Source organism: Osmerus eperlanus, chromosome 15, assembly GCF_963692335.1.
Source record: "Osmerus eperlanus chromosome 15, fOsmEpe2.1, whole genome shotgun sequence".
NCBI classification, from domain to species: Eukaryota; Metazoa; Chordata; class Actinopteri; order Osmeriformes; family Osmeridae; genus Osmerus; species Osmerus eperlanus.
Genome location: NC_085032.1, coordinates 8,853,117 through 8,997,295, shown reverse-complemented (window position 1 = coordinate 8,997,295; position 144,179 = coordinate 8,853,117). Strand labels below are relative to the sequence as shown.

Here is a 144,179-nt window from a genome sequence, read left to right as displayed (position 1 = left end):
TGTAGGCCAAATATTTTATTGAACAAAATAGTACTCTGAGGGTTATATTTGAAGTTAGGAATTAAGTTGTAGAAACACTTGACCCTAATTGTCCAATAATTACAGAAAAATAATCAAGTAACGAAATAACAATGTAAGAACATCGCAGCTTCATTGGAGTTTCACTGCAGTACTAGAATGTAGTATTGTAAGTTATTACAGATGGTTAACAAAGTATTCTGGAGGCAAAGTGTATGTGGTATAAACAAAGCTAGATGTTATTACATAATTATGTCACTATACACTGATAGACCATTGTATAAAAACCGTTTATTGCATTTGACAACTAAAAGAGCTGCAGTATGACAGTTTAAGTGAATTCAGCCCCTAGTTTTATACTGGTGAATATTTTCCTTCTTCCGCTGGTCAAAATGTGTGATGCTTGGACAGATGTAATGGTTGACTTGCTACCTCTGTCAGTGTGGAGACAGGCCAGGATATGAAGAAAATAGCCAGTCTGATGTTTAACCCCCTGAGGGTAAGGAACAGTCAAATACACCAGTGTTAACACTTAATTGTAAACGGGAATTTCTATTGTTTAGCTCACATGCTACTGTGCTTTTGTGTTGACGTTCTTCTTTGCTAGCAAAACTACCAGACATACACATATCACTTCTGTCAATCTCTTTTTGAAGGAACAGGAAATAATGGTGCTGAACATTTTTGTGGTTATTATTGTCTGAATAAATTACAAATAAGCAAGAATAGGATTAAGAGTATTCTTCATTCTTGTAACCCTTCCTCCCTCTGAAACTGAAACAAAAATAGTCGCCTTCCTGTTGAGGCAGTGATTCCCGCCAACGAAACCTGGTTCCACCCCTGTGTTCAGTGTGCCTCTCTCCCTCTCTCTCTCTCTCTCTCTCTCTCACACACAGAGACACACACCTCCTCTGACAGCTCTAATAGCTGGGGACAACGCTTCCTGCTCCTCCTCGGGCTTCATTTGCATATAGTGCAGACGAGCTGCCAGAAACTCCACAACCAACCAGCAACCAGAAAACCATATCTGCCTCATTAATATTCATCCATTTGGGATGTAAAGCACACAAACCTAATCAGCTTAGAAATTACTGTATGGGAACCATAATTACGCATGTTTAATTGCTTATCATCTGAAGGATACAAGTTTATTAGAAATGTATTCAGGGTAATTGCTTCCTAAGGTACCACAGAGTGCTACAATACCATTTGATATCCTGTCAACTCCCATTTGGGTGGATTAATCTACTCTGGAAAATTCAATGGTACAAAATTAGACATTGCTGTTTATTATGATTGGGTTAATATGATTTTTTTCTTTCATTCCTTCAAAGTATCCGAATTTATTGAAAACAAAGATAATTATTTGACTGGATACTAGTACAGTTGACATTGCAGTTAGCCATGAGTTAGCATACTATTACTGTCCCTCTCCAGTGATGCTGCCAACAAAATGTTAACCATCACAAGTTTGTTTTCACATGAACATGAAGACCTAGAGGATTTAAGTTGTTAGATCTCTCCATCAACCAAACCAGCTGACTTGGGGGAAAAAAAGATTGCCCAGTGATTATACAGCAGGTCCCTCAGCCCCACAGACCTGAATGCTGAGTGGGCCTTTTCAGTCCCAGACATTAGAAGTACTGTTCCATCCCTCCCCTTTACGATCTCTCAACTCTCAGCACTTCATTCATTGTAATCACACAAGCTTGAGTATTCCCCATGATACCTTTGTAAATTTGTGGTCTCATTTGTGGCTGGTCTTAGCAAATGCAATACAAGACCAATCAATAGCCCCTCTGTGTACATCCCAGTACTAGCCTAGCTATCACTCTTGACTTCATTAAGAGTGCCTAGTTTGGTTGGAGTTAGTGGGAAATGTGATTAATAATTTTGCTTCAAGGAGGCCTACTGGGTGAAAATACCCTGAAGATATTATCAATAAGTCTACAAAAAGAATTGATTTCGTACTTTTAACTGTGGTATGTTAAATTATGAGGTAGACCGTTTAATTCCCAGGCGCAATCAGACTGGCTGGGCAGCTCGACCTTAGTGAAGTGCTTTTTTCACTAACCCCCTCAGCTTTTCAAAGCTACTTGCTATCATGAATGCTAATCTGGGAGATTGCTTGTTACAGCAAGAAAACACCTGCTGATGGGCAAACTTTTGAATAATATCGGTGGTTCATCCTTATGGAGAAGGTTGGGGAAATCCCACCGTGTTTGTTAGCTAGAGAACAGTCTGGGACTCCTTCCAGGATCCTCCAAAGAAAAGAAAGTCTGTTTTTCTCGTCCACCGTTGTTGGGAGAGTGAATGTGGGGCAGATTGCTAAGGCAGCCTCTCATGTCTGTCCAAGGCCTTTCCACCTTTGATCTTTTTTTCACAAACAAACACGCTTTTCAACTTGGCACTGCCGGCCAGCCTCTCTATCCTCTTTCTTCCCCTGTGTGCCTGGAGAAATGCTGATCCTGAGTAAATGGATCTAGCCTGAATAGAGAGGAGCATGTATACAGCTATGATGATGGCAGGGGTTGGGTGATGGACTCCCACTGAGTTGGGACCCAACTGCAAGCACTAGAAATTAGATTTCAGTCAACCAAAAAATAGTAAAGACCTTCAAATATGTTCTTTCGCAGCACCGAATGTAAACAGTGCTATGAGTATGCCTCTGGTTCCTCTTGACTTACAGCCAAATTAAGGTTGGTCTGTGACTGGAGGACATGCACGGATGGAGTTCAAAATCTATCACAGGCCACCTTCAAGTTTAAAGTTGTCGATGTTATGTTAGATATTATATTTTCAATTAACTACTTTGTCAGAGGCAGAACATGGCTTTAAACAGAGTGCTAAAGAGGTTTTAGTGGAAGGTTACCGCATGTTTAGCAGTAAAAAGACAAGTGATGAGTAGAGAGCCAACATCTGGCCGTGTGACAAAAAGAGACATGGCTTCAATCGTAGAGCAGATCTCTGCTCATTACCCATCCGCCCCTATCCATCCATCCATTCATCTATCCTTCCATCCATCCCTCCCCCCACCCCTCCTTGCCGGTTATTAACGGGCAAACAGCCGCGACACTGACATTTTACACCGTTTCATCCCCGTCCCATCATGCATCTGGGGACACTCCTGGCATTTCACTTGCAGTGTTTTCATCAGCGCAGGCCAACTCAACTGACCGCCGCGACCCCAATATTGCTCACTGTCACTCATCATAAGTGAGTTTATCAACACACATCTAATCGCCACACTCCGCGGGGAACTTAACTATTTGCATACTAAGATTGCTTTCTTCTGCTCGACGGCAATGCCTCCCGTATGCATAATTATCAATGATAAAGAGGGCGCTAACAAACGTGTCAGAAAGTATTAGCATTGTATTAGCACTGGGCATACAACTGGATTTTTAAGGAAGCCATTAGGCGAAGCATTGGTTGGAATAGAGAAGCCCATAGGATGGGATGTAGGCTTGTGGGACTATGGGGAAAACATGCCGTTTCTGCTTTGAGACATGAATATACAGTCTTAAATCTGCATGAACAGAATCCAAAAGTACAACTGTATGAACGGAAACATATTTCAGTAGGCCTGTGAGTTCTGGGTGATACTAGTGAAGACAAACTCTTCTTCTCTTTACATTTACACAATGTGACATTGCACAGTGGCAAAACCATTCTGGTTATCATCTGTTGAGGGTAATTAGCACTTTTACGCAGTATTATCCCTGGTGGAGAGCGTTCACCGTATATGAGACCAATGTTCCATTTGAGGAGTTTTAACTGTTTACTGTTTTATATGAAACAGATGTGGACTTTTCATGGGACAAAGAAAAAACTAAAGATTTGTGCAGAACATGTTTCACAGGCAGGGTGAAATATCATATGTTCATCCGTGTTTAATACAGAATTGTACAGTAGATAACGTTCACCATCTAATAACATGATATTAAAAATGCCCACGGCGATTGTAAAGTCACTAAGATGGATGACCTTTGTTGAATATTAATGAGGCTATTTTCATGAGTTTCAAAAACAAAACATTGTACCGGGAGGAATAATAACAGCTTCCAGCAAATTTCCATAGTTAAATGCTTTTGTCCGCAGCGCCCATGTGGTTTTTCAGCAAAAGAGCGAGAGAGAGGAAAGAACACATTATATTATTCATGGTCAATATCCATCAACCAGTCATACAATTTCAAACTACATTATACTGCTATGGCAACTTGATAATATAGACGACTATTAATATTGCATATGTTTTTTTCAGCATATGGCAATAAAACCTGATTGATGAGTTCAGATCTGGAAGTGAAAGGAGAGATGCACCCAATAGAGGTCTTTGTCATTTGACAAGCTGATATAATACAAGTGGATTGGTCAAAACTAACTTGTCCACTGCATAGCTTCCCACCAAACAAGTCACTGAAGATCAATGATTACTTCATGGATGAAGGTGGGGTCATGGGGAGTCTCCTGCCTTGCTGCACCTGAGCAAATAACTGATAAGGACCTTTGACCCCCCCCCCCCCCCCCCCACTACCACCAGCACACTTACACACACCTCTGCATTCACCCAGTCACAGCTAGAAACTCCGGGACTCTGCATGCCAGTCCCTAGTTTGTTTTAACCTTTGTTTTTTTTATTTATAAATTCAACCAGAGGTGGGCGGGAGAAGCAGTGGGGGGGTGGGGGGGTGGGGGGGTGGGGGGGGGGGGGAGTCTGCCTCATCTGCATCACAGATTAGGGTGCTCAGAGAGAAATCAACCATCCATGATTCATTACATGTTTCCTGCTGAGCCTCTGAGATGGCAACGATCCTAGCAACAGGATCCTAGCAACAGCCACAACTCACCACAGCCTATCGGGGACTTTGATGCCTGATCAAATTTAAGCCAATGAGAATAGGGGGGACATGAGGAAAAGGGGATGATGCGTTTCTTCTTGTGGCTGGCCAGACAGACCCTAACATAATGGTGTATCTGGAGGGTTCCATACTGACAGACTGTGCTCCAAATATTCCCCATGTCTTTTCACAATTCTTTTCACTGTGGCTGACAGTAATTTATTGTTTAACTTGTAAATGTATTCACTTTTATTCAATTCCAAACTCTTATCATCCAAGGACAGATTTTGCTCTAATTTAATGTTAGTTAACCTTCATCTGGCCATTAATAGACTCAGAACTGTAGCCAGAGTGTCTGATGGTGTCTGCTCACATCAGAAAAGAGCCATTCTCTGAGCAATTTTCCAGTGTTTTTACAGACTCCAGCGTTGACAACAGTTATCTAATTCATCCATCTATCTAATTCATCCATCCACCGTTTATCTATATAAAAAACATGGCAACTTGAGGTAATAGATCACATAGATCTTCCCTTAACCCAGCTTTGTTAGTATCAGTCTGTCAGATATACATCAGATATACACAGACAAAAATACATACTAGGCTAATATACATACAGTCCACAATAAAGATATGTTCCATAGCTCAATGATCAAAATCCTAAATTCAATTTTCTACATTGTGGGAAATATTTCACTGCAGGTCAGTTTGTGTCCCACCATGCCATTGCAAACATAGAGCCTGTATTTCCAGCCTCGAAGCACCATCTCCCAAATCCTACAAATGTTGAACCTCTAAAGCCTCATGTCTATTGAAAACTTGGTACTCCTATGTAGTTTCTATACAATTCGGCATTCATAAATCAGACATGCAGGTAGCTGTATGTATATTTGGCACATTACTGTAAGTTGGGCTATTAGTGTATCTCTGCTCACTGGAGTATTTTACAGCCTAATTATACTGTTTAATCTTATCGTAAATCATGTCCTGAAGTATGGATCCCAACCCAGACAGGGCTGCCTGCTGAGTCATCTTTACTCTATTCTTTGCTCAAGTAACGCCTGACGGTTCTTAGATTGCTCATGGCCTCATCTCACCGGGATGTATGTGTGTGTGTGTGTGTGTGTGTCTGTTCATGTGTTGTTATGAGTATTTCTGGAAGGTTAAGAAGTGTTCACAGTATGTACACACCGTTCTAAAATAAACATTCTAAAAGGAACTGCATCAATAACTTCCCTTCCTATGGAAGTCTACGGGATGACTTCCTATGTCCTGCCACCTAGTATAGCATCAGTCAACCTTAGTTTAGTTGGTTACACTCACTATAACATTTGCGTGACCTATCACATCTGAGAAAGGGCCGTGAATGGTACTTGAAAGACACCGGAGGGATACCTGCCATACCTCCTCAACACACAAACAATTTGCTGAGATGCCACAAGGTATGTTGCTATTACTGAAAGGAAAAGATCAGTCGAAATAGAGGACACACGTGTGGATAATTAAACCATGCCACAACTACCATCGATCACTGAGCACTACTGTAAACTCACAAATAAGATTGCACCTTGAGAAACATTTGGCATTTGCTTGCTTTAAGTTTTATTTTTGTTGCTTTCAGAGAATTCACATTTTATTTTGCTTCCCGCATGCACATGGGGGATAAAAGCAATCCAATTAATCAGAGTATTGGCAAAAAATTTGATGAAAATAGTATAACTTATTTATTTTACTTTGGGGCTTCAACAGATCCGAGCTCTGTTTTTTCTGGGCAAGTAACATTTGAACGCTTTTTATGTAAGTTTCTTTTGTGTGGGAGTTCAGTTCTGTCAGGACAAAAAAGACTTTTCTAAACAGATTTGCTTTTCTACAATCTTTAATGCAGTTAAGTACTGTAGACTTCCATGTCAACTAGTAAATCAATGTTGTCTTAGGGAACAAGTGTTTTTACATTCTTAGGTCTCATCATGTAATAATTACTTTGACCCCCCCCCCCAAAATCCTCCTTTTCACATACACCTCTCTTTGGGTTCCTCTTTCTGTAACTAGTTGAAAACCAAACAAATAAACTTGACAGTCCCATGTAATCTGGGTCTTCACAGGCATTCCAACACTACTTCTCCCACCTACATCCTTTTACAAACCCAAAAAATATATATCTCTTCTAGGACAAAAGCTAAAAAAAAAATCATTCATAAGAGACTAATTATAGCAAGTACAGAGCTTTTCTTTGTATGTGCTGTATAGCCCGAGTCTGAATCGAAATTAAATGCAACATTACGTAAAACACACAGCCCCTCCTCTCCTCTAAAGTTGGACAAAGAATAGCAATGAGTGACCTGGGGTCTCCATTGAGGGCTGCATTAGGTTAATGAGAGCATAGTTGCATACACATTGAGAACAGGTGCCACGAAGAGGCAGGAAGACCTTGAGAAACTATAAAACGCCTGGCATACAGGATAAGGGGTGAGGTTTACACAACGCAGGGGTGTGGGAGAGGAGGGGGAGACATGGGACAGTGGACAAAGACAGACATATGCTGGGACATCAGTATGTACACGTGGGGTGTGGGACATGTCAATGCCACATTTGAGGACAACCATACTCCTCCAGGGAGGGGGGGGGGGTGCACAGTCTGTGTCGGAGCGACGGGAGCTTCTCAAAACCAGGCACCGATGTGAGGAACCAATCGGGGTGCTCGCTTTTTTATAGACTCCACCTCCTTTTGCCACAGTTTCTTCCTCTTGGTATCAATGTGTCCTTGGGAAATAAAAATAGATTGATAAAAACATTTGCCATGAGATAAATAATTACTCTAGTTTGCTTCATGTCTCTATGGAATCTCTTAATCTCCACTAAAATGTAAATGTTTTCACAAGGATCCAAAGGAGACCAGACAACAGCTTTTCTATGGCAGCTTCAACTGCAGAGATGGAAACACATACACCATTAAGAGAGCGTACTGTTAACATCTACAAAAACTGCCAGTATGTAAAACCATTTAAACCTTTCCAGATGAAATTTTCATAATAAAAACATTTCAGTTAGGCAGATTCCTTTTTTGGCTACAAATATAAGTTTATTTGTAAGTATTAATACGTAATACATTTAAATTTAAAAAAGATTGTCTGGAACCTTTTTTCTGAAAAAGTTCAAATGTTCCTAAATCGCCTAAAGAAAACAAGTCTTTGTTCAAGTGCCACAACAAGTGAATTAACCATCGAATTATGGCCCCACGACAGGTCCGACCAAAACCCTCATTATAAAGTGAGGGGTGTGTGAAAGAGATAATTGCATGGCTTTTGTGTTTGACCCCATGACCCCCGTAGGAAAACAGAGGGTGACCTTTGACCTTTGGGCCATTACCGGGAGAACAACAGAGGCATCTAATGAACATCTCAGTCATTTACATTTCTTCAGTGTTAACCTCAGCTGGTCCGACATGGCATGCTTTGTCATTAAGCCTTTGTACAACCATCAGATACAAAGGCAGACAATTAGCCGGCATTATTAAGGAGTTCGCTTTCTTTTTTAGCTAAGCTTTGTCTGATTAAAAAATAATCCTTCACAACTACACTACCCACTGTTCCAGGATCATCCACTTTCAACAGATTTAAGCACTGCAAAGTTTTTGGGGCATTACTATAAACTTATGCTATAACAACTTTAGGCTTAGAGCTTAAATGTAGAAACAATGCAAGTTTGAAGCCAGTGGAGTCCAAAACTATTGAGATAAATAAAACCATCCCTCTAACAACTGGACATTAGGGAATGTATACACATCTCTCTTCATTTTGTTTTTGTTTTGTAGCCTACAGATGCCTGTGACACACAAAACGTCCTTTTCGATATCTACCACCATCTCTCTCACCACCACTGACTTCCTCATTACAGAAAATAGCCCGAATGTGGGAGACACACCTCTGGTGAGTGCCAGGCCGCGCTCCTCCTCATCCTCATGGGGGTTCTGGGGGGCGTTTCTCAGGTAGCGTTGCTGGGACTGGGGGCCAGGAAGGGCGTTCTGTCTGCAGCTGCGCTCCTCATTGTCCGGCACATCTACAGGGGTGTGGTCAAAGGAAGAGAGGGTAGGTTCAGGTTGGATGCGCATGCGGATACATGACATGTTCAGTCTGGATGTCCTGATTAATGCTGACACAAAGGCCTGCATCCAGGTGTGTGTGTGTGTGTGCACGTGTGAATATGAAAGCCTGTGACTGTTGTTCCAAGCGAGCTCTATTACCTTGCAACGTCCTTGACGGGAGCAAAACAATTAAACATTGGAAAGAGATGCATCTATTATAACAAGTGCTAGTCAAACTGATGTACCCTCACTGAACAACAAAGAGGACAGAAATACGAGAAAGTTCAAACACCCCCTCAGGCTGCACCCCCCCCCCCCCCACCCCCCCCCCCCCCACCCCAACCCCCCTCCCCACCCCGTATTTTCCATTCATATTTCATGTGGCTGTGCTTCATTGTGATTAGTCATGTAAATAAAATGAGATTTTGGTTATTCTTTTCTCTTGGTAATTTACATTTATATTGAATTAGCGGCAGCCGTGTGTGTTTGCATGTGTGTGTTGGAGGGGATGTGGTTAGGGATCGGTGATGGAGTGTGTGGGGGGGGGGGGGGGGCTTATTAACTTGCGAGATTATGGGCAGATTTCAACGCCATTGTGTTGTGTAATTAAGGGAACGCCGAAGAGAAGAAAGGGTCCAGATGCTCGCGTGCTGAACCCGCTCTCATCTAGAGGAGAAACCTGCCCCCACCTCAACACCACCCCCCCTGCCTTCACCTCCTGCACATGACATCTAATAGCCCAGCCTTTAACAAATCGCAAACCATTACAGTGACATATCAAAACCAGTGTTGTTGGGCAGGGAGACATACTGAGAGACCTGTTTGGAGACAAGGGGTCACCTCGCATGCAGCGCTGCATGCTAACTGCTCCCGAGAAATGTAGCTGCAGGGTAATCCATGGAATATGTAATTATTAGTTTACACAGCCTGAAGCAAACTTGAATAATTAATTGACTGTTTACATTCCTAGACTTCATACTGAGGTGCCCCTTAGTGATGCCATCAATCAACAGTCTAATCAAGACCAGTTGTTTGTAAAACAATTGAGTGGTTGCTTGTTTAAAGTTTAGGCGTCTGTATCATTTACTTCTTTTTTAGATACAATTGCCTCAGAAAACACACTCTGTCACTTCTTATCTTGCTCAGAGAGATACTGCCTTGACTAGCACAAGTATTCCAGGTAATATACCTACCTCTCTCAGTCTCCCTCTCTCTACTTCCTGACATTTCCCCTTTTTGCCTCCTAATAAGTCCATCCACCGAGCTGTCCAATTCTGGTTTCACCATTCATCTGGCCCTAAACCGAGTCACTTAAACTGTCCAACGCAACAGAGCAAAGACCATGGGGTCGAAGATGGCGAGTAGCCTATCAGCTGGTAGACTAACAAGCCCTTGACAGAGACAAAAGGATCACAATGACACTCCAGTTACATCTGAATAGCCATGTTATTACCCAGAGACATCCTTCGTGACCCTCGTAGATTTGTAGTCTAGGGGGCGACTGCAAGCACATTGTTATTTGTGAGAGTGGAATCCCCGAAATGGAGGTTTGACACCACAGCGAGAATCCCTTCCAGAAGGCTAACACAGGCTACTTAACATGGTTTAGTCTTAGATGGGATTTACCATGTCTCCTTCCAGTTTGGAAAAAGTAGTGCTAAAACGAATACACATTTAATCCAAATTATTCCCCATCCTGTTTGCGTGGGAGGAATTGGGTGTAAGTCTAAGCAGTATGTTGCCATATCTATGAGGCTGTGTTCTTTCGTTTAAAGCCTCTGTTCTCCTGCAGATCAATATTGGTTTCTATTATGGGATTGTTACCTGGGTGATGAGACGGCCGCCCCGCAGAGACATAAAATCCATTATCATTTAATTAATTTCAGCAAAACAATATCAAAGAGCAATGTCGATAATTATTTTTATACTCATGAAGGAGGCTTTTTATTTCCCTGGATTAAATACTTAATTTGGCAAACAGAATGTTTGGTGATGAATTCATTTAGTCATTGTCTTGAGAGACATTGTATTGTGATTTTTCTGACTGACATCACGCACCTGACACACAGTCTCACACAAACATACACATCATCTCCCACACGCTCAAGCACAAAATAGACATCCCAATTAAATACATAAAAATCTACTAATCCTAATGTATTTAACAGTAAAATGTTTGGGACAGACTAATCACAAATTGCACACACACACACACACACACACACACACACACACGCATACATTGTTTTTTGTTTGCTCGTAAACAACAACCCTAATCTGCTGACACCATTATCAATGCAAAAGGTGCATCTCCCCGTATCTCCCTCCCTCTCTCCATCAGGTTTTAATATAAACCTCGGCCCTGGTGAGGTGCCGCCACTGCTGAAAGTGGAGATAACGCTGGTGCCCTTGTTCCGACACGGTCAGAGAACAGCTGGCTGTGCCCCGGTGTTCGCTAGCCTTATCTCCCACATCTTTCATAATGCAGCCAGCCCAACCCGGTAGCCCCAGGGCCTGTCAGCCTGATGTTATCCCAGAGATGGGCCTGCCTGCTTGCCTTGCCCACAGACGAGGATGGCATGGAGTGGAATTCAAACAGGATGCTGCCTTCTAGTAACAGAAAGTCATCACGTGGCTTCAAGGGCAAGATATAGATATATAATATAAATATGGGATGTCATGATGGATGAGAGATGTCCTAGAAAAAGATGTTATGTAGAACTACCTGGAAATAATGGTTAATATAACCCTAATCATTTCTTCAAGGTGCTGCTTGGTGAACCTAAATAGTTTCCCCCCCCAATATAGGGCCTAAAGAATCACAGCTTTGTATTTCTTGTTTACTCATTTATTGGCACAGACAACTGACTAATGAAGTGTCAATTTATTTACCTTTGATGCTTATCACATTTTACCCAAACTTGTTGAGTTTACAGCTAGGGCAGATATTGCAACAATAGGCTATGCTTGAATATATCCATGTTTAGGGTTACTGTTACTGATAAATCGAGGATAGAACCAATAATCAACCTCTAGGATTATGTCATTACCTCTGTGTGTGGAGACACTGTCATCTAGTGGGCAGAATGCTGTATCTGCACCTTGTGAATTACAATAAAAGTGTGAGACTTCTAAATGGTTATTGCCAGATGTGTGTTTAAGCGTACACCTTTTCTTTTATACATCTACTCTACTCAAATATTTGTATAGCATTAAGGATATTAATAATTTGTTCAGATAACAAAACCGCAGTTGATATATTTTCTGTGAGAACTGCAATGCCTCTTTTCAGCCACCAGAGAGCCCTATGGTCTCACCTAAAAATATCCTACAATTTACTTCACAGTGAGGTGAATTCATTCAACAAATACACTCAGCTGCCAGCTTTCACATAGCTGTGGGCACCACATTAGGAATGCCTTCTTTGCCTAAAAACAATTTGATCCAAACAAATGTGTAATTCAGCAGATTTGTCTTTCAAGTTTAAATGTATGGTGATATTTTCAACTGCAGGGATGTGCAAATTATTATGTTGAGGTATGGCCTGACGTTAGTTACCTGCCTCTAGTTGCCACACACGATTTGGAATTGCCTATAGGCATCAGCACCGACACACACAGACACACAAACACAACCAAGGTCACCTTAGTCTACTTGCTGTGTAAGGACAGTGATACTGTGTTACCTAGCAACACGGTTGGCACATGATACTTCAATCAACCTTCAGGTGGGAAAATGGTGGCTGACACACGTAATTGATACATAGGGAATTCATGCCCTCTTTAAATGTTGTGGAATTGTTTCTAGTGAAATGGGCTGTTAATTGGCATTAACCACTATGCACAACTGTGCACCTCTAGTTAATACAAATCCTACATTTACTATTAATACATTTTTTGTACATCACTTTAGATAAATGTGTCATGCTAACTGCATGTAAACGTCAACTGTTCTGAAGAATCTTTTTCACTTCCCTTTTACCCAACTGTGACGGATTTCACCACTCCTTTCTCCTCGCTCCTGAAAATGCGCTGGGGCTTGTGAAAATAAACCAGGCCCCTTCCAGCACATTCCACAGAACTTGTGTGCCAGAGATGGGCTACAAACACACCCACTCAAAACCCATTCCCCCTGAGCTTCAGTGATCAGACAGCTGTATCCAGCTGAGCACTGTCTGAACACAGTAACACTAATGTGGCATATGGACATGAAGTGTCCCTGACAAGGCGTTTTATGGAAGTTTGACTAGTGATCTTATGCTTGCTGATACCACTTGGGCCTACTGATAAGAAATACACATAATTCCACAGCTGATATGAGCCCTAAACTGGCACATCACTGCTTTGAGGTAAGGGTGTGGACCAAATCTCCTTTCCTTTCGGCATTATCAGAATGTGTACATATCAGTGGGCGTACAGTCAAAACCTGGGAGGACCTAGAAGGAGCTACCAGACACGTGACACAGCAACAAAGGCACAGCCTCTTCTGTGTCTGTTCCTCCATGTCATGAGCTCTGAGAGACTCCATCTAAAAATGGTATACACGTTGCTGTAATTTACTTTTTAGATGAAACTGATATCAATAATCCTTTTGTTGCACTCGTATTCCAGAAAAACCCAGTGAAAGCAAAACGTTCATGTTATCAAAACAAGTCACAGTTGTCACACGTTAGTTGTCGCTTGACGGTTGCCGTTAGTAGCAGGTTAACATCGACACACAGGTAAGTAATGTGGTGAGAAGTTTCCTAGTTTCCTAGAGAAGCGGCAAGGTCGTTTCTGTGAGGCGTGAGGCGGTGTGAGGTGTGCACATGCAAGCACACACACAACAGGGAGTGTGTTTGTGTGTGTGTGTGGGGGGGGGGGGGTCACTCAAGCCAACACAAACATCACACAGACTCTTCAGTTACTGCAACAGCCCTTATTGGGTCAAATTTAAATTTATTGACCAAACTCCATGGGACATTACTTTCATTCTTGTTTTTTTTTATACAAAATACACAAAATCCCCTGTTTATCCATGTACTATATGTATATCATATTTATATAGAGATCATTTGTCTTCAACTCAATGGTTTGCAGTGATGGAAGTTACAGAAATAGCATGAGCAGCCCAAACCGGGAACCATGCAGAGATGAATTAACACTCATCAAACTAAAGAAAATAAATTCACAAAATGCATATTAATAATAATATTAATTCATCTAGACTGTCATCTACAGGCATGGTCATGAGAGGTTAGAGAAGTGTTTTGTGAGAGTTACAAACATTAGAGCAAGGTTTGAGAACCAACAGTTAAATTGATTTAATGAAACAAAGCGAAAATAGCATGCTAAATTCAGTTGTCCATCTGACTGTGTCTTTTTCAAATCTAAAAGTCAAAATCCACCCATAAAACCTGCAATATTGCGGAAAAGAAAAAAACATCTGCATTTATTAAAGAAAAAACCATCATACATAGTATCAATGATAAACAATAAAATCATCTTATCCTAAAAGATAGATGGTCAAACAAACAAAAGGTTATCCAGAATAAATACACCCCTTGTGAACATCATTTTTACCCTCGTGAATAAAGAAAACTAAGAATGTTTCCAGGTTGAGAGAGACGTTTTTACTACGAGGTAAGACTAACCCATGGTCTGTTACCGGGCCGTGGGGTTAGTGGATTTGTTTTCCTGGAGTGAGTATAAGTTATCACTTGTTATCCAGTCTTAGCATCTGTTCCTTACCATTGATGGTTAGAGACTTCATCTCACCATCCTCTTCTACCTCCACCCTCTCCTGGCCATTCTCCACAATCCTGACACACACACACACACAAAGGAACACAGAAGAAAGAACTATTTTAACTCTCAAGGACACCAAGCATCTCTTTAAATGTACTTTCACGTGTATCAATCTTGCAGACACTTTTATCCAAAGCAACATACACATACTGCATGTAATAAGTGCAGCAGGGAATCAAGGACTAGAAGTACACAGTTCTAGCAGTATTACAGTGGTTATAGCCAAGGACGAAACAGTCAATACTTGTCAAGACGCAACAACAATCTTTTCTCAAATACAAGGCGCTGTACATGTGTCACCCCTGCCTCGACACCTCCAGTCTCAGAGCTGGAAATGTGGAGGGCGCGGCCTACCGTTTTGTGGTGATCTTTCGGCCGTTGATGAACTTGGTGGAGGAGGACACGGAGCGGAAGTTGCCCATCCCCCCTCCCCCCCCTCCCCCCCCCTCCGAAGGACGAGGAAGAGAAGGAGGCGAAGCCGCCGCCGCCCATCTGCCCGAAGGGAGAGAAACCTGGCGCTGTGGGCACACCAGCAACACAGTGAGCACACATTCCCTCCCCAGCTGAATTCAAAACGTATCCAGCGCAAACTGCATTTCCACAGTTCAGTAAAGGTATAATGCAATCAAAAATGAAAGACAAATTCACATACAAAGCAATTAGTATTTCAGTGTTCGCCGATGGAAAATGCACACACCTGAGAAGCCGGCCCCGAAAGGTGGGAATCCCCCAAACCCATGGAAGAAAGGACCCCCAGTTCGACTCCGGCTCACCCCCCGCTGATGACTGCGCCCACCACCAAAGAAGTCATCGAAAGGATCATCTGTCATTGTGAGACAGGCACAGGGAAACTACATGAAGGATGAACAATTTTTGGAATGCACCACACAATACCAAAACCCCAAGACCAAAACGGAGGCAGAAAGGATGTTACAAAAAGCAGAACCTGGCTGGAGGCTGTTTCTGTGCCTTGGAATATTCCTAAAACTGGATGTGACCTTCCTCTGTTACTGATGCTTTCCCCTGTGAACCCCCCCGTGGATAAGTGGCTAATTGTGCTTTGAACTGGGTCAACTGAGCTGGATAAGGCTGGGCCTGCTGGGTGTAGTTCTCCTGCTGCCTGGGACACAGATCTACACGCTGCAGTGAACAAGTTAAGGACAGTCAGTATAAGTCTCCCAACGTCTATCAAGCTTCCCTGTACAAAGTGCAAGCTAACATAACCAGAGGTTAGGTCATATCAATTCAGTCTTAGAACTGCCTACATCAGTGTTAGATATCTATAACACATACAGTGTACTGGAAATCAGAGCAGGTTCAGTTTACTGTTTACTGTAAGTAACTTATTGAGCTTGACTGGAATGAGGTCGGACTGGGTTGGAAATGATTTAGTCCAAACCAGACTACAGCAGTGGAGGAGGAGGAGTTTGTGTGTGTTTGTTTGTATGTGTGTGTGTGCTGCTTGGACCCCAGTCGGCTGAAGCAGAAGTAAGTGACAGATCTTCAGCACCAGCTGGTGTGGTACTGACAGGAAATCCCTGGCCAAGGTTCATCTCCAGTCAGTCAGAGCTATTAAGCTACATCCTCTACAAAAAAACACCTGACCAACCACATAACAAACCACCAAACAGAAACCCACACCACAGATATATTCAGATCAGGGTGGAAGCTAATTTGAGCTTGGATCAAAAACGGTTAAACGGAAGCCATGCATACACATCTGAGGAAATAAGAATCAGTGAGTGCCACGATTAAGGCAGGACAACAGGAAGGAGAGAGGGAAGAAAGAGGACAGAGAGGAAGTAAGGAAGGGAGAAGGAAAGTGACCTAGAAAGGAAGAAGGAGAAGGAAGCAGGTAAGGAAGGACACATTATGAACCTGATGGAACCTGTCCGTAACACACATCCCAGGTATCCATAAAGGTCTTGGGTAGGCTTCATCTATCCAGCTAAACACATACAGTCCTGTACTGTTGTGGCACCGACACCAGGGGAGTCTAGCAGGTCCTATCATCTTACTGTCGGCTTTGAGGTTTGGCCACGTGGTCTTTTGAAACATACTGTGCCAACTCAACCTGGTACAACAACAACATCTGTGCTTGTGATTCACTTGTTTCATTTTTCAGAAACTCCAGGACGTTTGATTACAAGCTTAGTCTGAGTCACACAACCAGTTTACACTCAGATAAGTGTGGGAGTCAGTTGGCTGAGCGGTGAGGGAATCGGGCTAGTAATCCGAAGGTTGCCAGTTCGTTTCCCGGTCATGCCAACTGACGTTGTGTCCTTGGGCAAGGCACTTCACCCTACTTGCCTCAGGGGAATGTCCCTGTACTTACTGTAAGTCGCTCTGGATAAGAGCGTCTGCTAAATGACTAAATGTAATGTAAATGTAAATGTAGATAACGGATAAACAGAGCAATAAGATAAAGCAAAAGACTATTCTGACCATTTTTTACTAGTGTCATTTTGGGAGTTTGTAGTCTAATGTAGACTCATTTTGTACATAAAGGAGCGATGCACAAGCCCCCTGCTTGTTTCAAGCCCAATTAACGAACATGAGTCAGTGAAGCTCAGGGCATCTCTCACCATCACTCCCCAAGCAGAATTTGCACAAACACAGTAAGTGCTCACAACTATTTACCATGCTTTACATGTGCAACACACACAGACATTCACACACACACACACACACACACACACACACACACACACACACACTCCCTGGCGTTGTTACAACTGCTCTTGTTTTAATACGGAAGCTATTTTTGAAAGCATTCCAGTTGAATGATGTAGGCTCTCATATCCGTCCTCTGTCTGCGTGTGGACTCCATATTTAGAGTGAACTATGGATGCCTTGCTGTCATTCGCCGAGCAGATACAGGGTTCTCTACCCCAACCGACCCAAGCTAAACTCCTCTCATTACAATATGTCTGCCCTCTTAGCCAAGACGACAACACTGTGCTAACAATCTTGGCTTGCCATTTTACACTACCCACCACTGGCTAACATTACAGGAGTGTGCTAATGACCATGAAATCCAACTGCTTTTTCTTTCATGACTGCTGCACTTTTGAGCTCACCTCAAACCAATCCAAAAATTGCATTGTAAACAAAAACTGTCCCTGTTCAGTTGAAGGGGGTTTTAAATCCTGGTTGAATAAAGTGAAGGTTGAGCCAAACAGAGACAGTTGGCGACATCTTCCTGGGCCCTCTAAGTTTAGTAAAGACCTCCTGCGGTGGTAGGGTCAGAGTGCACAGAGATGCACAATGCAGTAGAGGAAGGATTAGTGAAAGGCTTTTTGGGTTTAGGCCTTTTTTTCTCATAAAGGATAGAGAGAGGCAGCAAGAGGGACAAGGAGAGAGGGAGGGAGAGGAGATAGAGATGGTGAGAGAGGGATTGAGAGAGAGGGGGAAAGAGAGGGGGAGATAGAAAGAGAGGGGGAGAGGGGGAGAGAGAGAGAGAGAGAGAGAGAGAGAGAGAGAGAGAGAGAGAGAGAGAGAGAGTTGAATCATGGGAGGGCTGGAGCATTTACAATCTAATTGAAAAATGAATTATAAGATGACATGGGTGAGGATTTGATTTGAGCAGGGGGGGGGGGGTGTACAGCATGCATCTCTCTCTCTGTGTCTCTATCAACAAAACATGTTTGCTGATATTTTCTTATATCCTTTACAGCCTACTTGATGCAGATTCATTATTCAAAGAAAACAACAGCAATTAGTGTTGTGAGGTCTGCCCCATCTTTGGCTCGAAAACCAAAGCCTTACTTCGAAAGTCAACGTCAGTACCGTACAACTACAGTTCAACAGGATATCAAATATGCAATGCACATCAATAAACTATTTAGAAGCAACTCAAAGTGAAATAGTTCACTGAAGGATATTTTCACCTTTTTAGCTCTCCAATCTTCAATCTCTTTCTATCAACTCTCTCCCCTCTACACCATCTCTCTTGGCCTGTGCCTCCTCTCTGTCTCTCTCTGTCTGTGTTTGTCTCTCTGAAATATATTTCTTGCTCCACTCTAGGATAAAGGAAATTCCCCCAGGGTGCATCTGAGAGTAACCCACTGCTTTATCCTCGAAAGGGTGGGAAGACCTACTCACCAAAGAAATTTGCAAATGGATCTCGACCACCGAAGAATTCCCTGAACACATCCTCTGGGTTACGGAATGTGAACTCGCCGCCAAAGTGGTCTCCGTTGTGATAATGTCCTCCTGTGAAAAACGGAAGATCAAATTATCCTCTTATATGAATAAACATCTTCCAAAACATCTTCAGAAATGTATTTGATCTTAAATGAATGTGAATCGTCATCTTAATAATCTATATATATATATTAAGATGTTTCTACCCCGAAAATACACTACAATATTTTAATCAAGCCACATGGTAGATATGGTATCTGCATGCTGTAGATTTGAATTAAGTTAACCGAAGCATTAGACAACAAAGCTTGGCTGATAGTTACCGGTAATGCCCAGGATGGCCAAAGACAGTAAAACTTTTTTCCAGCGTGTAGTGTAGCATTTGTACATAATGGTTCAAAAGATATTGGATCTATAGATCTGCATGTACTGTGGGAGGTAGAAACACCACCAGTGCATATACATACAATCATACACAAAGCAAATGTCAAAATACCTCCTCCTCCATTTCCAGCTAACCCTTCTTTACCATACCGGTCATACAGGTCCCTCTTGTTTTCTAAAGAAAAAAAGGAAGAAAAGGAGATTACCAACTTGTCGATTTAAAGATGACATTTATCTCAGAGAAAATGCTCCTCTGAAACCCCCTTTTTTTCTTTACTTCATTTATGGTAACATGCTGGCATGAATATGGATGATTCAATCAGAACAACCCTCCTTCGCTCTAGATTAGACTGAGATATGTTCGTAATCACTTGAATTAAATATTTTTCAGTCAGTCACTCTTTTCATAGAGTGAGTTAATAGACTGTTTCTCATTCAAGCCTAAGGATTTTGAATGCAGAGTTATTATTGTTAAAACTTGAATGTGCACATCTAAACAAATTCACATTTTCATATACCAAGAATTGACAAAGTATAAATTGCAAAGGAGATGAATGACTCGAGGCCTTGGATACAGAGACCCAATTGAAGCAGCTAATGTTCAAGCGTCCATTTGGCACAGTCCTCACATTGTGCACTTTAAAGACAGTTTTTTTTTGCTACTGTTGCTGTGCGAACTACACATAACAACCACAAAAAAATACATTTAAAGATCTCTGATGTGCTTCAACCAGAGTGCCTTCTTTAAGTTCCTTATTGAAGGCAAACAAAGAGCCTTTCTTGACATCCACAGAGAGTGAGCTCTAGTAGGGATGGGGACCAATCTGCAGAAGATGCACATGACTGATCTGTTTGTTTGGCTTGTTTGTTAGATATGTTTGGCTTTACAACCAACCTAAAACACACATAACGCTGGTGACTAATAAAGGACATGCCAAAGAACATAGCTTGTATAGCATGCAAAAGGGTTGACTTTCATGTGTGAATGATACACAGAGCCTCTCCTACCGTCTGACAACACCTCGTAGGCCTCTGACAGCTCTTTAAACTTCCTCTCTGCGTCCTCCTTGTTGTCTGGGTTCTTGTCTGGGTGCCACTTGAGCGCAAGTTTCCTGTAGCTGAGGAAGAAACACAGATACGAACAATATTTCAACACTAAGAGACACACGGAGATGCATAAAAGGCAGAAGGGCTAAATGTCACCATCTTAAAATGGGTCCACTAGATTAATTGAAAAAATAGATTTTGTTGATTCAGTTGATAAAGTATATTTTGTGAAATTTGAGCGGATGTCATGTAATTCACAACCAAATGAACCCCTATAAAGGGTTTTTCCCATATGAAATAATCACTCATCCTTTCAAATATTGTGTGTTGTCCTTAACACTTTCACATTGAGAACATCTTTCTCAGATATTTTATCTCGGAGAAGGGGTGTCCTCAACTGTCATGTGCCATGCTAAGTAGAGCGAGACACATGAATGGTTTCTTTTTTAAGGATAGCAAAAACACACACTCATCAACTCCTGCTGTAAACAAAAACAGAGACACATACATACACGTGTTCTTGTCGCACATGCTCATACACACACACACAATACAAGGAAGAAACCTGCTCATACACACAAAAAAGGCATGCACACAATTACAGGTAGAAACTACACTCAACATACACAATACACCCCACAAAGGAGGTCTAAACTTCATTGACATGAGGTCCAAGCCGGAGTGGGTGGGTCCAGCTGAATCAGCTGTTTCTCTAAGCCTGGCAGCGGTGATGGTTTAAACTGGTTTAAACAATTTTAACTCAATAGCCTCAGTGGTTAACAGTCTACACAGTCAATAGTGTCTATTGAAACGGGGGCGCTAGGTGGCCAGTCTATGGTCAATGGAGACTTTTGAGTCTTTGGTTGGGAGTCCACAGAAAAATGAGCTGATAAGCAAGCTATTGCTGTCCGTGCAGAGCCTGTTTTCACAGATAAGCAGCAAACTTCATCAACAGTCTAAATGTCATCATAGAAAAAAAGAAAATGACGCAAGATATTTACAAAGGACCCTTTTTATAAATTACTGAGGTCATAGAGGTGATAAAAGTAAACACAGAAATATCCAACATCACAGTTAGCCTGAACTTTGTGTTGACAACACTCACAATACTGTCAGTTTTCAACAATCACAATCCCCACAACAGTTATTGACACTTTCGCAAAAGTTCATATTACAGTTTTCAACACTGACAATATTTTCTAACAAAGTTAGCATCCTGCAATACTACCTAAGACAGTCATCAACCCTTTCACAATAATCCTCAACATTATTTAAAACTATGCTGGGAGTTTTGTGAAAGCCTGTGTTCTGCACCTCTCTTTCACTAACCGTCTCTGGAGGATTTTTTTCTCCTCTATTGAGTTTTTCTGGGAGTTTTTCCTTGTCTTCCTTGAGGGTTTAGGTTGGTTGAGGGGCAGTTCTATGGGCGTATGTGAAGCCCTCTGTGACATTGCTTGTAAAAAGGGCTATACAAAGAAATTTTGATTTGATGATTTGATTTGTGAAAGGGCTCCTAACACTTGTTAGGTAGTATTGTGAAAATGTTGAGACTTGCTACCAAAGCTACCCAACAGTTCTGAAGATCTTCGCAATGCTACCTGACACACAACATCTGTCACTCCTCGGGTCCTCCGAGCACAAAAACAATGTCATGAGAGCGAGCCCTGACTTGGTCTCCAAGCTTAAGCCGGTCTGTTTGCTGGCGTTACAGGACAGTGTGACAGACAGACTGTTACAGCAGGGCTCTCAAAAGGTTACTGGAAGAAGAGTGGAAACTTCTCTGCATTGTGGCCTCATGCCCCCCCCCCCCCCCCCCCCCCGTACAAGCTGCTATGGGGAGTGAGGGGCGGAGGTGATATAATTAGCCTATTACATCCCTCTGAGTGGCCCACGTTTCCAACGACAACACGCATATATAAATAGCGGGGAGGTAACAGGGTTGGTACTCACGCTTTTTTAATGTCCTCCTGCGACGCGTTTCTGTGGACTCCTAAGATGTGGTAGTACTCCACCATGGTCTCGTCTGTGTTTGACAGTGTATGTCAGTGTACGTGTTGAAGGTTAGGGTCCTTTGAATGGTCTACAGAATCTCTGTGGAGGGAGGGAGAGGGAGAGGGAGAGAGAGAGAGAGAGAGAGAGAGAGAGAGAGAGAGAGAGAGAGAGAGAGAGAGAGAGAGAGAGAGAGAAAGAGAGAGAGAGAGAGAGAGAGAGAGAGAGAGAGAGAGAGAGAGAGAGAGAGAGAGAGAGGAGAGGGAGGGAGGGAGGGAGGGAGGGAGGGAGGGAGGGAGGGAGGGAGGGAGGGAGGGAGGGAGGGAGAAAAGATGTATGCTCAAGAGTTGAAATGTAGATATAACTTCAACACTCCCTTTACAGAGAATCTACCTTTAAACGTTGTAGAAAAGCAACCAAATTAGTTTGCCCACCTGTGAAATCATCGCATGCAATATGCCACTAGAAGAGCAACAACAGCTTTTTCGCTAGGCATCACTTATGAATATCTCTTTGTACAACATATAACTCCACCATGGTCTTGTCTGTGTTTGACAGTGTATGTCAGTGTACGTGTTGAAGGTTAGGGTCCTTTGAATGGTCTACAGAATCTCTGTGGAGGGAGGGAGAGGGAGAGGAAGAGAGAGAGAGAGAGAGAGAGAGAGAGAGAGAGAGAGAGAGAGGGAGAGAAAGAGAGAGAGAGAGAGAGAGGGAGGGAGGGAGGGAGGGCAGAAAAGATGTATGCTCAAGAGTTGAAATGTAGATATAACTTCAACACTCCCTTTACAGAGAATCTACCTTTAAACGTTGTAGAAAAGCAACCAAATTAGTTTGCCCACCTGTGAAATCATCGCATGCAATATGCCACTAGAAGAGCAACAACAGCTTTTTCGCTAGGCATCACTTATGAATATCTCTTTGTACAACATATAACTCCACGATAAAAAAGTTGGAGAGTGTTTTATTTATATCTACTTTTGTGTTTTATTAGCATTCAACTGAACACTGCACTTTCACCACACTCCTCCATGCAGGAGGGCAGCCAGGCATCAGCAATAAACACTAAGGCATCTGAACTGTTCAAATTTAATTTAATCAAACTCAAGCCTTTTTTACAGGCAATGTCAAACTGTTACAGCCTGACCAACATGTTGACAAGTCAGACTTGTTTCCACAGTCAGTTACCTGCATCGGCACATTATCAGCACACTGGGATGACAAAACAGCCCATCACAGACTGAGATTGGCTCGGTGACATTGCTCAGTATGCAGCCCCTCTCACACATCCCAAAAGGACACATGGAAGAATAGCTAGTTAGCTCAAATCTACTAGAAAACATTTAGACTAGGACCCACATCAGAGGTTTCTGACCACTTCTCCCACAGGGACAAACCCTTTCAGATTTTGAAGAGTGGACATTCAGCAGTCTGCATTCAAACTGGCAGACAGCTGCTAGTCAGATTATTGTGTTAGTAATGGTGTAAAATGGCTGGAAAAGCTAACGCTAAAAGCGGGAAGCTAAACCCAGAGTAATACGTGATGGATTAAATATGGCCACATGGAGGGGGGCCAGGCTGCCAGCTCAGGAAAGGATTATTGGGGAGGGAGGGGGGGGGGGTTAACGCTACTGCTAAACATCTGCTCTGCGAGGTGAAACAACGAACACGTTCATGGCAGAGCAGAATCACCTCAATCTTTTCATGTCCAAATGTGGACGTTTGTTTTGGCAGTCTTTTTTTGGCAAGATATGGCAGTACATTTAAAAGAAAGAACATTCAAATGACCACTATAACCCTAGCTCTACCAGACAAGGTTTTTTCCAGCATACTACTATTACACGTTACAGCACTGTCACATCATGTCACAAAACACCTTGTTTGAGCTTTGGTAGGATTACAGTTGTGGTGGTCATATAAATGTCCCTTTTGTTAAGGCTTTTCACAAACCATAGATCACCAAATAAAGCATGAAAAAAAAGAATTATAGAGAAAGAATAGTACAAACACAGTATCTGATCAGTTTGGGTTATCTTTCATCCCCTCTAAGAAAAACAAATGATTCAGTGTCTGTGTTATAAGGTCTGATGCCGACCAGCCAATGTTACCCTGCTGAACACTCAGCCCTGTTCTGCCTCAAGTAAAGAGAAAAAGAGGGTGAAGAAAGTGGAAGAGAAGAGGGAAAAAGATGAGAGGAGTGATAATAGAAAGAAAGGAAACACACATACAGACAGAGACAGGGAAGGAAAGAGAGAAATAAAGAAAGAGACGGGAGAGAGAGAGACATAAAGAAAAGGACAGGGAAGGAGAGAGAGGCAGGCCGAAGGTGACACACACAGTGAGAGACACCATACACCAGACCTGTTTACCGATAAATCAACGCAGGCGAGGCTCTCATTCCAGAGATGACCTTAAAACAAGAAACTACTCTGTCTACACAGACAACAGCACAGGCTAACCCCTTATTCAGAACAGCAAAACGGGTTAGAATGAGTGGAACATGATGACTCCACTATACACCTTATCTTCAAAAAAACTTAAAAGCACAGTTAAGCCTCTTTAACACACAAGCTTACTATAACTATTATTTAGTTGACGCCAACATCCAAACAACAAAGTGGCTAACCATCTAGCCGACATCTAAGAAAGGTCTTTTATTCTGTGTTGTAAAAACAAACTTTGTCTCAGTCCACAAATAAGCTGTCTACGCAAATATTATAACAGAACAACGTAACTAGACCTATATGATATAAACAAATGAAATCAATTGCAAGCAAATAGTTACCAGTTCCACAGGGAGTCCAGTTGGATCTTGTTTGATTGCTATTTTTAACCCCAGTGCCCTTTTCTTTTAGAGCGTGTGTATGGGGGAATGGGACATGGGCAACCACTTGCCTTATGCCACTCCTGTTGGCACGGGAACCCCCTGGCTGCCCTGGTCAGTGTCTTTGTCTCCCCGGGGCAATTTATCAACTTCACTTTCTGACTCTCCACACACCCACTTTTCTCCCTCTCTCCTTTCCTTTGTCTCAATCTCTCTCGCTCTCCGTTTCTATAACATACACACTCACACACACTCTAGTTTCCCCATCTCGTTTTTGTTCTCTTTTTTTTTTTTACTCTTACCCTCTGTTTCTTCCCTTCCCTTCTCACCCTGTCCTAACAGATCGTACAGTAGCTTTGCTCAGAGCACCCAAACGAGAGCAGATGCGTTCCAAGCACAGACCCATCGTGCAGTACTGTATGTTCTCTCTCCTCTCACTCAGCCGTGACTGAGCCATCTCCCGCCCTGCAGCACTTTAAGAATCATATCATGGATGAGGCTAGTGTCTGTGTGTTTGCGCTGGTGGCCGTCGGAGAGAGCGCGTCGGGGACAGAGACACAGCGAGAGAGAGACAATGTGTGTGTATGTGTTTGCGTGGGCGGACACGGCTGCTAGAATCCCAATCTGCTCAGCGTGAAACGTGTCACAGTGTGAGCAGAAAATGTGGGTCAATCAATCCCACAATCCCTCATAAACAGTAAACGTCACCGCACGGTCTAACATTGACTCGCGACAGCGTATGACAGCAGAACAGCATGCAATGCAATTTATCTAGGTCAGTCACCCACTTACTACAATGTTTACATCTTACAATGCCTATCCAGGAATACAGGCTCAGATTTAAATGACAGGTCCATAACTGATCAAACAATGCAGGCCTAGGTTACTTACTGTATTGACAGAGTATCTACCGGTGCAATAGAGCCAGATTGTCCATGCCAGCTGATTCCCAATACACACAGAATGATTGAATTACAACCAGCTGGCGTGACCTTGATGTGAACGAATGCTTATAGGAAAGTGTGATAGCCAAAGTTAAAGGAGGCATTATGGATTACCTTGAATCAGCAGATGATTCATTCTCCCATATTATTAATAAGTATGTTTATAATTAGTAAGAGGCTACTTAGAATTTCAGTATCCCATGTATGCACATGCATGCTAGTTCATATGACCATACACTAACTTGAACGACAGTTTAACTTACATTTACATTTAGTCATTTAGCAGACGCTCTTACCCAGAGCGACTTACAGTAAGTACAGGGACATTCCCCCGAGGCAGGTAGGGTGAAGTGCCTTGCCCAACGACACAACGTCGTTTTGCACAGCCGGGAATCGAACCAACAACCTTCTGATTAATAGCCCGACTCCCTAACCGCTCAGCTATCTGACCCCCCTAGGAACATCCTACAGTAAAATAGCTTTCCTTGATTGTTTGGTCATAGAAGGAAGAGTTAACAGCATACCCATGGGAAATCTAACAACTGGGTGATTGTGGGAGAAAGTGAGAACCTCCGGCTTAATAAGAAAGTGAGTCAAGATTTTCTAAAGAGGCTTCATAGTACATAAAAGAAGGGTCAAAACCTAGTGTTTCTGGTATGAAAGCCCACCAGGAACCCATGCAGAAGATGTTAACAACGTTAGACAGCCAGACCTGCGTGAGACTAGACAGACATATGTTTCATTTGATATGGTGGCCTATCATGATGTCGTCATACCCAACCACAAAAGGAGGAATGGCCAAAGTGTATCAGAACGTTTGGGTAAATACAATTGAACTGAAGCTTTATTTAACTCCAAGTCTGTAACTGACATTTACAAAGCATGCGTTTACTCAAAAAACGGCACGCGGTCTTAAAGTTACGGTCAAGTCCTATCATGTCTCAGGATCAGGGATGCCCTACCCTGTTTCTGGAGATCTACTCTTCCATTGGTTATTTGCTGTAATTAGAGTGGTAACAATTCTGACACACATTAATCAACCAGCTCATAATTAGGTTCAACTGCACTAGAGTAGCATTGTACATTAACCGTCTGGGCATTAGTTCTCTAGAAACAGGTTTAGGCAGGTTATTTTGAGTGACGTAAATGCTAAAGCTGAGTGTGTTTAACCCTTGTGCTGCCTTCGGGTCACATGACCCAAAGGTTCATAACGAACCATCGTTGTGTTTACCCAATTTTACCCAATACAAAAAAAAAGACAGCCCAACAGTTAAAAGAAAATGCTTCACTTTGTTTTTGTATGCGGTAAAGTTGTCGCAATACGACGGTGGGTCACAATGACTGATGGGTCAGAATGACCCGAAGATAACACAAGGGTTAACTTTGGGTCATTGCTTGTTAGGTTATCTAGACTAGTGCTTTTGTGAGTTCATGAGCTCCATTTCAGTGGTATCTATACAGCTTTTTTTGAAGACCCATCATAGTTTCTGTGAGACTAGGCTAATCCTCATCCCCACATCTTGATGAAGAGGAAAACGGACGGTCTGTCAGTGTAAGTTAGCAACTCAAAAGGTCCGATGGCCAGAGGCAGGCTTGAGGAAAATGTTGACTCACCTTGTCAGCAAAGTAGAGTACGTTTTTTTGTATTGAACTGTATGAACAGAGCTAAATGAAAGCAGACATCAGTGAAATCAGCTCTGTTTAAGAGACTGAAGCCTGTTAGCATAACAGACAATTCACTACTTATTTCAGTCATATGATGTGTGTGAAATAAGCACACAGACACACACACACAATCGTACTGTGTTCTGTGTGCCAATGTTTGAGGTTTTTCCAGGCAAAGAGTGGCTCTGTGTATGTCCTAGAACTAATGAACCATGCAATGATTCTGGCTGAATTGAATTATGGTCTATACTGCCTCGGTATAACCTAATAACAACACCTGCTGCCACCTGCAAAAGAGCTTGTGCCACAGTAACAATAAATAACAGTTCAAAACATAATTAATATATTTACATGCATACAATGTTTACATGCATCTTCTGTTGAGAATGGTGCACTACACTGCTATACATTTCAGTGTAATACCATTGCATGTCAATATAGGAAGAATGCACTTTAAGTTGACTGAAGTTCACAACTGGTCCAGAACAGTGAGAATGCAGTTTGTCCCTGGATGCAACACAATGGACAGTGTGTGATTAGTGTAAGATTAGCATAGCCATGCTGTAAAGTCACCATGAGCCCTCAGGAATCCAGGCATCCTCATGGTTGTGCCTGTCCTGTTGTGAGACATGTTTCACCTTCATATCTATGGGTGAGTCCAAATTACCCTGAATTCCACTCTCTCTTTTTAATCTAATTACATCACAAAGGTATACCAACCATAATACACATTTGTGACTAAGATCAAAGAGCAAAACGCCATGATATTTTAGATTAGTTGGTAGATGTCTAATGTGTGCTTTAAAAATGGAAGTGAAGTATAATAAATCATGAAAAGTAGGTTATAGTAGGCCTACATAACATCTGAAAGTTTCAGAAAGTTTCAGAAAGTTCCAGAAGTCCAGGTCCTTTCCAATAGGCTAACTCAGCGGTTGATACTGAGTTTGACGTTGTTCTTTAAGTTCTACAGTAGCCGATCTTTCTACAAATCACCTGAATCCATTTTTAGTACGATTAAAATTTAGCTTTAGACCTGTCAGAAAAATGTGTGTCTCATATTCACACCAAAATAATATGTAATAGCTGTTTGTTAGGTTGTCCACACATGTGTACACAATAGCCTAATTATAAAGATATTTACACCGATTACAATATGTCCACGCACTTTTTAAGATCCTAGCATCGGGGTAACCTGAGTGACACAACAAGGTTGCGACATTGAACCACATTGCATGGTGGGCTATGCGATGCTGACAGGGGATGCCAAGGTGGGTTTTCACGCTCCGACACTGCCATCGCAAAATGTAACAGTCAGAAAATATATTGTACAGTAATGTACAGTATTGTGTACAGTAAAAGCCTACACTCACCCGTCCAGATCAGATGTATCCTTCCCTTCGTTAGTCTGCCGTCAGAATTTTGTGTTGTATTTTGTGGGCTAGGCACGAAGGTTTCGTTTCTACCGACCTCTCCACTCTATTTTTGCGTATCCGGAAATACTGCTGGTGCTCGGACTCCTTGAAGCACGGTTTCGAAAGTGCGACAAATGTGGACCTTCACAGATCTGCACACGGATAAATAGATGTGCGGATGCCAAGCGACTATCCAGACTCCTGTGGGAGCTGCGCACGATCATCGCGCAAGTGGTTAAAACTCTATTCTAAATGGTTCTACATAATGTCACCGCGTTTCTTCCTTCTTTGGGATTTGCAGATATACTGTAGGCTAGATTTTTTGTGCAGGACATTTTTAAACGGTTTCTATGGTCTTCGGCTGTTTCATGTTGGCCTGCTTTTGTAGCATTAGAAAATGTATGGTGAGATTCGATCACTCTCGACAATTGTTGCTTATTTACGCCACCTGCTGTTTTGAAGTCCTTACTGGCAAGGAACTACTTCCAGTGAAACCATCTGGACGCTGAACATGAGATTGACGTTCATAAAGAATCAAACCCAGGCTCACCATCCTAATAGGCTAACATAGCATTACATTACATTACAGATTAATACCTATAGAATAAAAGCTTAGTCTACTTTTCCACATATTAATGCGTTAATGGGTTTAAGTCTATGACTGTCATTTGGCACACGAGTGTTACATCATGGCATGTGTGAGTCTGAGTGGCCTATACCATCAAGTAATAAGTTATGTATGTTTTGGGTGTCGGATAACGTTAGGATCAACGATTTCACCAATAAAGAGGAGCATAGCACAACGTAGGCTACAAGTATTTTAAACTACATGAAGCATACTGTGACAAGCACAGATTGAATAGACCTTGTGTGAGTTCAATGTAAATGTCATGAATGATTTGCATAGCCCACAAAGAAGGTATGCAGACACTCGCTCACCATGTCTGGACGTGCATTTACTGCGCACATGAGGCCGCGCCCAAGAAAGGCTCTAAGAAAGCCGTCTCTAAGACCACCGCAAAGGGCGGAAAGAAGCGCAGAAAGTCGAGGAAGGAAAGCTACGCCATCTATGTGTACAAAGTCACCCCGACACTGGTATCTCTTCTAAGGCCATGGGAATCATGAATTCCTTTGTGAACGATATCTTCGAGCGCATCACCGGTGAGTCCTCTCGTCTGGCTCACTACAACAAGCGTTCTACCATCACCTCCAGAGAGATTCAGACCGCTGTGCGTCTACTCCTCCCCGGCGAACTGGCCAAACACGCCGTGTCTGAGGGTACCAAGGCAGTGACCAAGTACACCAGTTCCAAGTAAAAAGGCATCGTTTTGAAATGACTATTTTATTTTATATTTAAATATGTAAGTGTTGTATGAGGAAATTAATGACCAATCTAATTGCTAAATGTTATCAAGTCGTTTATGCTACAACAGTCTGCCCGAAGAAAACCATTTTCACTTTTCCCTCCTAAGACGACTCTTATTGACCACACGGTGGCGGTGTTGTATAATAGAATAAAAAATTAAAAAAATAGAATGAAATGTTTACCAGTTATAATTTGTCAAGTGAGCAGGTGGTTATCAATTCTATTAGAACGTGTATTTGTGTGGTATGGGACACAAGTCTGGCTAAGTGTCACCATATTGAATCTGAACACTTCCTTTTCGGTGACCCCATAAACTATTTTATATAGAAGTCTGTTGAAGACAGCGTGGAGATGAGGTCCACCAGATTCAGTTAAAATTATCTGCTGACAATTATTCCAAAAGATCACAAAGAATGTGTGTGTTGATGCCAAACTTGTATTAAAATGTCACTGTTCTTTAAACTATAGCCTATGAAATGCTAAGTAGCAGCTCAATTTTTATTTGGTTGCTTTTTATACTCCAGACCCAAATCCTACAAATGTTGTCTGTGACTGTTGACAGCACACATTTATAATAGATCACTGATACAGTTGATACCAATTTGGTCACAACCAGATTAAAGATTCTCTTAGGAAAAAGCTTACATTTTTAAGAAACCAAACAACAATTCTGCCAACAATAAGACCGTTTCAGCATGTTTTACTAACATAAAACAAGATTTTCTTTTAAGTCCAGTGATCCTCTTAAAAAGATATTCAAGAAATACAAGATATATCATACATCAAATGATTTATAAGTACATGCTATTAATGTTGCCAGTTATAATCCATCACAGTGTAATGGACCTAAATAAATCTAGCTGCAATTGTGATGAATCTCTCATTTCAGTGCAACAAGTCACATTTTTTAAGAGCCAATCATCACCAAGTTCTCCTGGCATGTGGGATGTATGAAATTAGATTTTGGGGGGAGTGGGAGAAGATAAGGGCCATTATTTCTTGGTTAGCCCACAGAAGAAGGAGGGGTGGAGGGGATGGAAAAAGTCCAAGGAACCTAACTGCATTTGAGTTGAGGCAGATTTATGTCGCACACAATCTTAATGCATCTCCGGACAGGATAGCTCTGCTCTGCGTATCTTCACTGGATGTTTCTTTAATTATATGTCAGAGGCCATAAAAACTCCATCCTCACAGGGCTGTATCTCAGGCCCAGGTCCTTACTGTTAATTACTGCCAGACAAAAATGACACACAAATAATCTAAATGCAAAAAAAGGAGGATTTAATGATATTCAGACAGTGTTTTTTTTGTATCACTCAGTTGGTAGGCTACAGTTATAAGCAGTTGCTGCACCATAGGTCTTCCACAGCAGGGTGCGTGTAACTGGAGATGGTTCACTTCAGCTAGTGTGTATTAACACAGGGCCTTCACTCCAAGAACAGGATCAAAGAACAGAGGAAAAAAGCAACCTGTACAAATACTGAATAGATGAATCATAAAAGAGTAGGTGTAAACATATACATATTCACAATGCCATAATCATCTAATAGACAGTACAATCCAAAACGCAACCAGCCTTTGCCTTGAGCAACCCACACATGTAGACATCCAAAAGCCTTTACATGTTTCTGCTGTGGTTATCAGACTTGACAATTATTACAAGTTAATAATCATTACGGAAAATCACGGGGGGGGGGAAATAGTGAGTTTTGATGATTTCTACCTGAAAATACATGGTACTATTCAACAAGCCGACCTTTCTGGAGCCCTTGAGACACAATTCTCCGACAGTCTCAATCCTCCTCTGTGGCGTGCACTCGTTCACAATCAAGTCTCCACCTCCCCCAATTTATAAAAAAAAGCATAGCATTAGTATAACCATACATTTCCTCTTGATATCAGTGTAGGCGATTGGACGAGTGCATACTAGAAAGGAGCCTTAGGACTTAGGGTACAAGGATGGATAGAGGTTTCTAGAGTGCTACAGTCTGATGTCTCCTTACCACCCCCCTCTACCCTCTTATTGCCACTTACTCCCCCTCTTCCTCTCCTTCGATCACCGCTCATCTTTGGTGAATAGACTGTTGTTGCTATTGAAGGGTTTATTACAAAAAAAATGCTACTCTAGAGGGTAAACTGTATTGCAGTGATCAACTGCAACACAAGATATTTTTTTCTTTCGGACTTACAAAAAAAGAAAAAAGAAAAACCTTCTAGGTTCATGAGACGTTTGATCGACGTCTGAGTTTTGTTGGTTCTGGATACACGTTAAAAACCTTATGAATAAAAACATTTCCCCCCCGCCTTTATTCTTAACTATCTTTCTCAGTCTCTGTGTGATCGTCACCCCTCTCTCCCAGTGTCTAGGAAAACGGGGCGCATCGTACATGCATCAGTGCATCGGTGAATCCCATACCATCTCTCTCTCGCTCTCTCTCTCGCTCTCTCTCTCGCTCTCTCTCTCGCTCTCTCTCTCGCTCTCTCTCTCGCTCTCTCTCTCGCTCTCTCTCTCGCTCTCTCTCTCGCTCTCTGTCTCTCTCTCTCGCGAGTCAGGCAGGCAGTCTGTTTGTCTGTGTTCCACTTCATCTCATGAGTCTGTGGTTGTGGGGACAGAGATGGACGTCCCCGCCAAAACCACCCCCCCCCTTCCCCCCTCAACTGAGTTCGAAGCCCGCCGAGGACTCGATGGCGTAAAGAAGCTTGTTCCTCATCAGGTGTTGGTCGCAGAACTCGGGCAGTTTGAGCAGGTTCATGCAGGTGCTGGCGGTAGGCAGGCGCTCCAGGTCGTTGCCCCCGTTGTGGATGCAGAAGGCCGGGTACAGCTCCTACACACGTGGGCACAGACATCCAAAGGTCATGGGGGCAGGTTACCCAGAGGGCTAGCAATGAGAAAATGAGCAATGAGAAAACTATGAGAAAAATATTGACGACAAAGATGAAGGTCACACAAGGGTATTTAAACACAGCCACAGATGGGCCTTGCATCGGCTGATGTCACCAACAATCCTAATAATATCCCAGCCAATTGTAATCAGACGGGGATGTCGAGACACGGAAGGGGATGAATAGGAAAAGTCTGACATTAAGCGCTAAGCTAATACAACGCGGGGGAATCAACCTGCGGATGAAACGGCATGTTTGAAGGATATGGGGGTGACCCCCCCCCCCCCCACCTCCCTCCCCCTCCCCCCACCCCAGCCTCGGGGATCCTGAGTGAATGTTAATGTCATGTTGTCTATCAGGCGGTTTTTAAATGGAGCAGCCTGGTGAATGGGCCCACCTCATCTCCAGGCTGACACTGACCACTTCAATCACAACCCAGGGATGGGGGGGGATATTGACCTGGTCACTTGGTAGCCCTATTCCTGTGATTTCATCCAGATATTTCTAGATGGGAGTGTGTGCATGTGTGTGTGTCTCTGTGTGTGGGGGGGGGGGTGTATGGGGGGGAGCCACTGTACTTGCCCCGATTAAATGGCTTGCGGGGGGGCTCTGCCGTAACGACCCAATTTCTCTGACAATTACCGTATTAAACTATCGTTGCTTATTGAGAAAGTGTCATTACGAGAGCGATGATTTGGGAGTATTAAAAAAAAGGTTGGGGTTTTCCATCATCTTTTTTAAATGGTTTCTCCTGACAGAGCTATTTCTCCTCTAATGAATCCTGGGCCGTTTAACGGCAGCTAATTAAGGCTGAGCTGGCGCGAGCCAAGGGCCGGGTCAAAGGCCGCCTACCCTGACAGATTCCAGCGGCCGCCGCCCACCCCCCAGCAGACTCCTCGCTGCAGTCGGAGGCGTGCCCAAGAACGTCCAACACACTCCTCAAAGTCAAATTCATTAAAGAGGGGGAAAGTCTCCCACACCACAGATCGAGGAGCTTTTTAAGACAGTTCTGTACGCTCTCTACTTAGGTTTTATTTATTTGACTAATGAGGGCAATAAAGAGTAGAAAAAACTATGATCATTATGGCTTCTGGTTACCCTTAGTAAGTACCCTAATTAAGGTGAGTTAAATACCTAATGAGTTTTACTCTTGTTTTTATATCTAATTTCCATTTAAGTGTCCCTTTAAATCAAGTGTAGCTGCTCTTTACCGGAGGGGTGGCAATTTGACCTGCCCATATATAGAAGCCCATATATAGAAGCTTATCTCTGCAACAATAATCAGTGCAGCAGCTTGATAAAGTCAAACTTTGTTCTTTTCACTTGTTGGGTTCACGTGGAGGGCAGGAGTTGAGGAGTTGACTGTGACGCGGCGGGAGCTCCAGCCCTGGGCAGGCCGGCCCAGAACAGGTCCAGACAGCGCCGTGCACACAGCACATGGAGAAAGCTACAGAACATTTGCTCTCGTTGCTGTTGCTGGGTCATTTGAAAATGATCATTTGAGAGCGCCGTCTAAACCCGGGTATTTTTCACGACAAGTCCATTAGATACACCATACCCCCCCCACCCCCCCCCCCTCCCTGTTCTTGCTCGCCCTTCTGGTCCGGAGTGAATGGAGCATGATAGAACGTTCCACGACACCTGCTGCCAGGGGAAACCAGACGGAGATGTGGGCAGGGGAAGAACGAAGAGAGAGAGAGAGAGAGAGAGAGACAGAGACAGAGAGAGACAGAGAGAGAGACAGAGAGAGACAGACAGAGAGAGAGAGAGAGAGACAGAGAGAGAGACAGAGAGAGAGACAGAGAGAGAGAGACAGAGAGAGAGAGAGATACAGAGAGAGATACAGAGAGAGATACAAAGAGAGAGACAGAGACAGAGAGAGAGAGAGAGAGAGAGAGATGGGAAAATAGCAAAACCTCAACTTTCACTCACCTTGAAACCCAGTAGCGGAGGCCTGGAGCAACTGGTGACAAACTTGAGCAGCTTGCGTTTCTCCTCGTCTGTGAAGCTCTCCACCACCTCCCAGAAGGTCTGGATGACTGGGTGAGTGGCAGTGTAGCCGCCTGGAACGTCACAGAGGCCCCAACATCTATTAAGGCTACAATCACCACACAGACTACCATAGAGTTATGACAATATCAACACAGATCGAATGACTTTGTTGAAGACTCATGCCGAATGCTAGTTTTTAATTTTTAACAGAAGACCTCAAAAGCTAGGCCTCTGATGCCAGTTCCATGGAGGTAACCAGACAACAAACTGCAGCTTTAAGATTTCAAGTGCTCTCATACCTGAGTAGTTGGTGAACTTCTTCAGGTCATCAAGGCATATTGGCACACGAGCTCCAGATATCAGCACCTGTAATAAAACAAAACAGAAAAGATTGCTTAGTAATAAATATTACAGTGATAGTTGTGTTTACACACAGCCCACAACAAAACAAATGAATGCACACAATGGCTGGAATACTCACACACACCCCACCCACATCTTAATCTCCTGCTGGTCACACATGCCGGCAAACTTGGTGCACGCACATACACACCCAAAAACACAAGTCACACACCTGGATCTCCTGCTGGTCGAACATGCGCAGCCACTCCAGGTTGACCACATTGGCGAGGCCCTGACGGAAGGCCATGCAGTGAGGCCGGATCTGTTTGTTGAGGCGGTAGTCGGCCACCAGATGGATGTAAGCTATCCTGTTGGCTGTGGACACCGGGATATCCTTCCCCCCCGGCTTCAGCTCCACCACCTGGAAGAAAGGCACACACACACACACACACAGGTTCAGCGACCAGGCGGTGCACAGAGAGAAACCAGGCGAGATGGCTAGCATATGTCACCCTGCCCTGAAGCCACTCGCTCCCTACTTAGTCAATTGCTTTTCATCCCGACGCGTCTAACCACAGTCAAACCTCATATGTGAGAAGTGTGAGTTCATGCTAAATGCTAAGTGGAACAGTAGATGACTTTATGTTACTTTAGTTAGTTAGGGGACCCATATCTCGAATCGACCCTCTATTGACGTGTTGGAAGTGTGAGAGCAAGTTTGAAATCAGACTCTGAGGATGGAAAACCGGCCTCAGCCAGGAAGGGATCAGGACCAGCCCTGGTGCTGGTGTGACCTGAGAACAGCTGCAGGTCCATTACAATTTGGCACAGAGTCCTTCAACTCGGCAGTTTCATCAGTGTTAGAGCATTCTGTACCGGGCCGGTTGTGTTCAGTCTGAATGGTTTGGATTGTTCCAGGATGGAGGGGTTAATGCACCAGCAAAACCCAATTCCCCTCAAACATTTTGGATGTTTGTGTCAGCTCGTCGGAACAATAATTAAATGAGAGTACATTGAAATGCTTTATCCATACAAAAACTACTACTGCGAACTGTTTGTGTTCCAGTATATTTCCATTCTTTATTCCAGACACACCCTCAATGTGCGGCGCTCCACTTATCAAGCAATCATTTATTATTTTTTATCATGTGGTAATGTCTGAGAATTACGCTCCTTATCTCGCTTGCGTAGGCTATCTCCCACAGGCCATATGTGGGACAGACTGCTCCCCAGAGTTGTGTGCCTAATCTTTCACAAATTGTCGCGCTATCGGTGTTTGCCGTGGGCCTGTTTGTCACCGTTGCCTGCGTGTGGGGCTGCACTGTAGCAGCCACTGTTCAGCTCTGTTTGGAGAGAAGCTAACTAGGAGGAGCGAGGCTGTGGGTAAACAGGGGCCGCAAGGGAGAGCATTTAGCCCAAGGGGGATTGACTCAGAGTGGGGGGGCGGGAGGGGGAGGGGGGGACCAGACTCCTTATTTTGTCTGCACGGCCTCTGTCGGGGGGCTAATGTGGACGTGCTCAACGGCAGAAAGGTGCGCCTCTCAGGCGTGTGTGGAGATAATTGCCGGAGGCCGGCTCGCCGGAATGGTCAACAGAGCAGCTCTGTTCTCCAGAACCAGGGAAGAGCGTGGGCCAGGAGACGAGACGTGCTTTATCTCTCTCAGCACCAAACACTGGAGACACGAGGGAAATGAATTATTAACGGGACAGAAAGAACACAGAGGTGGACACAGGTAGACACAAAAGTAGAGAGAATGAGGCCAAGGAAAAGTAGACAGGGTGAGAGAAAGAGAGAGTGAGTATGTGTGGGGGGGGGGTCACTGACATAGAGGACAGGAAACAAAGAGACAGTCAATTGCGAAATACGCAGAAGTATGCAGTGAAATGGTGCACACACAGACGCCCAGGCGCGACACAAACACGCAAACGTATCCATCCCTCCGCCACTCACCCATATCCATTCCCATATCTCCACACACACACACAGTCCACCCCCCCGGCTCCCCGCTCCCTATCACCTGAGCTTCCCCGAGGTCGTTGTTGACCACGGTGAAGTTGAGGCCCAGGTCCTCCACGTCGTCCTCGTAGCTCTTGAGGAAGAGCAGGTTGCGGTACATCTCGGGGTCCAGCGAGGCCAGGTGGTGGATGTCCACGTCGGCGCTGGTCCCCAGCAGCTTGGACAGGAAGAAGCTGGCGAAGGGCAGCTCCACCAGCATGTTCTCGTACAGCGCCTGGAGGAAGGAGCACACAGGTGAACCCCTGACTCTCCAGGAGAGGCCTAGTGACACGACCACCACGTGTAAATAACCAGGGGTCTGGAGGGGGGCTGAGGCTGCTAATACTGCACAGGAGAGAACGCCTAAGAACATGACATATGCCTCATTACCAAGGGTTGAACAAAGTTTGGTTACCTGCCTTATCAACCTGCCAAACTGTGTTTGTCATCCAGTCATATTTTGTTGTAGGCCAATTATGTGGGAAAACTGTGAGCACAAAAGCAGTATTCTGCTGTATTCACAAAGAACATCCTGATAAGACTGCTGGAAACATCAACTACACAACAGTGAATACATTATTACAATAGCACTGTGGACAATCGCTGCCGACGAGTCTTTCCCATAGAATTGCTGGTTCAGAAGTTTCAATTAAAAACCGTTAGGCGGCACATTAACCAAGATTAAAACACTCCCCTTGAGCGCCCTGTATTAAAGAATAAAGGCACAGAGATCCTAAATCAGCCTCCCTTCAGAGGAGCACAACACCTAGATCTATCTAAAACACACAAGCCTCCGATTCCCCCACCTCAAACTTTATAAATGCGGATCCTCACCTTGACCTTAAACGCCATTAAGAACGGCAGCCGCTGCAGGTGACTCAAAACTAATGTTCTAGAACAGTCCGAAAAAGAGGCTGCTGGAGACATTAAAATATACAGGTCCTTTATTAATGATTGCGCTAAAAACCCTGACCGCATCAGCTAAATGGATTATAAATCTAGGGGATTTCCATAATGCATGCATCTTAAACACACACGCAACGGGAGCATAAATCAAAGGCTATTTTCTAAACACAGGTTAATTGAGCAACTTTCAAACACGGTCTATTTTTTATGCAAAATAATCCACTTAGCAGTTCCCGCGAGCGATGGTCGCTAGTTTCAGACCATATGCGCCGAATGCCCCCCTGAAACCTATCAATAACGCAGACTGCCGGGAAGAGGCAGCAATAAGTATTATGGAAAAAACCTGTGGCGTGTTTTTTCTTTCAATGGCATTTTATTTATGGGTGTTTATTGCCAGAAATTGTGCCAAAATGACTGGGGCTGAGAATAATTAATTATCATGGCCAGGGGCCTTTTAATATAAGTGAGTGCAGTGGCAACGCAATTAAAGCAGATCGCGACGCCATCAGGAGAATAAACGCCCCACAACATCCCAGGTGCCTTGTGTTAGCCGCCAAATAAATTCCTTAATTTACAACATTAAGAATCAATAAAAATATAATGCCTTTCAAACGCATCACTATCAATCAGGGCTTTAACCCCGCAGTGAATACACCTCTATGAGGAACTCTTAGTCGGGGATCGATCACTGAGCAAAGGCACTGTGGAGGTCGGGGGATTCGGTTCAGTACACAACAACTAACACAAACTCGCATTCCGAGACACCTATAATACAGTACCACCTATGCTATGTCCATGACAGGCACCAAAACTTCACCAAGTCAGGTGATTTATATATTTTCCTAAGGTGTCCCAATCAATTCTGTATCTTCTGGATTGAGAAACCTTGTTTAACTTCTCAATAAGCTTGTTTCCTATGAAACAAATCGGGGATCTGGGAAGCGCAGCACAAACAGAACGTTTCCCCGTGTTCCTGTTTGTGGCTTCATTACTTTGACGTGTCAGTTAAGGTGGACAGGTGAGGAAGAGAGATGGCCAGGCCTCCAGTTCTGTCCAATCCCATTTGGGTGAGTCCCCCCTCCCGTCCCCTCCCCCCTCCAGACAAGCCACTCCCGCCTGCCATACATCACTCCTCAACAATGGTACAGCCTTCAACATTAATTAACTATATTAATCTCCAGTGTCCCATAAGGCTCCGCGTGTGTACCGTCCGTCGTCACGGCAGCATCCAGTGATGCAATCCTAATCTATAAGCGGTCCCTCGATCCAGTGTAGCTGCCAATAACGGCCACTAAACAAATATCAATACGCCCCTCAAATGGCCACTCACGCGCTCGTATTTATGGAGAAAGAGGAACTAAAGGTAGGGTTAATTGAAAGTCAAATTCAAATTAATTTCACCCCCCACCCACACCTTAATTGCCTAACCCATTAGTTGTGGGAGGGTGCTGGGCAGGGCTTGTATCTGATGGTGGAGGGGGGTGTATATCAGCCGCTGTCTGGCCATTTCTCACAGCAGGATGAACGCAGGAGTGGATGAGGAAGAGGAGGGAGGGAATTACGCTCCCGGCTAAGTGGAGAGGGAGCTGACCATCTTGGAGGAGGAGATGAGAGAGAGAGAGAGAGAGAGAGAGAGAGAGAGAGAGAGAGAGAGAGAGAGAGAGAGAGAGAGAGAGAGAGAGAGAGAGAGAGAGAGAGAGAGAGAGAGAGAGAGAGAGAGAGAGAGAGAGAGAGAGAGAGAGAGAGAGAGAGAGAGAGAGAGAGAGAGAAAGAGAGAGAGAAAGAGAGAGAGAGAGACTTAGATGCTCCTGACTGTAAAACAGATCAAAATGCTATTACCACATGCTTTGACCGCTTATTTATGTCCTGTCCTGAGGAGGGGGGGGGCGGGGGGGGAGCTGATTTAGATGCTGGCCAAATGCGATGGCTACACAAACAGAGGCAGGGAATCATCGCCCTAATGGAAGGCCTAATTGAGAGGCGACCGCTTGTCATGAGGTAATTCTTCTCCGGGTTCGGATGACCCAAACAGGAAATAGCGGCATCTCAATAAACAATCGCCCCGCATGCATTAAGGGAGATTTAAAAACATTAGGCTCTAATAAATAGAGACGTCAATGAAGGTAGCGGGAGAAGAGTAGGAAAACAAATGTCATCAACAAATGACATATGGCTGCTAATTAACTTAAACCGTGTCTCAAACAAGCTCTGGGTTCAAAGTCTTAGCCAATAGTGACTTGCTTTTGAATAAATGGATTGTGGTCATTTTCTTGGACAACGCACAATGCCTCCCATTACTTGCGTTTTGTAAAAGGACACCAACCGACAGTTGGAAATTGAGCAACGTTCATATCTGTAGGCCTATGAAATGGTTCCCTCAGAGAGAAATAGCACCTTGACTGGGAACAAGTAGATATTCTAGTCTCTGTTCCAGACAGCTTCCTCAGTCCCTTGACTCGATCCCAGACTCATTGATCCGGTATTGATTTGTACTACTACAGTCAGGTATTCACTGACAACCACTAAGCTGACACACTGGTGTTGACCTCGGACCAATCCCTGATGACCTGCGGAGGTTCGGGTCACCAGGGTAACAACAGGCCTCTGTCACATTGAGACCACCAGGGGTCAGGAGACCCTGGCGACTGAAGATCCTGAACAAGAAAGCTTGGGGTTGACAACCCCATAGCATATGGTGGCTTTCTATCACTAGATTTGAGTTATCTGCAGGGTTCTATTTGCTAGGTTTGCAGCTGACGAGGGTTCGAGGGTCGTGTATTCCCTGTTCTACTCCAACGCTGTCTGGCTGAGTCGCCTTGACATTGACTGCACCGTGCATTACTGCAACTACGCATAACTACACCCGTATTGGGTAAGACACATTGATCTGCATCAAGGTCGACAACTGACCTCAAATCCACCTTGAGTTAATGAATCAATGGCAATAACTCAAAAACCCTTTCCTCTACTCCGTGACATAAACACCAGCTCAATGCGTGGACATGTTCCTAAGTTGTTCACTGGTCTGGTGGCAGGCGGACAGCTGTAGAGGCGAGATGACCCGTTCTGAGTCTGGGGGTCCTTACCTTTCCCAGGATCCTGCCCAGGAAGTAGTAGTGCCTAGCGAAGGAGTCTCCCACCAGCATCTGGGCGGTAGGGCTGGGGTAGAGCAGGCTGTCGTTGGTTGTCTTGAAGAAGCCCTGGTTGGGGTTGAAGCCCGACTTGAGCAGCTCGTTGAGGAACTCCCTGAAGATGCCGCCACCGTCGATGCCCGCCTCGTCCAGGCCGTGGGCGTTGAGCAGGTGCACTCGGATCCGCTTCTTCAGGTCCGGTTCTGAGGGAGACAGATCGGAGGAAGGGAGAACCAGTCAACTAAAGATGTTCTAGGATGTTGTCCTGTAAATTGACAAGTCTTTTGGTAATACAATACTTATTCTGACGGATTAAAATGTATACATTTAGGCTGCCTGGTTATTATGGTGATATACACTCATGTTATGACTCAATCTCATCTCGTGTGACTGAAAGGTGGGTGTGGAGAGTATCAACACATCCATATATTTCCCCCCCATCTTAACAGGAGACATTTGCCTTGACCTCTTTTATGTGGTTGGATTTGAATATTCTGCAGGTCATGTCTCGGAATAATTAATGAGAGGCGATAAATCAGCACTGCTATAATTTATAAAGACACATAAATGATATAGATCAGGTCCTTTAGACCTCCAAGTCAGGTCTCATACTACTCTTTTTAATCATATTGCCAACCCCCACATTCAAACACAAAAAAAGGGGGGACTTAAAATAATTGATTTCCAGCTTTTATGCAGTACATTATAATAATCCCAATCGCAATTACCCTTATACCGAAATTCAATAATCAGACCTGAGGAGAAAGCTAACGTCCGTCTCTTCTGAGCTGGAACTTGAACCTTAAACCTCAATATCTTGATTTAACGGCTGCCCTATAGCAGGCCGGCCGGGCCCGTTACCGTTTTCAGGCGACAGTTTGTCGTAAGCGTCTTCGTAGATGTAGTTGCGTCGGATGGTCACGTTGATGCCGTCCAGGAAGGGCCCGTCGCCCTGCACGTCCCGCTTGTCTGCGTAGATCAACCTCTGGAAGATCTGACGAAGACAAAAACATGGACGTCCACGTCATGGACAGACCTCAAGAACCGTTAAAAAAGGGGTCCGAGGCGGTAGTATCTGTAGCTGTTCTGAAAATATTGCCTTTAAAGCAGATGTCAGCCTAGTCTATTCCAGCTAGATCAGTGGTCTTCAACCCTGGTCGTTACCAGGCCTCTGCAGAGCTCGATAACGGCACATTCATTTGAATCAGATGTATTGGAGCAGGGAGACATGTAAAGCACACAGGACAGTGGGCCCTGAGAAGCATGGGGGAAGACCACTGATTTGGATCGTTCCTCCCGGGCTGTTGGATAGGTAAACAGTGAAGGTGTCTGTGCAGGTTGGGGTGGGGGTTGAGGTACCTTTACTCTCTCCTCAAAGGGCACCACGAAGGGAAGCTCTGTCAGGATGGCCAAGTGTCTCTCCTCAGACACAGAGAGCTGGGGAGGCTCCATCCCAACTACACACAGGAAGCACAAACCAAAACATTACCTCTTAATGCTTTTAACAGCTCATTTCTCCACCCAGCAATTTGTTCTTTTTTTTTTTTTTTAACCCTTCTATCCATCCTCACCTAATCAATGAAACCATTTGTCTCACACTATCCTGTCGTACATCTATCAGGGTATATATCCATCTATCTTTCACTCCGGGTCTCAACTCTTAATTCCCCCCCCTCTATTCATCTGTCCATCTCTGGGCTGCACATGCACATTTCCTATTGGTTGCCATGGCCACGGTGTCTGGGGGCGGATGTCTTTCTTGCTGACACATCACTAGGTGGTCAATGTTCAACGGGGCTAACTAGAGCCCCGTACGAGTGTCTCTCACAGAGACCGAGCAGCCTTGGGTCTCTCTCACAGAGACTGGTATAAAAGACCTGTTCAGGACACAGATTCATCAACAGACTGTGCCAGTCCAATGTCATTGGAATTGTTGCGAACCCCCTGTGACCCTTCCTGCCTCTCTGTATCTGAGCGCATCTTCATCTGACTGCCCCCCCCCCATGAGCGTTCACTAGGACTGATGCTGCTAGTCCCAGCCATTAAACGCAGCTCAATCCTGCCGTTCCAACACACACTTTTAATTAATCCAACGGCCGAGATGCCCATCCACCTGCCTAGCGGTGTCGATTAATAGGGCATTTGTTTTGTATCACACTGAATTTTTACACCGCTGAAACCACCCCCCCAAAAAACTGCCACAACAGCAGTTCAACCACAATTCTCCCCCATTTCAAATACAAACATGGAGACACGCACGCACACGCACACACACAACTAGAGCTCAATTATTCTGCTCAATTAGTCACTAGATCCACATTTCCCCCCATCAGGTTTCCATCTTTGCGGGAGAAATATAGCTTCTGTAGTTGGTCAATACGGTCTCCATTCATCACCAGGCTGGGGGACAGAGGGGGGGGGTTGTCTGTCCATTTAAGGAAATGAAACGTGGGGCAAACAAACACTACACACTGACCAGATGTGGCTGAGCTCATCGCTACTTTCACACTAATTGAATTTATCCCGTACGCTAAGAGAGGGGGTGGGGGGGCATTAGGAGTGGCATTAGAGAGATCATACACACATTGTTTTCTGTTTGTTTTCACACTATCTCCGTGAGAGCGCCAAGAGGCTGCAGACAGAGCGGCCTTGGGTTCCCTCTGCCCCTCTCCGGCAGCCTGTCTGCCCAGCTCTCCGTTCCCCTTCACGCACAAACCTGGGAGGACTACGTTGACTTGAGAGGCCGAGCGGCGGACATTCATTCTAACTCCTCCGTGTTCCCTCCTGCTCCCTGACCCTGCCTGGCTATTTGCACTCTGCACGTCTAAGCTCTGCTGTGGTGCGAGGACGCGGTTCTGCTGTACCGTCCAGAGTGGACTGCAGGGGGCCGATGCGTCCCATCCTCCGTGTCCTCCACATGTGTCTGGCTGAGGGCACGTACAGCTGGGTGACCTGGGGGCGGGGTCATGGGGGTCAGTCACTGTACTTTCTGTACCACACACACCCACACAATGTCCATACACAGAGACGTTCACAATAATAAAAAGAATTAACAGTCAAAATGTTTCCTGGTGACATTGCACAAAATCAAACAGCAGATTACAAGCATTACTCATTTCTTTTGAAACGTTCAAACTGAGAGTAGCAACATTCCGCACCTTGTCTGCCCTGATGTTGACCTCCTCTGACAGCCAGTGACCCGAGGGACAGAAAGGCCGTCTGATGTCACGCGCTTTCACCATCTTCACCAAGTTAGTGATGACCTGTGAAATACATCACAATCTTAATCAGTCTCCATTCAGATGAAGACCGATCAATCTCTCCACGCCCTGTCCAGTTTTACATCCACATTTACTCCTTCAGCAGACGCTTTCATCCAAAAGTGCCTCCTGTGAGTGCAGCAGATAATGAAGGACAAGAAGTTCTGAGAGTATTACGGGGGTTTATGCCAAGGAACAGATGAGTTTTGGTGCTCCTGGGTGATTAGTCCAGGTAGTGTGAAGAAGTGAATTTAGAAATCTCGTCAAAAGGTCGGCTGTATTCGCCCTTTATCAATAACACTGAAAACTGAAACTCTACCGATTAACAAAGACAGTCGTGTAACACACTCTCCGGTGGTACAAGTTTGAACCGAGAACGGAGAGGAGGCAGATAAACTAGAGCAATTGGACAAGCAGCTTTGCCTTCTCTTAAAAAAGCAATTTGAGAGTTCGGCCATTAGTGGGCCATTTACAGGCTGTATAAAAGAAAAACGACGGCCCTTCGTCCTGCCGACGTCCAGCCCCCCCCCCTCCCCCCCGTTAATTAGCCTAGACATTGCTGACATCAGCGGAGGGGGGGTGGGTGGGGGGGGGGGGGGGCGAGGCAGGGGTGGAAGGAGAGAAAGCATCTGTGGGGATGATGACCCTGATTGGAGGGTTTATTTGTATGATTCGTGAGGCTCGCAGGTTTGTACTGTTGTGTCTGTTGTGTCTGGCACGAAGATAAGAAATCTCATCCTGATATCATATTTGAAAACATATCTTCCAAAGTGAGAACTGAAGCCTGATCCACCTTTCAATAACCTCTCTATACCCCGTCCTTCCAGCCAGTAACTAACCGCTAATAGCAATCCCGCCCCACATCACAGTAAGGGAGTACATTTCCATAGAAACAAGCGGGCGAGATTGTTTGGATGGAAATGTTCTCCCTTAAGCACATCATTTTCATAGGAACGCGATCAATCTGACAAGCGCGTAATAACGGCGAGTGCAAAACGCTGTATGAGACGCGGCGGGTGGCTCCGTGGCGAGCCTAGCCTCTGACTCGGGGGATGAATAAGCATTCCTTAATCAGCCCATCCGGGTTAAGTGCAAGCCTTAATGGGCCTTTCCCAAACTCCGGTGTGACATCCCTCTCCAAACATAGCCAAGAAGAAAGCTCCATTAGCAATATTAATTCAAGCTTAGTTGATCATTTTCATTCAATTAACTTCTTTCAATTAAATAGATAGCTCGACAATGGAGGTGATAAAGGATTGGTGGTGGGGGGAGGGGCTGATGACACGAAGCAAACATTAGCGTGTTAGAGGGGTCAGCGGCGCTAAACCGACTGTAAATTCCGACCCCCCCCCTCCACTCCCTCCCCTTTGCCTTCAATTTGGAAAATTGCATTTTCCCCGCTCCCCTTCCACTTCTTTAATGGGTCGTTTTAGCTGACGGGAGACGACCGTGACGCCCCACTGGGTGACTGGAGCTTTTTTTTTTTTTTTTTAAGAAAATTCCTGCCGTGCTCACGCGTGCGCCCCCTGTCAAAGACTAAGGGTCTGGAGAGCAAAATCGCTTCATTACCGTTTCTGGGAAAGGAAGAGGGATGGAGGGAGAGAATAGGGGGATGAGGAAGATGGATGGAGGAGAAGAGAATAGATTGGACAGGAGAAGAGAGGACAAGGGTAGAGACAGAAAGAGAGAGAGAGATAAGGAGAGGGAACTTCATGTTATCCAGCGCCTCATTTCCTTTCAGTAAATAAACAGTGAATGTCCTCAACAACTCCTCTCCTGCTCCTCCTGGTCATCCATGCGTGCCCGCTTCCCACTATCACACCATGCTCAGATGCACAGGATTAGGGTCACTTACATCTGCTTACTGATTAACAGTAATCTCCTAACGCTGATATGCCAGTATATTACTGGGAAAAAAAGTTACGTGATTTTGTGGGTGAGGGAATGAGTATGTGAGCTGGTTAATTTAGGTAAATGCATCTGCACATTTGGGCTTGTGTATAGGAAAGTGATTATACTTGCAAAAAAACCCTGTGTGTACTCTCTCTGTGTGTGTGTGTGTGTGTGTGTGTGTGTGTGTCTCTCCCTCCGCGCCTCACCTTGAACAGCTGGACCCAGCGTTTCTGCTCAGCCTGGATCCGCTGCTGCACGGCCGTGTTGGTCTTGACGCCCACGCTGCGGAAGGCCGCCATGTACTCCTCGCGGTGCTCCGTCTTGGTCTCCGGGTAGGCCAGCTTGATGATGCCCAGGCAGGCGTCCCGGAGGCAGCGAGACAGGGTCACCAGCTCCAACAGGGTGAAGGGCATCATGGAGGACTGGCTCTGTCCTGTGAGGAGAGCAGACGTTTGTTTCATCTGTCCAGTAGGATGCAGAATCCCTCATCATTAGACAAGTACAAAAACAAGTCCCTGGAATTGTATGTCGGATTGTATTGTGTTATCTGTGTTTAATAGAACGTGCATTTTTCTAACACAAGGGATGTTGTAGGAGTCTGGTTTTCAAGAAAGTTCTAGATTTATTTCACCTCAATAGAAGAGACAAAAGTTTATGAACAAGATATATGCCCCTAAAACATAAACTATTGATTGTCTTGTTAGACAGAAACATGTGGTATTAACGGCTTTTAAAACATTGTGTGGGGTCTGTACCAATTGCTACATTAACGGAACGTGTTGTGTTTCTAATGCATATACTGTACCCTTGGGATGGAAATGAGGCGGATCTGATGAAACAAAAAAAAAAAAACAACAAAAATCACTTTGAGCCAAGACAAGTCGTGTCCGCTTCAGATTTCCGCGGTGACCGGAAGGGGCCGGCCACGCAGCCTACCTTCCATGGGGTAGCCGAAGAACTCGCTGTCGTGCACCGAGATGAGCGCGTGGCTGAACAGGGAGCTGAACAGATAGAAGAGGGGGATGATGCGGTTGGAGTCCTCCAGGGACATGGGCGAGCCTCGCGAGATCACCTGCAGGAGAGGGACCATGGAGCTGGGGGGACGAAAGAGGAGCACGCGGGGGCATGAGGCACGTGCACACACACACACACACACACACACACAAACAAGCGTCAACCCTGTGAAGTTTCAAGGTTATTTGCAACAAGTACAGGTACATAAGAATCGCTGGTCCTTGCTCCACTCTCCTGTTTCCAAGCAGCCAGAAGGGAACTCCTGTGTCGGGTGTTTCCAAATCTGAGCCTGCGCCCACGCACATTCTTTCGAGCCAGTCCCAATAAAAGCCAATGTGAAAGTGCTCACCCTGTGATCATCTTGGTGGTCATGGATGTGATCAGGTGCCAGAGGTGCCTGAGGAAGCGGGCGTTGAAGGCCAAGCTGTACAGCAGCCTGGTGGACACACAGGAAACAGACGGGTTTTTGACTTGGTTGCCGCTCATAAATCCTTTCACACCACTCAGGACGACCGACGGTGGAGGCAAGCTCTGATTGAAAGATGTCTCTGTGTATAAATGTGTGTTATGCTTCCTTTCTCCATGCCCTCTAAGTAGACACTGTAAACTCTGCACTGTTAACCCAGAGGACACATAAAAAAGATCTAAATAAATAAGAGCAGTTGACCAGAGTGGCCCTCAGGTATTTGTTGGGTTCACCCCCCCCCCACCGCCACCCCCATCTCGTCACCCCAGACCCCCCCTTTATTCCTTGTGAGCTCCGAAAAAAAGATTAAACGAGCCATTAAGCTTTATTTAGGCAGAGGCACCTTCCATTAGTAAACTAGTTGCTGGCAAGGAGACGGGCCCCAGGGTCATAAACAGGGCCCTGCCTTCCTGACGGAGCCCCATTTAAGTTAATGACGATGGGGCGGAGACAATAGAGGAGAGAGGCCTAGCCCTGGCTGTGACCCCCCCCCCCCACACACACACACACACAATGGGACTGGACGCAGTGCCAGCAGTAACAGCATGCCTCAACACCCTGGGTGAGTGACATGATAAAACTGGGAGAGGGAGAGCAGGGTGGGGGGGGTGCTCGACCCTGTGGCCAAACCTGGCCATGTCACCGAGGTGTGAAAGCTGCTCTTTTGTTCCAATGTGTGTTTGCTTGTGTGTGTGTGTGTGTGTGTGTGTGTGTGTGTGTTAGCGACTGAGTGAGAAGAGAGGGACAGTGAATGTGTGTGTCGCTCCCAGGATGTGTCGTCTTTTTCACGTGGGGGGGGGGGGGGGGGGGTTAACAACAGGTGATACTAACAGCGTAATTAAGCTAAAAAGCTAAATAAAGCCACACATATAATGAGCCTCTGTCTAAAGAGAGACTGGATTGCCACCTGTAAGGGACGGCTTCCTTATATCCTTTCATTCTGTACAGGTGACAGGAAGTGAAGTGGATAGAACAAACACCAACAAATCTGTGCCAACGTCCCATGTTCCTCCAATGAGCCCCTTAAAAAACATTTGAAAGGCCCGAAAAATTTGAAATAAGTGGCGTCCTTTCATATCTTGAAAAATGGCTTCCGGCCAAGCCCCCCGACCCCCCACCATCTGCCAGTCCTAGAGAGTGGAGGAGGCACCATACTGCTCCAGGAGTCCCTTTACTGTGCTGCTGTGGGGTGTTTGATTGAAAGGAGAAACAAAGCACTAAAATGCTGGCTGACTTTCTGTGATTTACGGTTTGACTAGGAACCAAGGTCCCACTTCAATCACGGAATGAAGCACTAATAACCATGGACGGAACGTCAGAAGGAGTGGTGTGTGTTTGACATGTGTTTGCAGATGTGTGCGTGCACAAAATGTAAAAGCACACTTTTAACATTTGATCAAATTATTTGGGAGCAAGGAACAAACATGTTTAAGGCAGTTTAAAATGAAATGTGTTGATGTAGATTTCTTTTTTGGCTACTAAATCCATATTAATGATGTATATGAAGTATATAAACAAACTTTTCATAAATGCTTTAAATAGACCGAGTCTTGGACGGTGAAAGAAAGAGTTGGGCTGCTTATCCACTCCCCCCACGTGTCACTATCTCAGGCAGACTCCACAAGCACCACAACCTCTCCAAAACAAATGAAGGGCAGAGCACCCACCAGCGCTTACTGCGGTGAGCGACCGCAAGTTAGCAACCGGGCGCTACTTCGGCTGAACACCATCAAAGTGAAATTACACTCACATACCCAACAGCTAAACAATTAAATGGACATTACACCCTTTACCAAGCTCCAAGACAAAGACGGGGCTAATAATTGCAATTAGCAGACAAATCAAAAGCAAACCAACTGGGAGCCACACACATGCTGTGTGTGTGTGTGTGTGTGTGTGTGTGTGTGTGTGTGTGTGTGTGTGTGTGTGTGCGTGTGTGTGTGCGTGTGTGTGTGCGTGTGTGTGGGAGGGGGGGGGGGAGACAGAGAGAGAAGGAGAGGGGGTGAAAGTGAGAGTGTTGTGGAGAGATACTGTACATATTTATTAAAGGCACTGCGCCGATTGTCGTAGCCGAGGCCAACTGGGCGGCCTTTTCGCTTTCTTTTTTTGTTGAAGAGCCTGTAAATCAGAACCCGGGATGCAATTTGCTCCCCTTAGCCTCTTGTAAAGCTATCCCGTCCACTTCTGCAGTAATTAATCTTCCTCAGTGAGCTAATTATTTTGTACAGATATCCGATAATGATGGAGGACGAGGGAGACGATTTATGGTAAAAGCGGCGGGACTGAGGAAGCCGTAAAATCCAAGGGGAGGAGAAAATTCCGGAGGATTCCATTCCATCAAACGATTTAGTAAGCAAATTAGGCCCAAAGCTTCTCAAGGGTTATCTTGGTAGTTATTGGGTAGGCTATTCTGGGCTGAATGGCAGACTCAAGGAATACCCCAAAATATCTCACGTCAACTCTCTGTAATACACTCTCAGCACCAACGCTTCCACCAGGTAGGTTTGGCAATTGTCTCTGGGAATTAGTAACGGGGGGGGGGGGAGGGGTTGTGTACCATAAAACCAAATTAGGAGCCTCCTCGGTCAGCCACGGTTGCACCTTTCCCCTCTCTCCTTATCCTTCACATCCTGCCCCTAATGTAATCAGTGTGGTTTGAGCTAATTGCACTCGTCCACAACTGACAGCTTTCCTGACATCCCTACTTCCTCTGCCGGCCGTAAACGCTATAGGACACATAACTGCTCTTCTTCCATGGTTATTTACATTGCAGTTTCCGTCAATGGAGGAAACCCACCCAGTTTCCCGGGTTCCTAAGAGATAGATGGTCCGGCTTTACTATCTCCTCCAAACTCAGGCTCATCTCCGAGGTACCGTAAAACTGTGACAGGGCTCGGAACATCGCCATGAATCCTTCTGCTCCTAAAGACGTCTGACTGGTTCTCTCTTCTACGTCTCCCCTCTCCCCTCAGCTACAATATCAAACATTTGAAACAACGACCCCGTTCTCATTTTTGGGGATTCCTAACGACAGTCTCGGCCGTGACTGAGGGTTGAGGCTTGGGGGGGTCCTCCTGTGCTCTGACCTGACTTTGGGGACCATGAGGCGGTGCTGCACCATCAGCGTGTGGCATATGGAGGCCATCATGGTGAACACCTCCTCGCTGGCCGAGTCGCGCCACACCAGGTTGAGCAGGGCGTTGGTCTGCTGCTTGGTGTCCAGCTTGTGGACGCACTCCTCCGTGATTAGCTGGACCGATATCCTGCTGTCCGCCTGGACGAGAGAGAGGACGGAGGAGGGGGTTGAGGGATTATAGCTGAGGGTGTGTATAGCCAGGTAAAAAAAATACATAAACACAACCAAATAAATAAATAAATAATTGAAACTATGTTCCGTGTGACAAGACGTATTGTAACAGGTGGCTGTTCGTGTTGTGACAGGGGTTAAGTGTGACCTGTGAGTCAGAAGTACAGTGGCATGTTCTGTCACGTTCAGAGTGAGTGTCGTGCGTGGGTTTACCTGTGAGGATGAGGGCTTGCGGTTGCGGTCGTCCTCGTCCTCTGAGTCGCTGCCCACCTCCGGCCTGCTGGTGCTCTCTGACACCGGGAGAAGGGGCAGCAGGGTCTGTAGTGCTCGCAGGTACAGGTGGAGGCCCTCCTCTGACAGGGAGCCTGCCAACACACACACACAATCACACTTTCATCATGTTTCACACTGTAAAATAAACAAACACTCTCCATTTCTTTCTTTGTTTATCTGTCTGTCTGCCTCTCTATCCCTCTCTCTGTCTGTCTGTCCTTCTGTCTGTCGTTCTGTCTGTCCTCTGTCTGACTCACTCACACAGCCTTACCCAAACAGGTCTCCCCTGCGGAGAGGACAAAGTAGAAGAGCCAGGGGGCCTGGCTCTGGGCGGCAGCAGAGGTGACTACAGTGGCCTGGAGGGAACCCAGAAAGGCCTCGAAGGGGAAGCAGAGGCGCGGGTCTGACAGCGCCGGGATGAAGAAGTGAAAGATCTGCTCAGTGAACGGGGCCGAGATGAACTCCTCGGTGAAGGCGGCAAACACAAACTGCCTGTTGAACGGAAAAGAGACAGAGGTAAGGAAACCTATAGTGTGATGACAAACTATTAGCTCCCAGAGAGTGAAGATCAGCTAATCATCAGTTTAGTCTGTTCAACATGTTAAGAAGCCAGTTCAATGTAAAATACAATTGATCCAAATACATAAAAGATTTAAAGTTTGGGAATAAAAATGCTGTGTAAAGAACTATATATTTTCACCTAGGAAAGCAACAAAACACTGTTTTTTTTTCTAACATTCAGCCCCTCTTTTCAGCTCTCTCTGTGAGAGTTTCAAATATTGGCCCGTCAAATAGACTTGTTTTGACCGAATGAAGTGACACATATGGTGGCCGTGGACAGATAATTAGCTGTTGAGACACAGTGCGTACTCAAGTTTCTCACACTCCCGCCTTGCTTTTCTTCAAAAAGAATAGAAAACACTTGTTGTTTGCCATTAAGACTGTCCCAAATTGAGGGTAAATAGTTGATATTCTGAACTTTGTCAAGTAAGCGGGTCTTTGCTCCACACATTTACTGCTTGTTGTAAAACTGTGTGTGAAACAATTACAGGATCCGCGTTGCCACGAAAAGCAAATAGTGGTCAAGTTTTTGTGATCGGTTAACTGGACATTTGAACACGACAGACAAAGGCATTCCTCCTCGACATCCTCGCTGTGCCCCTTCCCACATGCTCAACCATGTGTCTGAAGGAGAGGCTTTGTGAGTGTAGTGTTCAAGTCTTCTCCATTTGAAGGTAAAACCTTTAAGGATAGTGAGACAGGCACCACAAGCTCTGACCTTTCACTTTAATTTTCCATCAAGTGTGCGTTTTATATAAGATGCTTTGAATTTCCAAACCACTATATCCATTTAGGAAATGTGTGGTTTGACATTTACTCTTGAAACTGGTCAAGATCAAGCTTTGTTCAAACTTCTCTAATATTATCCGTCTTAGCAAACCTATGACGGAACATCAGATATGAAATACAAAGTTGAGACCTTTTGTATAGTTGATCGTTCAGTGGTGCCCCTTGTGCCTTACCTTGCGCCTGTTGTGCAGGAGGAATATGTAAAGTGCAGAGGCTTCAGCGTGTGCTCTAACAGTGTGCTTGCCAGAGGAACAGAGGGAGAATCACTGTACTCCAGACTAGAAGGGAGCCTGTGATTTACTAGAATATAAAGCGACCTATAGTATCCTGTGAGAGGAGGATTGCAAAAGAAAAAGAGAGAAAGACAGAGAGACATTACACAAACGAATGGACACAGGGACTTGAAATGTGTCATGCATAATGTATACAAACAATACAGTAAAATCAATTAAAGTAAGAACGTTAGCCTGCTCACCTTTCTGTACCATATAGTGCAAAATCTGCTCGATTAACAATGCTACGGCGTTAGCATCTTGGAGGACAGGCAGATAGGTTCTCTCGGAAGAAAAGATCTCCAGCATTCTCATGGGAACGGTGACATTCCAACTATCATCCTTGCAGTTCTGCAGAAGTCTAGGTGGAGGAGAGGGAGAGAAAGAAGGTCATATTAATGCCCATTTTCTTTGGTCCTTCATCCATTCACAAATCCTATCCACCCATGCCTCCATTACATTGTTTTGAAAGAATCCACTAAATGTCCAATACCTGCAGCAGAAACCTAGAATCCTCTTGATTTGAAACACACAGGTCTGACTCTCAGGACCAGCCAGCAGCTTCACAAACTGGCTGTTTTGTTTCACTACATTCTGACACATCCAGATCTGCATGACCAGAAAGAGTGTCATGAAAACACACCAGAAAAGAACATCAGTATCAGCAACATCCAATGGAAACGTTGATAGTAAATAAATCAAGCAATGGTTCTCACCAATCTGTGCGAGTCCACACTCTGTCTGTAGAAAAATATGAGTTGCCTTGTCATTAGGCTTAGGCTGGGGGCATCCAGGACAGGTGGCCCACCCCCTGATTGCGCCTGACTGACACAAAGGTCAAACTTGGCCCTCTGAATGGCATACTAAAAGACAAAGTGTTAGGGGTCAAATCTAAGATTATGTATGAGAGGTATGGTGTGGAGAGAAGACTATGTTACAGTGAAACATTCATAGGGCAAACAATGCAGATACATATAGAACAATAAATCTGGGACTCCAGATATCATACTTGCTGTTCTCTGTCCTGGTACCCACGTATATACGACTGAATAATAATTGCATTCTTGAGTCTTCTCCTTTCATCCTAAAATAAACAGAGCAAAATTTGCTGATTGTAGGCTTGGTGTAAACATATGATGATGATAATTAAAGACTAATTATGTCTCTGTCATTGCTTTACCTCTCTCTTTCTTCGTTCCTCTTGTGTGCGATGCAATAATGATGCTTTTTCCTCCTGCAATTAAAAGTAGGCCTATGTCATTTTAGAGAACAATTAGACGATTCTCTCAAGAGAAAACCAAGTGAGTTCTAAACGCTTGCTAGGAAACCATTTCCTTCATTGCAAACTATCGTCTGGAAATGGTTGAAATCAATCATTTCATATCTCACATTAGAACCAATCTGTTGTCTACAAGTCAGGCCTCCGAACTCATCGGAAATCGGATGTGGATTTGGTTTACCTACCTTTTTACTCGCACCCCCAAGTGACACCTTGGGCCTTGTTTTGAAATCTCCCTCAAAACTGAACATGATTAGACTTTTCCCATTGAGGAGTGATCTTTCAGTCGGTGTAGAACGTTTTAATTGAGGAAGACGAGGGTGCCACCGCAGACTAAAAGTGAGAATGTAAGAGTCACATAACACGCCGATAATTTTACAAATCAAGAGACTTTTCTTTGTAGCAAACTAGCACTAGCTGCTTGCCACAGTGTCTTTCCCTTTTTAGCTATTAGCTTGCTACTGTCATCAATACTTTCATCAAATGTTACAACATACACTTATACATCGTATATCAAGCTATATACTAGTCTATATGCTGTATAAAAGACGACTGCTTGGTTGGAAAGCTATCTACTGTAGCTACGATGGCAACCTTCCTCAGACTAGCAGGATAGTTCGCCACTACTAGTTTACTATAACATAGTGTAATTGGGAATATCTGTCAGTCAGTCATTTACTAAGTATTACATTGATTCAGCAACTGACAAGGTCCGGACATATAATGTTAATATCAATGTTCGTTCAATGACTTATTCAAATTTCGGTGATAGCTAGCCTAGCTAGGTCGCTAGGTAGTTAGCTAACTGCTCGCTAGCCAGAAAAGCTAGGTAGCTAATGACTCAGCAGCTGTCAATCTCAGCATGTTGCTTTGGACAATGATTATGTTAAGAGGTGACAAACTCAATCATGTCAGAGATGTGAAAATAATAGCTCATCATTATTCAGCCATAAATGTAGTCAGAAGACTTGTTGACATTTATGTTCTAGCTAGTTGAGCTAAGCTAGACAACTGGCTAGAAAAAGCTTCCTAGCTCGCTAACTTCAAAGCAAGTCGGCTGCGTCTACGCTGCTCTGACAACTTTCTTGTGTCACAATAAACACTTTGGACTCACAAATGATAAGATTGAACTTTTTACCTTTCATAAACGAAATTAGGCGCAGAAATTGTTTGTATTTATTACTTTAGTTTGGAAATAAAATGGCTTGCCTTTCACTCCTTTCCAGAAAGAAACTGAGCGTAGCAACACTGCGACCAGAAAGCAACTTCCGCCTTGGTAGATCTCAGACATGTGATTGGTTAACTGTAATGTCAACAAACTTCAGCGTGACATAGGTCCTCCCAATGAGATCAGCGGTCGGTTCAAAACTCCTCATCGTTCATCACAGATTACTTTTTAAGTTAAATTATGTAGTTTAATATTTGTTTGTACGTAGCTATGTTCTCTGCCTACATAGATTTCTATGTGATTACCACTTTTGCTTGGACCTTACAGGAAACATATCTCATTCCTTCCGTGAGATGTTCACCCAAACACCGGGACTGATGTACAGTACTAATGCTACTCGAATGTACAATGATAAATGTATTCGAGTTTCAGTTGAAATAGATAATGAGCCTGTTTTGCAATTACTCAACCTCTCAATACCTGAATACAAAATGGGTAGGGATTGGCAGAAAATAAGAAGGAACAGGATTCTGGAAGAAGGATTATCTTCAAGGAAATTCCTTACACTTTGCTAATGGATGAAGAGATCTGAGGGCACTTGTTCTCATTTAGACACAGTATGAAGTCTGAACATCAGACCATTGGTCACTGCAGATGAGTGAGATGTTACTTAACAAATGGCTCATTGGTGATTTATGTTTTACCTCACTTATTGTTGGAACTCGTACATGTCAAAAACGTTATTAAACCAATAAATATTGTTATTATTATTAGTAGTAGTAGAATTAATCATTTTAAAGATTAATCAATATTATCCATAATAGTCTATTTATTTATATGAAAATTATACTGTATTATTTATGTATATAACGTGCAGTAGGCTATACCCTGCATTAACCTACATATATTGGCCTAAGCAACCTGAAGGACAGTCAGGAGTAATAATCAATAGGCCTACTCTCCAGCCAAACAAAATGGATGGCACATTAGTCCTACAAAAAAGGCAGCAATATTGAATTTTACTGAAGGACTTTTATAGGCATTGCATGTGTATCAGAGAAATTATGTCTATTCAGTCCCTGCAGTCTTCAAAAACCTATGCAATTAAGTCTTGGAGGACCCTGATCTCCCCACTAATGATATCTAGTAATAGAGTCTATCGTGCAAGGTCTTTTTTACCGAGAGAAATGCTCTCAGGGATGGCTTGCTCAACATATTAAATTGATGAAATGATTATGAGCCGCAAATGTGTTTAAAAGCAGTCATATACGTTTCATGGCAGAAGCCATTTGTGCCAATTTAATTGAATGTATTTATTGCAATAAAAGAGACAGTGCAGGTCCCCTTAAATTGTCTTTTCATAATGAACACATTTACAGAAGGTAATTAATATATAAACTATCTCGATTTGTCACTTTGATTTGTATTTTAGTTAATTGTGAAAGTAATTACGGCGCAAATTAACAGCTTTCAGGAAAGACTGGGGTTTTAGGGGCCGTTTCCATCTCAGGGTTCCTTATTAATTTTCTCCCCTCTTGATGTGATGAAAAGGGGCCATAAATCTTGGTGATTGGTCAGGCCAATACTAAATGGCTTCATATTTCACTGGTGCTTTAATAGAAGTATTCATGTGGCCCCTTAATGAAATTAAACCATGCAGAGGGGACAAAGCACATCGTATGGCATGCGTGACCAGAGGCATAAGATATAGGCTAAGTGACGTAAGAATATTGCGTTTTGATAAAGCAGGATTTAGCTCAGATGGTCTGTCAAAATATGCTATTTAATCAATGTCCTAATTAACAAAATAACAAAATTAATGATGAAGACCTTACATTTAGCTAAAGACATGAAATATCAAACTTCGCTGCAGGTTTACCTGCAGGTTAAGTTCTTTGGTGCACGTGCCTCCCATTACGTTCTCATGCCACACATCAATCTCTAGCTGAGCTATCATAATCGGTCATGATATCATCAAGGTTCCCAATTAAATGGTGATCCTTTACTTGGGACTACTCGTGACTTGTTGATTTCCCCCGAGCAAATAAACGTCGGAGCCTGTCCCATGAGAGCGGTTAGCTGATGAATTGACAAAAACTAATCAGCTTTATTGGGAGACAGGTTAAGGGCAACAGGGTGTCAATAATTCTCGTTTTGACCTCTTCCTCCATTAACTTTAAGTGGCTTATTAGACCGAAGGACAGCCAACCCCAGAGTTCCACAAAACATATATGGGCTACGTATATGTAACACACCTCTCTCTCCATCCCATTTAATTTATGTACAAATTATGTGAACTTTGTCACAATAATACCAATTATTTGTTCAACTTTTGACCAATACAGACAATATAGCCTTTTTTTCATTAATAGTATACAAAATGTTGCAGAAGTATGTGCTCTACGCAAACGTTGGAATATGTCTTTACATATTCTGTCTCAAAACGAAATTGTGTGGAGACAGGCCTATAAAACATGCAAGTCTAAACTAGCTACATAAAATTTCATTAATGCTCTTATCAGTCCATACTTTTTAATTGTTATTTCTCTGGTCTAATATCTGAATCATTGCTTACAATAATGACAAATATGCATAAGAAAATTTTTTTAACTAGGCCTGTCCTTTTAAAAAACTGTTTTTAGGCTATACGACCTATGTAAGTATAATTTTCCCATTCAATTCACCTATAGAAATATTTTGTTTAGAGGATATTCTGATTAGATTGAATTTGAAATGACAATGTTTCACGGGAGATATTTCTAAAGGCTACATTTTCAATAATTATTTGTGTTACAAGTTTGTGGAAAACGTCAAATAACCTTAGTGTTATTGACTGAACGGCCTCATCATCGATTTCATGTTATGTTTAGCATGTTTTTAAATTGTCTGACAAAAAATTACGATTAGTCTTTTAGCCTTTTTTCATTGAAATTAAATTGCCTTGTTTAGGCTACATACTATGCAACACATTTTGCCGTCTCCTTTTAGCAAAATGTGTATTTAATTTCACAAAACTTGTTTCCTTTTGCAAAAGAGTGCATTCGGATGTTTTCATGATTGACATGCACAGCTATGCAAGCTTATGCACATCTAGCTCATTTTACTAGTGTGTGGCATGCAAGCAATAAACTAAAATACTTATTCTGGGTTTGGGAAGTGGCATAAGGCGGCTCTTAGTTCAATTTCCCAGCTGGCCTCGAAGACGCATGGAGAGGTCATGCATAGAGTTATTCATTTGTGACATAATTTTTGTACGGAGGGAACTATAAACCCAAATGATTCATTTTGCATTCGATTATCTCCCATAGGGTCTATTGAAAGTAACAAACCATGCTTTTATGTGATAAATTGTGCAACATTAATTCATTGCAAATGCAACTTTTGTGCCATGTGCGCTCCTGCGACTTTTGCATTTTTTGTTTGCGCGGTTTCAAGCAAGCCATTTGTATATGCAACATAAGCTAAACAAAACATTTGAAATATTAAGCGAATTTTGTTTTATTAAGCATATAACTTGAAGCTAGTTTCATTGAACCATTAAAAAATTGAACTAGTCTTCGGTGCCTTTGACCTTTAAGGGTTCATATTTGCCAAAAGTTCTTTAAAAAATATTTTATTTGAGGCTACTGTTCCAATGACACGTTTGATTTTATTATTAATACGTTTATTTAACTGCTACACATTTCTATTTGACAGTCATGCATAATGTACCTTGTTGACGTGTGACTGTACCCGCTCAACAAAATGTTTTCTAAAACAGGACCATATTATTATCGACTGAACAGGGGACGGGTCATTTCTAGGGTAATATTGCGCCAACGAAATGCGCTATAAACACGACCTGCACTTACCAATGGGACAACCCCCTGCCAAACGGGTGGGACCAATCGCCTATCGAATAGGAATTAAGTGTCACACTGACTTTCACCACTCACACTTCAACCTAGATCATAACTTTGAGCGGTGGAACAGTATCACTTCGACATCGTCTGTACGCGACTGATAAACGTCTGAAAACGACGAGGACATATAGGGCCAAATGGAGAAATCTAAAAACTTTCGCATTGACGCGCTTCTAGCTGTTGATCCACCTAAAGTACAAACATCTCCTCTTGCTCTTGTGACTTCTTTATCGTCTTCTTCCATATCCTCGTCCGGTAGTGTACCAGCTTCCGAACTAAACGCCAGTGCCGACTCTTTACGCACAGAGACGCCGTCTCCACCGAGGATTTCCTCTTGTGGCTTTATCCCTAAACCGGGCTTCTTAAACAGTCCACATAGCATGGTTGGATTACATCCTCAGAGCAGCGCGGGGATCTCCCCACAGGCTCTCTACGGCCACCCCATGTACACCTACTCGGCGGCCGCCCTTGGTCAGCACCCTGCCTTGTCCTACTCCTACCCACATGGATCCCATCACCATCACCCTGATTCCCTCAAACTTACGGCAGGGACGTTTCAACTGGACCACTGGTTGCGGGTTTCCACTGCAGGCATGATGCTTCCGAAAATGCCCGATTTTAATTGTGAGTAAATAATCTTAGGCTTGTTAGAAGGGCAACAATTACGTTTGGGTTGGGTATTTTTGTGTGTTTTTTTTCGTGCACCGATGATTTTGCTGCATAATGTATTGTTCCGACTTTCAGCCATTTGGCAGACAAAAAAAGATGTTTCAGACTAGCCAAAGATGAGAAGTAGAGCGATAGTTTTTCTGAGGGGAACTAAAATGAACAGATAATGGACAGTGGGAAACTGACGGAAGAGTGTGAAACCCACAGCCGACACACTATTTGCTCACCAGATACTGCCTTTTTGTTTCTGTTCGTTTAACAGATTCGTTCAAAATGAGGTGGCAAATAGCTAAGCCCGTTACATTTATTCAAAAATACGTTGTAGGGGTTTCGTTGATGGCAATTAAACTCAACAAGCATAGTGTTCGGATGTCATGTCTTCACATCTCTACATTGACAAAAAATGTTGTACCTCCAATAAAACGCTTGTAGCCTAACTGTTCTGAATGTAATTTTAATTGTAGACAACATTAGGTAGTTTGGATATCTCAGACAAATCAAGTGTATGTTGATATTTGGCATGTTTTACAGGCTATTTCCGTACAGTCAGCCTTCTATAATCTTTCCATAGCAGACAAAACTGCTGTTTCAGCCAAAATTATTTCTGATTTGTTTTTCAGCTCAGGCGCAGTCCAACTTACTTGGAAAGTGTAGAAGACCAAGAACTGCATTCACAAGCCAGCAGCTGTTAGAACTGGAGCACCAATTCAAATTGAATAAGTATCTGTCGCGACCGAAGCGCTTTGAGGTGGCAACATCCTTGATGTTGACAGAGACACAGGTAAGAATGCTTAAATCTAGCCGATATTCAGACTATTTTATTAGCAAACAATTGATCATCACAGTATGCCACTAGTGTAACCCACAATAGGTCAGTGTCACTGGATGCCCATTAAGCAAGACAGAAAGCTACGCATTTGCTGTAGCCCATAACAAGTGCTTTTACCTGCTATTTCCTTAGAACGTGTTTTTATTTTCAGGTGAAAATTTGGTTCCAGAACAGACGGATGAAATGGAAGCGGAGTAAGAAGGCCAAAGAGCAAGCGGCGCAAGAAGCCGAGAAACAGAAAAGCACGAAAAATGGTCAGGAGAAATCTGACGGACTAGAACAAACGGATTATCATAAAACAGAATCTGTCAAAGGTGGTAGAATACGAGACTTTAGGGACAGCGATGACGACGAAGGTGATAACTTCTACAACTCGTCAGATTGTTCGTCAGAAGACGAACGAAACCACACCAGTGATATAAGTCCTCAACCTTGAGACGGCTCAAAGGCATTGGGCACCTGCCATTATATCAGCTCCTTTAAAAAGTGACTGGGAAGTTTCAGAAATCTGCAGCTGCATGTAAAGATAAGACATCAAGCACGGCAATCATCTACCTGGAATAATGACCATAATGTGTAAAAAAAAAAATACTGACTGGGCGATGCCTGACCGATATTCAGGGATTTGAGCCATGTGCTAACTGTGCAGATTGCAGAATGAATGGCCCAAACAAGCAATACAAGGAGCAGATTTAGGTTTAGTGTTATTGAATACCGCGCTGTCTGTAACGTTGCATGTATTATGTGCAAATTCTATGTTTCACCCATTCGGCTCAGGATAGGCCTACTACTCCAATATTGCGTTGTCCACTGTGGGATTTTTAAAATTATTTTCCATTCATATGATGGCCAAAAGAAAATTCCGACCCTGCAGACTAATATTTGGTATTTTGGTATTGCCACTGCATTAAAATATTTGTTTATTTGGTGTTTGGTGTAACTGTAATTGTGTCAAACCATTTAAGTGCAGAAAATGTTACGTGTTTATTTTTGTATATTTATAAAAAGGGTTATAACAATGCATGCTAAATTATTGTTTAGCGTCTATGTCGGTGCAGACTATTAAATAAATTCGTTTTATATTAAATGCAATTGCTTTGTGTTTTTAACACTGTTTGCGGTCGTGAATTAAATGAATTGTTGGCTATTCTACATGCCTCCTCCATTCATGGGGCTACCATACAATGCTGATTTAGTGTGGTTGTTTATTTATAGTGTGTTATAAGCTGTGAGTGACTTGAATGCATTGAAGACCGTGTTGTCCCCACCCGTCTGACAGGTCGGGCCATGGGAATTGTTGTTAATAGCTCTGTCGAATCTGTGCAAACGTGCAGCGAGGGCAAACACAAGTCCGACTCAGTCGCTGGAAACATTTCACACCAAACTAGCAATGGGCTCGTATTAATAAACTTCTAGATCAGGTCATCAATCACCGCGCCTGTCTTATATACAAACATTATTTTCACCGGATTGAAAACATCCGATTTCTATGTGACTCTTTGTTGAATGGGCACATTCCTTAATTAAATTGGTACAACAACCTGATTTTTTAGTAGGTTAAAGCAATCTCTTTTTCTTTTTACATCTGCTTGAATCAGTCATATTTGTTGCAGTTTAGGCCATTAAATCGTCTAGTCAGACTACCTGGTCAAAAATAAATGTGGGCCTATAAACAACTTCAAAGCCATTCTGAAAATTGTTCTAAAATGCTGTCGTAACAAAACCCTATTATTACAGAGAAAAATAGATATTCAAAGTAGTCTGTTTTCCTACTGCACAACATATCATGTTGCTCCTGATCGAATGACAAGTTACTCAACGGTGAAGACACAAAGAGATATACCTGCTTTTTCAGCTAAACAAAATAAAAATCCCAGTGAGAGAACTCCTTGATGGATAAACACCTGGGATCCAATACCTTTTGCCATTAAATTACTTGTCATTTGACAAGTCATTTATACCTCTATGCCATCAGATCAAATGCCACACATTTGTAGTACACCATTACAGGGTCATTGTTGGTTCATCACACACCTACCTGGGTTAGTAGTGTTGCACCTGCATACAATAGCCTATGTACTGTGGCTCTGTAGAGCCACTATCTTCATCTCAGATTTAGCCTTTTCTCAGAAATTCAACAGCCCAAACAGAATGACAGTACTTAATAAAGATTGAATGGGATGATGGGGTGGTGTGGAAAACGAGTGAAATGGTGTTCAAATAAATTACCCCTTTGAATAGCATTTCCTGGGTATTTTACAGTATGTTTATGTGTCATGTTTATTTTAGCTACACATAGTCTCTGAGGATCATTGCTGTTTTGGATTCTTAGCTGAAGAGTAAAGTCATCTGTCTTGTTATGGCTGCAGAATGTTGGGACTTAAGCTCCCATAATGTGAAAATGATAATCTGGATAAGGATGCATACATGTGCATAGGATAGGTGGGGGATGACGACCAAACTTGCATCCCTGTGATACATTTCCTAATCCATGAGCAAAACGATGGATGGAAGAGGGTAGTTTCCTTCCAATGACCTCAGTGACCGTGTCTTGCCCTCCGGCTACACCATCCTTCAGTATGGTCTTCAGCAGGCCATGCTAATAGCTAATAGCGCTAATTATTAGTAGCAGGCATCAAATGTAACAGAGTGACTCTGCTATGTAGTGCATGTGGTTGGACAAGGGTGCCACCGGGCCAGGGAACCACAAGAATAGCCTGGAAACCAAACACTGGAGCGCTCACTCTGTTGTGCTAACACTGTGAAGGGATAGAAGGATATGTTGATGATGTGTTGGCCTAATCTGTTGGTTGAAAGATACATTACCATTAGTCCAGATAGGTTAGTAGATATAGAATTCAAGAGGGATTGGTAATGTTTTTAGTCACTTAACAGAAAGGGGGATATAGATTTAGTAAAGTTTGAAAAGCATTCACTGTTTTATCGTGAGAATGTGCATTACTAAAACTGCTTGTGTTGCAAGATACTGCCAGACACTGCCCCCTAAAGGACTGTGTCCAATGTGTCACAAAATGTGCAGCTGCTATTGCCTGCAACTTGAGGTGAATAGCTTCATTATTTTCCTTTATCAAAAAATGAACAACTGACTCTTAAAAGGATGGCGGAAGTTTATAAATGCCATTTCCAAAATCATAATACATTTTTTCAAAAAGGTATTAATATAATTCTACTACCATTGGCAAATGATAAAACAGAGTTCAACTCAACTTTCAGATGAACATGCATGAACAGATATGCATACACAGCAATTACTGTACTAATCGATTGCAGTACAGAATTGTATACTCATATCTGACTGACACCTTCTATCATGGTATTAGTGGATAAGAATACAACAACCATCCAGTGTCAATGTTATCTTATTCAGTCCACACCTCTTTAAATGTATTCATGTCCTCAAGCCCTCTCGTTATTTGTAGTTTCCTTCTTACAGGCCTCATTTGTTCCCGTGGAGCTCCCTGTGTGTGTGTTTTACAGTTTAAGTTTGGCCTCTCTGGCCTCCATGGCCTTAGTGGCGACCCGGGCTCTCTCGGACAGCAGCGCTGCTTGTTCAGCTGGGCTCTGTGACGGGGCGTTCTTCAGGAGGAAGTGGCTGATGAAAAGCTTCAAGCCCTCCCTCAGCATTCCAAGCTTGGGAATTCCCGAAATCCTGGTGGACGGAAAACAATGAGGGACATTGATAACCAGACCTTTGCCTGGTGGTCCTCTCTCTGAGGTGTGTGTTTTTAACAGGTTTTATTTTCACAAAGGAGTGAGATACTCTTTTCTACTGGACTAAAATATTATTGCCAAAATAATTCATTTCATATGCTTAGCTAGACGTATTGATGCGTGACACTCACCGTCCAAATATGCTCTCGAGAACTTCCGGCTCAGTTTCTTTGAGGAGTTTAGTCAGCACCTGACGCAAGAAGCGGACCTTTGGTTTGTCCAGCTCCCCAAATTCTATCACCTTCAAGGAAGGAATAAGACGGTCAGTTGGTAGAGCCTGGTACATACGATGCTAATGTAAGGGGTTCCATTTTGCCTGGTGCCACTCATCGTGAAAATGTATGCGATAACTGAGTAAGTCAATTTAAATACAAACCGTGTACATGTTCAATATTACAAGTATCCTCATCATTCCTATAATAGGGTGGGCTGTGGTTATAAATTCACTTTATTCAGTCAGAGAAGTGCACCTTGAGTATGGAGAGGGAGAGGCACTTCTTCTGCAGGAAGTGTGTGACCAGCTGAACCAGGTTGCTGAATGTGCTGCTGTGTAGGCTGTCGAGGTCTTTGAACTTGTCCCAGAGGCTGAACTGGAAGGTCATCTGGGGGGAGAACGTTTCAAGAAGATCAGAGAAGACACTCTAATTAGCAAACAATAGACACTTTGTTATAATTCGACTGATTTATCTAAAAGACCAGTTAATTATATATTTTCTAAACTATTCCCCCCCAAAACCACAAGGTACAATCAACAACATTCTGTTGACATAGTCCTTCTTAACATTTGAATTTATATATAAATAAATGTTTTTTGGATTTGTTTTTAGAACAAGTGACCTTCAACAGATCAAAATCATCACAGTCCAATTAGCTTGTGAAAAACCAACGTCCCCTTGGGCTGTGGTCAAAGCTCTTAGATGGACAATGGTTATCAGTGTCAGATAGCAGGCCTGTGACCTACTGGGAAGTTGAGAAGGAGGAAATGAGATGTCACCTGCCACCATTGTTTGGTTTCACGGCTTAGGACAAACACTATCTGAGGAGAGGTGCTAGTCTCCTCCTGGTTCCCACACTGCTGAGGTGAATGATGGGTCATAGCCAGGTGACATAGAATGAAGATTATACAAATCAAGTAGTTTGTTCATGTTATTTTTTGTATATGTATGTATAATATTATTCCCCATATTAAACCTTTTCAAAATATCTATTTTTATGAATGATTTAATTATCATTAACTAAAGCAATGGGAACTGGAATCTTGCAGAATAGATTAGTATAATAAATCAATTTTATAATAGTATTATAGATTAACAATATTATATTATTTGTATTATTTTAAAACTACATTTAAAAATGTTTTCTTAATCACAGCAGTTGAGCTGGCCTAAATTCACACTGTATTTGTAGTGCCTACCTGGAACCGTCTGTCGTGTGTGCAGAACTTCTCCCCCAGCACAACGTAAAAGGCATTGAAGGTCTTCTCCTGCAGACAGCAGTCCATCAGCACATGGACTATCTCTCTCTCCTGCTGACCCTTCAGACCCATTCTGCATACAGAGAACAATACAATAACAACACAACATTTATTTAAAATCAATGAACGGCCATATTATACTTCATAAAACACACAGATATACAAGTGAAAGTGAGCTACAGATAAGCTAGTAAAGCAGAGTGTGCTAAACAAACGGCCGTTAAAATGGATTTGATTGCTTGACAGGGGTTTGGAGAAATGACTAGTCTATAACGTAGGATTACCGCACCCACCTCAACAGTTTCTCAAAGGCATCCATGTAGTCCTCGCTGGTCATGATCACACAGAAGATGTTCCTCCTGATCTCTGTGTTCATTCTCTGTTTGCGGGCTTGATCCAAAACCTTGGCGCTGAACTGGGGAGGCAAGACCAGAACCCCTAAAAAGGTTATTCTTTGTCCATCGCGAGAGCAGAAACATATTCCACACAAGCTTTGGCCAAGTAAGGCCAATTGAGACATCCTCAAATATACAGATGTAGCAAAAGCATGCAGTAGATTCAAATTATTGTCAAATATTTCAAGTAGGGTTTCATGTATTGTACCTTTCCCTCTGCAGTGGGCTGTTTGGGGTCCTGGCTGTCCCGGGCCCCTATCATGGGGGCTCCAGTCCAGCACGAGCCCACGATCCACCAGCGGCCAACCTGGTCTGCTGCCAGGAGGTTCTCCAGGGAGACCCTCAGCTTCACGTCAGTGCCCCCCACGCTCTGATGGATCTGGGTGGGAACGTTCACCAGGAATTAGTCGTCAACAGGAAATGGTCTAAACATTGAGAACTTTTGATAGGTGAACCCCAACCATGAAGAGGATCTACTTTGAACAATGGGTCATTTTTTAATCAATTCATTTGCCGAGACGCAGAGATACGTTGAAAGTTTGATGCACGTTTCAAATAGCTGTAACTTTAGTTGCGAGAACTGTAGGTGACATTCCAGCGCCCCCTGGTGGGAGATCTACAAGCTACAGTATGAGGACCCAAGCCAAGTCACTGGAAAAAAAAGGTATTTCTATTCAAATATAACCGCTTTTCCACTACATGGCACCGGCAATACTAGACTCGACTTATTGATTGGCAGCTTGGAGGACAATCACCTACCAGAGTCTTCTGCAGCTTCCTTAGTCTCTCTACAGGCTCTGGGTCATAGCCTGGAATCTTCCGCATGTTGTTGTTCTTCAGAGCCAGCATGGTCTCCAACATGAAACGTACCTGAGGAGAAAAGTCACGAGACAGCTAGACAAGTAAATCAAGGATTTCTTTCAACTAATTGTGAATAGTTTCGACTTAGATATGGGATAACAACAACAACAACATTGACATGGTATGAATGATGGCGAAGAGAGAGAGGTACCCCACCCTGGTTTGATCCTGGAACTTTGTCCCCACGTCACTGGCCTTGCGCTGGGCCTCGTTGATGAGCTCCTTGAGAGCCGTGGCGTCATCCTTGCGCAGGGAAAATCCCACGTTCCTCAGCACAAACAGCATCAGCTCGATGTCCTTCTCCGTGAAGGACTCCCCCAGCAGCTTGAGGACGTCGAAGATGAGCATGGCGTGGACCACCTGGAAGTTGTAGAGGTGTGCCACGATGGCAACCAGGTTGGCAGACTCCTTGCCCTCGCTTGGGGTCTTGTACATTTCGTCAAACTTCCTCACTACCGTTTCCAGAAAATGAGCTCCAATCTGGAAAACAATCATAGCAAATATCACTGGTCAGGTCATTCATTGTAAAATAGAGAATACTAGTACTATCTAATTAGCAAAAACACAGTAGAAAGTCCTTTGTGTTGATAGTCAATTATATGTATCTGTGTGTGGTCATTTACACAAGGTAAAGTCAACATGGAACAGAGCTAGATTAACATCCAAGTCAAGCATGCAGAGGTGTGAAATGTCACTTTCTCATGAATCAGAGGCTATTAGCTTACAAAGAACTTTGGTGGGAAAACACACATATCACGTAGGCCTAAAACAAATAGGCCCTAATCAAATCAGGGGCTAATGAGGATTCCCAGGTTAATGGTTACACACACACACACAGACACACCTGTTGATACAAAGCCCCTTTTCTCCGGTCTGTACTCTTATCAAACGAGCAGACAGTAAGTGGGGTGAACTACAGGTCACCACGAAAGCATGAGCTTGCGCACATCTGTTCCAAACAAACCTGTATGAGTCATGTCTGTGACCTACTCTCAAAGGAATCTCTTTCAGATCTGAGGCCGTTTGGGGAGTCATGTGCTGACGAGGCCTACCTCCAGTCCCACGGTGTGATGCAGAACACTGACGAGCAGGACATGCTCCATTACGAGCCGGTCGGGGAGCAGGGCTGGGCTGGCGCAGGCTGCCAGAAGCACCTCTGTCAAGGTGTCGTTCATGTCCTTCCTACTGGAGCTCATGTACAGCTCCTCCAGCTGGCTGCAAATGGACGCCATGTTGGCTTCACTGAGCCTGGCAGCCACGGAGAGGAAGTCTGGTTAATGACGGATTCATTAGAGCTACAAATACGTCAATCAGAAAAGATTTGAAATGGGATTTTGAGATACATTTAGTCATATGAGATAAAGCCAATACCTGTTCACCAGTCCTTTAACATTCCTCTTCAGTCGTTGAAGTTCAACTTTACGCTTTTCATCTCCAGAGTCTCTCAGGTGAGGTGGCACATATTTCCCTGCCAGAGAGGCAGTCTACAAATTTCAGGAGGAAAAAAGGGTTGTGATAGTGTGAATACCTAGTTTTAGACTAGGACTAGACAATGTAATTAATAATAATAATAATTCTCCATGTCAACTTACATTTTCGTCTTTTGGTCCTGGTGCTTTTACTTCACTGCCTGATTCCCCTTCCTCCTCTCTTTCCTCCTCAGCATCTGAGCCAGAATTCTCGTGCATTCCATCATCCTCCACCACCTCCATCTTATCATCCTTTTCTTCCTCTTCTTCCTCTAATCCATCTTCTTGTTCATCCTCAGCCTCCTCATCAATGATATCAAGGTCCTCGTCACTTTCTTGTTGACTGTTTTCACTGTCAGAATCATCTCCCTTGTCTTCTTCCTCACCAGACATTTCAGAGTCGCTGCCATTCAGCTTCTCAAAGTTGTCTTTGGCCTTGTCCATGTCATCATCGCTGTCATACATCCCAGTTGCTGACGACCCTGCATCCAGCACACCTAGGATGTAATCAAGACCATCAACTGTGAACGACTGGGGCAGACTCTTTTTGTTTTTCCTCTTGTTGAAGCCAAGACATTTTTCTAACTTTTTAATTTCTCTGTCCTCAACTACATTTGCTTCCAAAAGAGCCTTTTTTCTAGATTCTTGTAGCTTGTTCTTCTTTTTTCCTTTCTTGGAGGCTGGGTTACGCTGAGGTTTCGTTTTAGCAGGGTCTTGCTTCTTTACTGTGTCTTCAACCTGAGGCTTGGGTTTCTGAGCCGGAGATTCTTTTGTTGCTTTCTCTGTTGCCTTCTTCTTTAGCTGTGGTTTGTTAGATGGGGTTGTGATGTCTTCATTGTCCGATTTCAGGTGCTTGTAGCCTTCATAGTGATTTTTAATCTTTGTCTTTTTCAACTTTCGCTTTTCTTTGCGCAGTTCTTTTCGACTTTTCTTCTTCACAAACCTTACCCCACGAGTATCTTCAGTGTCATCACATCCGCCACTTTTACTTTGAACAAATTCGTCGACTAATTCCATGTACTTCAGTAATTTACCTGTGTCTTTCTTTCCCCTTTTCTTCAATTTCCCTTTAGGTTTCATATTTGCAAAACAAATATGCAATGACAATATATGATCTATCAGTTTTTAGCAAGTTATTGGTTACGTGACTGGTTGACTAAATGCTTCTCTTGGTGTCTAAGATGTCTCGGTATATGAAACCTAAACTAGCAAAACAACATTTAAACAAAACTACAGAACATTTAGATACAATCTATAGTTATATTATGTAGTTTGTCTAGATTGTTATCAGGATGAGCTCCTGCACACATGCATATCCATGTAGGCTGCCATTGCTCATTTGTTGTTGATAGATGACCCCGAAATATATACGATGTTCTTCCGGAGCAATGTCGCATGATGATGATGTATTTTGTTTTGGGGCGTGTCGTTAGAGGGGGAAAGACCTGTCAGTGCTGAGCTTTTTGAGCGGTCACGGTAGCTGGCGAAGCTGTAGATTGGCAATAGTTTTTGCATTTGCAATATGAAGAATGGAAGAAGACGATGTTAGTATCAGAGAACAGAATTTTCACAGCCAAGTTAGAGAATACATCGTAAGTCAATTTATTTATTTGCTTGCAGCTGCTTGTGTGGCCTCAAAAAGTCAAATCGGACGGCTTTCTCACAGGTGAATCGTTAAGTTAGCTAGTCCGTAGCTAGCTAGCTTTGTAGCGATACTTAGATTAGCATTCAGAATGTAACGTTAGCTCAAAATATGTAGCTAGCTAGATAATATGCAAAATTGCTATTTTACATAAATTAAGCAGTCTGCATGCATTTGCATTATTTATGTTGCCAATCCATTCGCTTGTTGGCTTATAAATTCGTAAACGTATAGCTACTTACTTAGCACCACTAGTTTAGTTACATCGTCAATAGTGTAGTAGAAGACCAGCAAGCTATCAAATTGATCTCAATTAGATAGTCCGGCACAGTATCACATCGCACATTCTTCCTATCCCGAAACATGATCCAATTGCTTTACGAATCAAATCAACATCCGTATTGTTATATTAGCTTGATTACTTTTTGCACTGGCATCATATCTTCTGGTCTGCGTCTTTTACATGGTCAATTACTGTACATTGGGATCCCGTTCTAAATGAGTTTGACATGTTTTCATGTGTTAGTTCTGAGTTCTAAACAAAAATGACCCCATCCTCTATAGTGTACTCAGCTTTGACCATCCTCTTTCAGTGTACATGCCAACTTAGTTTCACGTTATGAGGGTAAACATTCTACTTAGGTTGATTTGTTGGAGTTAAGGCAGAGGGTTTCAGGTTCACTAGATTAAACATGTGCTATTGTGTCTGTGAACAAGTCGTAAGTTATGCAATATGTTCTGTAAAATGAGTGAAGAATCTCTCGTGAAGGACATCCATTAATACTGTCACCCTGCATTGTGACAGTTCAGATATCATCAAGGTGTCAAATGCTTGCAGGGGTGCCTGCCCTGCACTCACTTAAAACGAGTCTGCCCTCTGCTAAGTCTGGCCATGGAGACTCTTCTCATACAAACTACACAGGGTGTAGACTAGGTGTTGGTAACCCAACACCAGCAATCCAAAGTCCGTACTGTTTCATGTAAGTAAAGGTTGGTCATAGCACTGCATAACTGCCTAGTTAGCTAGCCATGTCACTTATCAAGTGACATGTTTTGAGTGTGGTGACACTCAAAACACGGCCCTTCAAAGCTGCTTCAGGAGTGAGATAAAACAGAAGAGAAGCGGCAGATATGCAATTGACGGTTGTGAATTTGAGTGATAAGCTAAGCCAAGCTCTGCTGCAGATGATCTGCTGTACTCTTAGCTACCCCTAGACTGGTGTCTCTTTAGGGCCAGTGCTAGTTTGTTCACTCCAACAACTCTAGACCTTTCCCACTCTGTGGACTTGAGAAGTTGCTGATCTGCTTCGTGTTTAGAGACATCTCAAATATGGTCTAGCCAAGTCCAGTATTATATCAGTAGGCTATGCTTTTTGCATTGAAAGCTGAGGTCCTAATTTGATTAATGATTGAGTCTTTAAAAGTAGTCCTAACACTTGACATTCAATCACTCCTGCTATGTTAGCTGTTCAGGCCTTTCTTGTGTATTCCTATTATTTATGCTGAGTCAAGAGTTCTGTATTTGTCGCCTTTTTGTCATACAAAAAAAAAGAATGAGAAGAATGATCTAACCTTTCTGCCGTGGTGTAAGCACAGGCCCTATTCCTGTCAGCGGGAAGGCATCCTGCCAGTCGAGGGTCTGGCTGAGTCATCACAGTGTTGTGTAATGTGGAGAAGGTGTTGAGATCTGCTGAAACACTGACGAGTCAGGGAACATTAGACCTGTGTGTGTAGGTGTGTGTGGGTGTGTGTGGGTGTGTGTGGGGGGATAAGATATTTCTGTCAAAGCTGGACTGCGTGAGCTGTGAGCCAGCAGTGTTAGCTGTCACAGAAAGTTGGTATGCATGTAGCTTGATGATGCTTTAGTAGAGGAAATGTATTCCATTTTGAGAAACGATACATTTAAGACAGTACTTTCTCAGGCCTTCAAAACGAGACAAGGTGTCATTGAAAACGGAGACAGACTGACATTTCAACAAATTATTCCTCCCTGTGGAAGCTATGTAGTTAGCTAGCTGAGCCTGATAGTCTATAATGAGGGCAAGAGGTGTGTGTAACCTGATCAAGTTTACATGCATGGCGGTGGTACCATTAATCCACCATGTCAGTCCGATGGAAGAAAAAAAACTAAATGTACAGCCAAGGTTACATGACTAATGTCCTGACTGTATATTGCACTGTTAGGGCATTGGGAATATAGACATCACAATATTAGGTTACACGGTTTGCATTACTTAAGCGGTTGATTTCAAGCCCATTTGCTGTGGTATGGTATGAAGCTTGCAGCAATGCTGTGTAACCTGTGTTGATCGTCTCATTATCAATATATAAACCTGTTTTTCTTTTCAGATTTGTTTCCTAATATTTGCAGTGCTCTACATAGTGTCCTACTGCATCATAACCAGGTACAAAAGGAAAACAGGTACGTTTGTGTTTCAAACCTCACTGGCCTACTTTACTGAAAACCCAAAAGAATTGCAATAAAGGAAAAGTCTACTTTCTGCATGCCTTGTTTTGGCCCAGAAAACATTAGGGCAGGTCTTTCATGTTTGTGTACACTAGCATGGACTGTGTGTAACTAGTCTTACAGACCAGCGTGTGATGAGCCACACCCTACCTGCAGTTTTTTTTTACTGTAAACAAGTCGGGGGCTGATTCAGGCAGGATACCGGTACTCCGAGGGGCACTGCGCCAATTGGCAATACCAATACCACATGAAGCACATCTTGATCCTCACCAACGTCGACAGGGACGTCTATTTAAGACCAGGAACTCTCATGGTCTGACCTTGGCGCTATGTAAGTGCGTAGCTTCTGTGCATACGTTCCTTTGTTCCCCCACCGCTCCTGGTCCTGTCCTCGGTTCTGTCTTTGCTGGTCTGTCAGGGGAATGACGGATATCGGAGCTCTGCCGCTGATTTTGAGACGGAAGTCTCAGCCGGGTTCTCGGGCAGAGAAGCAGAACCACCAAGATGATGTGTCTTTGTACAGTGAAATCATGTCAAATACGACCTCAGTCTCCTGACTGACCCTTATAATATTGGCAAAATATCATGAGACAGTGTGCTATCCCTGGTAAGACTTTCATTCAGCCCTGTAGCCTAATTTTGAGAAAGGATGTGTGAACTACAAAATACGTGATTTGTAGTTCCATAAGTGTCCTAGCTTGGATGTAACTGTCAATTCTGTTCTATTTTATTTCCTGTGACAAAATGTTTTATTTTCTTCAGATGACCAGGAGGACGAAGATGCTGTCGTCAACAGAATATCGTAAGTGATGTCAACTAGCTTGATTGGTAAAGTGGTAAATGTTCCAGGTTCCTATAGCTCAGCACAGGGCATTGTAACCTTTGTTAGCTTTTTCTCTAGTTTTTGTACCTATTAAATAATTTGTCCTTTTTGACCCCAGCCAAATTAAGTAATAGGTTCTATTTAAAATTAATTTGTTTCTTTAGTGAAATGATGAATGTTTTGAAAATTCAGCAGTAACTAAAGAATAGAACAGATGGTGTACTCCTTTGTGCCCAATCTGGCAACCTCCAGCATCTGAATCACCTGGCAACCTCCAGATGCATAGGCTGTAGGACTGTTGCTCTGGGTGGGGGTGGGCAGGGGGTGGAGTGGCTTGAAGTGATTGACATTTAGCTCATTGGCAGTGAAATGATACATCTGCCACCCCCAGCACTAGCATTTAAGTGGCCTGTGACGCAAAATAACTTAATTCCTTCTTGAGGATTCTGCTTATTATTTGTATTCTGTCATGCCAAACAAAGAATCTGTTAATGTGATTTAAGGACTAATCCTACACTAATTCCCAGATGACAGTTATGCCCAACCATTAATAACAGGGTGTAATTAAAACATTTGCTTTTCCAGTATGTGTTGCTCCACTGTAAACTAGTTTGTTTGATTGCACTGATAACCAAATCTTCATGTGTAGTATTTTAACAAAACTGGGATTTCACCTAAAAGCAGTGCTTTTACCCTAACATTGCCTTTTCTGTGTGTGTGTCTGTCTGTCTGTCGGTCTGTGTGTGCCTACTTTGGTGTTTGTCTCCCCATGTCTCACTGTGTTGTGTCCGTCGTATGGCCTGTTTGTGTGTGTGTGTGTGTGTGTGTGAGTGCACCTGCGTCCGGCTCCTGCCACAGACTCTACCTGTGCACGTTCACCCTGGCCGTGTCGGGGGGGGCGGTCTTCCTCCTGCCTTTCTCTATCATTAGTAACGAGATCCTGCTGTCCTTCCCCAAAAACTACTACATTCAGTGGCTCAATGGGTCGCTCATTCATGGTCAGTATGTCACATCATTTGTCCTTTAGTAGTACTTCTTTTCTTTTTGTTTCTTGCACCTTGATTAAATACGAGTAGTCTTGTATATATGTTGCATCTGAAAGCACATATTCTCTCTCACTAGCACACCAATGCGATTGTACTGTAGATAGTGCCAGTATAGAATACCTGCTCATTCAGCCACAAAGGGGCGCCAGAGTCCATAGGTTCCTGCTAGTGGCTGGAAAAACAGACTGGCATGAACTCTGTTGATAATCCTTATTAACGGAGCTCATCCTCTAATCAAACACATCCATTTTAACACCTAGGCAGGATTTGAAAAGTTCTCTGATGATGAAAGAGCTTCTTATTGATTGCTGATTGATGGTTTGGTTGCAGGCCTGTGGAACCTGGTGTCTCTGTCCTCCAATCTCTGCCTCTTCGTCCTGATGCCCTTCGCTTATTTCTTCCTGGAGTCGGAAGGGTTTGCTGGCTCCAAAAAGGTACAGTGGACATAACTCCTCACCTGCTATCTTGTTATGTTCTGCTATGTTCACTGTTGCACGCTGTAGCTCAGTGCAGATGAAGATTGTCAGCAGACTCACTCTTATACATTTGTTGTGTGTTTGTGAAATCCCACAGGTGTGCATTTGGTGTGCTGCAAAGCTCTGTCTGTCCTTGTGTCCTGACACTGTCTGTGTGCATGAGGGTGGGGTGGGTGGGCTTGTATGCGCTGCCTGTGTGTCTTCCTGTGTGTGTGTGTGTGTGTGTGTGTGTGGGGGGGTCTGTCCACGCAGGCAGGCTGCGTACGCGTCGGCCCCTTCCGTGCGTGTGTGAGGTTGTCCTCCGCCATCCAGCAGCAGGTGCCTGCTCCCCAGGCCTCTGTCTGCCTCGGCCACCGCAGGGCTGTCTCGTTAACCCGGCGAGAGGTCTGGTCTACGGCCAGCGCCACATCCTGACAAGCCTGGCCAATAAGGCGCAGACCGCCCGCCAACGCTTCAACGCCGCTGCATCGTCCATCAGTGATTTAGGGGCCTGATCTCCGCCCCCTCCACCGCCTTCACCCCCCCGTCACCCGCCCCCCACCCCCCCCTCACACACACACACACACACATACACACACACCCCTCCCCGGGCCCCCCTCTAAAATAAAACTTCAAAAGGACAGGCTAATAATCGAGTTGTAAGGCTCAGCGCACTTCCTTGTTTAATTGATGACCCCAAAAAGAGGGGCCGGGGCCCGTGTTCCAGAGAAGTCCATAAACGTGGAGCAACACGACAGCACAATAGAGCAGGGGGGGCGAGAGAGTGAGAGAAATAAAGGGGAGGTGAGGGGGGCGTGAGATTTACTTTTAATACGCCTCTATCCTGTGTCACAGTTTGAAGCCTCTCTCTGGTTTATGTCCCTCCTGGCAAACGGACGTAAAAATTTGTCTGTACTGTAGTTTACGGCCTGATTTTTACATCCATCCCCGCTCCCCGGCCCTTGCTAATTTGTTTCGGTTGGATTTCTTTTAATAAAGGGCAGGCCCCGATCGGTAGGAAGTGGAACACAGGTCCTCTGTCACTTTTTTATGCTTTGGTACTCTTCTGGTTTCGAAAGGGGCTGTTTCTTGCTACTGATCATCCATAAATTTTGCTCAAAGGAAGTACTGTTTAATGTTAGCTACACATTCAGGTATATTATCTGTGTGTGTGTGTGTGAGAAAGGGTGAGGGCCGCGGTCTAGTTTGACAGAAAAAAGACCCCCTTAAGCCCCCACACTCAACAGAGGGGCTGACAGCAAGACGAATGCGAGCGCTCGACGTAGGACGTTTTTATAATGTGATATGAGCCCCTCTGTCCAATAAGAGCATTTGGAGCGCAATCTCATGGGGTTTTATGTGGTCGTGGCCATGTTATGGCACCGCAAGTTCCTTTGACCGCGGAAATGAAGAGCTTGATGAATTTAACGGATAACCGTGAGAGTCAGGTTTTTCATGTGGCTTGCTTTACTGTTTTGACGAGGTAGTAAAGGACTCGGACAGAATCAAGATTGAAATGTCGTTGTTGTTTTCAGGGGGACGGAGGGATGTTAGCAGTTCAGCTCCTCAGAAGCTTCCGGGTTCCTGTGTGATTAATAGTGTAACAAATTGTCCAAATTGCGGATGGATCGGAGTGACTTACAACCCAAACGTTGGGTGTTATGATCTAGCTTTATTTGCTGGCATAAAATGTCTCCCAACACTAAGTCTTCCCATTAATAGACCCTCTCTCCCTCTCTCTCACTCCCGTCATTGCTGAGACGACAAATAGCGAAATGAATGCGAAAACACTTTAAATTCATTGCCGAAGAAATGGCTGAGTTTTTAAATGTCATCTTATAGTTCAGCTCTCTGGCTCCTGGTCTTGCTCCAGAAGCACATTTGTAGTGCCTCATGGGTGCCAGCCATTTGGTGCTGCTACCTAACACTAAGCATCCTGACCGTTCACATCAAATAGACTTTTGGGGTTTGGTAATGTCGTACTCAGGGAAATCATGGACCCGTGGATGGAATTATTAGAGTGCCATCCGTGTTTTGTGACCATCATGGCCTTCCTGATCTGGGACTGGCCTTGTTCATGTGGACTATCCCCCTCCTCACCCCAGCATGGTGCTCCCAGAGGGCCCCACTAACTGGATTCAACCCAATGCAGTAGGAACTTAGGAACAGAAAGATTGGGCAGCTTTGTTTTGTTTTTCCAAGGGGTTCTGATGCAGCAAGTGAAAACAAGGCCTGTAGGAATCCTGTATTACCATAATGGCTCTTGACGGAACCGATCTTGAAACTGTACGACAGAAATAGGCCCCTCCCCAACTAGGGGTTCAGTTTTGTTGGGGAGGTGTGTGTGTTTTGTGTGTGTGGGGGGGTTGTAATTAGCATCGTCCAGGACTTCACCAGCCCACCATACTGAAATGATCCGATCGTCCGATCTCCCTTTTTTTGTCTAACAGAAAAGAGACTGACCCCGAAGCCTGACCCACCAACGGGCCGGCAGTTTTCATCCGCTAGTTAAAGAAACCACTCATCAATCTAACCTTCCCAAGCCCTGAACCTCCGCCGCCACAGAGCACTGTGTGTTTATTGTAGGGGGAAGGGGGGCTGGGGGTGTCAAAGCTGAGTAAACCGTGCAGGGTTACTAAGATACTCTCTTTGTCGGGGAGCCCTACAATAGGGGCCTGGATATTTATTTCAAATCTTCCCCCCAGCGCATGCAGACATTTTTCCCAGGCCTTCTTGCAGGCAGTCCCTGGCCGCAGAATATAAAGTGGTGTTTACATACCTTCCTTTAAGGTCACAATGTCCCCTCCTAAAGCCGGGCCCCGTTGCAATGTTTGTTGCCATGGCTACATATTCGTTTTAAAGGAGAATCTTTTCGTCTATTGTGTATTATTTGTTTCTTTTTTGCTTGCGCATCTCGTGATTATTTTTTGTTTTATGGATCTTTGAAACATAACAGTCAATTTCGTTTTGGGGGGAAAAGTATTAGATGTTTTTTGTTTGTTTCTAAATATTTTTTTTATTGCTATTTTTGTGGTTTTTACCTTGGTGGTGCTTTTGTCAATACATTCTCTCAATATCTGATTGAAGTGATGGAAAAACATGAAAAAGAAAACTGTAAAAATACAAATACATGTATTGACTTGACTTACAGAACTCAGTACACAGACTACTCTTGGAGTTGCACGTCACCTTTGCTTTGACATAACCCAGGTGACTGTCATTTATTCTTTGTGGACTTATCAGCCTGACACCTACCCATAATTATAACAAGCTGTCGTCACTGGAGTTGGAATACAGCTTTGGCAAACATCAAAAAGTACTGAAGCGACTTCCTCCTTCAGGGCTAATCTACTGAACATGCTAGCCCGAAAGGGCTCCGCCTAATTTCAAAGGCTTCCCATGTAAACCAAAAGAAAGGCAACATTGGGGAAGTAAGATTATTTTTTACGGCATTGGTCCCCCCCCCCCCCCCCCCCCCCCCCAGTACAACAAGTCTGTCCCCTTTGTGTGTGTGCAAAGGTTTTTTTCCTCTGCCCATACGACGTGAGGCGAATCGTTTCCCATACGCCCGTGTCATTGAAGTCTTATTAAAGGGAGTCTTTAGAAGTTTATTCTGCAGCTTTTAACAGGGGAGGGGGGTGTCTCGCTCTCTCTGGCGACTCCTTCTCTGCTTTCTGTCTCTAACACGGTCGGTGTGGCCGGTGGGCCAGTGGGCCAGAGGGCGGAGGGGGGGGTGGAGGGGTGGGCTACAGGAGGGCTGGAGACCCTAATAAGCTTTCTGGGCATCTGGTGTATCCTTAGCGAGAAGGGAAGGGACTGGATCGGAGTGTAAGGGACCACCCCTCTATTACACACACACACACACACACACACAGCCCTGTCAGATTGTAGGAAGGATGAGCCGTGGGCTGATCTCTGCCACCGCCTCCTGACCTGTAGCAGATTTATGGTGGTCGCTAGGAAAGCTGCTCTCTGCTTCTCTCATCCCATTTCTGTCTCTCAAATGCCCCCGTTCCCCCTCCTCTCTCCCACTTTCTCTCATTCTCTCTCTTTCTGTTGCTGTCTTGGTTGCTCTCCACATCTCCCATCCCTGTCAAAGACTGTATTCTCTCTCACTGTACATATTTAGTTAACCCTCCCGCCCCACCCTCTTCTCTCTTCAAACTCTCTCCTGTACTGTGCTCTGCCCTTCCTCTCTTTCAGTGTCTCCGGCACTCATCGCTCTCCCTCTTTTTGTACCCCACCCTCCCACATCTCCTCTCCTGTTAACAGAATATCGTTCAGAGCAGCTTTCTGTCTGAAGTGAGAACATCACCAGGGGACAGCCAGCTGAGGGGGATGCAGACAGCTCTGTTGTGGGTTTTCTTGCCTGGGTTGTGGGGGGAGGAGGGGGCAGATTGACATTAAGCTAATGACGTGGTGACATTGGGTGCTGGGGTGATGACGGGTGTTTTGTGTGTGTGTGTCCAGTTCTGTTGTTGTGTTATTAGCATGTGCGTTTGAGCCCCTGTGTCGTGTATTTGTGGGCATTCGGACGCCGTTTTGTGCCGCTGTGTGCGCGACCTATTCCTGTGGCCTCAATGTCTCAAAACAACACATTTCTTCGAAGCGCGGGCTGGTGCTCTGATGCAGCATGCTAGCCCCTCGGTGTGAGGATCGGGGGTGGAGGGGGTGCTGAATATTTCAGAGCTGCTATATATAGGGCCGCACACATTTAGAATAGAAAGAATAGACACTTCCAGAGGGGCGCTCTGGATACCACAGCTCAGGTTCAGATCCACTCTCTCTGCCCTCCGTTCCTCTCTCTCTATCTCTCTCTTTGTCTCTCTCTCTCTGTCTCTCTCCTTCCCGTCTCTTTCTCTCCTCTCTCTCCCGTTTTGAACCAGGGAAAGAGTCTCTCCTTTTCTTTTTGTCATTGAGGATGGCTCTATCCGTCTATTTTTAAAACGGTGGTTTGTTGTCTATCCAGTTGTTGACCCAGCAACTTAGATCTCTCTATTTCCACACTGTCATCAGGAGAAGAAGAGATCATCTTCAGTCTTTCTATCTTTTCTTTCTATTCTTGAAATCCATGCTGATGGAGAATTCATTGATTTGCTGTCCAGTATGTGAAGAATGAAACCTCTGTTTAGCTGGCCTCTGTCTGGCGCGATGACCTGTCTTCCCTTAGAAGTGGAGATCATGGCAGGGGAGGTGACAGTCATTGCCTTCGCCCCCAAATTATCTGACTGGCTAAAGATTGATACATTATTGAAGAGCTATAGAAATAGCTTCCTTCAAGGAAATACACCTTCAGCATGGCGACGGCCACCACTTAAGGTGGGCTGGGTGGACGCGATACCAGGGCGCTCTCCTCAGCTGTGCCTCCTTAAGAGAGAGTCTGGGAGGCAGCGCTCGTCCCAGAAAGCCTCGCTCACCTCCAGGGAGCAAGATGGGCTAAGATGATGACTGCGACTGCATTTCACCTCCAATCCCCCTCTCTGTGTCCCAGCGCTGTTCTGCTCTCTCTCTCTCTCTCCCTCCCTCTCTCTCTCTCTCGCTCTCTGTCTCACACACACACACACTCTCTTCTCTCCCATCCTTTTCTCGCTGTGACCCTCTCTCTGGCATTGATACCTGATTCTGTTCTGATGTGACATGCTAGACTGCAGTATCATCAGTGTGTGTGTGTGTGTGTGTGTGTGTGTGTGTGTGTGCTGGCTGTTATAATTGCTGTGAGTCCTCTCAAGTATAGAAAGCTAAGGAAATGTAACTTGTGAAGACATTTTCTTTCTTCCTCAAGTGCTACTTCTAGGGGGGGTTAGGGTTAGAATTAGATTAAGGGTTGGGTTAAGGAGTTTGGGATAGTTTTTTGGTCAGGTTTAGGTGCCAGGGTTAAGGTTCAGGTTAGACTTTTGGGTTAAGGCTTAAGGTTCAGGTTAGAGAAAACAGGATTTTGAATGGGACTGACTTGTGAATTCAGGAATAGACATACAAGCTTGTGTGTGGTAAAGGGTTAACAGCATCATATCAGACCCATGCCTTTTTGCAGATATTTTGGTATCCAGCAAAATTGACTATTTATCGAGAGGCCAGTGTGAGGTATGTGAAGTTAAAGTGCTGGCAGAACGCCTGCAGTACTCTGGATGGCCACAGAGAGGCACTCCAGACCCTAACAGACACTCTGGTGTGCTAGAAAATTCTACCCTCAGGCTCCTCTTAATGCTAAAAGGCTGAGAGAGAGAGAAAAGGAGAGAAAGTGACAGACTGATACGGATAGAGAGGGTGGGGGGAAAAGAGGGAGAGATAATGGGGAGCGAGAGAGATAGACGACGGGAGCGCAAAGAGATGGAGAACAATTGTCTTCCAACCTAACCTCTGAAGGGAGGTAGCAGAAGAGAGCAGGCTCAACGGACCTCCGCTTCACAAGGACCGGGAAGTCACAAACTAGGATGACGACGAACACCGACCGCCACAGCATTCACAGGGCCCAGCGATTCAACAGACGCAGTCCCACATCAAAGAGAGCCGTGAGCCAACACTGGCCAGCGTCCCCGTCCCCCCGTCCCCCCCAGCCACTCTGTTAGCCCGCGCATCAGCAGCTACTTAGCAACAAATTGATCACATGTACCCCAACCCCCCCTACCGCCTACACGCACCCCCACTAACCTGCCAGCCCTCGTCACCCCCTACCCACTGTGTGAAGTGTGTGTGAAGGCTATGATCTCTGGATCCCCAGTGCTAGACAGGGGCTGGGGGGGGGGGGGGTTGTAGGGGGGGGGCTGTGTGAACAGGTAGGGGAGGCTTTATTAAGCACTCAGCGGTTTGTGACCCGGAAAACCCAAATTACCCTGCGAGGCCCTTCTGCTCAGGGGACGGGACGCGGCCGGCGTTAAGAGGGTGAAGTAATCGGACCCAGATGCCTGGTCTGCTCTTGATCGCAGACAGTAGCTGCCTGGAGAGCCCTCATGCACACACACACACACACACACAGACACTTCTGTTAGGATTAAGGCTACTTTACAGACCTCAAAGTATACTTCTCAAATGCTCCTCAACAAGGATCACCTGGGGTTGTTTAAGTATGACAGCTGCCTAGGAGTGAGTGGAGCTGACGTTGTTTAATATGAGGAGGCTAGATTAGAGAGGTGGTTTTATGGAGAACTTAGCGATAGCTTTTAGCCTCCTCTGAACTATATTTCAGTCGACACGATCTGTATTGTAACTGTGACAAGGAGGAACGGCTGAGGTGGTCTGTCTGTCGGCGGAGTCGACTCTCACTTGTGATCATGTGCGTTCGACTTGAAAACATGACAGTGACAGCCCTACCTGTTTTTCTCTTTACCTGCGTGTGTGCTTTCGTGCGTGTGTGCGTGCGTGCTCCCAGGGTATCAGGGCGAGGGTTCTGGAGACCTTTGTGATGCTCTTCCTGCTGGGCCTTCTCATCCTGGGGATCGTCTGGGTGGCGTCCGCCCTCATCGACAACGACGCGGCCAGCATGGAGTCGCTCTACGGTAAGGTGGCGCAAGACAACCCGGAGCCCAGCACCAGCTACACTTACGATGGTGTGTGTGAGAGCTTCTGTACACGTTCCCGACTTGGACAGTGTTGAGTGATAGGCTGTCTCTCTCTCTTTGTCACATCCCTCCATCTCTTTCTTTTGGTCTCCCCGCCCTCTTTCTTTCTCTCTCTGTCTCTCCCTCTTTCTCTCTCCCACTCTTTCGTTCTCCTCTCATCCTCAGATCTCTGGGAGTTCTACCTGCCGTATCTCTACTCCTGTATTTCCTTGATGGGAGGCCTTCTTTTGCTCAGTAAGTATCCGGGCTGCATCGCGCCCCCTTGAATCGGGGACTCCGCGTATCTCTCCCCCATGTCATCGTCAGGAAACGGCCGCTCGTATCGATTCCATGACAGCTGATTCCATGACCGCTCTGTGTGTGTTTGTGTGTCGTTCCAGTGTGCACACCTGTGGGTCTCTCCAGGATGTTCACGGTCATGGGCCAGTTACTGGTCAAACCCACGGTGAGTCATCAGTAGGACCACGTCTGTTGACCTACCGGTTACCTTGCCTGGACGCGCTAGGTTACTAGTTAGTTGACTAGTGCTAGGTTTATTAACTTACTGGGTAATTGACTAGTACAAGGCATATTAGCATACTGGTTAATGTACTGGTTTTATCTAATGAATGTTTGAACTGGTGCACTTCAAGTCCGATGCGGTTTCTGACCACGTAATGCCTTCGCACCAATGAAATACAAAACTTGAACTAACTTGGACAGACAGTGTTGCATTTCCACATTGCCTTCATTCATGTAGCAGATGGTTTTATACAGAGTGAAGTAGACAGAGTGCATATCGTGGGTGCAGCAGATAATTAATGACTAGAAGTGCATAGCACTACCAAGAATAGTTGAAAAACTTGAGAATTAGCTTTGTTCCCTCTCATCTCTGAAGTCTGCCTGTCTCTTGACGACACACACACACACGGAGAACTACAAATACGTCATCGGCTCATCCTCACATCTGCCATCTCTCCGATCCCACTTTTAGACTAATTATAACCCATTTAATTTCTCTCTCTGTCTCCCTTGCTCTCTCTTATCCCCCCCTTCAGATACTGGAGGACCTGGATGAGCAGATTTACTGCATCCATTTCCAGGAGCAGGCCCTTCTGAGGAGATTAAATGGTATGTCTGTGTGGAAACGTGGGGGCCCATTACGGGGGGGTGGGGTAGTGGGGTGTGTGTGGGGGGGGTGGGGTGGTGATGGAGCACTCTGCGCTGGAATCAATTAGCATTGACAAATCTGATCCATACACAGACCCAGACACACGCACACGCGCAGACTTTCTTATACACACACACACACACACACACGTGGACACACACACTCTTTCTGTCTCATAACTTCTGCTAAATGCTAAGCAGCTGCCCCAGCATGGGCCGTGAATTATAGCTGCGACTGTTTTTAACAGTCAATTTAAGACAGGGCCGTGCCTTTGTCACCAGAGGAGAGGCGATCGCCTCGTTTGATCTCCGGCCCCGACTGGACGGTGTGCACGGTGTAGTCATGGTGTAGTCATGGTGTAGTCATGGTGTAGTCATGGTGTAGTCATGGTGTAGTCATGGTGTAGTCATGGTGTAGTCATGGTGTAGTCATGGTGTAGTCATGGTGTAGTCATGGTGTAGTCATGGTGTAGTCATGGTGTAGTCATGGTGTAGTCATGGTGTAGTCACGGTAGCCGACAGCTTGAGTTCAGAGACATAAATAGCTCAGAAAGCAGTAGGCTAGTCAAACAGGTAAGTGATCGAAACACGGTAAACCTCTGAGTGTTGTGTGTGTGATGTTCTACGGCTAGCTGGCTGTTGAACTCAGCAAAGCACATAGAAACATGGAAGATGTTATTTGTTGACCACTTCCGCCCATGTTCCCAAATTCCTGCTTTTGCAGTCAAACTATCCCACGAAGCAGGAAGTATTTGGGCGCAGAGCCAGACGCGCGTTAGCATCAAGCACACAACCAAGCTTGCAGATGCGCTTGTGAGGAGTGGATGGGGTGCCTTTACAAACCAGGGAGGTAAGGCAGATTCCTGATAGGGTTGTTTTAAAACGCTACGCTGGCCAGCTCCAATAGATCACCATTTAGCCGTACAGCTTCTTACGGGTCGGGCCAACTGAAGATGCTTTGAACTCGCCTTTAAAGATCATTGTAATCTTTTCGCTTATCGTCCTAGGAAGAAGGGGTTTGATCTTTGCGAAGTCACATTTGCAATACAATAACACTGGAAGTTGTTTCTCAAATTGGGACGGAATCCGCCACTGGGTAAAAGATGCTCTGAGGTGTGTGTGTGTGTTGGGGTGGTGAGGGTATGGGTTGGAGAGACTTGTGCCCCTTATTGGGAATCAGTCCCCAAGCCCAGGTAACACCTGGTTCTCACTGCAGCGTATTTTTACGGAACCTGTCTGCAAAGGTTGAGCCACATACTGATAGGCTCTCGTTCAGGAGTTTGGAATCATCTGTGCTCTGATTGGCCTTACGCATCCACAGACCGTAAGAAAGCGCTGGAGTGAGAATGTGGCGTAAAGCTGTAAGCAAGGTGACGCTATCTGGGATCTTCAGAAGTATATAAGCAGGAGGTGGTCAGAGGTGGTTCATGGATAGTTCACTGGACACAGTCCACAAGCAAACAATGGCTGCCTCTCCTTGCTTCACCTGTTCTCTGCTATCCCTCTTTTTCTCGTTCTTTCTTTCTCTCTCCCTCCCTCTCTCTCTTTCTGCCCCCCCCCCCCCCCCTGTCCCCTCTGTATCCTCTTCCCCTCCATCCCAGCAGATCAGGCCTGTCTCATAACTGGTTTTGTGTTTGTGCTCATGGATTATCGGTGGTTATCGCTCTGTGTGTATTGACTCTCCAGCCCCATCCAGTTATGTCCTGTTAACACTGTAAATGACATTTAGGATTTGGTTTATTTACTTTAGATCAGTAGCTTTTGGATTATTTCGGCTGACTAGCCCTCTCTCTCTCTCTGTCTGTATATCTCTCTTTCTGTGTGTGTGTGCGCAGTGGTTGTTTCTCATCCTGGGAGGAAATTAACCTCTGGGGGGAAAATTAGGTTGTGTACATGTGAGTGTTTGTTTGTTTGCTCTGTCAGAACTATCCTACTATGATAGGACTTTCCAAGCTGTTGAGAGACAGGCAGCGGCATGCTCTTGCCTCAGATCAGATGTACCACCATGCTCTAGGCTCTGGAAATCATGTTATTCTGTGTGTTCACAATCTCATGCATCTGTGTCAGTTGAGTCCTAGGCCTTTATTAATTTAGCAAGTACTTTTGTTGTTTTATTATTTTTTCTGAACGCCAAATGTTCCTGTATGCTTTCAGATATTATATAGATGCAGTTGTTTGGAAATTCAATGGCAAAGATTGGGTTGAAATGTTTCATAAAAGCTGTACAACAGCTGTGCTGACCTGTTAGTTTAGCAACTTTTAGAATTCAAAGCGCTTCCCCTCCCAATATAAAGTTTAGACTGCCCTTTACTTGAAGAGGACTCCGAAGGTGATGTGGGCAGATGGCATTTAGATGTGTGTGTGTGTGTGTGTGTGTAAGATTGTGTGTTTGCACCTGTAAAACTGGTAAACCTACACTGGGATAAGTGAAGTAGCTATGTTTTAGTGTTGAGCAACTGATTGTGTGTGTGTGTGTGTGAGAGCGTGTGGTACACGTCTGTGTGTGCAAGTGTGTGTGCGTGTGTGCACACACTTGGAGCCCCCTGCGTTGGGAGGCAGCCAGTGCGGTAGTCCAGATGCTATGCGGCACGATGACCTTGCCAGAGCCTCCACTGCCCCAGCGTGGCATTAACATAATTGCCGACGACGTCATCGTTTGACTGCGCCGCTGAAGGTTGGAGAGGAGACGTTGAATTATTTTCAGCTTTCACAGCAGCACAGAGTCGCCCACCTCCGCCACCCTGTATGTCAATCTCTTTTATCTTCCCCTGTCAACCTTTGGATAAGGGGCATATGCTACTCATAAGAGGTAGAGTTCCTCTGCCTCAGCCCCGACGCTGTTCCTGTCAAGTCATCGTGCGAGTTTGAGGGTTTTTTTCTCTTCAGGTGGTGGCAGAGAGCGAGCGTTTGTATGGTGTCTGATTGTGTGATGGATTAGATGTTTAGTGGCGGGTGGATTCGCCACAGTCACCCTGAGGGAGCTGGCTCGGTCCGCTTGCCGAGGATGAGGCCTGCTGAACTGCCAGGGAACACTTCCTGTTGTGTTTTGACGGCGTTTGGTTTGAGGGTTGAAGTTTCCCCTTCTTGTTCCCCGGGCTACCATCTCCGAGGGCACAGACAAGCTTCAGTCTGTTCTTCTCTCAATCTTTCTCTCTCTGTCTCCCATTCCATTCCAAACCCCATCTAGACAGGGTGTGTCAAAATAACAGATTTTTTTATTTTTTATAATTTGATCAAAGTGATTGGTCCTTCACCTGTGTAAGATGAAAGACGGTATTTTTTATTGCACGCTAGTAACTGTGTAACATTGAACTAATTGGTCTTGATCTGCCAGTCACCTGAGGGCGACGCAAACGGATACTCCTTCCACCATGGCTCCTTTGAGGGATCTCCGAAGGGCTCGCACATTGGAAGAGAAACAGATAAATTATCTTTAAATGAGTCGGCCTTGTGGTTTTCCCGGAGAACCCCTCGCTGTCTACTCCCGGCCTGCCGGACCAGTCGCAGCATGCTGCGCGGCTGCGCTAGACAGCACCCTGACACAGGAGATTACTCCCACTTGTTTGAGATCACATTGTTGCGCACTGGGGTTGGATTACCAAGGGCGTTTATTATTTTGTATTATTTCTTAATAGAGACAAGTCACATGCCACAGAGACACAGTGTGAAAAGCACAGGACGATGTTGACTTCCTGTTAATTGCAGCATTAGTACGTCGTTCTCTCGGCTTTCCCCCGTAAACAAAGAATTTGACGTGTGCGAGAGCCGTGCGGGAATGGTTTATCTGACGCCTCGAAAAGGAGGGCCCTGACAATGCGATGTTCTGGACTGATAATGCTTTACCATGTTCTCTAGATGAATAAGCATGTTTCCTTTCGTTATGTGGCAGTTCCTTGGCAGATAAGAGGTGAACCCCCGTTCTGGAAGTGGTGCTTGAGTGTGTGAAGTGTAAAAATAACAAAGGAATTGTGTCAACGTACGTCAACACTTAAAGAATAACAATATATATATATATATATATATATATATATATATATATATATATATATATATATGTTTTGAACAGTTTCATGAGACAGTTGTATGTTTTCTTGTTCTCATCTCAGGCAGCCCATCATCCTCCACCCTCCAAGGAGGCTCGCTCCACCACCTCAACAAAGAACTGGACAGTGTACGAAGCCAGAGGAACAAACTGGGTGAGAAGTGTGTCCCCGTGTCCTCCGCCTCTCATAGAAATATCATGTAAATGTGATATGTATGAGGTGAATCGTGTCCAAGCTGTACGTATACTGTGTGTAATGTGGTATCAAGATTCTTTCTTGGAGACTGCACTTTCAATCCTTTTTGAAGACTTTATTGTTGAGGTCTGGCTCGCGCTCTCTGGAGGCGTTTGGGGGTTCGAGGGGATGGGGCTTTGGACAGGGTTGGAGGTGTGGGGGGGGTGAAAAAAAGGCACTTAGGATATTGAACAAGATGCAAACTTTATATAGTGGTCTGTGCCTTTTAGTGATGTCATTAATTTAACAGGACGGTGCATACGGAGTGCACTTGGAAAACTTCAGGCAGGCTGGTAGACAGACAGGTAGACAGACGGGCAGACAGACGGGCAGACAGACAGACAGGGCTTAAGGGAGGTTGAGAGTGATAGACAGGGAGGGGGGGGGGCAAGCTGGACAGTGTTAAAGACCACAGGTTCATAAAACAACTTTTGGAAGGGCATTGCACCTGCCTTTTTTAGCATTGCAGCAGTCAGATCTCACCATGCTACAATTCTACTGAAACACTTCTGTCTTTATATATATATATATTATGCCTATACTAAACTTGGTCTTATAGTGTGTGTGTGTATCTTTTGGAAACTGTCTATTTACCTCACCCCTAGCAGCCACTGTATTGCTGTCTCGTATCGTATAAATCATCGTATCAACCCCCCACCGCACTAACTTTCATCTAAGTTCTATTATTGTTTCCATTGACTGAGACAGCCTTTAAAATGTGTGGTAAATGAACGAGGAAGAGTGTTTCATAATGTGTTGTGCAATCTATATTTTCACGTACACACCCCCCTGCGGGGTGGACATGATTTGCGATGGTGTTGGTACACACGCTCATGATGTGTTTCACCAAACCAAACCCTACACGTTCTGCCCCAGGCTGGAGGGTTCTGGAGTGCTCTTTGATACAATATTAATTAACCGGTGTTGGAAAACAAAGCCATAAACATTCAATCTCAAAGGATTTAAAGGTGTCAAAGTCTCTTACCTGGGAGACCCCATTCGTGAGGAATAATATTGGCTGGCCTACATTTGAATCTTTAAACGTCTTTCTTTTCAGAATGCGACTAGTAGCTCTATTGGCCGGTCGGTCAGCTGGTCCACAACAATTGTGTGTGCGTACGTTCTCGCCTCTATTACAGATTCGCACGTGTCTAATTCTTTCCACTTCTCTCTCTCTCTCTCTCTCTCTCTTTCTCTTTCTCTCTCTCGCCCTCTCGCTCGCTCCCCGTCCCCCCTCCCAGAGAGAAGAAAGAAAGCCTCTGCATGGGAGAAGAACCTGCTGTACCCCATAGTCATGTTAATCCTGCTCACGGGGACGGTGAGTGGCGCGGGGCCGCTCGCTCCGGTCCGGGAGCGAAGGGGCCGTCCCCCCCCGGTGCACCAAAGAGCCACCGTGTTTACACACGGCGTACACACCGGGGGGGTCAACAACACAACACACACTGGGCCTGTCTGGCTCAGTCATACCTGACTACACACACAGCACTACGGCACAGGGGGGGGTCTCTTTGTTTCACTGGGTTTCAAGAGAATGCTAAATAGATCAGTCCACAGCAGCTGTTATTCCTAATGGGATTTCCCCGACTGCCCCCCCCCCCCCCCCCCCCCCCGCCCTCTCCCACACACTGACTGTACATACATAGCTAGATTTGAGATATGTTTGTTGTGAGTAAGTGCCTGGAATTCTTCACACTGTGTGTGTGCTGTCACCCACCAACAATGACACCCCCCCCCCCCCCCCACCCCCTTGAGCGCAATGTATAGATATGGGTTACAAGGTTCAAATGATGTGTTTCACAATAATGTGGTTCTCTTCCTGTTTTCTCCCCCCGCAGACTCTCTCAGTTCTGCTGGTGGCGTTGAACATCCTGTACCTGCTGGTGGACGAGACAGCCATGCCCAAAGGATCCAAGGTACAAGCCAGAGGCACACTTGGTACAGACACTCACTGGACTTCATGTGTACACACACACACACACACACACTGGCATGTAAACACACACGCACACGATCACACATGGTCACACACACACACGGGCATGCCTACACAGACCCAAAAACGCTTCTAAACAGACATATGAAACAGCACAAACACATGCCCCACATGTAAACTGTAGGCAGCCTCAGACCACAAAAAAAAATAGGATTTCTTTCTTTTTTTGGGGGACAGAGTTGGGACATAAATCAAATTCCGGATATGCTCAGGTGCACGGCAGAATAAAAGCCCTGGTCCCAGATGTTTATCACTCTCAATCCCTGGCCTTTTGTTCAGGGAAGCTCATTGAAAGTCATTTCACAGCGGCGTGCAGATTAAACGAGCTACGTGTCTGAAGTCCACGATGGGCGAAAACGCCGCTTTTCCCCAGTAGGGCAGCGGCGAGGCCCGGGCGGCGAGGACTGAGGCAGTGTGACGAGGCCGCCTGCCAGGGAGTGTAACAGCTCTCGCAAGATTGCCATCTTCTTTCTAGAACGCGACGTGAAGTTAATCTCCCGCTCTTATCTTGTTTCATCTCCTGTGAAAGACGTGTGTGTGTGTGTTTACGTCTGTTCCTATTTTTTTATTTTTTTGACAAGGGGCAACAAAATGTATCCTATTTCGACCTCATTTATTTTTCCCCGTCTCACCGCCAACCGCTCCTCGACATTCCAATTATTTTATCGAGGGAAGATATTTTCTTTGGCATGACGCATCTCAGAAAATCCCCCAAATTACGCTTGTCATGCAGCTCTTCATGCCCCCTCCCCTGCCCCCCTCCCCTGCCCCCCTGCCCCCCTCCCCTGCCCCCCTCCCCTGCCCCCCTCCCCATCTTGACAGCACGCAGCCAGCGAAAATGGTTTATGCGCTTGGTAGGCTGGACGAATTCCACACGTCTGATCTCAAATCTTTACAAAGGGGGGAGGGGTGTGTGGATGTATCATCCTCGAGACAGGATCAATAGTGATATCATACCCATCTAGCCAATTTCACCCACGTGATGATGCCCTCACGGTTACTCATTCACTCTAGGAGCTTAAACGGGAGAGAGAAATGGAGAGAGGGATAGTAGGAAGATGAGGGCGAGTGAGTGAATGACATTAGGCAGGGAGGGAGGGAGGCTGGGGCCAGGTAGGAGAGAAAGGAAGGCGGTTGGGGGCGACGGGCGGAATCCGAGAGCTTCCAGACTGTGGGAAAGTCAAATGTCCAAAATCCCCCCCACCCCACCCCAGCCCTGGACTGAGCTGTAGAGAGAGCAGTACAATGGTGGATGCCTGCGGATGTTTGTCTTCCCCCCCCTGCATGCTGCAGCACCCCCCAGCATACTGAGTACCCAGGACTGGCAGCCCAGCGCTGCTCCTCCCCAGCTTTCGAGCCTCCCCACCCTCTCCGACCTCTCCAGCCTCCCCACCCTCTCCAGCCTCCTCACCCTCCCCAGCCTCCCCACCCTCTCCAGCCTCCCCACCCTCTCCAGCCTCCTCACCCTCCCCAGCCTCTCCACCCTCTCCAGCCTCCCCACCCTCTCCAGCCTCCCCACCCTCTCCAGCCTCTCCACCCTCTCCAGCCTCCCCACCCTCTCCAGCCTCCTCACCCTCCCCAGCCTCTCCAACTTCTCCAGCCCTGCAGGCAGACACTCTCCTCTGCCCCTCAGACAGACAAGGAGCAGAAGGAGGTGCAGCGGTCAGAGGACGGCAGGCGCTCAGGCTTTTACAGCATGATGAACAGGCGCTAAGAGGGACCTATAAAAGGGTTATTGCCAGCCATCTCTGCGGAATGAAAGCCATGGCTTGACACTGTATTTCATTTAAGAGATATTTGGCTGGTGATTGGGCTGTAATAGTTGCCCCCCTCTGCATTTACTGTATTGTCCCTCAGTCAGTCTGTCCGTCAGTTGGTCTCAGTCAGTCGGTCTCAGTCAGTCGGTCTCAGTCAGTCGGTCAATTAGTCAGTCTCTCTAATGTATCATTATACTTTATTAGAGAGAGATATTGTTTAATCCATGATGAATATTATTTTGTGGGGTATTTATCTGTCGACAACCCAAGCCTCGTATGTGTAGGTGTGGCGTAGGACAGGCAGCCCCAGAGGGGGACTGGCTGGGGGACTGGCTAGGGGCCTGAGATGGCCTGCTCCACGACCTCACTCCAGCCAACTAACAATGCGTCTGCATGCGTCTGCCCCCCCCCTCCCCCCCCCCCCCCCACCCGTTCTGCCTCTCCCCTCTCCTCCCCCTCCCCTCCCGTCTATCCCTGAATACGAAAATAAATCAGTTGAAAGAAGGCGCGATGTGAACGCTTGCTACCACACACGCCGGACACGGAGGCTCACACGGACCATTACAGACACGGACACGCACACACCTATGCACACGCTCACACGCACAGTAACAGTAGCACATGCAGGCAGGCACTCTCTCTCACACACGCCTGCCTGTAAACTCTATCTCTCTCTCCCTCTGCCTTTCTGTTTCTCCCACTCACACAGTTAATGTACTCTGTGCCCTCTCTCTCCCTCCCTGGGCTCTCCATTAATAAATGACATCAGACACTGTGTGCTAATTCCCTGGGAGGGTGGGCTCTGCAGCACAGCGCTGCAGCACAGCTCTGCAGCAAGCTACCGCAGATGACGGGGGCATAAAAAAGGCGTGAAACAACCTGTCAGACCTCTCTCTTCTTGACCTTTTTCGCCCTGCTTTTTTGTCTGTGCGTTTGCATGGAACCTATGTAACCCATGTAGGCCCATCAAAATCGATCTCGTAGTTAAACTAGATGTTTGTACGTGGGGTGCCCTCCAGAGTGGGTGCTAAAAAGTTTTTAAAAATTCAGTGTTTCTGTGTTCCTTCTGCCGTAGCAGAATTTGAATCTGAGTGGCGTGCTGGCCCTTTAGCTGGCAGTGACAACTCAAGTTCATATAAAAAACACAACTGCCAAGTCTGACAAGAAGCAAATGTGTATCATTTCCAGCACACAACACCAAGGCCCGGTCTTTGAGGGTGTATATAATTCTGTTTATGTCTTTCAAACATATTCGCTTCAAAAGGGCCTACAGGCAAATAAAAGGTGTGTTTGCCGACGAAGCATTTGTTTTGTTGTTTTTATGTCATTGGCACGCAGTCAGTATACGCTTTTTTACCGTAAGCTGTGTGGTGTTTTGTTGAACACCTGTTCACATATTGGATGATCGACAGTTATTTTAGACGGCATTCTTTCATCTTCTTCCATTCATTACTTAACCAATTTGATTCTGTCTGTCTCGACGGGGGATTGTGTTTGTGGAGAGATGTACAAGTTTTACAGGAGTTGTATAATGTAATTGCTGGTGTACAGGATGCTGTTCTGTCCCAGAACCATTTTTTTAAATGAGGGCATAAGGTTTAAAGTTATTGAGGACATAACAATGAACGTGAACCATAGTGGTGTTTGGTAAGCACATCTGATTCCACACCTCACCCATGTTTCCTCCTCTCAATCTCTCCCTGTCCATCTCTCTCTCTTTCTTTCTTTCTCTCAAACTCTCTCTTTCCATCTATCTCTCTCTCTGTCTCTCTCTCTCTTTCTATCTCTCTCTCTCTTCAGGACCAAGGGATTGGGAATACGTCGCTGTCGACCTTTGGCGTGGTCCAAGCTGTGGTGGAGATCATCCTCATGTTGTATCCTTTCATTGACCATCCACCTCCTCCCTCACTCCCCCTCCTCATCTCTCCCTCTTCGTCCACCTCATGTTGTGGCTCCACCCAACATCCCCAATATTGCTTCCATCACCAGTATTGCCACTTGTCACACGGACCCTTCCTCCAGGCTTCTTGTCATTGTTGAGAGGCGCAAAGTGGACCCTTGGTAGAGTCTGCTCCTTGACTCCAAGCTACCAGCTACCTGATGGTCTCCTCCGTGGTGGGCTTCTACAGCCTCAGGGTCTTCCAGAGCCTCACCCCCAGGAAGGACGACACCACCATGACCACGGTGAGGCCCGATGGGGGAGGGTTGGGGGTCAGGAGCCGTGGGTCTGAACTGGATGGGGGGGGGGGGGGGTCAAGGCATGCTGTTTAGTGTTCCATCCTCTTCAGGTCTTTCTATGTCTCTCTCTCTCTTTCACATCTTCTCTCTCTTTTTTTTCTCTTTTCTTTTTTGGTGTAGCACCTTCCCTAGAGAAGCCAAAGTCTCCCGTTCTGAACAGCTTGTAGTTGCTCTGTCCAATATTTGTTTGCGGGTTACATAAGCATTGCAAGCTCTCTTTTTCTGACAGGACGGAAGGTGGTGTGTGTGTGTGTGTGTGTGTGTGTGTGTGCGTGCCTGAGGGGGGAGGGTGGGGTGTAAAGTAAAGGATGTGTATTCTGTTTGGCCTACGGTGGCACCCATTCACTTGGTAATGAGTTTGGACCAGAGGCTCGTTAACTAGCCGTGACGAGGAAGTGAAAGGACCTAAGAAGCTACAAAGGGAGGGAACCTGGTAATGAGCATCTGCAGAAGTACTAATCGTACAATATGTGGAGAATCCATTTACCTCTGAAGTGGCTGTGTGTGTGTGTGTGTGTGTGTGTGTGTGTGTGTGTGTGTGTGTGTGTGTGTGTGTGTGTGAGAGAGAGAGAGAGAGAGAGAGAGAGAGAGAGAGAGAGAGAGAGAGAGAGAGAGAGAGAGAGAGAGAGAGAGAGAGAGAGAGAGAGAGAGAGAGAGAGAGAGAGAGAGAGAGAGAGAGAGAGAGAGAGAGAGAGAGAGAGAGAGAGAGAGAGAGAGAGAGAGAGAGAGAGAGAGAGAGAGAGAGAGAGAGTGAGAGAGAGAAGAGAGAGAGAGAGAGAGAGAGAGAGAGAGAGAGAGAGAGAGAGGGAGAGGGAGAGGGAGAGGGAGAGGGAGAGGGAGAGGGAGAGGGAGAGGAGAGAGGGAGAGGAGAGTGTGAGCATTAATATGCATGTGTGAGTGTGTCACTTTTTTTTGTTGCTCTATTTTGTTTGCATTAGCGCCGTATAGCCGCTTGTTATAGGAAGAATTTGTCTTCATTAGTTTCTTCTTGTCTCTTTACCAATTCCCCCAAAACAGATCATCGGTTGCTGTGTATCCATCCTGGTGCTGAGCTCAGCCCTCCCTGTCATGTCCAGAACCCTGGGTGAGTCTTAACGCCCACAGTCTCCACGTTGCTTGTCCATGTCAAAATGACATGTAGCACTACAAAAGAGAACATGAATCCGCATGTAGCCACATTTAACCGCATATGACTGAAAGAGTTACCGTAGTTGATCATAGTTATTGGGGATTGAGAGGGCAGCAAGAGGCTAGGAGAAAGAAAAAGGGGCCCAACAGCATCACAATTGCGCTAATAAAAATGCGGAGGGCAGACACAGCTGTTCAAATAGTATTATCGTTTGTGTGTGTGTGTGTGTGTGTGTGTGTGTGCGTGCGTACAGTGACTCATTGGGAGCTTTACAACATATCAACAGGTTCTGCTTTTTGCTTCTGAATAGATTAAAAGGAATAAATGCATGAGGCAGATTTAGCAAAGGCTCTCCCACAGTGTTTGAGAAAAGCCCAGTGTGGACAGAGATGTCAAAGACTTGTGTGTGTTATGGGAAAGGTAAACTTTCCTACTATCCGCATCTGTGTGTGTGTGTGTTAGAAATAAGACGGCAGTGTGACAGGAGGCAATCTTACAAAGCTAACGCTAAGTAATGCGATAGCATTAGCATAAACCGTAGGCTTCTGATTTGGAGTGAAACTACTAAATGACAAGAGTTCCCACAGTGCAGTTCCTTTAGAGGTGAACGCTGTTTAGGCTGCTGCTAGCCATGGCAGAGCCAAGATAGGTTCAAATGTTGAAGAGCCTCTCTGAATGATGTTTTATTTAATCTCTTGAAAGTTCTCTTGAAAGACTGCTGGGGGGAACTGTACTCGTGTTCAAATGGGAGTGCTTGTTTTTTGGGGGGGGCAGCCATGCCAACATTCAATTTATTTAGTATTTTTTTAGATGGTTATTTTGGGAGGAAAGCGGGGTGTTGAACTTCAGGTAGACGTCAGGTAGGACAAGATGGCATACAAATATAGAACTCTCAAATAAAACTTAAAGCACTCCTTGTGCTTTTCCACCAAACATTTTATTTTTATTTATATATATTTATATAGGCATGTAACTTTTATCTGCAGTGTTGTCAAAAGCACAGATTGGAGACTGTAGAGGCCTGCCTTCTCACAGTCCTAACCCTGATTTACCCCATGACAACTAGTCTAGTGCGACAATAAAACGTAACATAATACATTTCATTATCCAACACAACATCATGTCAGAATACAAATAGTATTGACATCAAATAAGATTTTCTATTAATACCAACAGACATGCAAATAATTTAATCTGGGCTTTAATGGGCTTTTGGTTTGCTTGTGACCCCTGCCCTATCTATCCCCATGTATTTGCCAGCTATTTGTTTAAAGGCCTCCGGTACTTTGCAGAGGGCCTATCGAGCATATTATGTATGTCTTGACATTGGATCGATCAGCTAATGTAATGACCTTGTTGAGAGATGTCTCTGAAGAAATGTGTTCATGTTTAGATCCGTGAACGATAATGAATTTTCCCGTGTCAGATATTGAATTCTGGATGTTGATGTGGAAAGACAGGAGCTAGCTATGGTTGGCAGATATCTAGCCTGTTTGACAGTTGTGTGCTCAAGCTTTGTTCTAGAAGCTTGAACGTAAAAGGTAAGGTAACAAATGTTGAAACTACTACTATTATACAGAAGTAACGTGTAAATAATGTGATAAGTGTAGTTTGTTGCTCCCCTCCAAAAGACCCTCTGAAGCTGCAGAACAAGACCCCACCATCACACACACAGAGTGGGCTCTATTGTTCAGATTGCAACATCCCAGTGGAACATCCCGGAAGGCTCTGGAGGGCAGCTTCGTCAAAAGCCAGGGTAGACAAATAGAAAACAACAGGGTGTTGATGGCTCGCCAGGCAGCGTGGCTGTCCTCCATGACAGATGGCTGGGGTGGGGAGAAGCCCTGCTCGGGTCTCCGGTCTAGCCCAGGTCTAGCCCAGGTCTAGTCCAGGTCTAGCTCAAGCCCCAGCGTGGCTCCAACAGTCACACAGCACCAGAACATGGGCTAGATTAGCAAACAGCTCTCTGTCTCTGTCAGCTGGGACGTTCCAGAGGAGAGGGCGCAGCCTCAACCAGTTGTATCCAGTCTAGTTCCTAGTCCGAATGCTGGGATACCAGGGTCTGCAGGAGGTATCTGTTTGACTGTGTTATCTCAAAGATTAGCGTCGCTTAGAATGCATGTCTTCTTGAAGGTCCAGCACCACCTAATAAAATCTATAGGGATATTGTTATCTTTTGGGTGGAACACCTTATGATAACGTATCCATTGGATAGGTGGTTTGGAGAGTTGTTTTTATCAGTTAGGCTGAGGCTAATGCTAAGACATGGGTGTTATTGGAGCTGCATAGGAATGAATGGCTGAAAGATTGCCTTTCCTGAAGAGAAGGATTCCCATCACTGGAAGTCGAACCCGTCTGTATTGCACAAGTCATCACGCCGCAGCGGAAACCTACAAGATGGTGCTTGTTTATAGCTTGAATGAGATATGAACCTTGGTGGTTGACTCAGGTGGATGTGTGTACAGGTGACTGTGGCTTCATTGAAACCTATGGTACACCGGAATCGGGGTGTGCCTTTTTAGTTATTTATTTATGTTCTTTCACCTCTTTTTCCGCCTCGGTTTGCACGCAGATGCTATATAGGTCACTAGAATTACCATTAACAAATCCACCATAGAATCAAACATTGAAAGCAAACATTTCAAAGCTTTCCTCGGGAAGAAAGACATTGATCGGCAAAGTCATTTACATAAAGGCTTTGGCAATTTGGTATTTTGTTTTCATCCGTACTCGGCCAGCCGTGTCCCAAGGTTCTGTATGGCGTGTACATCAAATGGTTTTTGGCGTGTAAGCCCTTCTTTCATTTTGGCCTATCGGGCTTGTTGAAAGAGCTGTTCCATTGAAGAGAGACACTTTTACAAAGTGCCTCAACTGCCGACAGGGCAGACATTCCTAAATAGTCAGTTTGCGGCAGCCCCCGCGCTTTTGTGGAGAGAGAAGAGGTTTTGCTTCTCAACACAATGCTTGTCTTGTCAAGGGACGTCTGGAAAAACGAACGTGTACTGTTTATCTAGAGTCTGCCTCTGGGAGAACCTAGATCGTTTAAAGGAATTAGTCTCAATTTGTACTTAGTTTGTTGTTGGAATCCTCATGGTATTCGGCCCTAGTTCACTCAGGTAAATGGATGAATCTCAGCATGAGTTGTGTTTGATAATCGTTTGCTATAGTCCAACTATCTTTTCATCCGAGGTTATCTCATTTTTAGAGTGGCGCAGTCTGTTGAAAAGTATCATAATCCTTAGGACGGATATCAAATGGCTTTGTCTTTCATTCAAAGGTTCTATTCCTATCTTTGTCTTCTTCACAGGTATCACCAGGTTTGACCTCCTTGGAGATTTCGGGAGATTTAATTGGCTGGGAAACTTCTACATCGTCCTATCATACAACCTGCTGTTTGCTGTCGTGACGACGCTCTGCCTGATCCGGAAATTCACCTCAGCGGTCCGTGAAGAGCTCCTCAAAGCGCTAGGTAAAATTTACATTGGAAAATAGGGAGTCAGGTGGCTGAGCGGTTAGGGAAGCGGGCTAGCAATCAGAAGGTTGCCAGTTCGATTCCCGGCTGTGCCAAATGATGTTGTGTCCTTGGGCAAGGCACTTCACCCTATTTGCCTCGGGGGGAATGTCTCTGTACTTACTGTAAGTCGCTCTGGATAAGAGCGTCTGCTAAATGACTAAATGTAAATGTAAAATACGTTTTTTGGCAATTTCACACGTTTGTCACAATGGGCTATGCTCTGTATTTTAGCTTGGGGACCCAGACACATTTGAGGACCAAGTCTAAATGCGTCTTTTGTCACAAGGCACTCATTAGTCTCTGCCCCATGTCTGAGGAGGCTAACTCTGTGTTATTGGCAGTAATGTCACCCAGATTGGCGACACAAAGATTTACTGTTGATGTCTGTCAGACGCAGGGACCGAGTGACAAAGTGGAGGGAAATTGCACAAAAATCCAATGTGCCTTTGGACTGACATGTGACGGGGAAGCTTGTTGTGACAAGCCGAGTCTGATATATAGGGGTGTGTGCGGGTGTGTGTGCGTGTGTGTGTGTGAGATGTGTGTAAGGCAGTAGGATGGATAGTTATAACATGTCAGACAGAAGGATGAGGAGGAAGAAAACACCACAGTACCTCCGTCTGAGCTGGGTCGCTTTATCGCTTTTGTAATGAGATTTCTCTTCCTTATCTGTCCCTGTCCAGGTCTGGATAAATTGCAGCTGTCAAACAGCCCCACAGACCCGGAATCAGGGAAGCTCGCAGTCAACGGCCATCAGAAAACTCTGTGAGAGAAGAAGACACACACACAACCACACACACGCACATGCACACACACACACACCTCAGCACAGCCTAAGGGAGATTCTGACAGTACGCCTGCATTACAGAGGGAGGAAAAAAAGCAACAGGGACTTAGAAGTCTCTGGTAGAGAATTGGTAGACACGACAGACAGTCTGACGGACGCGTCAAAATGGGGGCCGAGAGCGATCTTAAGCTTCATGACATTCCATCCAACTTTCTCCTGGGAGGAAGTGAGAGGGCGGAACAGGAAGTAAGGACTGAAGTCTCAAGACTGAAACACACTGGCATTACAACAGTGACCTTGACAATGACCTCAACAGTGACTGTGACCCTCATAGGCCACTGAGCTGGTGGTGGTGATGGTGGGGGGGGGGGGGGGGGGGTTCCAGTACCTTCTCTATTCTGACAACCCCCACCATTGCACTAGACCAGAGAGGAGTCCTGAGCCTTCTGTCTTGTAAACCTAAAAACAATGGGCTAATGGGCTAATCAAGAGATGCCTTTTGATTCATCCAATGGTTTACACAGTTCATAGTACGCCATGTTTCATAGTCTAGTTTTCTCCAATATGTTCCTTCTCCATCATCTCACAGTTACTGAGCCCCTCAGTAATGTAGAGTAAAAAAACAAAAACACAAAAAAAACATGATAGTACATTACATTAACATGATTGGTTTCTAATGTCATTTATATGGTCTGTATTGTTGGTATATTGTCCTCAAATTGACTACTATTCAAACCGTGGTAAAGCTAGATGGTTCCCTTTTTGATAAGGAGACTTATTGATTTCTTAGCAAATGTGAACACACAATTTTCTATTAAGGCTCAGCAGTTGAATTTATAGTATTCTCATTCATCCCAGCCAGTAAACACAGCATGTAATTGTATGCACTGTCCAGGACAGTGTGATTGTTTCTCCACTCGGTAGATGCGTGTGTCTGTTTCTGGTATCAGTAATGTCCACATATTCACACAGTGAAGGTGTCCCCTGTGTGTGCAGAGACAGCACAATGTTGGTTTTTATTTCACTTCACTTGGCTTAAATTTCATAGGATTTTAGAACAAGACAGGTATCACTAGATGCAGTACAGTCAAACTATTTTAGGCAAAACTAGAGAAAACAGGTGTCCATCTTGATTCCAAAGACTCTTTTCATGCTACAATCCTGTGGTTGGATTAGTTTAAAATCGAATGCACACGTGTAAAAACTCAAATGTCTTCTTCTCCAAATAATTGTGTTAAAGTTTCTCAGATTTATGGGGCACAACACTTTTGTCTTTTTTGTGTCATATTGTAAATTGTATATAGTGTATTATGTTTCTTTTGTTACATTTTAGTTTTTGTTATTTGAATGTAAATAGTTGGCCGCCAGTTAGTCCCACAAGGTGTTGTTGGTTGTTAATGTCTACAGAATCTCTTGAACTGTGATGTTGTTAGTCACTAGAACCACCTTTGATGCCTTACAGTAGGAGCTTACAGGCTTTATATTCTTGTTTGTGTATGTATGTGTGTGTGTGCGTGTGTGTGTGCGCGTGTTATCACTTGTTTTGTAACTTCAAGAATTCACTGTGAACCCTTTTCTCTGGATTTCAAGAAGTCAACTGTCCAGGTATAACTTTGTTTGCAGTGAATGTAGTCAATAACCCATGCTCTTATCCACAGTGGGGATCTTCCAAGGGGGTTGTCCAATTTTGCAGGGGTCTTCCAGAAGCCAGGATAAACTATTTAACCAGATCACTTCAATGTAAGAGAACTAATATGTTAAAATGTTTAGTCTATAAAAGTACAGATCTGGGAGAAAAGAGATGATTAAAAGTAGACAATTGATGTTAACTCATATTGAAGTTGACCAGTTGATGGTTATATTCTTAAAAGTCCAGATCAGATCTGGTCGGTAAAAGTTATTTTAGTAGGTCTTGAACACCTGAACAGACAGTAGCCTACATGATGTGAAGATGAATGGAGAATGCTTCTGAGAACCAATGAGATGTGGGCAGCAGGAGTGTACAGGGATGTACAGTTCTATGGTGACTTGTAGTAGGTAGGATGTGTTTTAATGGAAACGTCATAGTAACCATAAAGCATAGAAGAGGAAGGAAACAAGGTGTATTTAATATGCATTTGAAACATTTCTCGGGTGTTTTGCACAGGGAATGTTTTTACATGGACTTTTGTCTTTTGATTGATTTTTATGAAAAAAGGAAGCCATTGGCCACTTGATGCCCTGTCGAACAGAACGTGGGGGGCTTACTTCAAGGCAGTGCTAACTCTCAATCGCAAAGCTTTAGTTGTATTTTATTAAGTTTGCAACAACTGTGTTCCTTTTGCTGCCTCCAGTGAGCTCCAAATTTGTGTTTTGTTGCTGCTTAGTTTGGGTCAGTGGAACTTCTGATTTTGAATTGATGCGATAACTACACCAAAAACACAAGGTCAGGTAGAGTTAGGTTCATGGTGGCCAGTTACCTCAGGATTCAGAAAGGGAAGTCACAACTCTAAAGTTTACAACCATATGAGTTAGGATCTTTGGAAACAGTGGGTGGAAACAGAAATGACGGGGTGCAGCTTAAAACAGACCTGTGGACATGAACAGTCAGTCTGATTTAAGCTTTGCTAAGTGCCCTGTGGAACTGCCTCACTACAATCAAGCATCCAATGGCTTTGGGGATGCCAACACTCATTGATACTGTGAAAAAAGCTGTGTGTGGGGGGGGGGAGAAACGACCAAAACAAGTCCATTCCTTTTTATTGTCTGCTTTGTGCTTCCTCAATCACTTTAAAACATGCCCTAATTCTAAGTATCCCTATAGAAACAATAACAACATTGTACTCTGTCGTCCTCAAAATGTAATTAAAAATGTTTATGCAACTCATGTAATTTATTTCATAGGGGAAGCACACAAGCAGTCACAATTTTTACAATCACACTATGCCATGCATAGTTTTTAAGGTGAAGACAGATAAGGCCTGCTTCTATCGAAATCTGGTTGCCTTCACAGTATTTCACACGCAGCAAGGAATTGTAAGGTTGAGAATTGGCTATTTTGTCTATACAATTTTTGTGTTACTGCATGTAATCTTGTGCTAAATGTACGTGAATGTTTTTTTTAATTTTTTTTATACCATGTTCAATTTCAATTTCCAACTTTTTTGTTGTTGTTGGTTTTTGTTGGTTTGTTTGCAAATAAACTTATGAAAAAATCTTCAGCCTCTGTGTGTTTGTGTATATCAGTCATAGGATTCTAAAGGGTAGAAAACCACAGCCTTGCTTGGTTCAGAATTTTAAGTTATCCTGCGATCACAAGTTATTATTATTAACCGTTGGCAGCATTGCATTGTATAGTACATTTATACAACTTAAGCCTGACAACAATGGACAGTAGTTAAACATAAGCATTTATTACATAAACTGACTGTCTCATCATGTAAACATGACACACACAACCTATTATCATCATAGGGTATCAGAACTATAGTGGTCTTCTCAGACCAGGTGTTTGTGGTAGTGAGACCTACACATGGGGCAGGTGGGCGTCTCTTCCAGGCAGAAGGACTCAAAGGCCTCCAGACACGGCTGGTGGAAGAGATGAGAGCAGGAGAGGAGCACGCTACATCTCCTCCCTGGAGGAGGGGTGATGCTGGCCACCATCCCCAGGTTGGGGCTGCAAAGTGGGGTGAGGCAGATGGAACAGTCCCTGATGTCTCTTTGGAGAACCTGCGACCACAAAAAGAAACAGGGTGAGGGCTGTTAGCTTAGCATCATGATTGAGAAAGATTGATTCAAAAGCACAACAACAGTAATATATCATCAGTATGGTATTGGCTGTCGCCATATGACCCAACCAGGAAGACACTGGATTCTAACACCTAAAAACCCAGAGATTATCTATCCGAATGTAACTCATCCTAAATACCCTTCATTATGTATAGTATCCTCCTCTTTCACCTATGGTTTTACACACCCTATGTGAGACAGTAATGTCATTACCAGCTGGAGGTGTCATAACTTAGTTTGTTTGGCTTGCTACAGTGTTTATCGCCAAGTAAAAAGAACATCATGTCCACACAGCTTGACCAATCATTAACCTCGGAGACAGCTTCCTTTATTCAAAGCTTACCCCTCCTTGAATCCTTGATACAGGGTTTATGGTGTTTGCCCCCACAGAGAAGGTGTATGGTGTGCGGTTCTACCTGTATCAAGGTGGAACTACTTTTTTTCTTTTTAGGGCTCAACCTTTTCACCTGAGATAAAGCACAAACGCTGCTTTCTCTGGAAGTCCTACCTACAAATGTACCACACAACAATGGCGAGGCCTATTAACCAACTGGTCCTAACGTTTCTTCAGTGTACAGACGAAGAAAAGAAAAGGCTTGGCACTACAAAAGGTCCTGCTCTATTATTTTGTAAACAGCACAGGATTATCGCCACCATTCATGTCAAAAAAGTGAATTATCATCTGGAGAGACATGACTTTCTATTGCAACTGTGATGCAATTCCTCTCTCTCTTTTCCCCTCAGGACAAGCGTTAGCTTGTTAAATGAAAGACAAGAATATGAATGGGATTAGATATTTTTACGAGGCAATCTTTGATGGTGCATGTGCTGTTTTGAGGCCCACCTTGTTTTGTATCTTTATCCACTCCTCCTCGTGAACCTCGGAGATGTTCTCTCTCTCAAACCGGCCGAACACTCTCCTGCACGCCGTCACCGACTGATCGATCTCGCTTAGGAAATCCTCAATGTCGGTGTGGCAGGACTGGACGAAGCTGTCGTTCAGCTCCCGCAGCTAATTGGAAGGTTTTGGGTGCACACAAAAGAGCCACATTATAATTAACAGGAGTCAGGACACACAAGGGAGTTCTGTTTTCTGTCGTAACTGATGTGGTTGTGCTCTGTACAGTGGTGTGGTGAGGCCTGTTGACATGGTGATGGTGCTAACAGACAGATCGATAAGCCTACACTTCCCCTCAGGCTGCAGTGGAAAAAGAATGAAAACCAGTAAAAGATAGCTGGGCTTCAGGGAAATGTGCGCACACACACACACACACACACATACATACACACACACACACCATCTTTTACCCCTGTCATAGTGACATCACAATTGCTTTATTGCTAAGCTTTTATCACTAATTAAACAACTGTTAACCATTCAGATAGAGCTTTTACGAGCTGGCTGACTTTTCTACAGTCAAGGCAAACAACATGGTCCCTCGTGAACTTTGCCTTGTCTCGAAGTAGGAGCAGAGGGAGGAAGGAGGACAGAGCAAGCGAAGGCAAGAAAAAGAGAGAGAGGGAGGGAGGGTTCGAAGGGAGGGCGTTATCTGCTGGCAATCCATCTTGGTGTCACCAGTTATCCCACCTAATGTGTTGACTCAGGGTAGGACCTCCGCAGAAAAAGAAATGGAAAGCAAGCCATTGACAGCCTATCTCAGGATGACTTGATAAGCATGCTCAAGCTGGTCAGGTAGATCTTCCTCCAGAGCATTGCTGCTGGGGGCGACGGCTGGAGCTTCACTGTGTGACGGACAAACATGGTTTATAGGCCTGCTATATATCTGTTGATGGAGGAAGTTCACTGCTACACGGCTGTGCAACAAGGCTGTATTTCTCTCGACCTGTGACAATCAAGGCAGGTGTCTTCAACCACAGAGAGAGCAGGTGGTTGTTTCAAGGCAATCATTTTAATATTGAACCATTTATCGTCACCGTTGGTCAGTAATGGCCATCAATGAATATTCTAATCAAATTGTTATGGCTCTACAAGCGCGGCACTAAGGGATTCATAGGTGTTAACATTCCTGGATGGATCCATCCATCCCTCCATCCTTACTTCTCTCCTTCCTTCCTTTTCTCCTTCCTTTTCTGGATGAAAGACGCATTAAAAGACTATTGGAACGGCACAACCACCCCCACCACGGTAGGTTTCTGAGAAGACACTAATGTGTTTGGGGAAGAGTGTTCATTGGCCAATAAAAGTCTTCTCAGCTGACGTGACATGCCAAAGGCTGGGTTTCTAGATGATGCCGGATGACGGGGAGGGGGATGGGAGGACACTCTGACCCCTCCACAACACAGGGCCTGGACAAGTGTGGCTGCCTTTAGAAGTCCCTCTGAACTAGGGAGGCACTCTGGCTGATTACAGTGCTCCGAGATGAATCACGTGCATCCCAGCATTTTTAACAAGCCACAGAGTGAGGGAGATCTAGAAGATAGGTGAGGAGGCAGACTCCATCGTAACCGCCAATGCAGTAGCCGTGTCTATGAAGTATCCATGTGTAACCCTCAACAGACTGTCAGTGTGTAACAGTATTTTGTGTTGAGTCGTAAAAATGTTACAAACCACAGTACCTAGAGAAGTTAGTAGCCACAACAGTGTGTTTCCAACCAGCCGTATCAAACCAAGCCGATGGGTGGAGGTTCCAGTTTCACTAGATGGCAATCTTCCCTTTTTCAGGCTGTCTGCACACCCAGCCTTAGTGTCAACAGGCATGCATCCGGTAGGCTTGAACCTACCGGCTAAGCACAGGCTCAAAGGGGGCTGAGTTCTTTAGAAAGTGTGGATTCTGTCCCCCAAACTTCAATATGATCAATAAGGAGGGTTTTTTTTTGTCTCAAAGTGTAGGACGGAGAGATAAAGACTGTTCAAATGGTAACCTGTCACCCCCTCCCCTCACCTCTTCAACTACCCACCATCCTCTCTTTCTCCCATCTAAAGGAAAACAGGGGGATTGTGGGGGGAGGGGTGCAAACACACACACACACAGTGGAGAGGACTGCTGCTTTTGTGTTGACCCTGGAATGTCCAGACTGTTTGACCAAAACACACAGTCTCCCGTAATTAGTTGACAAACAGTGTATGATTCACACGACATCAAAGACCCTCAAGGGTGGAGGGGGTGAGGGTGGGAAGAGGGGTGTGGAGGGTGACGGTCAGAATCCCATCCTCGGCATGCTAAAGCCTGGGTCGCTGCTCACTGACCCCAGACCTGCTGTCCGTCAATTACCTCAGTTGCCTCGACTGCTAACTAGGTTGAAAATGTAAGTGGGGAGAGCAGAGAAAGTCCTGGCATCGTCTTCCATGCGACATCTTTAGCACCTTTCATATCCATTTACGTCACCGCATTCAATGACAAAACGAAATTGTCTTATTACTGAAAAGAGGCTATTGGATGGTCAAGGATACAGTTCTTATCATGACTTCTCAGACACATGAAAATAATACAGATCTGTTTCGATAGAGCTGTGCATTGAGTTGGAGATATGTCATATGTCTATATAAATATGTACCTTTGTAAGTTTACAATATGGATGTATGCATAGATATGTATAAGTAGCATGTTATATATTTGCACCTTTTCCTCAAAGTATCTTCGCCGTAAATGTTTATCTTTTGGGGGATGGTTTTCCTCATGTTTCTGTACCACTTCCTGGCAACATAGCCCCTCCAACAAGTTTGGATTCTTCCAACAGACACAGAAACATTGTCAATTAACTGGCTATCGTACATGCATTGATCAACAGATGTCTAACTGTGAGGTGAACAAATGCTGAGCATTACTCGAACAATATGTAAATCAGCACGGCGTCAGATGTGAGATGCAACTTATGCACTCACCCATTACACAGCATGGCTCTCTAGCTGGCGTAAAGACAAACAGCAATAGACTCTGATCAGCCTAGTTAATGGCTACTGCCCGCCTTGCGTTCCCATGGTTACCTCGTGGCGCAGCGCTCCCTGAAGAGGCGGGCTCCATCGTGGATCACCCTGGTCTCGTACTGCGCCTTCCTGCACATGGGGCAGCACTTCCTGCCTGCGAAGCTCTCGAAGGCCTGCAGACACGCCCGGTGGAACACGTGGGAGCAGGACAACAGGACCTGCCGGTCACACGGATGAAACATGTCAAGCAGACGCCACATACTGCATCTGCACTCACTGGGAATTCAAGTGCCAGCCAAGTCTAGCGATACCAAAACGTTCTTTTAACAACAAACCATCCTTTGGATGTACTGTGAGAGGGGAGCTTTTCCCACCAATTGTTTGAATCTAAGCAATGTTCTTGGACTGGTGTGATTTTCAAGTATCTCAGGTCTCAGGCGGAGTGGAAGCTGATTTTCTCTATGAATCCCGAGATACCCTCTGGATTTGACAGATGGATTGACTTGTTGTTTTGAAAGATTGTGACATGCAGAGTCTCCCGGGACTACTGTATTGGTTTTCAACATCTCTCTAAGTGTTTTTAGTAAGCCCTGCAAAAGATATGTGAGAGAGTGTGTGTGTGTGTTTGTGCGTGCGTAGGTGGGTGGTTGAGTGTGCATATGTGTGAGTGTGTGTGTGAGTGTGTGTACGTGTGTGTGTGTGTGTGTGTGTGTGTGTGTGTGTGTGCGTGTGTGAGCCCCTGCTGGGAGTGCTGGGACCTGGGCTGCAGCCTACACCACTCTGCTCCACCTGAGAGAGAGCCTCCTTTGTCATCTGAGCAAGAGTCCAGAGAGAGAGAGAGAGAGAGAGAGAGAGAGAGAGAGAGAGAGAGAGAGAGAGAGAGAGAGAGAGAGAGAAAGAGAGACAGAAAGAGAGAGAGAGAGGAGAGAGAGAGACAGAGAGAGAGAGAAATAGAGAGAGAGAGAAATAGAGAGAGAGAAATAGAGAGGGAGAGAGAGAGAGAGAGAGAGAGAGAGAGAGAGAGAGAGAGAGAGAGAGAGAGAGAGAGAGAGAGAGAGAGAGAAGAGAGAGAGAGAGAGAGAGAGAGAGAGAGAGAGAGAGAGAGAGAGAGAGAGAGAGAGAGAGAGAGAGAGAGAGAGAGAGAGAGAGAGAGAGAGAGAGAGAGAGAGAGAGAGAGAGAGAGAGAGAGAAAGAGACACACACACAGCTACAGGGCTTGGCACACAAATCAGTTTACTCAGAGCTCTAGAGGGCATGGGGGAGCCATATTGATTTCCCATTGTTTTTTGGTCTGACCAACATACTCCATCACCAGTGAAAGGGCCCCCCTGTGGTGAACAATCTATATCTAGGAGCTGGACAAGCCATTAGACTGGAGAGAATTTAGCTCTGCCTTGCAAGGGCTGAACCCCACAGGCTACCTACCTTGCTGAAAGACAAGATTGGGAAAATGTACATTTTACAGGTGTCTATAATGTCTAGACACAACAACATTATCATCAGTTCATGTTTTTAATATAATATGTGTATTATATTTGCATGGCATTGTCTGAATAATTCATATTCAGTGGATAACAATATCAAGAAATAAAACAGTACACCTTACAGTATGTCTTCAGAGATATAATAAAACAAAAATAACAGTTAATACATCCTAATAACGGTTTATAAAAACAGATTTCAGTTGGCTAAAAATAAATCAATAGAATCTGCATAAAATATGAAGAATGTTACAATCACTTCCTGGAGTTTCAAGATTACCCAAACACTTGTGTGTGATAAACAGAGATTCCCCATTGTCACTTTCCCTTGTTAGATGTCGACTAATTAACATTTCTTTCCCTGAGTCAGACTAATATTTACACGTGCGTCTATGGCAACTGTGCTTTGTGCAGCAGTCTGTTTGAGCCGTGCATTCTTAAGGAGATTGGCATCTTAAAAGGGGATCAGAGAGGTGTAAAAGACTGAATGACCCCTCACAGTAACACACTGATTGCTACATCATAGCGTCACAGTTGAGTTCCAAGGCAGTATGGGTAAATTTGAACAGTTGTCTACACAGATTAGGACATACAGGAACCGGAGGGAGAAGAGGGGAAAGGGGGTGTGGTGGTGGTGGGTAGTAGGGCTGTATATGTGTGAGTGTGTGTGTGTGTGTTTATGTGTGCGTGTGTTTGTGTGTGTGTGTGTGTGTGTGTGTATGTGTGTCGGGGGGGGGGGGGGTTCTCAACTCTTGCAGTTGAGAACTTAACACATTTCAGAGTGTGAATGAACACCTGATTATTGTGTGTAAAGAATACCTGGGCTTGCAGGCGGAACTCCTCCCGGCAGATCACACAGGGCTGAGCCGAGTCACCCTCATCAACAGACCTTGCCTTGACCCGACTCCACTCATCCACTGTCAGCCTCTGGGCTGGGGCGTCCACCAAACCCAGCTTCTGAGCTTGAAACACAGAAACAATGGTGTCATATCAAGCAATTGACACATCAATCAACTGATATCAGTCAAAAGCCTTTCCTGACAGTATTATGCATCCAATGCATATTTCAGAAAAATGCTAGTCCTTGTCGTGAGTGAGCTAAGTCCATTGCCTACCTAATGTAAGTGCTGGTTGTGCTGGATCAAGCACATACTCTATCTCCTCTGCTCCTTGTTGCTGGGAACATTTTGCTTTCATGCCACTGTCACATTGTTTTTTGCAACGGGTCTCAGTCAATGCTTTCCTGAGGCACCTTGATTTAACAGGGTCACACAATGACAGGTTCTGGAGGAGCAAGTTTCTTGAAATATGGTCTTGAAGAGCAACTGAGTTTATGGCAACCCTGCCACTGGTATTTCTTGAGGTCAAACCCTGGTAAAATAAATAAATAAAATGTATTAAACCTAACTCTAGCAGTTTTGTAGCCTTGACACATTGAAACCTTAAGGCTCCCATATGTCAAATATGGCCACCCCTTTCGTGCACACTGTAGCTACAGCTAGCTAGATACAATTTAGCAATCGAATATGCTGACTATTTCGTAATAAAAAAACAAAATACTTATAGGCTAAATTAGATATCAAAGTACAAATTCTGAGAAAGAGAGTTATGTTACTGAGAAAACACAATTTTTGGATAGTCAGAACTGAAAACGAAAAAGAAAGATCCAAACCTTCCGCATTGTCATCTACTTGAGCTCGTGTTTACATGGTTACTTAGTTACCATCGACGCAGAGTCCCCCTCCTCTCCCCTCTCTTCTCCCTACTTTCCTCATCTTCCTAACTTCAACAACTCAAAAACATGAAGATAAGGACTTGTCGGTTTATAACTATTTTGGTATAGATCAAATATAAATGTACATTCATTTTTTATTAGAAATGGTATGCTTTCCGTTTAGTTTTTTAAAGTTTTTTTCTGGGTGAAGTGGATTAGTCTTTTTCTAGTCATTACAGCTATCAACATCAAAATGTTCATTTTTATCAACCAAGGTATCTTTCTAATCCGTTACGTCATATGAGATATTTGATGAGAATATGAGATACATATGAGATACGTTTGCACAATTCTCATCTTTCATGACAAATAATAACAAATTTAGATGTATTTTTCTTCTTAATTGATTACAGCCTTTTCTCTCAACATAATTATAGGTTCTTAAATTATAAAGAGAACAACACTTGAACTAATACTCGAACATGTATTACTGTGTGAGCCTATGGTGGGGTGAAATGACTCACCAACCTGTCGTCAGAGTTGGCCCTGAACAAAGCTAAGCTGCTCATACCTGGCCCGTGAGCTAAGGGATCCCTTGTATGTCACCCCTACATGGAAAACCATACACACACAAACATGCAGGACTCCCAACTATCTCTGTCTCCCTTTTTTTTTTCCTGTGGGCTCGATGAAAAGTTTGCTTTATTTCTCACACACTGTGTGGGGGTGTGTGTCTTCTTAAAATGCTTTGCGAGCCTTGATTGACTTTGATGTGCTCAGACAGAATCGCTGAACGCAGATGGCTGAAGCAGAGGGCCGGAGATGAGGCCTGTCAATCTGGGGAGTCCTCTAAGAAAACAAAAACCAAGACCCATCTCGGGAAGAAGGAGAAAAGCCCTGTGCTTCTCAAGAGGCTTGCACATTCTTGAGATTAGAGCAAGAAAAACGCAGACCACTGTCGCTAATGCCTCAGACAAAGGCGTGGAACAATTTATTAGTTAAGAATTCGAAGCCCTGAGCGCAATCAAAGGCCTGACGTCCACAATGCCAGACTCGGGGGCCTTGGTTTGTGTTTTTAAGTAAATAATCATGGTTAAAAGATAGGGCAAAGATGGGCTCAAGCCTTTCATAAAGCCTGCATTCTTCCAACTGTCATCAGAATGGATTTTCAGTGTGTGCTTTTATTTTCAACAGGGACACTGTTTGTCTTTTTCTTTATAAATACCGTTTTAAAGAGCTTTTTATTTAACTTTCTTCCCCCTGAACCTCTTTACCTGATCTGTGGTATTTTAAGAAGAAAAAAACTCACCTTGTCGTGCAAAGAGCTGATGACTTAAGCGAAAGGAAAAAAAGGAATAGTGTGTGGTGGTTTAACTTAGAGTAAGAACCCTCTGTTGAACCCTTTTGCAAACTTTGCAAGCCAACGACAGCTCTGAAAATAAAGAAATATGTATTCTATTTGTTAACAAGATGTGCATTACCCATGACAAAACGAATAAGGGCATCCCGTTTGTTGTTGCCATGTAACATGTGTCTGTAAAACTGGATTAACTATGTGTGATGAATAAAAGTATGCTTTAAGGGTGACAGAACCACAACTGCCATGTGTACATGCTCTATGCTGGATGCAATTACTAACCTGTGCTTTATCATTATTCCATAGTTGATATTAAGGTGACCCAGGATCCTATAAATCCTCTTGTTATTGTTCCATAGTCATTCTGCTTGACCTTGGCCTTGACCCCAAGAGCTGGTATTTGGATCCACATGGTAACAGGGTTGTTGTCAACATCCATTATTTGCTTTAAAAACAGAGGTCCACTCTTAGATTTAAGTATTTTGTGTTTTGTGAACAATGATTGACAGATTATTTTATGACAGGTATTTTCCAGAGAAATGTTTTCTTTATTGGCAATCAAGGTATGTTAACAATCAAGTGCTAACTTATCCTCCAACAATGGAAATAAATAAATATTGATATACATATATATCCAAAGATACAGATTTACATGTTTTGCTTATCTTTCGCAAACATTTTTGCATATTTGTACTGATACACAGTTCTGAAATGAATCACTTGACAGGCAGGTATACCCAGGGAGACATCCTACATGCGTTCATAAATATGTCAGTGATTCATGCAACTATGTCTGTACTGTAATAAAGACTGTCTGCTTCCATACATCATACAGTGATACATGACATTTTCGGAATAAATGATTGCCCCTGAAATGACATATGCAGGACAGACGGTGGCCTCAGTAGTTATTTAACAATTATGTCAACCGCTGAGTGGACCAAGAGACCAATCATTTTGATAGAAGACAGTGGAGAAGACAGAAATCAGATTATTTTACGACCCTCCCCACCATAACTGGTAACTAATATGACTCTAATTACCCAATAGTGATAGGACTCCCCTCTGGTTGTCCAATAGGGGAACCAATCACAACTGTAGGACAGAAAGGCCAAACTATTTGCCATAATCTCCTACGTCATTGCTGACTAAGTAAGCAGTAAAAAAACATGGCAGTCATTACAGCATTTTCGGTGCATTTCAAAGAGATGGACTCCCTAATGATTAGACGTGTCCTTCTGTAAATGAAATACAAATCACCAGAGACTTTTGGTTTTACTTCATTTACTAAGTGCTACATTACCTCATACTTTGGACCTAACAATGGATTTCCCATAAATCTGCAGACAGTTGAAATGATGAACTGCCTCACATATCACGAAATGTGCCAGGCCTTATTAGCACTTGAGAAGTTATTGATCGCCATTTTGATTAATCTCCGGCGTGAACTACGGTAGCACAGGGAGCTCTGTGTAGGCCTGGTGGAACTACTGGCTGGTACTTCTCCTTCTCAATTACCTTCACTTTGTGCTGACTGCTGGTGCTGAACTCTGGCAGGACAACATCCACCGCAGTGCCCTCCTGCCAGACGAGTTATGGCTACTCACCTTCTGTAACCTGCTGCTTCACTATTAGTCACTGTCAGGATTGCCACTGCAGGTTAGATAAACAGTGGGTACAGTTGGAATAGAGGATTTGCAGTGTTAATATTCATTATCTTTATTGTACAAAGGTCTAGAAGTGGGTCAATGAGTTCATACACCTGGCAGAATATGGAGAAGAAAATTACAAGGGAACTAGACATAAATGAGTTTGCAGCTTTGTAACTGAGGCCCATATGTTAATTGTTGCTGAGCTCGATGTGCCAAGAAAATTTCATTGTAATGTCACAGCCGTAACCAATAATTTTAACTGCGCTTCATCTCTCTCAGTAATGGACAGTAATTGAGCAGAATCCATCACTTTAGCCTGAAATAGAATCACATAATGGCCATAAATTGTGCCCTGCGAAGGAAGAAACCCAGAAAATGTGACCTCCCCTGCTGTGTCTGAAATGCATTGCAACTTCCATCACATGAGGTTTTATACTTATCATTGGCTACATGCTGATTACATACAATGCAAACGCAACAGAATAAAATTATACTTTATGGGAAAAATGAACAGAACTTCATTGGACTTACTGTAAAGATTTAGTATCTCCAAACAAAAATGTTAATCTGAATTTGAGTATGAATTTTGTTCTGCATACTGGGACTTTGTGGGCAACCACAAATTATCAAACCATTTTCACACCTTTCCCAAATTGTGCGTATCTTAGGCTTGAAGTGTGGGGTGAAAATGCAATGTGGTAGTTTACGTTTGGATTAGCATTCCATCAATTTCTCTTTGACTCAAAGAGAAGCTAAAGGCAATTAACTGACTTCATAATAAATAAATAAATAAATAGTCAGTCTACAGACATCCTCGGAAAACCCACTGTATATCCACAGCTATACAATTTTTTACCTGACTGAAAAGAGTGTAAGAACCGTGAGTTTGCCTGCACTGGGTGGAATGTGTTTGTGGTGAGTCTCGTAAATGCCAAGTTCTTTGGGCAATAAGAATAAATATCACAACCGCTCTCTAGAATTACCACATAATTGGGGACTTTCCGTGTCTGCATAGGACCCTGCCGTCTCCTCCCCGTCCTGCATGTTGCCATAGAAGTCCATGTTCAGGTAAGGACATTACACATCACAGATGCTCTTGTGCCAGTAACACAGAGTTCAGGGTGAGGTTCACAACAACAACATCTTCATAGAAGAAGGTAGTTCACTATCATGATGTGTGGTTGTACCTTTCCAAGCAGACTGTGAGCTCACAATACACTATCATCCCAACTCAGCCTTTATGGTTCTTCCTACTTTCCACACTTCACGGACAGTGAATGTTGTAAGACTATTAAAGTTTTTAGTATTTTGCCTACTTTTCTTGTCTAGTGGTCTAGTTCGCACAAACACAGACAGCTGACCCTTGTTTGTCCTCAACCATGACAGGTTCGTTCAGCTCCAGCTGTACTTCCGTGTCAGTCCAGCACACACAGGATTAAACTCTGAACCATTCGCCCCAGTCGAAAACCCAAAACGATTTGATTGTCATGAGCCAAACCCATCATAAAAAAAACATAAAATCCCCGCTGTCTAAATGACACATGTTGCCTAACCATTCAGAAGGCGAATCATCCACCACAGCTTTGATACTTCAAAGAGTGCTGAGTTTCTGCCAACTGTGAGCAGTCTTTTGGCCTCTTGTTGCAGTTTCAGAGAGCGTTGAAAGGTAAAGTAGCAACAGTTATTTACCTGTTATTGCGATGTGCCAGAGGTACAGGGATAAACGTTTGCTTTTTCGTTTTCTGATCAAACTTTTCCATCTAAACTCATCTAAATATGTATTTATCAGCCTTGATTTGTGGTAGTGAGTAGTAAGTTTGAGTGAGGTACAGGTAGTTAATGATTCAATATTGATAGTTTAATTATGTACATTGTGTACATAATTAACTTTCTAGTGCAATGGTTTCCTACAGCACTACAAAGTACCACAATATTTTTTTACTTAACAAATTGACCACATTATGAAAATCCTATTTTTGTAGTGAGGAGTGCATCTGTCAGGCATAGCGTTGCTGTTGTGACATTTGATTGTCACGTCTTAAATGTATTTCCCATGGTTCATACAGAGCTCAGTGGAAAACTTTTTTAACAGCCAGGATCCCAGGCAGCAGATGATAGGAAGGGTTGATTTGCTTGGTTGCAGGCTGTTAACATAAAAAAAAACTTACGTTGGCTTAAATGTGTCATGAGCATGTACAGTCACTGGAAGAGACACACCCCAGATGTTAGCACTGTCATGGATGAATTGGCATGTGACAGGTAAACAAAATCAATGCCTTAATATTACGGAGGTTAAATTGGTGCTGTGACAAACAGAACAACAATTCATCTCTTCATCAATTCATCCATATTACCAGGTAGCAAAAGCTATTCACAGTACACTGTATACATTTGTTGTCATTATCTGGCTTTCATTCACATTAGGTTCTATTGGTGCAGAATCATTCAATACACTTCAGCCTGCTTCACTACTGCTAGTGCTGGATATCCAGTAGTATATCATACAGTCAGTATTTCATCAATAGCCACAGTGTATACTTCTTAGTGTCATTCTGATTTTCATCCAGGTGTTAGAATACGCCTCTGGCATCAACATCTGCCCTAAATCTCTTTCTTTCTCAAGCAAACAGAGAAGATGTCACTTGAATACAATATAGTCGTGCTTCAGGCCAAACACATTAATTAATAAAGCAAGTGCCTGTGTCTGGCTCCAGTCCATCAAAAGATTAAGAAACATTCAATTGGATTAGCGTTTAGCATTCATGAAATGTATGTAAGCATGTTGCCGAAATGTTCCAGCATTACACACCATCGTGTTGTCAAGTGAAAATGTCAGGTAATGTTTTCTGCAAGACTTGTGCTTGCTCACTCACGTGCGCAGGGACATTACCGTGTGACGGAACTGGAAAGGTGACAGCCTGTTGGCTTGTTGCCTGCTCTATCTCCCCTGCCAAAATAAACAGGTGAGCTTCCCTTCTCTTCACACCTCCTCCAGTTCTCTGACAGCCCAGCAAAGAGCATGGAACAGAACCAACCACAGGCAGGTCCAGCATTTATTACTGAAACAGTCTGAAACTGTTACAAACATTGTATAGTCTACCATTGTGTCACTTTGGAATTGCTGTCAACTTGCTGTCTCGCTTTCAACAGGTTTAAGGATAAGATGTTCGGTTTTTGGTTGGCCACGTTACAGTTATTATATTTGATACCGCGGCCAATTTAAAACTGCCATTTGAAAGGGACGGGAGAAAGGCAGAGGGAGACTGAGATATAGAAAAAAAGAGAGAGTGACAGAGAGAGCAATCTCAATTACACTGAGGCAGAGCAGGCATGTCCTCAAGAAGGAGGTGAGATGGAAGATCAAGGCTGTGGAACGCGAGGAAATGTTTACATTCTTCTCTGATGTCCCACTCAGAGCCTCCCGTTTGACACCACAAATCAATTTTGGATGAGATGAAGTGGCAAGAAACCCATGAGATTCAAACATTTCTGTGATGTATATTTGAATTCGCTTGACCTTTCGATGGGGTCAATTGCTGCTCGTCAGTCAAGGCGTACAGGTCATGTGTTTATTTTCTCAAAGGTTGCCTCCGTTGAAAACGTTCTGCCACAGCTTGTTGATGGGAACCTAAGATGTCCAAAGCAGCATCATTCCTGTCCATGGAACAACTGACAGGCTTTAAAGGGCCAGACTTCAAAATGTCAATTTTCATTGATGATAAAAGTCAAATGTTTTCAGAACACGAACATGCCTTGTCTCTACAGTGAGATGTTCTGACCCCCATTCGCAAATGCTTGCAAGTGCACGCACACACACACACATACACACACAAACACACACTCAGACCAAACTCACTAACTTCAAAAGGAACTCAGAGATAAAACAAAATGAATCGCAGACACATCAAGCCTCCCATGCCCTTTAAAGCTTAATTATACCTGTTGAAGTGATGAGAGACACATCACAGAACCTGGTGATTAATAAACATTCGCCGCATCCTATAAAGCGTCCAACAAGTCCCTGCTCATCACCCCCTCGCACTCGCTCCCAGACTGGGGCTCAGGCACAGAGCACATTATCAAAGTGTATCCAGCGTGTAAAAAACAAAACAAGTTCACCCAGCAAAGACCTCACTTCCACCTTCTTGCCCTTGTCTCTTGGCCCACTCCAGCGTCTGCTCTTCCACCTGTCTAATTTAAGACCGACGAGAGCATCATCCAGACACATGTTTCAGAGCCCAGGCCTCGTCAAGCTTTTATCTTTCATTCCCGTGCGGAGATCACTCGTCTGGGGCTTTGTACCCGTCGGCCGGGTAAGTGTGGCGTTCGCTGGGGTTTTGTAAACAGACACACCTTTTGTGAAAGAATATGTCCAGAGATGGAGTTACTAACTGCCTGGGCTCAGCCGGTGTTGCTGAAACAAGACGTTGGGGAAGGGGCTGACCCGAGTCTGAGGTCATATAAGATTGCCCTTTGAAAGGCTTACGTGCCGAGTGAGGATCAGAGTGTCAGCTGGCATCCCTGCACAATAACACACGAGCGCATGCATGTATGTACACACACGAACACAAACACAGATTAGAATAGAACCGTCGGACAAACACACACACACTTGTGCGTCTCCTCTCAGGGGAACATTCTGTCACCGGGCAAAACATACTTTGTTTCCAAACAGTTTTTGAGTACACATTTACTGAAGCCAGCTTGATGAACCGAGTGTTTACAAGTAGACATTGTTATTGATCACGGTGATATTGATCCCAGAAACTCCACCTCCTTGACCTGGAGTAGATCATTTACCTATAGAACAATGAGGTAACATGTAGCCATGGAGCCAGCCATACCTGTCTGCACAAACATCAAAACAGGGTTTACACAGCAAGACGTTGAAAGACGTGAGGAGGAAAACAAATTTTGTTAATAATCTTACATGAAAAGATTCTTGGTAGGCCCAGACCTACTTGGGAGACAGCTAAGGCCTGACCTGCAAACTACGCAGACATTTGACCATTGTTTGCATTGCTGTCAGTGTTTTGGCATTGGTTAAGCCCTTCTCCAGTCAGTGTGCTATTACACTGTTGGCGTTGAATGTTCCTCATCTTAAGAGGCTTTAGCCAACCAAGTGTGATCCAGGCTAATCATTTCACTCAAACAAGTCACTATTGTTGATTATGTTTTTCCACTTAAAATTTTCACCAGGGAAAGCAGTTTGCCTCATTTTATGAGAACTTCCAAATTTTTCTTCAACAGAAGTTTGACTATGTTAAGATATCGTTGTTCAATCACATCAGACTGAAGATCTGGAAATAATGGGATAGCACAACTAATACTACGCTATATGCAGGGAACATTTAACAATAGTTCACTTTTATAAGTCCTATAAAAAATATTGGTCGATAATTATACTGTGAATAATTACCAGGTATGGCTTGGTTTAACAGACATTACATTTCAGTTAATAACAATCATAAATCAACTGCATTTTTCCTCCTTATTATTTAACATCTTATGAGTGTATGTGATCAACAGGTAATAAACAAGTCATTCAAGTGATCAACAGATAATACATTAAAATATCTAAACATAATTTATATTTTACCTTTATCCTTTCTATAGTTGCAGCCCTGAGTACACTAGACACAATGCCTGTCAATCTACTTGAGATTGACAGAACTTCATCACTTAATAAATATAGATAGGGATTGTGGACAAAGCTTGAGTCCAGACTCCATTGACCAAATTCTGTCTGCAGGCGCATGTCTTTGGTGGATTAGTGGGTGACAAAGCTTGGATAGTCTTTCTCATTGGAAGTAAGAGTGTTAAAACTCATCCGTGGGCTCAGTCTCAAATGGTTAGACGAAGACAGATCAGAGATGCCGAGCAACCCTTTTGTTAGTTTATCAATATGGAAAAGATGTTCCTTGCATTTTTCAAAACCCGTTAAGATACTCAAAGCATGGAAATAAACTGAATAGGTCAATATGAATGTATACAATTTACCATAACTTGCAAGGACAAGGAATGAAAATTCAATGCATAAAATTGCTTAAACCATAAATTCCTGTCAAAACTAGTATAAAATAGCACTTTATACTTTTATGTTAAATTCAGACTGCTGTGTAGAGCCTTGGCCCTAAACACATTTCCAACACTTAAAAAGGGATTTCCCTCAGAAGATTTTGCTGATTTGTGTACAAAGAATTACGGTAATTGCCAGCAACAAGATATGATTAATAACAATAACAGCTTAATTATAGTTTGAGAAAGACATCTTAACAGATTTCTCTATATTCCAGTCGAGGGGAGGAGAGTACATCAATATTGCTACAGGACAAGATTATAAAAACACACAACAAAGCCCCCAATGATTGCACATCTATTAGGATTGCCCATTTAGAAATTCCTTTAAATGCATGCAGCTTTGTTGGCAATAAAAGCTTGTTTTTGGGGGGCAAATTAGGCCTTTAAGGGCTAAGCAAAGAAGTAAAGAACTTCCTAATGTTGGCTACTGTTGTGTCACAAGACTCTTGTCATATCTAAGGTAATTCACTACTAGGGACTGGTGAAAGAGAACGTCGTAATCAACAGGATGAAACAGACACTGGAAGTGCAGTGAGGGAATAAATAATCATACTGTACATTCTCACTGATTTTACTAATGATGAGTGCTCAAAGTGCAACAATAGTAATTTAGCTGTAAAACTGTCAGCAGTTAATCTATCAGTTAAAGGTTTTCCTCCTTCAATGTAAGATTTATTAAAGGTTCACATGGACTTGCCAGGACATGCCCAGTCTGTCTGCAATGTACACAGAGTTTGTCTGACTGTTCAAGAGTAACTTTAATTACTTTTCTCTTATTCACATTTACATTTGTCACACAGTCGGATTGTCTTGTATGAAAGGTCCCAAAGCAACACATACTGTACATGACTATCCCTGCATGCCCAAACCCTGTTTGAAATGGCAGTTTATGTTCTCAGCTCTCACTCATTTTTATTTGGTGGACTATATTTTGTCTGAGATCCTCAGGCGATGTCTTGCGTAGAGCCAAGACTTCTGCACACTATGCCTCAGGACTTACAAAACCTGCTGCTACATCTGCCAACAATAGGAATTTCCCTAGTTTACACAGCAGCAGCACAGAGTGAGCTTATCTCACAAGATTTACCCTCATTGTTTCCTCTCTGAAGGGGGGGTTCAGCCACTAAAGTGTTTAAATGCTGTTTTCTTCTTTATATATTAACTCGTCTGACTTGATCTTGACCGATTAAAAATAATTAAGATAATTTACTCTGTTATCTCCTGATTCTCTCTTGTGCATCATCCAACTAAATTATAAAAAATAAAAATCTCTTCATTTGAAAACCTCAATGAACTCAACCATCCTTGCGACGACACATTTGCTGTATGAACAGTCCCAGTAAACCACAATAAATAATTTCCAGTAAATGACTGCGCACACTATGTTGATTTAAAAAATGTACACCTTTGCCTAAGACCTTTCCTCTTTTGGGGGGGTTTCTATTTGGATATATAGTAGAAATAGACAAATATTAGTCATATAACTAGAAAGAGCAAATCAATCTATGACATAATTCCAGTGATTTGGGCATATATTTCTGAATTTAGCATTGTTAGTTGGGATCCCAATGTTTTATCAAGATAGAAAGCCCAGCTGTTCCACCTAATCATTCATCAGTTGACTCATCTATCAAGTAGTGTACACTCGTCTAATCAAACACGTTATAGAGCGGCAAGCACCTCTCTCTCACCTGACACCTCAATTATCCTAACCTCTTATTACTCAAAGTAAACATCATAAAATCCCACTTTAAAGACGGTGAGAGAAATTAGAATTTTACCTAATATTTAGAACGATGATGTATTAAATTATTGTTTTTGCTGTCAGTTCTTGTTCCTGGTGCTCTGGCTTTGGCTCTTTGAAGTCAGTCAATAGTGTTGTTTTATGTGGTCATGGGGTGTTCTCATATTGCCTTCCTACAGTATTCAGCTTCACTTAAATATATAGCCAACACTGTAATTTTTTACAAGTGCAGGCACAATTTGCTTTAAATACAGTATCAACACTTCAAATCACTAGGAAAACCATCTCATATAGAATATTATCTTTTAATATTCTGTAAAAAAAGAAGAAGAAAGAAACTCAGAATACCAACTATCGCTTCACTCCTGGACTGGCATGGTATCATTAAAGTTGTATAATCATAGATTTTGTAAACGAAACGACCCACTGTTGAGCCAGAATACCATTTACAATGTATTTAATTTAGGCCCCGCCAGCCTCTAGGTTTGAAAGTGTGTCTCAAAATCATGGTATCTTCTTTCCAAATATCCCAGACTTTGGTCTGATGCCAGGAACTAGTGGAAGTGCCTGAGAGTAGATAAACAAACAAGACAAACAAACAGAATGACTGCGCGTGTGCTACGCCGTATATCACCTTACACACTGAGTAGGGTTCATCTGGTGATATACTTGTTCTAGACACTAAAACATGTGCATATATGTTGCAGAGATTGATGCAGTAGATTTAACTTTACAGATTATTGTGTATTTTTTGCAACCAAGTATGCAACGAAAATAGAAACTGAATGTATATTATGGTGCTGACAACGTTAATAATGGTCACTACAGTGACTTCTTTATTTCAAATTGATTAGACAGGACTGACACATCCATTTTCATTGCACATATTTCTTCCAGATATGAAAGACAGTATTTTGGAGCAAAATCGAAGCTTTAAGGATAAAATGGAAAATGGAGTCCACTCTTACATGGGCCATTGTCTTGTGGCCTTATTAGCTGGTAAGGATGTAGGTAAGCTGAATGAGAGCAGGCACCAATGCTAGCCAGCTTTAGAGCATGAGTACTCTCTGTCTCTCTCGCACCATTATGGTGTTGTGTAGTGTTATAAGAACAGGATGGTTCTCAAGGCGCTTGCCTTTCACTCCACGGAAGGTGTGGAAACAGAAGGAAGCAGCTGGGCATCAGCAAACTGGGGCCCATTGACCTTTCAACCTCACTGTCCAACGTTCCTCTCCTCTCCACAAGAAAAGGCCTTTGGAATTCCGGAGAGATTAGCCCTCACATCTCTCTGTTGGTGTGAAACGACAGACCTTCTGATCAATTCCAGAACAAACAATATCACGTATGGCATAGGTAATCATATATCCCATGTATCTTTCGATATTCTTATTTTTAGGTGTATTGGAATGCTAAATGACAGATGGAATTGAATATAATGATACAAAAATATATATAAATCCACAAAAGTATATTTGATTTACAGGAATGTTACATCATCTTTCACACCTGTGAGGTATGTTGCATTGCTAATACCTTATCTAATTTCAGTGAATACTCTCCACTAGAGCAAGAATGTTGCAGAGTACGCCTAATATTTTGGTTGGAATGCACAATCAGTGAGCCATGCATTCGGTTTGGATCCTCTTTTCTGGTTAAATTAGCACCCTACTGTACCTTGCTTCCAGAATGGAGTGAACTGTAACTGGAAACCTGTCTGGCTGGAGGATGTGAACTTCCACGATGAGACAGGGGAAAGAAATGAGTGGCAATTTGGAAAATGATTGCTTGAGATTGCCCCAAAGCTATAGGGTTGTATTTTCATGTTCCTATCTTCAACATGTTTCCTGGTGTGAGTTTATGGCTGGAGCTTAATTTGAAGCTATGCATGTTTGCTCACTGTGACAAATTAAATAAAATGTCTCATGACTATTTACCACATACTGTATGTCACCCACTTGAGAGAGAGAGAGAGAGAGATAGAGAGGGAGAGAGAGAGAGAGAGAGAGAGAGAGAGAGAGAGAGAGAGAGAGAGAGAGAGAGAGAGAGAGAGAGAGAGAGAGAGAGAGAGAGAGAGAGAGAGAGAGAGAGAGAGAGAAGATAGATAGATAGATAGATAGTGATTGAGACAGATATAAGACTTTGCTTTAAATGGAAACAGTGTAATGCATTTCAAGAGAAGAGAACCTTTTTCTGTAAAGATGCAACCTTTCACTTTGAGGGAAAAGTGATCTCCTGGAAAATACTTTAGTGCCTCCATTGTTAAAACATGAAACTTACTTTTAAATTATATTTTCATGTCAATGCAAAATCTAATTTTCTTTAAAATGAAAAGAACTTTCCTATCATTCCCAATTGTAAAATGTTACCAACCAAATTAGCTCCAAGGCTGTGTTATGGTGTAAACTACATTTCCCACAATGCTCTTCTTACTGCAATGTTGAAGTCTGACCTAAAAAGATGCTTCCTGGAGTTAGTCAGCATCTTCCCTTAACTGTAGCCACAGACAGTGCTGGCACTACACTTACCCCCCAGCTACCCAGTCAAGGCCCTTTGTGATATAACCCTATGGTCCCACACCACAATGCCACTATTTTAAGAAAATTATATATTTTCACTGGAAAATACAGTGAAATGCACTCAAGTTGACATGTCTGTCTTTTCTGATTTAGTTCAGAAGCACGGGAGTTTTTTCAAGTTTTCATTGGTAACAGCGTAGCTTGCCTTCCTTAATTTTAAATTATAGATAAAATATTTATGAGGGACATAAAATAGGGTTTTCAACAAAGTGGTGAGTCCTGAAAGAGCAAATCAGTTTTCTAGATGTTCTGAGACTCGTTCAAATATATATATTTTTACATTTACTTTTTCGTGTTGAGATTTGAATAGGCATTCATTCCAAGCATTGTGTACACTAATAGGATTCATGTATTATACATTGTAGATGACATTGCATCACATTATGTATCTCTCCATTTCTCTCTCTCTCCCTTGCGCTCTGTTTACCTAACAAATATGTGAATCTTGTGAGAGAAACAAGAGTGCAGCATAGTTAGTGCTGTGGTTTATCCTTGCTGTGTGGCATTTCTTGCATTCCTTGTTCAATTTTAATCTGCTTTGGATTTTGTTCTACATGGAAGTAGAAGGAAACAATGCAGTATTAGCTGGTAGGGTCAGCTCCACAGTTTGTTTACCGTGCCAACTCCAGGGATTTAAACAACTGGTTGAAATAACCAACATGTTGCACTCTCTGTTGTCTAAAAGAGTTCTCAAGTTTTTTTGAAACTCAAATATGCTTCAGTTTTTGGACTGGACAGATAGATGGACATACAGACAGACAGACGGACAGACAGAGACAGAGTTCAACTTGACACTTGTGCAGAAACACATGCATCTAAATCCTTGGTTATCAAAGTCTTATTTAAAGAGGTAGCTACTGTTCATGTATGGGAAAGTATTGTATCATTCATTGATTATCTGTCAAATGAAGTTGTCAGGGTACGAGGGTTAAATATTTAGAACTATTGTATTTACAATGACATGTTTCCCCAGCGTTTGGCTACAGCCTCAATGAAGAAAGCCCTAATCTTCTACTGAGGAACTGGGCCCCATTCATGATTTTCCCATGTTGCAATTTACTCACTGAATTAGACCTCAACGGAAAAAACGTGTTTCAATCCCAATTATCATTTGGCAAGGAGGAAAGGAAGGGTTGAACTGGTGAAGGGGGAGGGGTTGGGACTGGGGTGGGCTACTTAAGCCTTTTTTGTGCCTTGTTTCCCCTGTTCCTCTCCTTGAGAGAGTAATGTGTTTCCCAACACAAAAGGAGGATCTCCAGAGATATGCCAAGAGTCTGGAGAGTGTGTTTGCTGGACCTGTGAAGAGACCCCTTTAGGAGGCTTCTGGAACAATAGAGTACAGGCACAGGCAGCAGTTTACTTTGTCCACGCCAGGCATTTCACACGCACCCTCGGCAACAGGCGGTCGGAACTAAGGTGACAACATTAGTTGAGTTATTGAAAAGTTTTGTCTATTTTTTTCATCCCAATGCCCTTTTTCATCTTTGTTGCCCAATCAGAGCAATGATGGTCAAGGGAGTTTTGTTTGACCAATAATCTTTTCGTTCTGTTATTAACTAATTATCTGCCAATTTTAGCTGTAAGGGGTTGCTTGCTCCTTCCCTCATTCACACTTAGACCTACATTTTTTTTTTTATGTAGATAATTTCAGGAGAATTTGCATGAGAAGTACACCTCAGAGTTCCATTTTCCTCACCCAAACATAGTACAGCAATAATCCAAAAGAACCACGTAGCAAAATATGAAAAACCTTTCAATCACCAGGCAAAGCCACAGGAATTTTCCTGAATCATTCCACAAAGAAAGAAAGAGGGGTTTCCTTGAGTGAGTGATGTCACATCTGGAAACCCTGAATCATTACATATTCAACATATGTATGGTGTCACATGAAATAATTATGTGTCAGGGTTTGGCTCCCTTAAATATTTATTATGTTCACTAGTACAGTGAACAGTAGGCTATAGCATAGTGTCTGTTTTTTTATATACTGTCAGCACTATGCACTGTCAGCTTATCAATGCAGAAGCTGTAGAATTTGTATCTACAGTATGTGTCCGTGTTTGTTGCATTTATCCATACATACATAAAGCACCTTAGATGTCATGCAAGTGTCCCCGCTAAATACAATTGTGAAATATCTTGCATACTCCTGTAGTGTTTTGATGCCAAATTTGTGGCATAGAAATCAAATACATTCTGTATACCATGTATTTGTGATAATATACCTTTTGTCTATGTATTTATCTTTGAATCTATGTGTCTATGTATAGATCTATCATCTATCTGTCAGTCCATCCATCCATACATCCATACATCCACCTATCTCTCACTGTGGCACAGTGGCATCAGATCAGCGTGAGCAGCAGCAGTAAGGGAGAACCCCCTCGGCCTCCATCACGGCTGGCTTTTCCCATCTCATCTCTCATCTCCTCTCCCTGCCTTTTCCATTTGGCCTGACACATTGTTACAGTAATATCTCAATGCCGAGCTTGAGACAGCGGTTGCTATAGCAATTGCCAGTTCTGAGGAGGGCTGGGGCTAACTCCTGATTAGAGAAAATGGTACCTTGTGGAAAATTTCTGCCTCTACTGTAACAGGTTAAGCTGTTGGCAGTCTGAAATTGCCTTTTCATTGTTATTTTCTCCTTCTGTGGCATGTCTGTTGCTACCGCTTTACAGTCGTGAACGATGAGAAAATAAATTACGTTGAAATGAAAAGAAATAAGAGCATGTGCCTCTGTGGTGTATAGATTTGTTTAACAAATATATTTTAGTATGTCAAAATGTGTTGCGTTATGTTACTTTAACAATAGAAAGGACAAAGTATTGAGATGGTTAGATGTTGGGGTACAGTATTTGCCTTATTGATGTGTCTAGGTTCTTGCTTTTCATCTTCAAGGGAGACAGAATATAAGTATCTGTCTACAACTGTTCTATTAAAAGAAGTTATGTTGCAGTCAGTCCTTGGTTCAGGCAGGCCTGCTTCAAAAATCGCTGGTTTTTAAATAGAAACACTCTCCCTGGTGGGAGTGCTACCTTGGTTAAATAAAGGAATTCAATTATTCAGAAGCGTTGGTCTTCTAATGGCATCTACCTTCATTAACCTGTATTGCTTTGTCAGTACAAAGCTGCACGATAAATAAAACATTACAGTAAAACCTTGCTCATCTTTTCTGTGTAAAGCTACATTTCTTGAAATTGTCACCTGATTGTATCATTCATTTACATGAGAGGAGAAAGTCATGTCTAAGGCATATTTTAGACAGTCTGTATTTGTCAGTATTTTTATGGGTTAAAAAGATTTGCTAAATAAAAGATGAATTCCTCTTCAGGGCACTTTACTAAGATGTTGCTGGAAACATCACTTTGCTGTCAGATCAAATAGAAAGTCAATTTTGCCACACTGTCATGCCAGACATGATAAAAAATCCAGTTTCATTGGTACAGTTGAAAACTACCCCCTATAGTTACTTATCAATAGGGTGGCATGAGTGTAAGGTTGAGCAGATTGACATTTATTCAGATACAACTGTTCTTTTCAGATACATTAACAATGTGTCATAACCTAAAAGTGCATAAGATGTCACTTCTTAATGTTATGCATACATCGCTGTTCCGCACATGCTCTGTTTGACATAGCAAAAATGCTTCTTGTCATTCAAGATCATATTAAGGGAAGATGTTGGCCTTCAATGCAATCCCTTTATGTAGCATTGTTGCATTCAGTAAGAAGGAATGTCTGCTACAGTAGGCTGGTCTGGGAACAGCTATGATTCTCCTCCAGTCAGTTCTCTGTTGAATCTACAGGCACCACAACAGTTTAATCATTTACACTGAGACACAGTCATTTGTTTTCATGACAAACTGCTCAGAGTAATCATACACACCTTTACATCAATCATTTTGAATCCTCATAAATGCTTTGTTCGCTTGAAGACCCTGGTAACGATGGCAACGGCAACTTCAGCAAACCCAGACTGCTGATATTTTATCATGTTAAACATCGTTAATGTTAAACATTAATTTGACACAGTTAGACAGGAATTTCAGGGATATTCTAATTGCATGTTGTCATCATAGTAGAGTCATCCCATGTAAACCCCAACCCAGGTAGACACAGATCTTTTAAATGGGAACTACATTATCAAGAACGTGAGCTGGGTAAATTAGACACATTTCCAGGATTTTCTGGATTTCATCAGCAACCCACAAATGCCAGCTGGCACATTACTCATCACTCCACAGTAGGGTTAGCTGTGGCAGTGATCCTTGGTTCCTAGTGGGCTCCGGACATCATTCAGGTGGTCAAAACACATTTGTTTATGGATTAGGTGAGATACTGTCTAGTGCACAATATTCAAAAGACGAGTAAGCTTTGTGCAAGAATGGCTCCTGATTTGTTGATAGTATCTCAGCATTGCTCTCAATGGACACTAGTGTGACTACATTGTACTTCATGTGTTCTACTGTGATACTGCCTTTGAACTAAAGCATTATGGGTATTTACTTTTTTTTTACATTCTGTTGCTCTCTGTCAACGGGTGGCTTTTTGTTTCTGATCCCTAAATTACTGGTCTCTCTGTGAGACCGTCTATGGGATGTGGAATCAACATACTTTTGTTCCCAGGTGATCTCCATTTGAATCAAGAGGACCATTACAATGGTGCCGTGACAGCTTGACACTTCAGTACTTATAGAGGTAGTACTCGCCTTTTGTAGCTCCCAAAGTTCATGAGGTGACGTGTTTTAATACCCAAACAAATGGTGTGAGCGATCACATGACATTTCTTCACTGAGCATGTGCGAGAGGAGCTGGTGTGGAAGAGCTTGTGAAATATTCTGATATAAGCTTCTGTGCCAGACCAGACCACATCATTAGCTTTTGACCTAAATTTCTCCCCCAGTGTTTGCGTGTAGGGCACAGGTCAGTTCCTTTGGGATTATGCTTTGCCACTTCAAGGCACACCTTTTTTTTCAAGCAGAACTGCGACTTTAAAGAAGAGCAAGGCCTGAATTGTATCAGTGTTTACCAAACAAAAATTAATCTCTCTTTTCACAACTAACAGCTGTTTTTGGTGTGTTGACGGCGATGTCGTGATGAAGGTGTTTTGGTATGACAGGTTCCCATAGATGATAAGTTAGAACATAACTCTGATTGGAAAGCATCCTGTGGGGATGTGGACAGGCGTATCTGTATAATTATGGCCATACTTGTTGACTGGTACCATGTCTGTTAAATCCTGTTTCACCTGATATCTGAAGTTTTTACTTCAGGCAGAGCTATAGATACGGTCTTGACCCTATTTGCTTTTCAGGATGAGTGACCACAAGGGAAATTTACCTAGCTTTATGGTCATGAGTGTGCCAGTGCATACACTGTAAAGGAACCTTACTTATTGCAAAGTGGGAAATATAACAAAATATTCCCCTAAGTAAAGAAACATAATGTACATTAAGTCAAAGTTACCCAAAATAAAGACATAATTGTCATTAGTGAGGTTGATCAATCATCAGTGACTGATATTATGCATCAACACATCAGTTAAACAGCATGTAACTGTCTCATACAAAAATCCTTTCATGGTGGTTTATGTCTGTAGGTCTGAGTTTAAACAAAAAGCTCTTTTAGATTTACTGTGATGTGGTCTGCATAAAGATTGATCATTTTGAGAGTTCTATGTGTAATGTAATCTATCTAATGTCTCATGTAACCCATCTAGGTTATCGATACAATCAACATCAAAAAAGAAAATTCACTCCTCTGACAACGGATCACTTCTTAGAAAACTGGGAAAAGCCCAAGCTACGGAGAGGGCTTGTGAAGGTGGGGCCACAGAATGGTATGTCTGGCAGGATTCACAAGTCTACTTATCCAAGGAGTTCTCACCCTCAGTATATAGAGGATTTCTGTGGTAAAAAAGACAAAGTAATTTGCCCATCTTTTGTATCAAATCCCACAAGAGCTACTCAGTCCTTGATTTCTTTATCACTCGGACTTACTCTAATCCCTCTCTAAGAGTGAAGTTGGCCCCCATCAGGTCTCTATCCCTGGGTGTCAAAAAACCTCAATGTGTGTGTGTGTTGGGAGGGTCAGGGAATCCTGTGTTTAGGTGTGTGCGTGGGTCTGTGTGTGTGTGTGTGGAGATGTTGCGTGTTTGCCATGGTCCCCGAGACTCCGCAAGACTGTTTTGATTTCCCACTTCACGAGAGAAGGTGGGAGTAATCCCTTCAGGACTCTCCCCTCGAGAGTTCTTTAGCCGCCATAAGCCACGCATTCAACAGGCAAACCCCAACATGGGGTTCTATAGAGCCAGGCTGGTATTACGGGATGATTGGGGAGGGGGGTAGAGCTTAATCTGCCCTGGTGGCTAACCTCTCCCTAAAAGAGGACCAGCAGGTAAGCAAGCTGTGTGATTGGCTGACTGGCATCCTTATGACCATGTGTCCTGCCACCCCTGACTCTATCCTTATGTATTGAAAAACACAGCGTCAATTTAGTCAGTGTTATTGGTCTATGAAGAAGTAACCCTTACCCTAAGGGCTTTATTATTAGTGAATAGACATTTAGCAACCAGACAGTCAACAATGTGGTAAAACAATAATTTATACTCTGCTTTATCGTGTTAACGCTTTGCAAACACCACAGGCCTAACCTAATTCTAGGTATTCCAAAAAAAAAAAAACGTGCAATATTGAATGATTCCTACATCAACATCACAGGGGTTAGCTAATGCTTTTTGTCATCATTGTCAATTTGTCCTGTCATTCAGTCAAATCCAGATCAACTCTTAAGTCTCTCTTTAAAGTGGTTAATTCGAAATGTATGCTTTGTAATAATCTGAATGCAAGCTAGATAACATTGGCAATGAATTCCGCAGCATGAATGCATGAGCATGTCTTCCTTTTCCCCTCCAAACATTCATGTCACGTTGCACACACTGGTGGATTATGGGCTAGTTTAAAGAGTTTTAAAATTGGTTCCTTTTGTGTGTCATCAAGTCTGAGCGGCATTCCATAAAAATGAACCACTGAAAAGCAGACGTCTTGTCACAGCACCTCTCTTCATCTCACTCTGCTCTTCTCAAGGTCTCTCATCTCCCTCCTACTGTCTGAATAGCTGGCACTGACGGCCCCACTCTGATTGCAGGCTAGTCGATAGGTGTTACCATGGAAATGGCGACTAGGTCACTCTCTTTGTATGCATCCTCTTTTGCAGACCAAGTCCTGTCTGCATGACATTTCCCACTGTTGTTGGATGTCAGATTGTGGACTTTCAGATTCAGATAATGACAAATTTAACCAGGACGACAGGAAATATTCCTTTAGACACCTGGGCCAGACATTTTGGATTAGGATTGGATTTTGAGTGGAATACAACTTTAAATCTGGCCTGTGAGTAGTCCTTTTGGCAGTTATTGAACACATTCATTGCCTCAAGCTTTGCTGGTTCGTGGACATAATCCCTGTATTAATCATTTGCATTCCAGACCGGGCCAATGTTTACCTCAGGTCTATGCTATGCGTCACAAAGACAGCCACTAAAGACACAAAAACATGTTACTGTTGACTGCCTTAAGTCATTGTCGACCAAGCTTAACATTATCTTACATTTTGAATGCCCCGTTTGAAGTTGACTGTGGGAGAAAAACACTGAGGGACAATTATCTTGTATGTCCTCAAGAGGCCTAGTGTTTCAGGTGGACAGGTTCAGCGCAAGAGATCAGAGAAGTCGAGTAGGCTTCGCACATACAGAGTTACAAGTGAGAGCTCTGTAGATTGCGGGTACACCGACCATCTGAATTTGCAGGATACAAACACGTGACAAAACAGCCAACGTGTCCCGTCTGAACAGCGTTCTGCTGCACCCGTCAGTCGACGTTCTCAAACGAAGCCCCCTTTCGCTGTTTCGCAAGCTAAGATGAGATCTTAAGCCCTCGCAGAAGATGAATGCGGAGTGGTAAATTAATTTGAGGTATTTTCTTTTGTGCGCTTACAAAAGCCACCAGGTTTGTACTGGTTTCCATAGCTGATGACAGATCATCGGGCTGCGGTGTTTGCCCAGGTGTCAGGCCTCCAAACCCTGACAGCTGAGGTTTGTCCAGGTCCTCAACTTGTATGTCTGTAGATTTCTATGCGCTAATTGTATGGATTACCTTATTCAATAACTCTAAAATGAAAAAATGACCAAAACAAAAAGGTTAACATGTCTAAGCATGTGTCTCAAACTGCCAAACACTTTGAAGTTTTTCAAAAACCCTCTGCAGGACAAATAACAACCTAAATCTAATCCAGTTAACCAAATTCTGAGTCGAAAATTTGATTTTTTATGAAAGCTTGTTACCCCAACCTCAAACAATCTTATGCTTGACTGTATCCTGTTTAGGTTTCGTGCCCATGCTTTTACTAGCATAGTTATTCTGCCTTCCCAAACAGCATAAATCATCATGCACAGCATTTACTCACTCAATATGATTACATTGTATTGCTCTGGAATGAAGTGTATAATTGCACAGTTGTATAAAAAAACAACCCTTGAGGCATTTGGCAAAAAGTTTTAGCTAGTGGTGAGGAATTTCTTATAAGATAAATATAGACAGCAAAGTATACCAGCAGGTAATTGCAAGTTCAACTAATTTGAAAGCTGCGTCCTAATGGAGGTCAAGTTGAAGCAGTCAGGTTAAAGTTAAGATGCAATGTGTCAGGTGCAGAGGTTGTCCCTGGTGTGATCCTGTCAATCAGGTAGCTTGTTATGTTTGTGTGGGGGTAGAGTGATCACATTGATGCTGGCAGGTAGAGTATGGCTGGATCTATAAATGACCTTTCATAGCTAAAGTAAGCCTTAACGCTAAGCCAATACCGTGTAGCGTAAGCCCAATTGTTCATGGTTACACTAAAATCATCCATCAAACATTATGAACTCAGGATCAGCACGTAGAGGGTCAACATTGATTTTAGAATTAAGGAATGGGTTACCCTGAAGATTAACACACATTGCACAACTGTTTAGTAACATTACTAACTCAAACCCTATAATTTCTAGCTAAATGCTCCTGTAACAGGTGTTGTTGCGTTGCAAGTCAACATCACTTCCTACCGATTTGCCCACTGCTTGGTTCAAATGTGTCCTCGTACTTACAATAGCAACGACCATCTCCCATGAATACCTCTTCAACCAGCTATGCCATGTAAAGCTGGCACTTTGATGGTGTGGATGGTCGTTACTGAGGAGTGAGTTTAATCAAGACAACTTGGTTACACACCCGTGTATACCCATACTAATGTGCTGTCAAAGTAAACAAAAATAACACATTTTACAGAACCCTAACAGTTTCCATCCGTTAGGGGTCTTGGATAGGCTTTGAATAATTTTTGTGCTCATGTTCAAGGAAAGTAATGGTGCCTTAAATCCACTTAGACATTGCCAGGTCTGAAGAAGTGTCGTCTACATTGCTCCCACCTTTATTTCAGCAATGATGCGTTCAAGCCTTTTCTGAAACCATTCACCTTGGACCTCAGATCCTGTGCTTACATGCTGGGCCGGCAAGTTTATATTTGTCCTTCTCCCCCCTACCCCCTCTTGGAAGTTGATATTGAAAAAAGGAGAATTTGAAAGTTGTAGAAGGACGCAAATAACGTTTTTTCACTTAACTGGCTTGACGGTAGGTACAAAAGAGCGAGAGGGATCTTTCTTTGAATCAGCGTACAATTAGAAGCCTCCGCCACTTCGTTTGGCGGCAGGGTCCAGCCCTGCTACGTTTTGTTTTTTTAAGCCTCCAACATAACAGAGTGTGCCTTGCCGTCAGCACCTTGAGCAAGTAAAAGCACTTCCTTTATGAACTAACCCCCGGCAGATATTTGCTTTTGCGGAGCTCAGCGAGAAGAAAAGAGAAGGGGTTGCAGTGAATAACTTGTAAAACACTGTGTTCCAATGAAAAGCAACCGTAGACATGAAAGAGCACGAGAAATGAATTGAATGTTGTTTTTTTCCCCGACTCTATGAAAAAAAGAAGTCGGAGGGTGTGTGTGGGGGGGGGGGGAACGAGGATCTGAAGCAGTCTTTTCCCAAAGACCTCGCCAGGTGATTCATCACAAAGCTCTGTCAGTGCTTTCCACAACAGAAGGTGAACAATGACAGTGTGATTGCAAAGAGAGAGAAACCTCCTGATTGAAAGATATCATATATGTGAACTCTACTCCCCAAATGAAGTAGATTGCAAAGGGGCGATACAGATGAAAACGCAGTATCTTGACCTTTTGGCACATAAGCGTCAAGAGAAGTGTTTCAGGAGACGTTGTGTAGCGAAAGCTTTCTGAAATAAAGGAATAAAAACAAATTTAACAGCTCCTTAAACGTGAACAGAGAAGCTGGCAGTCAGATTGATGTGAGATGTAGCGAAGGAGCTGTCAGGCTACTGCGTTTCAGAGCTCAGCTGGGGAGTGGAGCTGAACAGACTGTGGACTGTGGCCAGGTCTCTTGATCTCACTCTCATATCAGCTGCTTCAGAGGTACACGCTATGTGCAGAGGAGAGAGAAAATACTTAGCTAGTTATGTAGTTGTGCTGCACTCTGCTTAACATTGACTCCAAGATGGAGGCCTAGATGGATGTTACCTGGAAATGCAATAGGGTCAAGACACAGAATTCTTCAAAATGCTCACTTTGACGTTACAACTGTCACACATATCAACAAATATTGAACCAAAAGTTGACCCAAACTTTACAATGAAAAATTGTAGCATTGATTTGTAATCAGCGTCTAGTCTCAATTGGTCATTAGCATCTATTGGTGAGTTGTCAAGCTAAAGTGAAACTTTGACAAAAAAGGATTGTATTATATTGTTTGTATTAAACTCAATTCAAACATGGGTGGGTGTCAGAATAGTACTGTTCCGTCTGATCAAAAGGCTGGAAGCCTCCAGTATCTAGCTGTAACTGAGGGTCCACACCCCTGAAGGAGAACATGGCAGGAAGGTCCTACCTTAACTCCTGTCGCCCTTCCACAGGCCTCTCCCTCACCTGCCTTTGCCCTAGTTCTCCTCCAGAATGCCATGTGAGAACAGAGTAAACACCAACTGAGATACTATTTACATTCTGGGCCGAGGACTGCTATTACCTTCCCATCAATATCAGTACTTAGAGTCCATGAAGAAGGCAGACAGGTCCCTGGTTTGTAATTTTCACAGTCTCTAATTCTAGGTGAGAAGAAATAATAGTATATGATATTGAACTAAATAGTAATGATACTAAGACATAATTGAAAGTGATAACTAGTAATGCCAACTGGAGATAATCTTCTATTCATCATTTTCGGAAGAATGCCAAACCTTGAGAGAAGTGTTCTTATAAGATTTATGTCCTATGTGAAAAAAAGGTCAAAAGTCACCAGACATTTGTTTTCCCAAGACTGTAATATTTGCTTACCACTGTCTTATAGTGGCCACCCTCATGAGTCATGACTTTAGTAGTTGTGAGTTTCTTGTGGAAGAGTTGTGTTTTCCTAGCCTACCTCTAAGAGTACATAGAGATTCAGACGGTGTAGCCCAGCTCAAACAAAGTATGAAGATATAATGAAGATATTGATCTGTGCACTAGATAGAGCTGCACATTATGATAGATAAGAATATACAGTATCAATATAGTAATGCTAGAATAACATCCATGCAACAAGTTGGATTGCTGTGGTCTTTGTCCAGATGTGTCAACAGACCTGAAATTAGATTACCTTTTTAGATGATTGAATTGATTGCTTTCATGTCACACATTTGAGGAAGAGTTTCCTCAATCCATCAATGGCTGTCGGCAAAAAGACGATCCTTCTCTTAAGTTCACCATGACCTGGGAAAGAAATATGCAGCAGGCTTGGACAAAATCACACAGGAATGTCAGATCGATCCCAAATCTACACGTGCCAATTGACAACAACACAGATAAGACACCGACTGATTTATACAGATGAACATTTTGTGCATTTTTTCTTCTCCGTAAAGGAAATTTGTCCATAGATGTTTTAGCATTGGAGCTGGATTGCATCTAGCAACTTTCTGGCATGACATGTGCCCTCAGGCTTCCATGACTCGTGTGTTAAAATGCTGTCAGTTTATCAATCGGTCCAAATGTTGAGGTTATAAAGAGCCCCAGAGCCAATCAAATGCCAGAGCAGAGCTTAAAAACGATTTATACCATCAGCGAAATACGCTCAGTAGCTTTTAGGCTAAAACCATAACTTGACATGATTTACCATTGGTATTTATTACCAGGGAACTTGGATCTAAGGCACACAGACAGAGATGGAGTTTTTCTAGTGCCAAATTAATTAAATGCTAGCCCTCTTTTGCTGTAATGTAATTAGTCCACGTGCCAGAGAGGGTGTGGAGACTGTTTACCCTCCATACACTCCAAAGGCTTATTATGAAGAAAAAAAATCTGAACTAAATGTTTAACTCAACTTGGGCAAGGCACTTCACCCTACTGGCCTCGGGGGGAATGTCCCTGTACTTACTGTAAGTCGCTCTGGATAAGAGCGTCTGCTAAATGACTAAATGTAAATGTAAATGTCAAGCGTTTTGTTTAACTCAAAACGTCAAACTCAGTATGTTTGAGTCAAATAGTATGATGCTCTTGATAACCAAAAGGATCCACTGCATGATATTATTTTCATATACTGTATGTACTGTATACTGTAAACGGCCAATCACATATCAAGAACATCTTGTACTGAAAAACAATTTGTGTACGGCAACCTTTCCCTCCACAATATTCAGTGATTCGGCAGAAGCCTGGCATTAATTATTGAGCCGTGTTTCTGAAGGAACTAATGGCTCTTTTCCCCCCAGACAGATGTGTGCATATAGCAAAGATAGTGAAAAAAAAGATGTTACTATGTTACGATGAAGTATTTGTGCGTGTGTATTTGTTTATGTGTGTGTGTTTCTGTGTGTAATTGCCTCTTCCTGCACCCCTGGTCCTGTCATTCCCGCAATGGAGTGCAGAGTCATTGAAAGCTTCTTAACTGCCCCCCCTCCACACACACAAACACACACACGCACACATACACACACAAACACACACACACATACATCTCCACTCCACATCCTCCACCTCACCCGATTCTCCACTAGTACCCCGAGATGCCCCCCCTGTGTACGATTGAAAAGAAGCTCCGACAGGGTAAAAAGGGCACCATGGCTGCCAAATTAGCGCCACATTCAAAAACATCTGAAAAGCTGCTGGGAGTCCACAATGGAGACTGAGCATCAACAGCTTAATCATCCTGTGTGTGTATCTGCGTGTATACGTGTGTGTGTGTGTGTTCTCCCTCCTCCTTATTCTGTCAGGCTACAACGCCAAAAGACACCAAAGAGAGCACTGGTTCTCTCTTCCCCTCCATGTCTCTCTCAACAGTAGTGATGATGTAATAGCTAGATGTCTATCTCTAACCCAACAAGCCCTCAACATCATCCCTGATCGAGGAGGATTACATCATCGGAACATCCAGTTGAAAGCGACACAGAAGCAGAGGTAGGAGTCGATTCACACTGCGTGCAGGTGGGATGCTGGGTTTCAATGAGACAGCCCGGCAGGAGATCCTTGAAGGACATTCCTTCATGGGAGTTGGAGGTAAGTGTCCGGGTGTCTGGCTAGAGACAGAGGAGAGACCAAGCCCAAGAGCTGTAACCTGGGGTAGCTGGAGGGGCTCTGCCGTAGAACTGGTGTGGAGGGATGTGGATCTGTAAAAGAGAACCACATTGGGCCATATTTATGAGACTGCAGCTGGTGCTGTGGATTGAGAAACGTTCACCTGTGTCCTGTCCCTCTCCTCATTCCTCTTCATGTTCCCTGCCTCAACCGATCTGGATCTTCTCCACCACCATCAAAGAGAGTTCGTGAGAGACAGAAACGGAGTGAGTGATACTGTAGAAAGAGAGAGACAGTGTGAGAGAGAGAGAGAGAGAGAGAGAGAGAGAGAGAGAGAGAGAGAGAGGGGCATAACTCTTGTCACACGTTTGATGGAGGAAGTTTGTCAAGGAGCTTGAAACTGTCTCTGCAGTCCTTGCATGGAGTGACAACCTGGCACAGGTACAAGATTAAAGCCCTGGTTCCCCTCGTTCGACAGAGGGAGGTGGGAGGAGGAGGGGAGAAGGGGAGAAGGGAGGAGAACGGAGGGAGGAATGAGGAATGCAGTGCCTGCAGAGAATGGTTGCAGCTTCCCACCTGCCTGCACACTGTTGCCTTAACATCATGCAGGAAGTATCTTCTCACCTCATTACAAGTTGGACAGAACACCTCAATGGAACAGTAAACTACAGAACTTGGAAAAAGCAAAAATGCATACCTTTGCGTTACTTTGGGATCTTAACCTAAGGGGTAAAATTATATTGTGATACATGGGGATATTTATTAAAAAAAATAAAAGATCTTCCCCTTTAAACAGGTTTAGTTGATTGACTTTTTATCAGAATAAGCAATAATGACTCATAAAAAACATGACCTAAGATATAAACCACAAAGTTGGGATATTCAGAAGTGCTTACTGACGTTTTTCCGAATGCAAAAATGCTTTGCCAATGATTCTTTTTTATGATTAATATAATTTAATTAACTTTACCCCCTATCAGACTGTGCCATAGTGAGTTCAGTAGAGCCATTGTGAAGACAACTCAAACCAAAAAAAGGCATTTTAGAGTGGTTGGCTCCAAACAGGCTGGCATCGATGGCCTCATGACACAATCTGAGTAATCACTCTTCCTCTAAGCAATTAGAGGTTATGTTCATTAAAGAGTTGAGAAATCAATCATAATAGGATTCTGAGGGTTCCTCCAGACGCGATCAACTAATGTTGAACAATAAATACAACTTTAAAAGAAATCCATATAACTTTAAGCAGTTTTTACATTGCCACAGAGTTGCAGTAGATAGTTTGATAGTTTGAGTGTGTCTGTAGAGCATCAGAAAGGGTTGTGTAATATTTTCATTTGGTAACCAAACATAAACATACAGTAAACAACCACGTGCCCAAGACTTAAAATTATTAAGCTGGTTTTAAATGACTTCAGAAACACATCCTGTCTTCAAAGTCGCTAAGCAGAGAACATGAAAAGGGAGACATGGTCTTCTACGTCAGACTTCAGAAGGTCTCTTCATCTCCAGCTTCATTTAGCTAGCCACAAGAAAGTGTTTCTGATTGTGTACAGGAGGCACTCCTTTAATTCCTCCTGATACCTGCGCATTAGGCTAGCTCCATTCCCCAGGAACAACACATCAACTGGAGATCAAAAATAAACCAAGAATAGCTTACGAAGGCCGACAAAGTAAAAACAATGAGAGGTTGGGAAATTGTATCGCACAGGAATATTTTGTGGTCACATTGCAAGTGGACAACAGTATTTCTTATTTCTCACAAATGTTTTTATTGTTTGCAGTATAGTACGAAACATTAGCCCTGAGATGGCCACACTTGATCTGGAAACATGCTGTCATATTGCTGCTTGACTGCAGTCCCAGTTCTGTCACGGTATCCCGACGTCCTCAAACCCCACCACCTACACAGCTTTTGTTGTTTTGTAACATTCGATACATACATATACTACATACATATTTAAAACTAAAAGCACATACAAGACATGTAGCATTTATCCACAGCAAACACGTGTCATTGATACCACTAATCAATGAAACTTGAGCTGGAATAATGTTTTTTTATTATTATTATTATTTTATAAATGCTGGTATTGTAAATCACAGAATACAGGCATTTGAAGGATCTTGTCACACATACAACCATAATAAATTCTTACAATACAACTGAAATTTTTCAGCAAAACATGCAAATGGACATGGGACCACAAGAAAGGGTCAGCAGCACATTGTCTGACTAGCACAGTAAATTGATCACTCTGTGGTGAGGGAATAACTAGGATACCTCATTTAGTTTTCTTTGGATTGTACAGAGAGGGTCATTGTTTAGTTGGAAATACAAGAAACGTAGTTTCCAAGATCTATTTCAACACTGAACACCTCTGAACAGACAGGTAAACAAGTCTGGTCCTGCAACTGGCCTCAAACGACCAAAAAATATATACCGAAATTGTGAAGGGGCAAAAATAAAAATGTGCTGCCACTCTGATAACTCCAGACAGTGTTTAACCGCACAGGTATAATTAATACGCTATTTCTAAGCTCTCGTCTTTTAAGAGGCAGATGCAGGATAGATGGCCTCAGATTTGAAAACCACATGTGAGGAAGGCAGCATGGAACTAAAGTATCGTGTTTACCCCTTCATAACATGGATGGTAATCCCCCCTCTGCACAATCACACACACAAGCTCTCTCTCTCTCTCTCTCTCTCTCTCTCTCTCTCTCTCTCTCTCTCTCTCTCTCTCTCTCTCTCTCTCTCTCTCTCTCTCTCTCTCTCTCTCTCACACACACACACACACACATACGCTAACTAGCAATTAAATCCAGTTAGAGATTACGTGCGCTGGGTCGTTGCATCCTCATCTTCACAGGAGCCTCCAGAGTACAGTTGTTCTGATAATGAGTAGAGTCTGTAATGTTTCATCCATTCATTTTGATAAAGTGCTTTTCACCTTTTAGCTTTAATTATCTCCAGACATGGCAGACCTGTGTGCGTGTGTGCTTGTTTGTGTGTGTGTGTGTGTGTGTGTGTGTGTGCGTGCGTGCGTGCGGCACAACGGGAAGCTTGCGGGAAGGTGTGTTCCGCAGGACAGTTACAAAGGAAAACAACTGAAGAGAACGTCAATCTTGATGCCCTTTTTTCGGTTTTCTTTTCCCCCTGCAGATAGCTGCTGTTGACTGAAAAGGCCCAGGTTCATAACAGACCATGTCTGCTAGCAACAGCTTAGCTGCTCCGGTGAGGCGTCCGTCTGCACGTCTTTTGGGAGCGTCATGAAAGGAGATGACTAAAGAAGGCTCTCTGAGGAGGCAGGGAAAAATGTTTATTTTGATGACCCCGCTTGACACTTGGCGAGGGTTCGAACGTAACAAAAACATGCTACTCCAGGGGTTGACTTTCAGGGAATGAAGCATAGATGATGCAGGCTGTGCTATGATTCTGCCAGGACTCCATTTTGACACAATGATGTACATGTGTAATGGGGGATCACTCATGCACTATCCTATTTTAATGACGTTGACATTCAGGTGGAGAATAGTGGAAGAAATCCACATGACCCAACAATAATGGATGCATTCCAATATTTCCATTGAGAGGTCAACCAGTGTAAGAAACAGCTTGGGGAAGCATTCAGGTGTTTGATATTTTAGCTGTGTCTACCTTATAGGAGCCTGTAAGCATACTTGTTTAGATCCAATGTAAAACATTTAAAGGTATTGCACAGAACACACACACACAAAGCACAAACACACGTACGCACACACACACAAACACACATCTGTGAAACTCCATTCACTGAAAGGGGTACACGTGAGCAAACCAGCACAATTGTTGGGATTGAGAATTTTAATCTTGACTTTTAACAAGCTTTTGACCTTCCCGTGTCTGCAAACCATAATTATAAAGTCCAGGCTCAGGGTTCGATTGACAGAATGCAAAGTCTTGGGCCGCCGCAGCCAGCGAGACCTTTTAAATCACAAGGCTGCATGAGAAATGTTTAATCTAACAAATTGATTCTGTTTCCTCCCCTTTTTTTCATTATTCCTTATGGGTGTTTTGAATACGGGGGTGATGTCATCCTCTCATCCTGTTAGGAGAGTTTGTGGAGCATATATTTCAAGGCTGAAGGAGAGAAACACAACATAACAGTCTCCCCCTCCCCTCTTCAAGCCCAAATCAAATTGTGCCCTTTTCTTCTCAAGCTGTAGTATCACAGAGACGACTTGACGAGCCGTCCTGCTGCATGTTTGTGAGTGTGTGTTTGTAGAAGCCTGTACATTAACAGAGTAACAGAATGCATAGCGGGCCACAGAAGGGTGTATTGTTCTAAATATGAAAATGTGGCAAGTTGAATAAAATGAAAAACTCTCCTTCCCTGGTCGAGGACTGTGCCATTGCGTCTGTCAGGCAGCACTAAATTTAGCGCCTGGCATTTATTTACCTGATGCCCTTGCTGCTGGAGTGTCCTTGATAGACGAAGGCAAACTAGTATGTCACCCTCCAGAACTGCAGCACACTGCCTGGTCCCTCAGGGGCTGGAGGATCTCTCACACACACACACACACACACACACACACACACACACACACACAGGCCCACACACACATACTTATACACACACGCACGCACACATATACACATACAAACTCATGTGCTTGCTCAAAAGACAGTAGCATGCAATTACACACTCACTTGAGCATAACCTGATTGGATTTGATTTGATTTACTGTTGTAACACTACGGTTTTTCCTTGGGAACGATAAAGTACCTATCTGTCTGAGCTTGTTGCATTTAGACACACTTAATGCACCTTAGATCTGAATCCAAGTGTCCCTGCAAAATAAAACAATGCAACACCTTGAATATTCCTGCAGTTTCTTCGTGCCACAATGAATCATATACATTCTGAATAAATTCTCTTTATATATCCGATCACTTTTTCACACACACACACACACACACACACACACACACACACACACACACACACACACACACACACATACACACACCCGCTACGCTTTCCAGTCCCACACCAAACCTTCCCAGATCCCAGTTTCAGCAGGCCTGAATAGACATCTCACTAGGCAGCGAGCTAGGACCCCAGCTCCAGCCCCCGAGCTCAGAACCTGGGCCTGTGTGAACTAGAGAAGGTCAACCTCTCCAGCCCTTGCAGACTTGGCAGTTTGTTGTGTTTATGGTGTTTAAGCGGTATTTGGGGGGGGGGGGGGGGGATTGTGTGGCGTGCCGGTATTTGCACCTTTTTGTGTGACGCGGCGTTGCAGCGTGGAGTGCTACAAGAGCCCTATGGATCAGCGCACCTCTAAAGAGCTCCTGAAACCTGCTCTTGTTCCTCCAGCATTCCAGGTAGATCCGCGCCCGCTCCTTCCTGTCGCTCCCCTTGTGTGGCGCTGACTGACAAGCGTCCGTTCCTCTCAGCCGCGTAGTCAATCTGCTAATTGGTGTCGGAGGGTCGGTCGCTGTTGAAGCGTCCCCGGTCTGTCTTTGCCTAATTTGTCTTTGTCACAGGAGCGGTGAATCCCAAATGGCCACAGGAGTTGGAGAACTCGGTCTGTCCACCCCACCTTCACCGTCCGTCTCGCTTTCCCCCCTTCCAGTCTCTCTGTCTTGCCTTCCGTCATGTCTCTTCTACTATTTTCATCCCATCATGTGTTATGTCAAGTGTTCTGTTTGTTTGCAGGAATAAATACCTTATCACGTTGAAGGGACTTTCATTCTATACATTTGCAACCAACATCCCAGGAGAAGCCTGTTAGGTTTCTGTCAGAAAGTATTATCTGTTCTATAAACATCAGACCTATGTTCCTTTCTGATGTTAAGCCTGGGTTGATATTTCATGTTGAAAATGAAGTCAGTTATTGCGTCCTCTAGCTCACTGTGTAAATCGTCAGCGTCCATGTTGGTGTGTGTGGGGTGCAAGGTGAGGTGGTGGAGGGGTGGGGGGGAGGGGGGCAGGGGAGAAATCTGGATCCTGGAAATAGCTGTCTCCACTTCACCTCCTGATTACCCAATCGGCCTAGCTGCCCAGGAGGGCAATCAGCATCTGATTGGATGTCAGAAGCTTCTTGACA

At 43.8% G+C, this 144,179-nt stretch overlaps 6 protein-coding genes and 1 pseudogene across 8 annotated transcripts; 3 read left to right on the top strand and 4 right to left on the bottom strand.

The window, feature by feature from the left end:
* Positions 1–13,842: 13,842 nt before the first annotated feature.
* On the bottom strand, positions 13,843–25,248 carry dnajb6b (DnaJ heat shock protein family (Hsp40) member B6b). The gene is given in 9 exon segments (XM_062479085.1): positions 13,843–14,740; positions 15,081–15,175; positions 15,177–15,244; positions 15,424–15,549; positions 18,831–18,941; positions 19,369–19,431; positions 20,265–20,374; positions 22,254–22,394; positions 25,075–25,248. Coding segments are annotated over 8 exon segments (744 nt in total). The 5' UTR covers positions 22,319–22,394; positions 25,075–25,248; the 3' UTR covers positions 13,843–14,634.
* Positions 25,249–30,055: 4,807 nt separating this feature from the next.
* Positions 30,056–30,960, top strand: LOC134035353 (histone H2B-like; annotated as a pseudogene).
* Positions 30,961–31,760: 800 nt separating this feature from the next.
* On the bottom strand, positions 31,761–56,147 carry ube3c (ubiquitin protein ligase E3C). Of its 3 annotated transcripts, none has more exons than XM_062479204.1 (25): positions 56,074–56,147; positions 55,050–55,197; positions 54,766–54,819; positions 54,595–54,669; positions 54,302–54,448; positions 54,079–54,194; positions 53,789–53,946; positions 53,487–53,640; positions 52,235–52,455; positions 51,904–52,055; positions 51,470–51,657; positions 48,267–48,353; positions 47,840–47,997; positions 47,709–47,732; positions 47,110–47,336; positions 44,909–45,013; positions 44,615–44,702; positions 43,110–43,207; positions 42,612–42,744; positions 41,706–41,953; positions 37,736–37,948; positions 35,950–36,138; positions 35,675–35,741; positions 35,316–35,446; positions 31,761–33,325 (listed from the first exon to the last, which is right to left on the bottom strand). In XM_062479204.1, the coding sequence occupies exons 2-25, from the start codon at positions 55,113–55,115 to the stop codon at positions 33,155–33,157; spliced, it is 3,270 nt and encodes a 1,089-aa protein (XP_062335188.1). In that variant the 5' UTR covers positions 55,116–55,197; positions 56,074–56,147; the 3' UTR covers positions 31,761–33,154. The 3 variants fall into 3 exon arrangements, with proteins under 3 accessions (XP_062335188.1, XP_062335189.1, XP_062335190.1); XM_062479205.1 differs by having other exon boundaries at positions 56,003–56,113; XM_062479206.1 differs by lacking the exon at positions 47,709–47,732.
* Positions 56,148–60,029: 3,882 nt separating this feature from the next.
* Positions 60,030–62,460, top strand: mnx1 (motor neuron and pancreas homeobox 1). The gene is made up of 3 exons (XM_062479831.1): positions 60,030–60,558; positions 61,224–61,384; positions 61,584–62,460. The coding sequence occupies exons 1-3, from the start codon at positions 60,072–60,074 to the stop codon at positions 61,866–61,868; spliced, it is 933 nt and encodes a 310-aa protein (XP_062335815.1). The 5' UTR covers positions 60,030–60,071; the 3' UTR covers positions 61,869–62,460.
* Positions 62,461–64,549: 2,089 nt separating this feature from the next.
* On the bottom strand, positions 64,550–70,727 carry nom1 (nucleolar protein with MIF4G domain 1). Its single transcript, XM_062479850.1, has 11 exons — positions 69,487–70,727; positions 69,266–69,378; positions 68,947–69,142; positions 68,051–68,374; positions 67,793–67,903; positions 67,242–67,412; positions 66,932–67,053; positions 66,579–66,711; positions 65,635–65,766; positions 65,296–65,405; positions 64,550–65,102 (listed from the first exon to the last, which is right to left on the bottom strand). Exons 1-11 carry the CDS (start codon positions 70,441–70,443, stop codon positions 64,925–64,927), a joined length of 2,547 nt encoding a protein of 848 aa, XP_062335834.1. The 5' UTR covers positions 70,444–70,727; the 3' UTR covers positions 64,550–64,924.
* Positions 70,728–70,788: 61 nt separating this feature from the next.
* Positions 70,789–100,836, top strand: lmbr1 (limb development membrane protein 1). The gene is made up of 17 exons (XM_062479851.1): positions 70,789–70,955; positions 73,355–73,427; positions 74,235–74,274; positions 75,154–75,293; positions 75,672–75,775; positions 83,163–83,289; positions 83,518–83,586; positions 83,733–83,797; positions 84,390–84,462; positions 88,608–88,697; positions 90,020–90,096; positions 90,614–90,691; positions 94,329–94,402; positions 94,622–94,712; positions 95,784–95,850; positions 99,203–99,364; positions 100,093–100,836. The coding sequence occupies exons 1-17, from the start codon at positions 70,893–70,895 to the stop codon at positions 100,176–100,178; spliced, it is 1,479 nt and encodes a 492-aa protein (XP_062335835.1). The 5' UTR covers positions 70,789–70,892; the 3' UTR covers positions 100,179–100,836.
* Positions 100,837–103,564: 2,728 nt separating this feature from the next.
* Positions 103,565–111,093, bottom strand: rnf32 (ring finger protein 32). Its single transcript, XM_062479789.1, is given in 8 exon segments — positions 103,565–103,904; positions 104,809–104,976; positions 107,546–107,592; positions 107,595–107,653; positions 107,911–108,068; positions 110,151–110,293; positions 110,447–110,702; positions 111,004–111,093. Coding segments are annotated over 8 exon segments (1,077 nt in total). The 5' UTR covers positions 111,019–111,093; the 3' UTR covers positions 103,565–103,673.
* Between the last annotated feature and the right edge of the window lie 33,086 nt (positions 111,094–144,179).

Coding starts and splice junctions, on each gene's coding strand:
- lmbr1 (XM_062479851.1), top strand. CDS start 70,893: ATGGAAGAAGACGATGTTAGTATCAGAGAACAGAATTTTCACAGCCAA. Junction 83,587..83,732: donor GGGAGGCCTTCTTTTGCTCA/GTAAGTATCCGG, acceptor GTGTCGTTCCAG/TGTGCACACCTGTGGGTCTC. Junction 95,851..99,202: donor TGTCATGTCCAGAACCCTGG/GTGAGTCTTAAC, acceptor TCTTCTTCACAG/GTATCACCAGGTTTGACCTC.
- nom1 (XM_062479850.1), bottom strand. CDS start 70,443: ATGAAACCTAAAGGGAAATTGAAGAAAAGGGGAAAGAAAGACACAGGT. Junction 65,767..66,578: donor CACACGACAGACGGTTCCAG/GTAGGCACTACA, acceptor TTCTCCCCCCAG/ATGACCTTCCAGTTCAGCCT. Junction 65,406..65,634: donor TCTCCCTCTCCATACTCAAG/GTGCACTTCTCT, acceptor CCTTCCTTGAAG/GTGATAGAATTTGGGGAGCT.
- mnx1 (XM_062479831.1), top strand. CDS start 60,072: ATGGAGAAATCTAAAAACTTTCGCATTGACGCGCTTCTAGCTGTTGAT. Junction 60,559..61,223: donor GAAAATGCCCGATTTTAATT/GTGAGTAAATAA, acceptor TTTGTTTTTCAG/CTCAGGCGCAGTCCAACTTA. Junction 61,385..61,583: donor TGATGTTGACAGAGACACAG/GTAAGAATGCTT, acceptor TTTTATTTTCAG/GTGAAAATTTGGTTCCAGAA.
- ube3c (XM_062479204.1), bottom strand. CDS start 55,115: ATGTTCAGTTTTGAGGGAGATTTCAAAACAAGGCCCAAGGTGTCACTT. Junction 54,670..54,765: donor AGGAACGAAGAAAGAGAGAG/GTAAAGCAATGA, acceptor TGTTTATTTTAG/GATGAAAGGAGAAGACTCAA. Junction 54,449..54,594: donor ACCAGGACAGAGAACAGCAA/GTATGATATCTG, acceptor TTTGTCTTTTAG/TATGCCATTCAGAGGGCCAA.